At 40.1% G+C, this 144,179-nt stretch overlaps 1 protein-coding gene and 1 non-coding gene across 3 annotated transcripts; both read left to right on the top strand.

Moving 5' to 3' along the window:
* Positions 1-24,424: 24,424 nt before the first annotated feature.
* On the top strand, positions 24,425-24,506 carry TRNAS-AGA (transfer RNA serine (anticodon AGA)). Its single transcript has one exon. It is a non-coding gene; the product is annotated as a tRNA-Ser (tRNA).
* A 196-nt stretch (positions 24,507-24,702) lies between these two features.
* Positions 24,703-141,877, top strand: CFAP418 (cilia and flagella associated protein 418). 2 transcript variants are annotated; one of them, XM_053715222.1, is made up of 7 exons: positions 24,703-24,850; positions 27,142-27,279; positions 33,271-33,361; positions 54,557-54,621; positions 69,616-69,681; positions 111,676-111,771; positions 139,797-141,877. In XM_053715222.1, exons 1-7 carry the CDS (start codon positions 24,735-24,737, stop codon positions 139,948-139,950), a joined length of 726 nt encoding a protein of 241 aa, XP_053571197.1. In that variant the 5' UTR covers positions 24,703-24,734; the 3' UTR covers positions 139,951-141,877. The 2 variants fall into 2 exon arrangements, with proteins under 2 accessions (XP_053571197.1, XP_053571198.1); XM_053715223.1 differs by lacking the exon at positions 27,142-27,279.
* The last annotated feature ends 2,302 nt before the right edge of the window (positions 141,878-144,179 follow it).

Raw genomic sequence — 144,179 nt, 5'->3', positions numbered from 1 at the left:
ACACTTCAAAAAAGTGGATAGCAATAACTATATCCAAAAGACAAGTTGCCATCACATAAAGTGGAAGAATAACATCCCGAAGGGACAACTTCTAAGAATGAAGAAAAATTGCTCCAATCCCTCTAAGTGGAAAGAACAGGCACAAGTGATCAAGTCGAAATTCATAGAGAGAGGCTATGAAGATTTTCTTGATCAAAAAATACAAGAAGTAGACCAAATAGAAAGGAAAGATCTGACACATTACAAAGAGAAAAGTAAGTGGAATGAGGATACAGAGATCCTTAATATTCCTCTAATTACTGAATACAGTAAGAATAGTCGAATTATTGAGAACATTTTCCGTAAACATTGGAACATGCTCAAAGATGATGATATTCTGGGGGACAAAATACCAACAAAACCCAGATTCATATATCGAAAGACAAAAAATCTGAAAACGAGACTGGCTCCCAGTATACAGAGGAAGAAGCCTCTAGTAATTAAAGATGCATTTGGTAAGAACGTGGTAGGATTTTTTCCATACCACACATGCAAAGCATGCAAATGCAGAGAAAAAAGTGCAGAATTTTATTCTTTTAACACCAAAAAGAAGTATAAAATTAAAAACCTGATCCGGTGCCAGGACAAAAATGTGATCTACTTACTTCAATGTCCCTGTGGTCTCCAATACGTTGGACAGATGTCGAGACAACTAAGGGACAGGATACGTGAACACCTCCGATTCATAGAAAAACTTAACAAAGATAGTCCTTTATATAAACATTTTTCTGAGAAGCACCAATGTGACATTAAAACTTTGAAATATATAGGGATTCAAAAGGTGCCAAAAAACTGGAGAGGAGGTAATCACGAGAAGAGGCTATTAACGGAGGAATCTAAATGGATTTTCCATCTAGACTGTTTGCACCCAAGAGGCTTAAATAACAAAGAGGACCTGTCTCATCTCCTAAACCTCAACTAAAAATAGAGTCATGACTAGGAAGGAACCTGTTTAATCCTACTAGCCCCTTATTATAAGTGATTTCCAAATTTGGATCTATATAAAAAATCCTTTCATCTACCTCTTAAAATAAAAATAATAATAACAAAATAACGATTAGACCTGCCTGTAAGGACATAGAAACTCTGCCTACTCTGTTCCCTTTATGAGAAGTTTCCTTTTTTATAAACTGATACAAATCCTTTAGTTATACGATAATTTTAGAGGATATAAACATCAATTAATCTGTAGGATTTACAACAGGATTTATACTTCAACCATACTTTTATTTGAAACATTATTTAAATCCTCAATTTAGCTGCTTTATAATAATCCTAGTAGTAGTATAGTATACAGAGATTCCAAAGTTGTAACCAATCTGGAATGACCTAATTTATTAAAGATAGATATATCCATTACGAGATTAGTTTTGCCTTGTATCTAATTGTCTGCATTAGTCTAACACTAGCAGTAACATTAATATGTAAGTAGCGTCAGAAGGTAGTTTCAAGCATGTATATATATTTTCTATATAAACTTTCCCTTTACCAGGTTTGGATATTAATTATATCTAAGTTTAGCTTAGAGAAAATACCCTTCCTCTACCTATTATTAGTACTGCAGCCAGTACCATATCAGCTCCCAACTAATAGAATCTATAAGTTAATATAACAAGCAGTCTAGACTACTTGTATGTTGTATATAGTCAAATGAGACTTAGAACAATAGAAGCAATCCCGCCTTAAACAATTAATTTTTATAAGATTTCCAAGGATCCTATGGGTCAGCTTCAAATACCGTAACAATAAAAGCTTATATATATTAAGGTGAAAGTACACAAAACTTCAAATTGAGTTGCAAATGTGTATCCTCGCTTTCTACTCTATATGTTAAAAGCACAATGTTTTGTTTTTTGGTCTTAGACAGTATGCCAACCTGAAGGAAATTGAATATTCTAAATGGGTCAGTCAGAAACACAATTTACACTCCAGCATGTAATCTGTAAGCCTTTGTCATATATTAAACACATTATACTCTGCCCGAAATCCCATTTTCTAGCTATGTGCTTCACACATAGAAACTAGAATCCTTATGTTAAATATTTATCATAACATAGTGGTAGTTTGATAAATTATTTATGAGGGATACAAGGATATGTGAAATTCCGTTTGTTTGTTCTATCAAATATTTTACGTCTTGTCTGTAATACTAGGACGCTTACTAGACATAGTCAAGCAATCAGATTACAGGAATTTAACACACCCCTAATCCAGCCAATAGCACATAAACTCTGGCTCGAGCCTTCAAATCAGAACCTATGAGTGCTAGGCATTACGGCAAACCTAGCCAATAGATACATAAACAGTTCGATAATAATACAATATATACAGCCAGTAAATAATAACTTAATACGCATTATAAGGTTTGATCAGCCATTAGAGATAAAGAAAGTATAGATTAATCAAAAGATGATGCTATAGAAACGGACATTTTTACAAGTGTTTTAAGCGGACATTTCTTACAAATATTTTTACATACTTGGATCGTTATTTTGACAATGCTCTTATTACCCAAAGCTGAATCTGAAAAGACAGCAAATTGCCTTGGTAACAAATTAAAAGCTTTGCTTTGTTTTCTTTAACCCGGGAGAAAAAAAAAAAAAATTAGCTTTCACATCCGGTTTTACCATACAGGTGTTAATTTGACCTGTTAATCAGCAAGGTATATAACAGCTTAGGTCCTTACCTCAAACCAGTCTTGATAATGGTCAGTGAAGACCGAAACCGGTTGACTGGTAAGGAGTATTTTAATTGTGATCACATTAAGAAGCCACCTGCACTATTGTTTGCCTTTTCTTCTTTTGGCAGGTAAGGGACAATATTGTACGTTGGAATTATTTGTTTACCTACCGCCTAAGAAGATTTCTGCATATTCTGCGATTGGGATCCATATCGAGATAGACTATAGCAAGATTCTTATTATCAAATTTGAACACTATATCTGGACGTATTAGTATTTTATGTTATACCATCTGTTTTCCATAACACTGCTGTGACATGGACTCTTTTAACTAATATCTTGAGGCTTTTTAGCAAGTCCACCATTTCTAGCTCAGTAATTTTGAGCCCCTTGGATTCGGATCCTTAGGGTATTAATCTAGACCCTGGTGTTTAAATTCAAGCCACAATTGTTTTGCCACTATATAGTGTGTATATTTAGATTTTTGTAACCAACACAGTTTTGAGCACAGAATTCACATTGAATACACGCTAAAGTTGTGCAGCTGCTTTATTTGTTTTTATTTTGTTTTATTTTGCACTAGTCGATCTGTAAACAATTCACATTTATTTTGTTTTATTTTTTAATTCAAGTTTCAAATTTAAGTTTCAAGTCACCCCTGCACCATCTTCTTATAGCCTGTTAGGATTTACATTTTTGGTTAAACACATAGGTAAAACCTCAGATTTGAGCCACTCACAATAAACTTGCAAGCTATACGCATTCATAAACCGGGTTTAAAGCAACCTGGAATATATCCATCTTTGCATTGAAATCCATTGTTTTATTAGAGTGTGTAAGCACGCTCCTAGCAGTTTTTTTGTATTAGATTTTTATGCGTTAGATACTCTATATGTTAGAATTTTTATTGTTGTTATTGTTTCAAAGTGTAACATGGATCCATGACAAATTGTTGTATATATTAAAATGTATCAACCTTTTAATCATATGTATTAAATCATATTATTCTAAACTTATTGCTACCTTTGGTATTTGACTTTCTGCCCATAGGCCCTGCCTACGATTGTTTGGCGCTCTGATATCAAACCCCATAATCGAATCTACCCTTTTGGTGACTAGGTGCCAATATATTAGAGCTGGAGGTCTGTTGTGTTATATAGTTGGCGCTTAGTTATTATTTTTTATAATATCTCATTATATGTACAAACAATCATTAAAAATGCAATTATCTGATCTGTAAATATTATATTCATAGATTGTCTTGAGAAAGGCTCACTGCATGAGCCAAAATGTCAGCTTTTGTGATGCTACTATGTTAATAAAAATATCACTTTAATTCAACATTCTACGTTTGACTATATATATACAGTGGGGCAAAAAAGTATTTAGTCAGCCACCAATTGTGCAAGTTCTCCCACTTAAGAAGACGAGAGAGGTCTGTAATTTTCATTATAGGTCTACCTCAACTATGAGAGACAAAATGTGGAAACAAATTCAGACAATCACATTGTCTGATTTGGAAAGAATTTATTTGCATATTATGGTGGAAAATAAGTATTTGGTCACCTACAAACAAGCAAGGTTTCTGGCTCTCACAGACCTGTATCTTCTTCTTTAAGAGGCTCCTCTGTCCTCCACTCATTACCTGTATTAATGGCACCTGTTTGAACTTGTTATCAGTATAAAAGACACCTGTCCACAACCTCAAACAGTCACACTCCAAACTCCACTATGGTGAAGACCAAAGAGCTGTCAAAGGACACCAGAAACAAAATTGTAGACCTGCACCAGACTGGGAAAACTGAATCTGCAATAGGCAAGCAGCTTGGTGTGAAGAAATCAACTGTGGGAGCAATAATTAGAAAATGGAAGACATACAAGACCACTGATAATCTCCCTCGATCTGGGGCTCTACCAAGATATCACCCTGTGGGGTCAAAATGATCACAAGAACGGTGAGCAAACATCCCAGAACCACACGAGGGACCTAGTGAATGACCTGCAGAGAGCTGGGACCAACATAACAAAGGCTACCATCATAACACACTACGCCGCCAGGGACTCAGATCCTGCAGTGCCAGACGTGTCCCCCTGCCTAAGCCAGTACATGTCCGGCCCGTCTGAAGTATGCTAGAGAGCATTTGGATGATCCAGAAGCGGATTGGGAGAATGTCATATGGTCAGATGAAACCAAAGTAGAACTGTTTGGTAGAAACACAACTCGTCGTGTTTGGAGGAGAGAGAATGCTGAGTTGCAACCAAAGAACACCATACCTACTGTGAAGCATGGGGGTGGCAACATCATGCTTTGGGGCTGTTTCTCTGCAAAGGAAACAGGACGACTGATCCGTGTACATGAAAGAATTAATGGGGCCATGTATCGTGAGATTTTGAGTGCAAACCTCCTTCTATCAGCAAGGGCATTGAAGATGAAACGTGGCTGGGTCTTTCAGCATGACAATGATCCCAAACACACCGCCCGGGCAACGAAGGAGTGGCTTCGTAAGAAGCATTTTAAGGTCCTGGAGTGGCCTAGCCAGTCTCCAGATCTTAACCCCATAGAAAACCTTTGGAGGGAGTTGAAAGTCTGTGTTGCCCAGCGACAGCCCCAAAACATCACTGCTCTAGAGGAGATCTGCATGCAGGAATGGGCCACCCAACATACCAGCAACAGTGTGTGACAACCTTGTGAAGACTTACAGAAAACCTTTGACCTCTGTCATTGCCAACAAAGGATATATAACAAAGTATTGAGATGAACTTTTGATATTGACCAAATACTTATATTCCACCATAATTTGCAAATAAATTCTTTCCAAATCAGACAATGTGATTGTCTGGATTTGTTTCCACATTTTGTCTCTCATAGTTGAGGTATACCTATGATGAAAATTACAGGCCTCTCTCATCTTCTTAAGTGGGAGAACTTGCACAATTGGTGGCTGACTAAATACTTTTTTGCCCCACTGTATATACAGTATATATATATACAGCACAGTATATATATATATATATATATATATATATATATATATATATATATACACAGTATCTCACAATAGTGAGTACACCCATCACATTTTTGTAGATATTTTATTATATCTTTTCATGTGACAACACTAAAGAAATGACACTTTGCTACAATGTAAAGTAGAGAGTGTAAAGCCTGTATAACAGAGTACATTTGCTGTCCCCTCAAAATAACTCAACACACAGCCATTAATGTCAAAACCGTTGGCAACAAAAGTGAATACACCCCATAGTGGAAATGTCCAAATTGGGCCCAATTAGCCATTGTCCTATATATAAAATATATATATATATATATATATATATATATATATATATATATATATATATATATATACATATATATATATACACTTTTAGGATGGCCTAGGATTCCAATTCCTGCTGTAATCTTTAAGGATTTTTTCAATAAAGTGTTAACTTTTTATTTAATTTACTGCAAGGCTATACTGGACTCTTTTTTATTGTTTAAAGAGAAATTCAATTCAAAATTAAGCTTCCATTAATCAGATAGAGCATTTAATTTTAAGACAATTTTCAATTTACCTACTTCTCTTTGTATCCATTGTTGAACTCGCACTACTGGGAGCTAGCTGGTGACTGTTGGCTACGCACATATATCTTGTCATTGGCTGAGATTATCTAGGTCCTGCTCCTCATACTATCTAGGTATGCTTCAACAAAGGATACCATGAAAACAAAGCAAATTTGATTTAATAAGTCATTTGAAAAGTCTTTTAAAATTGCATGCCTATCTGAACCATAAAAGTTTAATTTTGACTTTGATGTCTTTAAATGGAGCGAGAATAATGATACTGATTTAATGAAATCTTTTAACAATACTTCATATCTGATTCCAGTTAAGTGTAGCATATAGCAATTAAGTTTATACCACATTTTACATTCAGAAGTAGAAATACAACTATTATAAGAATACCCAACTAGTCACAGCTGATGAGCAGATTTGTTAAACTAGAACAAATTAATATCTCATTTAAAAAAGAACTAAGGCATAGACCGGATATAAAAGCTTTTTAGGTTCCTAGGTTACATCGTAAAATTAACGTGGGTGGCCAATGCTCCATGAAAGATTAGTTCATCTTGTGTCATCTTATGCCTCGAAACATACTGAAAACAAATGTTCTCTGCTAAATATACAAAAAGCATATTGTATGACTGGCATTTATTTTTCATACGTTGATTTAATTTCCTATGCATGTGAAACAACTGTTTGGTTGGGTTTTTTTTAATGAAAAATAAACACATGTACATCATGGATTCTAGCATATACCTATAAGCACATTATTTTTATACTTACAAAATAATAATAAAACTCTGAATTTAAACTTTTACCATTTAGTATTATTTTGTGCCATTACATTATTTTGATTGATTACTGTAACTTACTGAATTAATCATCTGGTTAAAAAAATTTTTAAAATATGGGGCTCCATTACATATGCAGCGTCGCCTGCAAAAGCCGCCGCCGCCGTTTTTTACGCGATTTTGCTATTATAAATGCGGCACGTATATATTTCACCTGTAGTCTGCAATTTATATTCCCATAAGCTAACATGGGCCCGCGTTGCAAATCGGTATCCAATATTCAGCGCAAGGACTTACGTGGCGAAAATGGAGAAATTTTACTCAATTTTTACCTCGCCAAACAAGGCAGCCGCAGCAGGCCTTGCGCTGAGTATGGGAGCACCGTAACTCCTGTAACTGCCTGTAAAATATAAACTAACACCTAACGCATGCGCAATGTCCAGGGCCACCACTAGAAATTTTGGGGCCCCTGACTCAACCATTGATCAGGGCCCCCCCCCCCTCCTTTGACATGTGCAATTTTTGACGAAGTGACTAAAACGTATATGCACTTTATTCTTAATTGTCTATTTAAACTTGGAAATGTTGTAAAGGTAGTAACATACACACACACACACACACACAGACACACTCATACACTGAAACACACACACACATACATAAGGATTCACATATAGACACTCTAGCGCAGACACAAAGAAACACACACAGACACCCAAACACTCAGCACTTGTTTACATTGACCTGACAAGTAATGAGGTAGACTACAGTTTTGTAAAAAAAAAAAAAAAAGGAGATTTAGAAAACAAAATATGGAGTTCTGATTATCTTTTTGTAAAGGAAGATGACAACTAAATTATGACAAAAGCATGCAGTGGCTGAAAGGAAGGGCCCTGAACTGTCTAAATAATAATTTAAAGGTTAAATTATGGATTGGTTACTTCCGGAAAGGTCTTGTTAGTCTCAAAGTCTGTAGAAAGATGTGAATAATTAGTAGTAAGGTCAAAATGTCCTAAAAAGGAACAGACAATGGACACACACACACACAAACTCAAACTTGCACATACACCCAAGGAAACACCAACAGAGACAGCCTCAGAAAACACACAAAGACATACACACACAGAGACACCCACAGAAAACACACCAAGACATACACACACAGAGAGACAACCACATAAAAAACACAGAAAGACATACATACACACACTCTCACTGAGTCATCCACAGAAAACACAAAAAGACATCCACACACCCTCACAGAGACACCCACACAGATACATCCACAGAAAACACAGACATACACACCTACCCTCACAGAGGCATCCAGAGAAAATACACAAAGACAAACATACACACACCCTCACAGAGACACCCACAGAAAAAGCTCAAAGACATATGCACACACCCTCACAGACATCCACAGAAAATGCACAAAGACATACACGCCCACCCTCACAGAGAGACCCACAGATAAAAAATACATACACACTCATAGAGACACAAACCAAAGCACAAAGACATAAACACAGACACCCACAGAAACACTCACAGGAGGAAACATGTATGCACCTTGCATCCCCTAAATCAACAGTGTGTGACATGCATGATAAATAATTTTTTAGAAATTAAGAGATCACTTTTTAAAGAATCATATTTGTAAATGTGCAAACAAAAATAATTCTGTGAATGCAACATTGTACATTAATGAGCTGGGTAGATGGCTAGATGAAGAAAAGTACCTTTAAAAGGTTGACATATGTTTGTTTTTTCCCCATTTTCCCCAACCAAGAGCACCACTTCAAATATAGTGTACAAATTTTCCCAGCTGTACTTATGGATTTTGAAAATGCTGTACTCTATATGGTCTTGGTGAGACCATAAGCTGTGGTATTCATACCATTAGATCTGTTTAAATGCAGGATTTAGGCTTGTTGGTATGTATTTCAAAATTAAGTCAGCTGTAGTATAAACTGAATAGTTTTAAGTTAACCTGTCTCATTTCAAACACTGAGCAATCTTAGTCTGAGAGTATAAAATTTTATGCAGATATAAAAATCTTAGATAAAATGCCTCCTTGCATCTGGAAAGTCCTTGCATAAAGGGGCAGTAAACTGGAATGTAAATATATATATATATATATATATATATATATATATATATATATATATATATATATATATATATATATATATATATATATATAAAATGCATATCTGCCGAAAGGGCATCTACCATTTGTGTATTGAGGAGGAAACATTTCTGCATAGTTTTAAATATAGAATTTCTACAGCATTGTCAAATAATCATAAATACACTGCTGCTAAAAAAAAATGTGTTTTTATGGACCCCTAGCCCCACCAAACAACTACTACCACACTGAAGTTACAATCAAAAATTGCACAAAGAAATAAAAAACCTTTGCTAAGTAAGTCCTACCTCCTCTGCAAATGAAAGTGATCTGCCCTCTGACTCAGGCACACACTGTACAAAGTGCCAAGTCTGTCTCACACTGCGCATAGTGGTTTAGTGCACACTAAGAAATCCTCTCAAATGTTAATACTTTACTCCTTGTAATAACATTTCCCATGCTCAATTAGCACTCTGCTGTAGTACCCACTGGTGGCTTCCCAAATTTTTTTTTTTTTTTTTAGTTCTTGCCTCATGGGGCCCCCCTGGCTCATTGGGCCCCTGACAGGAGTCACCCCTGTCACCCCCTGATGGCGGCCCTGGCAATGTCTATCTACCTGTCAACCACAATCCCCCACCGCAATCCCTTATAAAGTGTATTAACCCCCTATATCCGCCATTAAACCTACACCGCAACTAATAAAAGTATTAACCCCTAAACCGACAACCCCCCACAACGCAATATGCCTAATTAAACTATTAACCCCTTTATCCGCCATCAAACCCACACCGCAATTACTTATTAACTAATAACCCCTAATCCGCCATTAACCCACAACGCAATAAACCTATTAAAACTATTAACCCCTAATCCGCCATTAACCCACAACGCAATAAACCTATTAAAACTATTAAACCCTAATCCCCCATTAACCCACAACACAATAAACCTATTAAAGTATTAACCCCTAAACCGCCAAAGCCCACAACGCAATAAACCTAACCCCTAACCTAACACCCCCTAAATGAACCCAAAAACTTAATTTACAAAATAATAAAGTTACTATTAAATTTAAAAAAAACTAACACTACTTTAAAAATACAAATAAACTAAGTACAGGTGGCCCTCGTTTTACAACGGTTCAATTTACACTGGCCTAGATTTGGAGTTTGGCGGTAGCCGTGAAAACCAGCGTTAGAGGCTCCTAACGCTGGTTTTAGGCTACCGCCGGTATTTGGAGTCACTCAAAATAGGGTCTAACGCTCACTTTCCAGCCGCGACTTTTCCATACCGCAGATCCCCTTACGTAAATTGCGTATCCTATCTTTTCAATGGGATTTTTATAACTCCGGTATTTAGAGTCGTTTCTGAAGTGAGCGTTAGACATCTAACGACAAAACTCCAGCCGCAGGAAAAAAGTCAGTAGTTAAGAGCTTTCTGGGCTAACGCCGGTTTATAAAGCTCTTAACTACTGTACTCTAAAGTACACTAACACCCATAAACTACCTATGTACCCCTAAACCGAGGTCCCCCCACATCGCCGACACTCGGAAAAAAATTTTTAACCCCTAATCTGCCGACCGCCACCTACGTTATACTTATGTACCCCTAATCTGCTGCCCCTAACACCGCCGACCCCTATATTATATTTATTAACCCCTAATCTGCCCCCAACGTCACCTCCACCTGCCTACACTTATTAACCCCTAATCTGCCGACCGGACCTGAGCGCTACTATAATAAAGTTATTAACCCCTAATCCGCCTCACTAACCCTATAATAAATAGTATTAACCCCTAATCTGCCCTCCCTAACATCGCCGACACCTAACTTCAATTATTAACCCCTAATCTGCCGACCAAATCTCGCCGCTATTCTAATAAATGGATTAACCCCTAAAGCTAAGTCTAACCCTAATACTAACACCCCCCTAACTTAAATATAATTTAAATCTAAAGAAATTAATTAACTCTTATTAAATAAATTATTCCTATTTAAAGCTAAATACTTACCTGTAAAATAAATCCTAATATAGCTACAATATAAATTATAATTATATTATAGCTATTTTAGGATTAATATTTATTTTACAGGTAACTTTGTATTTATTTTAACCATGTACAATAGCTATTAAATAGTTAAGAACTATTTAATAGCTAAAATAGTTAAAATAATTACAAATTTACCTGTAAAAGAAATCCTAACCTAAGTTACAAATAAACCTAACACTAGACTATCAATAAATTAATTAAATACAATTGCTACAAATAAATACAATTAAATAAACTAGCTAAAGTACAAAAAATAAAAAAGAACTAAGTTACAAAAAATAAAAAAATATTTACAAACATAAGAAAAATATTACAACAATTTTAAACTAATTACACCTACTCTAAGCCCCCTAATAAAATAACAAAGCCCCCCCCAAAATAAAAAATGCCCTACCCTATTCTAAATTACTAAAGTTCAAAGCTCTTTTACCTTACCAGCCCTGAACAGGGCCCTTTGCGGGGCATGCCCCAAGAAATACAGCTCTTTTGCCTGTAAAAAAAAACATACAATACCCAAGCCCCCCAACATTACAACCCACCACCCACATACCCCTAATCTAACCCAAACCCCCCTTAAATAAACCTAACACTAAGCCCCTGAAGATCATCCTACCTTGTCTTCACCTCACCAGGTATCACACCGATCCGTCCAGAAGAGCTCCTCCGATGTCCTGATCCAAGCCCAAGCGGGGGGCTGAAGAGGTCTATGATCCGCCTGAAGTCTTCATCCAAGTGGGGCAGAAGAGGTCTTCCATCCGATTGAAGTCTTCATCCAAGCGGCATCCATCCGGAGCGAAGCGGCAGCATCCTGAAGACCTCCACCGCGGAACATCCATCCTGGCCGACGACTGAACGACGAATGACGGTTCCTTTAAATGACGTCATCCAAGATGGCGTCCCTCGAATTCCGATTGGCTGATAGGATTCTATCAGCCAATCGGAATTAAGGTAGGAATATTCTGATTGGCTGATGGAATCAGCCAATCAGAATCAAGTTCAATCCGATTGGCTGATCCGATCAGCCAATCAGATTGAGCTTGCATTCTATTGGCTGTTCCGATCAGCCAATAGAATGCAAGCTCAATCTGATTGGCTGATTGGATCAGCCAATCGGATTGAACTTGATTCTGATTGGCTGATTCCATCAGCCAATCAGAATATTCCTACCTTAATTCCGATTGGCTGATAGAATCCTATCAGCCAACCCGAATTCGAGGGACGCCATCTTGGATGACGTCATTTAAAGGAACCGTCATTCGTCGTTCAGTCGTCGGCCAGGATGGATGTTCCGCGGTGGAGGTCTTCAGGATGCTGCCGCTTCGCTTCGGATGGATGCCGCTTGGATGAAGACTTCAATCGGATGGAAGACCTCTTCTGCCCCGCTTGGATGAAGACTTCAGCCGGATCATGGACCTCTTCAGCCCCCCGCTTGGGCTTGGATCAGGACATCATAGGAGCTCTTCTGGACGGATCGGTGTGATACCCGGTGAGGTGAAGACAAGGTAGGATGATCTTCAGGGGCTTAGTGTTAGGTTTATTTAAGGGGGGTTTGGGTTAGATTAGGGGTATGTGGGTGGTGGGTTGTAATGTTGGGGGGCTTGGGTATTGTATGTTTTTTTTTACAGGCAAAAGAGCTGTATTTCTTGGGGCATGCCCTGTTCAGGGCTGGTAAGGTAAAAGAGCTTTGAACTTTAGTAATTTAGAATAGGGTAGGGCATTTTTTTTTATTTTGGGGGGCTTTGTTATTTTATTAGGGGGCTTATAGTAGGTGTAATTAGTTTAAAATTGTTGTAATATTTTTCTTATGTTTGTAAAAAAAAATTATTTTTTGTAACTTAGTTCTTTTTTATTTTTTGTACTTTAGCTAGTTTATTTAATTGTATTTATTTGTAGCAATTGTATTTAATTAATTTATTGATAGTGTAGTGTTAGGTTAATTGTAGATAATTGTAGGTAGTTTATTTAATTAATTTATTGATAGTCTAGTGTTAGGTTTATTTGTAACTTAGGTTAGGATTTCTTTTACAGGTAAATTTGTAATTATTTTAACTATTTTAGCTATTAAATAGTTCTTAACTATTTAATAGCTATTGTACATGGTTAAAATAAATGCAAAGTTACCTGTAAAATAAATATTAATCCTAAAATAGCTATAATATAATTATAATTTATATTGTAGATATATTAGGATTTATTTTACAGGTAAGTATTTAGCTTTAAATAGGAATAATTTATTTAATAAGAGTTAATTAATTTCGTTAGATTTAAATTATATTTAACTTCGGGGGGTGTTAGTGTTAGGGTTAGACTTAGCTTTAGGGGTTAATACATTTATTAGAATAGCGGTGAGCTTCAGTCGGCAGATTAGGGGTTAATGTTTGAAGTTAGGTGTCGGCGATGTTAGGGAGGGCAGATTAGGGGTTAATACTATTTATGATAGGGTTAGTGAGGCGGATTAGGGGTTAATAACTTTATTATAGTAGCGCTCAGGTCCGGTCGGCAGATTAGGGGTTAATAAGTGTAGGCAGGTGGAGGCGACGTTGTGGGGGGCAGATTAGGGGTTAATAAATATAATATAGGGGTCGGCGATGTTAGGGCAGCAGATTAGGGGTACATAGGGATAATGTAAGTAGCGGCGGTTTACGGAGCGGCAGATTAGGGGTTAATAATAATATGCAGGGGTCAGCGATAGCAGGGGCGGCAGATTAGGGGTTAATAAGTGTAAGGTTAGGGGTGTTTAGACTCGGGGTACATGTTAGAGTGTTAAGTGCAGACGTAGGAAGGGTTACCGCATAGCAAACAATGGGGCTGCGTTAGGAGCTGAACGCGGCTTTTTTGCAGGTTTGTTTTTTTTTCAGCTCAAACAGCCCCATTGTTTCCTATGGGGGAATCGTGCACGAGCACGTTTTTGAGGCTGGCCGCGTCCGTAAGCAACTCTGGTATCGAGAGTTGAAGCTGCGTTAAAAATGCTCTACGCTCCTTTTTTGGAGCCTAACGCAGCCTTTATGTGGACTCTCAATACCAGAGTTATTTTTATGGTGCGGCCAGAAAAAAGCCGGCGTTAGTTTTTCGGGTCGTTACCGACAAAACTCCAAATCTAGGCCACTGTTTCAGAATAACAACCTTTTTTTCCAGTCATGTGACTGCTATTGAAAAGCATTGAGAAGCAGTGCATTTATTAAAATAGCCAGTAGGTGGAGCTGTCTGCTTGTGTTGCAGCAATGCCAAGCAAGCTAAAATGAATCAGTTTAACCAGACCTGGGCTATCGAGCAGATTTCAAAGGAACAAGATCTTCCTGTCTATAAATCAGTCCAGATTGGTATTCATAGAAAGAACTGTTTGCAGAAAAATGCAAGTGAAGTCTGTGTTGTGTGATTATTTTATTAGGTTTATAATGCTGTTTAGCAAATGTTTTTGTTAATTTAACTTAGTTTAATTATATATTCTGTGTTGTTGGATTATTTTATTAGGTTAAAATGCTGTTTAGCATTTAAAGTCTTCATTTCAAAGCTTTAAAAATAATGTATTAGGGGTTACTTGTGACAATTTTGAGAGGGGCCTGGAACCTATCTCCCTCACTTCCCATTGACTTACATTATAAACTGGGTTTCAATTTACAACAGTTTCGATTTACAACCATTCCTTCTGGAGCTTAACCCCAGCGTAAACTGAGGGCTACCTGTATAAATTAAAGGGACAGTCTAATCAAAATTCTGGAGTAGACTGTCCCTTTAAGCTACAATTACAGAAAATTCAAAAATCTAAGATTACAGAAAATAATAAAGAAAATTACCAAATTTTACAAAAATTATACCTAATCCCTATGAAAGCAAAAAAGCCCCCCCAAAATAAAAACAACCCCTAATCTAAAAACCTACCAGTAGCCTTTAAAAGGGCTTTTTGCAGGGCATTGCCCCAAGATAATCAGCTCTTTTACACGAAAATACACAACCCCCCAACAGTAAAACTCCCCACCCACCAAACCCCCTCAAATAAAATAACCTAATACTAAAAACCCTAAACAAAAGGGCGTTCAGCTCTTTTACTGTCTACCCTATCTAAATAATATAACCCCCCCAAACAAAAACGTTAAAAAATCCTAAGTCTAACCCCCAAGTGGTACTCACCTGTCCTGAAGTCCGGCGGAGAAGGGCCTGTTCCAGGTGGTGAAGTCTTCTTCCAAGCAGCGACCTCTTCTTTCTTCTTCCAGGAACCAGCCGGCGAGGAGCTGAGGACCGATGACCGCGGAGCTGAAGAGCAGCGACCCGGGAACTGAAGACCGGTGAACCTGGAACTGAAGACTGGCGACCGCGGAGCCATGGAGCGTGGAGAATCCTCTTCATACGATCTCCGCCGTACACCGAATAGGAATTCAAGGTACGCGATTAAAAATGGCGTCCCTTGAATTCCTATTGACTGATTTGAGCCTTCAAATTCAAATCGGCCAATAGTATGAGAGCTACTGAAATCCTATTGGCTGATTTGAATTGCCAATAGAATTTCAGTAGCTCTTATCCTATTGGCTGATTTGAACAGCCAATAGGATTTCAGTAACTCTCATCCTATTGGCTGATTTGAAGCTAATAAGAATTCAAGGGACGCCATTTATAATCGCGTACCTTGAATTCCTATTCAGTGTACGGCGGAGATCTATGAAGAGGATCCTCCATGCTCCATGGCTCCGCGGTCGCAGGTCTTCAGTTCCAGGCTCGCTGGTCTTCAGTTCCAGGGTCGCCGGTCTTCAGCTCTGCGGTCATCGGAAAAAGACTTCACCCCCTTGAACAGGACCTTCTCTGCCGGACTTCAGGACAGGTGAGTACCACTTGGGGGGTTAGACTTAGGGTTTTTTAAGGGATTTTTGGGGGGGTTTATTTTATTTAGATAGGGTGGGCAGTAATAGAGCTGAATGCCCTTTTAAGGGCAATGCCCAACAAATGCCCTTTTCAGGGCAATGGGTAGTTTATGGTTTTTAGTGTTAGGTTATTTTATTGGGGGGGGTTACTGTTAGGGGGGTTGTGTATTTTCTTGTAAAAGAGCTGATTATCTTGGGGCAATGCCCTGCAAAAAGCCCTTTTAAGGGCTACTGGTAGTTTTTTTAGATTAGGGGGTGTTTTTATTTTGGGGGGCTTTTTATTTTCATAGGGATTAGGTATAATTTTTGTAAAATTTGGTCATTTTCTTTATTATTTTCTGTAATCTTAGATTTTTTTATTTTCTGTAAGATTCAAATCAGCCAATAGAATGAGAGTTACTGAAATCCTATTGGCTGTTCAAATCAGCCAATAGGATAAGAGCTACTGAAATTCTATTGGCAATTCAAATCAGCCAATAGGATTTCAGTAGCTCTCATCCTATTGGCTGATTTGAATTTAAAGGCTCAAATCAGTCAATAGGAATTCAAGGGACGCCATTTTTAATCGCGTACCTTGAATTCCTATTCGGTGTACGGCGGAGATCGTATGAAGAGGATTCTCCACGCTTCATGGCTCTGCGGTCGCCAGTCTTCAGTTCCAGGCTCACCGGTCTTCAGTTCCCGGGTCGCCGCTCTTCAGCTCCGCGGTTATCGGTCTTCAGCTCCGCCCTCAGCTCCTCGCCGGCTGGTTCCTGGAAGAAGAAAGAAGAGGTCGCCGCTTGGAAGAAGACTTCACCACCTGGAACAGGCCCTTCTCCGCCGGACTTCAGGACAGGTGTGTACCACTTGGGGGTTAGACTTAGGGTTTTTTAACGTTTTTTTTTGGGGGGGGTTATTTTATTTAGATAGGGTAGGCAGTAAAAGAGCTGAACGCCCTTTTGTTTAGGGTTTTTAGTATTAGGTTATTTTATTTGAGGGGGTTTGGTGGGTGGGGAGTTTTACTGTTGGGGGGGTTGTGTATTTTCTTGTAAAAGAGCTGATTATCTTGGGGCAATGCCCTGCAAAAAGCCCTTTTAAAGGCTACTGGTAGTTTTTTAGATTAGGGGTTGTTTTTATTTTGGGTGGGCTTTTTTGTTTTCATAGGGATTAGGTATAATTTTTGTAAAATTTGGTAATTTTCTTTATTATTTTCTGTAATCTTAGATTTTTGCATTTTCTGTAATTGTAGCTTAAAGGGACAGTCTACTCCAGAATTTTGATTAGACTGTCCCTTTAATTTATACTTAGTTTATTTGTACTTTTAAAGTAGTGTTAAGTTTTTTTAATTTAATAGTAACTTTAGTATTTTGTAAATTAGGTAATTTGGCTTCATTTAGGGGGTGTTAGGTTTATTGCATTGTGGGCTTTGGCGGTTTAGGGGTTAATTCTTTTAATAGGTTTATTGCGTTGTGGGTTACTGGCGGATTAGGGGTTAATAGTTTTATTGGGTTTATTGCGTTGTGGGTTAATTGCGGATTAGGGGTTAATCGTTTTAATGGTTTATTGCGTTGTGGGTTAATGGCGGATTAGGGGTTAATAGTTTAATTAGGCTTATTGGGTTGTGGGGGTTGTCGGTCTAGGGGTTAATACTTTTATTAGTAGTAGTGAGACGGGGGATTGCGGATATAGGGGTTTTACGTGTCAGGCTTATTTTTGGAAGGAGTGTTAGACTTTTACGGGAGATTTGTTATTTTCTTTACTTTTCTTAGGCGCTGGCAGTTTCTTAAGGGCCGTAAGTCACTGGCGACTCCAGAAATTTGTATTTACGCTCTTTTCTGGACATAGCTAGTTTATCCGACTTACTGAATTTTATGAACCGCCGGCACCGTATATGTAATAGTCCAATGTGCAAGGTGAAATTACGGGCGGTGCGGGTTGCAGCGCTTGCGCTGAAGCCTGCCTCATATATGTAATCGCACCCATGATTCTTAATAAGGAGAGACTATTTGGTTTTAGGCACTACATATTGTATGATCAGTCTTGCCACAGCCGGATGGCATTGCTTCCCAAAAGATAATAAGAAATATCTCATTTTTATTTATAAAGTATTCACTGCTAGAATACAAAGCTGTTTTTCTACTTTCATTAAAGGGACAGTGTACATCAGTTTTCATTTAACTGCATGTACGAGACACTACTGTAAAGACTACTGCTTAAAGGGACATTTAACTCAAAAAAGATATCATGTGTGTGAAAGAGTAGTGATTAAAGATGTTATTATGTATATATATATATATATATATATATATATATATATATATATATATATATATATATATATATATATATATATATACTTACAGATACATCACAATATACAGTTTTGCCCTATGTAGAGAGGTGCTGTTTTGTTTTTTTTTTGTTTTTTTTTATTTTGAAGAAGGGGTTGGAGATAACTGAAATGACAAAACAGTACCAGAATCTGCGCAGACTAAGCCTGGGAAGGTTTGTTTTGAAGTTGTGAAAAATCTGATAGTGCCAGTCTGTTTTAATATATATGTGTGCTTTTTTGAAAATTTTTTAAAAAAGTGGCGGTACTCACTAATTTTTAATTGATGTATTGTGCTCACTTAGGGCGTGATCACATATACAGCGCAGGTTTCGGCGCAAGCATGGGAACCTGCGCCGCTCGTAATTTCACCTTGCACATCGGGGTATTACATATACCCCGCCGGCAGTTCATAAAGTGACATAAGTCAGAAATAAGCGTAAATACAAATTTCTGGAGTCGCTAGTGACTTACGGCACTTTAAAAACTGCCGGGGCCTAAGAAAAGTAAAGGAAATATCAAATCTCCCGTAACAGTCTAACATGCCTCCCAAAAATAAGCCCAACACGTAAAACCCCTATATCCGCAATCCCCCCTCTCACTACTAATAATAAAGGTATTAACCCCTAGACCGACAACCCCCCACAACGCAATAAGCCTAATTAAACTATTAACCCCTATATCCGCCATCAAACCCACACCGCAAGTAATCACTAAATTATTAATCCCTAAACCGCCATAGCCCACAACGCAATTAACCTATTCAAGTATTAACCCATAAACCGCCATAGCCCACATAGCCTATTAAATTTATTAACCTCAGGCCTTGCGCTGAGTATGGGAGCACCGTAACTCCCGAAAATGCCTGAAAAAATAAACTAACACCTAAAGCATGCGCAATGTCTATCTACCTGTCAACCGCAATCCCCCACCGCAATAACTAATAAACTCTATTAACCCCTAAACCGCCATAGCCTACACCGCAATAAACCTATTCTAGTATTAACCCCTAAACTGCCATAGCCCACACCGCAATAAACCTATTCTAGTATTAACCCCTAAACCGCCATAGCCCACACCGCAATAAACCTATTCTAGTATTAACCCCTAAACCGCCATAGCCCACATAGCCTATTAAGTGTATTAACCCCTAATCTGCCGCCGCCAACATCGCCGCCACTATAATAGTTATTAACCCCTAAACCTAAGTCTAACCCTAACACCCCCCTAACTTAAATATTATTTAAATAAATCTAAATAATATTACTATTATTAACTAAATTATTCCTATTTAAAACTAAATACTTACCTATAAAATAAACCCTAAGATAGCTACAATATAATTAAAAATTACATTGTAGCTATTTTAGGATTTATTTTTATTTTACAGGCAATTTTGTATTTATTTTAACTAGGTACAATAGCTATTAAATAGAGGTCCTAGACGGCAGAAGTCTTCATCCAAGCGGCATCTTCTATCTTCTTCCATCCGACGAGGAGCGGCTCCATCTTGAAGACATCCGGCGCAGAGCATCCTCTTTTTACAACGTCCTAACGAAGAATGAAGGTTCCTTTAAATGACATCATCCAAGATGGCGTCCCTTCAATTCCGATTGGCTGATAGAATTCTATCAGCCAATCTGAATTAAGGTAGGAAAAATCCTATTGGTTGATGCAATCAGCCAATAGGATTGAGCTTGCATTCTATTGACTGATTGGAACAATCAATAGAATGCAAGGTCAATCCTATTGGCTGACTGGATCAGCCAATCGGATTGAACTTCAATCAGATTGGCTGATTGCATCAGTCAATAGGATCTTTCCTATCTCAATTCCGATTGGCTGATAGGTAATTGTAGTTAATTAATTTAATTTATTTAATAATAGTGTAGTGTTAGGTGTAATTGTAACTTAGGTTAGGATTTATTTTACAGGTAAATTTGTATTTATTTTAACTAGGTAGCTATTAAATAGTTATTAACTATTTAATAGCTATTGTACCTAGTTAAAATAAATACAAAGTTGCCTGTAAAATAAAAATAAATCCTAAAATAGCTACAATGTAATTATTAATTATATTGTAGCTATTTTAGGGTTTATTTTATAGGTAAGTATTTAGTTTTAAATAGGATTAATTTAGTTAATAATAGTAAATTTATTTAGATTTATTTAAATAATAGTTAAGTTAGGGGGGTGTTAGAGTTAGACTTAGGTTTAGGGGTTAATAACTTTATTATAGTGGCGGCGATGTTGGCGGCGGCAAATTAGGGGTTAATACATTTAATAGACTATGTGGGATATGGCAGTTTAGGGGTTAATACTAGAATAGGTTTATTGCGGTGTGGGCTATGGCGGTTTAGGGGTTAATACTAGCATAGGTTTATTGCGGTGTGGGCTATGGCAGTTTAGTGGTTAATACTAGAATAGGTTTATTGCGGTGTGGGCTATGGCGGTTTAGGGGTTAATAGAGTTTATTAGTTATTGCGGTGGGGGATTGTGGTTGACAGGTAGATAGACATTGCGCATGCGTTAGGCGTTAGTTTATTTTTGCAGGCATTTTCGGGAGTTACGGTGCTCCCATACTCAGCGCAAGGCCTGCTACGGCTGCCTTTTATGGCGAGGTAAAAATGGAGTAAGATTTCTCCATTTTCGCCATGTAATGCCGTGCGCTGGATATTGGATACCGATTTACGACGCGGTCCCATGTTAGCCTATGGGAGTAAAAATTGCGAGCGACGGGTGAAATATACGGGCGTAACTTGTATGCTACGCCGTATATGTGATACCAAAACAGCACAAAAAACCGGCGTCGCCTGCTTTTGCGGGCAACGCTGTATATGTAATGGAGGCCTTACTTTGAGAAAAGCAAAGGGTAAAAGTTACAATGCTTGATTTATTTTACAGCCCCCTCTTGTAAAAACAAAAGTATTTACATGATTATTATAGATATCACCTGTTATGAGATGGTGAGGTGGTGGTTCTCAGTACCGGTGAGTAACCTCACAAGAAAAGCCCTGTATCTGTCTATATGTATGTGTGTGTGTGTGTAACCTAGGTGTTTCAGGTTTCTGTCAATATAAAAAAGAACAAAAACTACAAATACAAATACTGCATTAGCCCCCTAGCAGCCTGTCAAACCCCCTGCACTTAAAGGGACACTGAACCCAATTTTTATTTTGTGATTCAGATAGAGCAAGCAATTTTAAGCAACTTTCTAATTTACTCCTATTATACATTTTTCTTCGTTCTCTGGCTATCTTTGTTTGAAAAACAAGGCAACTAAGCTTTTTTTTTGGCTCAGTACTATGGACAGCACATTTTTATTGATGGATGAATTTATCCACCAATCAGCAAGGACAACCCACGTTGTTCACCAAAAATGGGCCAGGATCTAAACTTACATTCTTGCATTTCAAATAAAGATACCAAGAGAATAAAGAAAATTTGATAATAGGAGTAAATTAGAAAGTTGCTTAAAATGTCATGCTCTATCTGAATCTCGAATGAAAACATTTGGGTTCAGTGTCCCTTTAACCCCTGCTGCACCAAACCCACTAAAACTGCTAGAACCCTCCACCCCCAAAAACTCACCCTGGCAGTTAGGGGGCTAGTTGCAGTGGGCAGACAATATTATAATGTGATGGGTAAAAAGTCACTCAGTGTGAGTCTTTATCACTCTATAAAAGTCCCTAGTATGGAGGATTGTAACTGTAACTTTGCAGTATCTTAACATTTTGATCTCACCACTAAGACACACGGCCCGTCCTTGTGACATCATTACTAACATATAATACTAGTATTAATAATAATTATTATCATCATATTCTTCATCTTTTATTTGTAAACGCTCAACAGATTATAGGGGCCGATTTATGAAAGTGCGAGCGGACATGATACGATGTAGCGTATCATGTCCGCCGCACATCGATAAATGCCGACAGTGTGCAATGCCGCTAGCAGGGGGTGTCAATCAGCCCGATTGTATAGGATCGGGCGGATTGATGTCCGCAGCCTCAGAGCAGGCAGACAAGTTATGGAGCAGCGATCTTTATTCCGCTGCTTCATATCTGCTGTTCCCGGCAAGCCTGGAGACTCGCACAGAAACAGGGGCCATTCGGAGCTTGATAATTCAGCCCCTATGCATGCACCTTTTGATACTTGATTTATATATTTCTAATTACACTGGAGACTTTTCAGGTAGCAGTTCCTAACTACAGGAATATATAAATAATGAGGGAACTGCTTTTTAAGAATAGATCACAACCAAAACTGATTGTTGTGTGTACAGTAAGTGTGGTAAAATGTATTTGACCATTTAACTCTACACACATCACTAAAATGGAAAAATCTCTTATTCCATTTGTGGATCTTTGTAATATAATAATTAGCAGTATAATGCAGATAATTATAGAATTTCTAAAAAAAACCTGCTGTTTTATTAATATTTTATTAAACTAACATTATGTTTAGCGCTGCGGAATCTGTTGGCGCTCTACAAATAACCGATAATAATAATAATAATAATAATAATCCTGTGGACATATTAGAAAAGATTGTCTTAAAACAAAGGAAAAATTATAGGCAGAAAATTAGTTTCTAATAAAGAGCAAGTGTATTTGTGCATAAAAAAAGTATTTTCATGTAATGCATAAAACCCTAAGTTACAGTGCCATCTAGTGCTCTTTGCAGGAAGCAGCAAAAAAACATGAAATACTATGACACTGTACCCTATTTTTTCTTCCTTCCCTTTAATATGTTAGCAATGGTCAATTTTATGCTGGGTTATATTTAATTGTTTGCACATTACTCCTTTACTTTTATTTTGATATTTAAAAGAGCTGATTTGCCTGTAGAACATATGCAAAAAATATGAATAACAAGCACATTCTCTGTAGAAAAGCTAAGTAAACATGAGATGCACTAATTAATTTCCCAGTGGGGGGCAGGATATAGAGAAATGTTGTAAATGAAATAGCTGATTGTGCTCATTAAACTCCCCATCCATTACTATAGGCTGTGTGTTTTTATGCATAGATAGCATCTTATTTAACTCCAGACTCAGTCCATCCTTATCAACATGTCTTGGAAAACAGTTTATGGCTTTAATGAGCAAAGCCAGCTATTTTAAATACAAAAATAAAGATGAAGGAGCAATTCCCCTTACATGTGACACTCCACTTTCTTGGACCTTCTACATAAATTCTACATACAAGCATTGGTTTTAGCCTCGTGTATGAGTGTACAAAGCAATAATTTTACCAAATGGTTTCTATTCATACACAAAAAAATACCCTTTACATGCCTAGTGTATATCAGCAATAGAGCTATCAATCATCTTTCCATTGGTAATAGATCGATCGATCAAACCTCTCTGCTTCTGCCCTAAGAGGCAAGACTTGTGATTGGGTGGAGTTTTGGTTCCCTGGTAGCCCTATAGTGTGAGCGGGGTAGGTTGTCTAGTATCTAGTAATGTAACCTGGGAAGTACAAGCAAGAGGATACGGCAGTAGCCTGCACAGGCCAGTTCTACACACAAGATGAGGGTAATTTGGAATATCCGGTGGGATCCTGTATAATGAAATCTGTAGCACAGCAATTCATCCTTTCAGACACAGACTTACATATAAATGTATTTAAATATTTCCCAGTTAAAACTACAAACATCGTGTCTTTCTATTGCGGGGCTATACAAATAGAATGTGTCGTAGTATACAGATTATTTGCGTCTATAACCATTTACCGTTCAATTTATTTTAATTAGGCTTTACTTAAAAATAAAGCTGTATTAGTACCTTGTTTTATTATTAAACTTGGACATGCTGAATGGGATACGGACGGAGCCAACTTCAGTGAAAAGGAAGCTATGGTCAATTAACCGGAATCCAACTTATATAAACAAAATATAAACAGTTTTAAGATATCTTTAACAAATATACAAGGTAATTATTGAAACTAAATACATTAAAAACTCTGAAAACTATTCCTATATAGAAGCGTTAGTAACGTAGTAGTCGTGGCCGAGTGGTTAAGGCGATGGACTAGAAATCCATTGGGGTCTCCCCGCGCAGGTTCGAATCCTGCCGACTACGTGTTACTTTTATTTTTATATATATGCTTTTTTATTGTTAGTCTGGCTTCACACATCATTACTTTGTTAGAGGAAATGTTTATATTTAATTCAGTGTCTATTTTTTAATCGTACAACAACTCTCCTACTTCCACACAAAACATCACGTTTGCTACTCTCGCGGTAGCTTTCGAGGTTATTCTGTCTCCTAGCAACATCATACTGTGCACAGCAGTGCAAGTTGTTGTCAATGGCTGACGATGATCTGGACGAGCTCTTGGATGAGGTTGAGAGCAAATACTGCGGCCCCGGACCGCCTGAGTCCTCTTGTAGTGGAGCTGAACGTGACAGACAGAAGCCTACCAGGTGGTTCCTAATTTAACCCTTGTGTTGCCAGAAAAACAACTACGGTGTGCATGACAGCACTCCCAGGCGTGGGTAACCTTGCGGGTGTAGTTTGCCTGTCTGAGAGCCTCAGCTACAGTATGGTTTGGGGATACTACTTGTGTTTAATTGATGGGATGTCTGATTTAGTGTTAGAGCTGAGCTCGGAGTTGGATGTACTTTGCGCATAAAACATTTGATCCACTTTTCTTTTAAATCAAGATTCTATAGAATACATCAGTTTGTTCTGTAAACACTTACATGTATAAACCACATCATGCATAATATCAGTTATTAAATATAACAGTTGTTATGTATGTGCAATTTAATTGCTTTGTCTCTGCAAATGTGTGTTGTTGTTTTTTTAGCAAAAAATTGTAAATCCAAATTCAAGCATATAGAAATAATTCAGCAATATAGTTTATTTTGTTACAGTTACTTTAATAGAATGTGTATGGTGTCTCACTATTTTTTTAAATGGAGAGTAAGTACCACCCCTCCTAATGTGTTTCCAGTTAGGTGTTATACCAGCAGCAGAGTTTAACCCCTCTGCTACCAGGAATTTGAGAGAAGAACTTGCTCAAAATACCAGAGAATTTAAAAAAAAAAAAAAAATGTTATTCAATTTAAACAGAAATAGAACCTTTTGTTAATTTGTTTTTTATTTATTTGCCTGTCAAAGATATACAGGTAGCCCTCAGTTTACACCGGGGTTAGGTTCCAGAAGGAATGGTTGTAAATTGAAACCCAGCTTATAATGTAAGTCAATGGGAAGTGAGGGAGATAGGTTCCAGGTCCCTCTCAAAATTGTCATAAGTAACACCTAATACATTATTTTTAAAGCTTTGAAATGAAGACTTTAAATGCTAAACAGCATTATAAACCTAATAAAATAACCACACAACACATAATATATAATTAAACTATGTTAAATGAACAAAAACATTTGCTAAACAGCATTATAAACCTAATAAAATAATCACACAACACAGACTTCACTTGCATTTTTCTGCAAACAGTTCTTTCTATGCATTCCAATCGGGACTGATTTATAGACAGGAAGATCTTGTTCCTTTGAAATCTGCTCAATAGCTCAGGTCTGGTTAAACTGATTAATTTCAGCTTGCTTTGCTGCAACACAAGCGGACAGCTCCACCTACTGGCTATTTTAATAAATGCACTGCTTCTCAATGCTTTTCAATAGCAATCACATGACTGGAAAAAAAGGTTGTTATTCTGAAACGGTGTAAATTGAACCGTTGTAAAACGAGGGCCACCTGATTTTATATTGTTTTAAGTAGATGACACAAGGTATTGATCTATGCCCATTTTGGTATATTTCATGCCACCATTTCACCGCCAAATGCAATCATATAAAAAAAATCGTTAACATTTATCTTTTTCGCAAACTTTGGGTTCCTCACTGAAATTATTTACATACCGCTAGTTTAGAAATAGCAGACATATATGGCTTTTGCCATTGGTTTTTAGTAATTAGAATGACGCTAATTGCAACTGCGCAGACTTCTATTATTCCCAGCAGTGAAGGCTTTAATCAGGTAGCGTGTAAACCAACTTTAAAAATATTAACCGTTTTAAGAATACAAATATTTATACATCCTATTGGGTTAAGGGGTTAAAATGTATGAGACATTGCTCCTTTATGTTTATTTTTGCATAAAAATAGCTGGTTTTATTTGAAAACACAACCCTTTTAAAGGGCCGGGAGTGTAATTTCTACTGCTTGCATAGCCTTTTCTATAGACAATACAGTACTTAAGCATTAACATTTTCAGTATAGTTGGGGAAAGGGAAAGGAGCTGTTTGTGAACAATTTAATGAATTACAGCAGGTAAAATGTATAATTGGTAACAAATTAAAGGGGAGAAGACTGTACAGTATACTGTCCCTTTTTAAATTTCAAAATGTCTTTAAAAGCTACAGAAATGCAGAAATAAGGGGGGGGGGGGCTACCGGTGGTGCAGTGGCCCTGGGGCTCGTGGGGAGCATCAAGCAGCACAGCAGCAGGCTAAAACTTTTTTTTGTTGTCTGGCAAGTTCTTTTTTTTTTAACTCAGTTTTACTCAACTGTGATAGAATTGGGCTGGGCAGAGGTACCGCAGCCACTACACTCTCCTCCAATTAGAGCGCTGAGGTGCGGGCTGTATTTTTTCCATAGCCGATGTGCAGCTCCAGTTCCTAGAAGATATAACACAATTGTACTGATTTGGTATAAAGTTTACATTTCCTGTGCACTCTCCTTTGTTTACCCAGTTCTACTCTATGTAAGCCAGATGACAGCCACGGGAATCATGGAAGTTACAGTTCTTGTTTCCTCTTGCACTCAGTGAAAGGGAGAAATTCTACTGCAGCTCCTTTTGGTGCTCTGCGAGCGTCCAGTCTACATAACAGGTAGCTTGTATAAAATCAGCCGTGAAAGACAGACATTAGACAAGATTACTATGCAGTGCTAGAGATAATGTGCATTGCTGGAGATGCAGACATTAATAAAGCAGGGTTCTCAAAAAGTATAACTCCCCAAATTTCATTATAAGTCTGGGTTCATGGTGAAAATTTTTTTTACTTTATTTCTAAATTTCCTTAAGGTAGTCCTCAATTTTTCTGGGATCCATTGGCACCCTTAAATATAAGTTAAACGTTAGTTCCTCATTAAACTGAACGGCAGCCACAACCACGTTTATAGCTGTTGGCAAGTGTGCTCTTTAAAGGGGCAGTCTACACTAGAATTTTTATTGTTTAAAAATATAGATATCCCTTTATTACCCATACCCCAGTTTTGCATAATCAACACTGCTATATTAATATGTTTTAAGCTGTGATTCCCTTGTATCTAAGACTCTACAGACTACCCCCTTATCGTAGTAAACAAAGTTTGTTTTCTCCTATCCGCATGTATTGCCTCAGAGTACCAATCACTTTTAAGCCGCCATAGATAAATCACAGTTCACAAAGGAGCTAATGACAGGCACACAGCAAACAACAAATTCAAACTGTAATGTGTTTCACTCACTTTCCACATCTATCCGGTGCTCGGTCCTGGGGGAGACTTTCCCAACCGCTTACTGCAGGAATCCGGCCGTGCCGCTCTCTCCCCTCTTCGAGTCACTCACTGACTGTGGTTCCGTTCGTTTGCGTGTGCCTGTGTGGAGTGTGCGACGTCACCTTCCTGTCACTGCTCCGTAATCCTTCCGTGGTGGCCCAAGGTGTACAGGCTTGAGAGCTTGTACCGGAGACTCCTTGCTGGTTTAGGATAATATGAAAATAAAGAGTCAGGAGTCCCGGTGTCTTGTAAATCAAATTCCAAAGGCTTTTATTCGTTTAAAACAAATAGTGACAGCACTTGGGTTACAGTATCTCAAAGCTGCAGCTCAGGGTAGTGGTCACTGCTGCTGACGCGTTTCGGCTTTCTCCGCCGTAGTCACTATGACTACGGCGGAGAAAGCCGAAACGCGTCAGCAGCAGTGACCACTACCCTGAGCTGCAGCTTTGAGATACTGTAAGTGCTGTCGCTATTTGTTTTAAACGAATAAAAGCCTTTGGAATTTGATTTACAAGACATCGGGACTCCTGACTCTTTCTTTTCATATTACCCCCTTATCCTGTTGCTTTTGACAGACATGCAGTTTAGCCAATCAGTGCAGACTCCTAAATAACTCCACGAGAGTGAGCCCAATGTTATCTATATGACACACATGAACTAGTACTGTCTAACTGTGAAAGAAATTCAAAATGCTCTGAGCTAAGAGGCGGTTTTCAATGGTTTAGAAATCAGTTTGAGCCTACTTAGGTTTAGCTTTTCAAAAATACCACCAAGGGAACAAAGCAAATTTGATGATTAAAGTTAATTGGAAAGTTGTTTAAAATTGCATGCGCTATCTGAATCATGAAAGTTTAATTTTTACTAGACTGTCCCTTTAACTGACAAACTGACATAGTCATATAGCCCAAAATGTAATGCACAAACTATCTTTTGTATAGCAGCACGCTCATACTGCTCCTCTTTCTGCGCATACGTGTAGTACCTGATAAAGCGGTGAGAGCGTGCTGCTGTTACAAGGTATAGTGTGGGCATGATATTAAGTGTCTATCAGGCCAGTATGAGCAGCAGATGTTTCCTATGTTTTGGAGCATGTACTGGCGAGCATTTCAAGTTTAGCAGCTCAAACGGTGGAGAAAAGCAACAGGCAGGAAAAGGGATAGTGGAAAATAAGTTAAAGTGATCACAAAGCTAACAACTACTCATCTGATACTGCCGAGAGGGCAACAGTGTGAGAGCCAGCTGCTGGAATAAACGTGTGGGTGGTTTGTGATATGTGATCACTTTAAATCTGAAGGCGCCATGTTTTCTTAATTATTTCTTGCTTGACAGACAGCAGCACACTATTTGCAGGCTACTTGCATATTGGCTGCTACTTTGATATTTAACGTAAGCTTATTCCCAAATCCTTCAGCATTGCTAAAACACTTGCTATTCAAAAAACAAAACCCTGATGTGCTTAATATTAACCAACTGATTCCCAGACAGCTGCAACACACTGCATAGCCACCTAATCTACTTTATAACTGTAATCCTCAGAAGGATTTAGAGACTTGTACGTTACTCTTTTCAAGTATAAACAACATTACAGCAAAAGCTCAGATGCTTTGCTTTAGGGGAAAATGTATCTTTTATGATTTCCCTGTGTAATACTCAATTATATTTGAAAGGGAGCAGAGTTATTATGGGCCACTGGGATGTACTTGCCCCCTTAACCCAAATTTGCCAGCTAGGATTGCCACCTTTTAGTTCAGGCCAAAGACTCATGAGCCATACACACCACAGAAAAATATTATTTTTGCAGAGTACACACAATGTATAATAGCACATAAACACAAACTCTCACACACTCACACCCCCTCTAACACACACACACACACACACACACACACACACACACACACACACACACACACACACACACACACACACACACACAAAGACACTGACAAACACAAAAACACACACTCTCCCATACACAGACACCCCTCCCACACAAACACACACACTCTCCCACACTCAGAAACACCCCCACACAAAAACACAGTCTCCCACACTCAGACACACCCCCACACAAAAACACAGTCTCCCACACTCAGAAACACCCCCACACAAAAACACACACTCTCCCACACTCAGACACCCCTCCCACACAAAAACACACACTCATACACACCCCCACACAAAAACACAGTCTCCCACACTCATATATACCCCCACACAAAAATACACACTCTCCCACACTCAGACACCCCTCACACAAAAACACAGTCTCCCACACTCATATATACCCCCACACAAACACACACACTCTCCCACACTCAAACACACCCCCACACAAAAACACAGTCTCCCACACTCAGACACACCCCCACACAAAAACACAGTCTCCCACACTCATATATACCCCCACACAAAAATACACACTCTCCCACACTCAGACACCCCTCACACACAAAAACACACACTCATACACACCCCCACACAAAAACACAGTCTCCCACACTCAGACACACCCCCACACAAAAACACACTCCCACACTCAGACACACTCCCACACAAAAACTCACTCAGACCCCCCCCCCCACACAAAGACACACACGCAAGAGAGAAATAACTGTTGGCATGTGCAGTATGTTGAAAATTCACCTTTTATTTTTTGGTTGTGGCTGTTTCCCACCAAACCCGGACTCGGCTTCAAACCCAGACACACAAATGGAAACCCAAGCTGTTTGTGTCATTCCCAGACAGGTGGCAACACTATTGCCAGTCCTCCCCTGATAGATATTGAGATATATAATTTTGCTGTATATAAACCATATATTCATTGGATATCCGAAAACTGGTAAAATTCTTTTATGGAAATGCAGGATGTCTTGGGGGGGCCTAAAAAATATTCTTGCACCAGAGCCCTCTTTTAGGTCCGACACTGACAAGTATACTAGTAAACCTTTGTAGCCCTTATCCTACTAAATTATGACATTGGCTTTCAGTTGCAAAATGGCATTGGAACTGTACATTTTTGCTAAATACAGCCCCCCTTCATGTGATATCTGCTTGCTGAAAAAACAAAGGAATCAAGTGACTTGTTTAAAGGCCCACTATGCACAATAACATAGTATAATCAATAAATGCATACTAAAGAGACAACACATCTCAAAGTTAGTTACATGTTCCTTCTTAAAGCATCATGTTACAGGCATCAGCCAATCACAAAATGCATATACGTGTATCCTGTGAATCTTGCACATGCTCAGTAGGAGCTGGTGCCTCAAAACGTATGCATATAAAAAGAATGTGCACATTTAGATAATGGAAGTGAATTAGAAATTTGTGTAAAAGTGTATGCTCTATTTGAATCATGAAAGTTTAATTTTGACTTGACTGTCCCTTTTAAACGCACATTCTAGTAAAAATATAAACTGCTGTCTCACTAGATAAGTCTCTGTTTTTTTTTTTTTTTTAAATTGACACTGTGTGTGGCTGGTAGGTCAGTCAAGGGTGACATATGTATATAGGCTGCAGTCTCTGACCATATCCTTTTCTGCGGAGTGCTAGGTGCGTGACTTGAAAAGGATTAAGCAGAAAGTATATAGCAGTTTAATTGAAGGTGCCTTTAGAGGGACATGGAACCCAATATTTTTCTTTCATGGTTCAGATAGAGAATACCATTTTAAACAACATTCCAATTTACTTATATTATTTAATTTGCTTCATTCTTTAGGTATACTTTGTTGAAGAAATAGCAACGCACATAGGTGAGCCAATCACACAAGGCATCTATGTGCAGCTACCAATCAGCAGCTACCGATCCTATTTAGATATGTTTTTCAACAAATGATATCAAGAGAATGAAGCAAATTAGATAGTAGAAGTACATCAGAAAGTTGTTTAAGATCGCATATTCATATACATATCGCGCTATAAATAGATATCAGTCCAAAAACCTTATATAGAGAAATATTTATTTATAAATAAAACATATTCCGTTATGAAAACATTTTCACAATATGAAATAATCGCATTTTCATGTACACTTTTCGAGAAGAATTACGTCATGGGTTTTGCGCAACAGATTAGGGTTTTGGTGTTTTTTTTTTTTGTTTTGTTTTTTTTGTCTTCTCCGTTGACTTCTATGAGGAATATGTGAACATGCACGTGATTTGGCTGTTGGCATTACGGGAATTAACGATCATGCAAAATAAATTATTTTGCAACTTGTAATAGCTGCACAACCCCATATGCATAAAAGCCATAACGCGCGCAGAGTTTTCGCAACTAATTTGCCGCTCCACTTGTAATCTTGCCCAGTAAGTTTAAATGCTATAATGTGTTGTCAAATATGACCTTTGCACCTTTAAAATTACATTAAACACCTCTTGCTTTTGTGAAGAAATTGTGTTTGCCCCATGCTCCCTGGAAAGCCAAAAGTCAAATAGCCGGTAAAGGTAATTTGCAGAATTTTTTTAAACCGAGGTTACAGAAATTGTTTTTGTCCTCTCTATGGAGCAAAGGACACTTTTTACTCAAAAGCAACAGATACTAAGGGGCCGATTTAACAATGTCTGGCGGACGTGATACACTGTAGTGTATCATGTCCGCCAGACATCACTGAATTTAGCATTGCACAATCACTGCCAATCGGCCGCTAGCAGGGGGTGTCAATCAACCCGATCGTGTTCTTAAGACCGCTGCTTCTTAACTGCTGTTTCCGGCAAGCCAGAAGGCTCGCGTGGGAATAGTGGCAATATGGCAGTTCATAAATTGGCCCCTGTATGTCCATTTTAAAGGACAGTGGAATTGCACAATCAACAATTGCATAAAAAAAATACAATTCAATAGAACTTATTTTGATTTTCTGATGAGCAGTGGATTATTTTCTGACAAATTTCAACATTTTACTTAAATTTGCCAGCCCCCTGTATCATGTGGCAAACAGCCAATCACAAACAGTTACACATATACACTTTTGCACATGCTCAGTAAGTAGTTGGTGCCTCAGAAAGTGTGCATATAAAAATGTGCTTACTTTGTTAATAGAAGTAAATTGGAAAGTCTCTTAAAACTACATGCTCTATCTGAATCGTGAAAGTTTCAGTAAATTTGGACTTTAGTTTCCCTGTAACGATTATTATCAAAATCTACAAATTCATGTATTCTTGTGCTTTAATGGGCAAAGAGAACAAATTAAATATTTCTATAAAATGTAGTTTATCGGTGGCATTCTATTTACACTCTACAGTGTTTGTTATTGTAGGAAGAACCATTTTACCAAGATATATATCCTTTTTTTTTTCTTTTTTTTTTCCATTTATTGACATTAATTCTTTTATTTCCATATCTAGAAAAACTTTAGTTCATGCGTCTACAGAAGAAGAAAATCTTGATGATTTAATTGATGATCTCTTGGATGTAAACTGCAAGGAAGACAACGTGGTATGTTTTTTTATGGAGTTCTTGTTTTCTAAAGTAAATCATTTTCTAGGGGCCCTAAGAAATGATGTATTTGTAAACGTTAATAAAACATGAGTGCGTTTATGAATCTTATGTACTTGGGCTGGTGTTTTTAGACATTCAGACACTAGGCAGATTAGCAGGAATTGCCTTTCTTCTATACTAATCTCATTATTCACAAGGAGAAATTGAATGTTAGTTTATGACAAAAGAGGTAAAGCTGCTTTGCAGACCTGGAGTGGGTGATTATTGAAAATTTGCTATTAGTAGTGACAAAACGTCTTGAGAATATGTAACTAAATCGGTAATAATCTTCCTAAAAATTATTTTGAGTGCGAATGGGTTTTCTCCTGCTAAGTGTAGTCAGTCCACGGGTCATCCATTACTTATGGGATTATGTCTCCTCCCTAACAGGAAGTGCAAGAGGATCACCCAAGCAGAGCTGCTATATAGCTCCTCCCCTCTACGTCATACCCAGTCATTCTCTTGCACCTAACTAATAGATAGGACGTGTGAGAGGACTGTGGTTGTTATACTTAGTTTTTATTTCTTCAATCAAAAGTTTGTTATTTTAAACAGCACCGGAGTGTGTTGTTTTTTTCTCAGGCAGTATTAGAAGAAGAATCTACCTGAGTTTGTATATGATCTTGGCGGTCGTAACTAAGATCCACTTGCTGTTTCTCGGCCATTCTGAGGAGTGAGGTACTTCAGAACAGGGGACAGCGGGCAGGGTTCACCTGCAAGGAGGTATGTTGCAGTATATTATTTTCTAAGGAATGGAATTGACTGAGAAAATACTGCTGATACCGATGTAATGTAAGTGCAGCCTTAAATGCAGTAATAGCGACTGGTATCAGGCTGATATGTATGTATGTTTACACTGAGGTATTTCTAGGGAATGGAACTTCACTAAGAAAATACTGTATACATATAACTTATATTTAAGCCTCTACTGCAGTGAAAGCGACTAGCAGCAGGCTTTTTAATAACATTTCTTAATTTTACATTTAAAACGTTTACTGGCATGTTAATCGTTTTTCTCTGAGGTACTTGGTGATAAAACTTTATGGGCATTATTTTTCCACTTGGCTGTCGTTTATTTTTGAATAAAATCAGTTTACTGAGCTTCCCCACTGTTGTATTATGAGTGGGAGGGGCCTATTTTGGCGCTTTATTGCGCAGTAAAAATTCAGTCATAGTCTTCCTATTTCCTCCTCCACGATCCAGGACGTCTCTACAGAGCCCAGGGGTCTCCAAAACTTGTTTTGAGGGAGGTAATCACTCACAGCAGACCTGTGAGATTGTGCTTTGACTGTGATAAAAACGTTTATTTTAAATTGTTATCCGTTTTTGGGTTACTAAGGGGTTAATCATCCATTTGCTGGTGGGTGCAATCCTTTGCTAAATTTATGCATTTACTGTGAAAATTTGGTTGCTATAACTAATTGCTTCATTGTTATTTCAACTGTGACATTTTTTTGTGTGCTTCTTAAAGGCACAGTATCGTTTTTTATATTGCTTGTAAAATTATTTGAAAAGTATTTTCCAAGCTTGCTAGTCTAATTGCTAGTTTGTTTAAACATGTCTGACACAGGGGATTCTCTTTGTGCAATATGTTTAAAGGCCAATGTGGAGCCCAATAGAAATTTGTGTACTAATTGCATTGATGCTACTTTGAATAAAAGCCAATCTGTACATGTAAAGAAAATTTCACCAGACAACGAGGGGGAAGTTATGCCGACTAACTCTCCTCACGTGTCAGTACCTGCGTCTCCCGCTCAGGAGGTGCGTGATATTGTGGCGCCAAGTACATCAGGGCGGCCCTTACAAATCACTTTGCAAGACATGGCTAATGTTATGACTGAAGTATTATCTAAATTGCCAGAACTTAGAGGTAAACGCGACCACTCTGGGGTGAGAACAGAGTACGCTGATAATATTAGAGCCATGTCTGATACTGCGTCACAATTGGCAGAACATGAAGACGGAGAGCTTCATTCTGTGGGTGACGGATCTGATCCAAATAAACTGGACTCAGACATTTCAAATTTTAAGTTTAAGCTTGAGAACCTCCGTGTATTACTAGGGGAGGTATTAGCGGCTCTGAATGATTGTAACACGGTTGCAATTCCAGAGAAATTATGTAGGCTGGATAGATACTATGCGGTACCGGTGTGTACTGACGTTTTTCCTATACCTAAGAGGCTTACAGAGATTATTACCAAGGAGTGGGATAGGCCCGGTGTGCCCTTTTCCCCCCCTCCGATATTTAGAAAAATGTTTCCAATAGACGCCACCACACGGGACTTATGGCAGACGGTCCCTAAGGTGGAGGGAGCAGTTTCTACTCTGGCTAAGCGCACCACTATCCCGGTGGAGGATAGCTGTGCTTTTTCAGATCCAATGGATAAAAAGTTAGAGGGTTACCTTAAGAAAATGTTTACTCAACAAGGTTTTATATTACAACCCCTTGCATGCATTGCGCCTGTCACGGCTGCGGCGGCATTCTGGTTTGAGTCTCTGGAAGAGACCATTAGCTCAGTTCCATTGGATGAAATTATAGACAAGCTTAGAGTCCTTAAGCTAGCTAATTCATTTATTTCTGATGCCGTAGTACACTTAACTAAGCTTACGGCTAAGAATTCCGGATTCGCCATTCAAGCGCGCAGAGCGCTGTGGCTTAAATCCTGGTCAGCCGATGTGACTTCTAAATCTAAATTGCTTAACATACCTTTCAAAGGGCAAACATTATTCGGGCCCGGTTTGAAAGAGATTATCGCTGACATTACTGGAGGTAAGGGCCATGCCCTGCCTCAAGACAGAGCCAGACCAAGGGCTAAACAGTCTAATTTTCGTGCCTTTCGTAACTTCAAGGCAGGAGCAGCATCAACTTCCTCCGCTCCAAAACAGGAAGGAACTGTTGCTCGCTACAGACAGGGCTGGAAACCTAACCAGTCCTGGAACAAGGGCAAGCAGGCTAAAAAGCCCGCTGCCGCCCCTAAGACAGCATGAAGTGAGGGCCCCCGATCCGCAAACGGATCTAGTGGGGGGCAGACTTTCTCTCTTCGCCCAGGCTTGGGCAAGAGATGTCCAGGATCCCTGGGCGTTAGAGATCATATCTCAGGGATATCTTCTGGACTTCAAAGCTTCTCCTCCAAAAGGGAGATTTCATCTTTCAAGGTTGTCAGCAAACCAGATAAAGAAGGAAGCGTTTCTACGCTGTGTACAAGACCTTTTAATAATGGGAGTGATCCATCCGGTTCCACGGTCGGAACAAGGACAAGGGTTTTACTCAAATCTGTTTGTGGTTCCCAAAAAAGAGGGAACCTTCAGACCAATCTTGGATTTAAAGATACTAAACAAATTCCTAAGAGTTCCATCGTTCAAAATGGAAACTATTCGGACAATCTTACCTATGATCCAAAAGGGTCAGTACATGACCACAGTGGATTTAAAAGATGCCTACCTTCACATACCGATTCACAAAGATCATTATCGGTACCTAAGGTTTGCCTTCCTAAGCAGGCATTACCAGTTTGTGGCTCTTCCCTTCGGGTTAGCTACAGCTCCAAGAATCTTTACAAAGTTTCTGGGCTCTCTTCTGGCGGCACTAAGACCGCGAGGAATATCGGTAGCTCCGTACCTAGACGACATTCTGATACAAGCGTCAAGTTTCCAAACTGCCAAGTCTCATACAGACTTAGTTCTGGCATTTCTAAGGTCGCATGGGTGGAAGGTGAACGTAGAAAAGAGTTCTCTATTGCCAGTCACAAGAGTTCCCTTCTTGGGGACTCTTATAGATTCTGTAGAAATGAAAATTTACCTGACAGAGACCAGGTCAATGAAACTTCAAAACGCTTGCCGTGTCCTTCATTCCATTCAACGCCCGTCAGTGGCTCAATGCATGGAGGTAATCGGCTTAATGGTAGCGGCAATGGACATAGTTCCTTTTGCACGCCTGCATCTCAGACCACTGCAATTATGCATGCTAGATCAGTGGAATGGGGATTACTCAGATTTGTCCCCTATGCTGAATCTGGATCAAGAGACCAGAGATTCTCTTCTATAGTGGCTTTCTCGGCCACATCTGTCCAGGGGGATGCCCTTCAGCAGGCCAGATTGGACGATAGTAACAACAGACGCCAGCCTGCTAGGTTGGGGCGCTGTCTGGAATTCCCTGAAGTCTCAGGGATCATGGACTCAGGAGGAGAAACTCCTTCCAATAAACATTCTGGAATTAAGAGCGGTTTTCAATGCTCTTCTGGCTTGGCCTCAGTTAGCAACTCTGAGGTTCATCAGGTTCCAGTCGGACAACATCACGACTGTGGCTTACATCAACCATCAGGGAGGGACAAGGAGTTCCCTAGCGATGATGGAAGTCTCAAAGATAATTCGCTGGGCAGAGTCTCACTCTTGCCACCTATCAGCGATCCACATCCCAGGAGTGGAGAACTGGGAGGCGGATTTCCTAAGTCGCCAGACTTTTCATCCGGGGGAGTGGGAACTTCATCCGGAGGTATTTGCCCAATTGCTTCGGCGTTGGGGCAAACCAGATCTGGATCTCATGGCGTCTCGCCAGAACGCCAAACTTCCTTGGTACGGATCCAGGTCCAGGGACCCGGGAGCGGTGCTGATAGATGCTCTGACAGCACCTTGGGTCTTCAACATGGCTTATGTGTTTCCACCCTTCCCAATGTTTCCTCGATTGATTGCCAGAATCAAACAGGAGAGAGCATCGGTGATTCTAATAGCGCCTGCGTGGCCACGCAGGACCTGGTATGCAGATCTAGTGGACATGTCGTCCTGTCCACCATGGTCTCTGCCTCTGAGACAGGACCTTCTGATTCAGGGTCCTTTCAAACATCCAAATCTAGTTTCTCTGAGACTGACTGCATGGAGATTGAACGCTTGATTCTATCTAAGCGTGGATTCTCGGAGTCAGTGATTGATACCTTAATACAGGCTAGGAAACCTGTTACCAGGAAAATTTACCATAAAATATGGCGTAAATACTTGCATTGGTGCAAATCCAAGAGTTACTCATGGAGTAAGGTTAGGATTCCTAGGATATTGTCTTTTCTACAAGAAGGTTTAGAAAAGGGTTTATCTGCTAGTTCTTTAAAGGGACAGATCTCAGCTCTGTCCATCCTTTTACACAAACGTCTGTCAGAAGTTCCAGACGTTCAGGCTTTTTGTCAGGCTTTGGCCAGGATTAAGCCTGTGTTTAAAACTGTGGCTCCGCCGTGGAGCTTAAATTTAGTTCTTAACGTTTTACAGGGTGTTCCGTTTGAACCCCTTCATTCCATTGATATCAAGCTGTTATCTTGGAAAATTCTGTTTTTGATGGCTATTTCCTCGGCTCGAAGAGTCTCTGAGTTATCGGCCTTACATTGTGATTCTCCTTACCTGATTTTTCATTCAGACAAGGTAGTTCTGCGTACTAAACCTGGGTTCTTACCTAAGGTAGTCACTAACAGGAATATCAATCAAGAGATTGTTGTTCCATCATTGTGCCCTAACCCTTCTTCAAAGAAGGAACGACTTCTGCACAATCTGGACGTCGTCCATGCCCTGAAATTTTATTTGCAGGCAACTAAAGATTTTCGCCAAACTTCTTCCCTGTTTGTCGTTTATTCTGGACAGAGGAGAGGTCACAAAGCTTCGGCTACCTCTCTCTCTTTCTGGCTTCGTAGCATAATACGTTTAGCTTATGAGACTGCTGGACAGCAGCCTCCTGAAAGAATTACAGCTCATTCTACTAGAGCTGTGGCTTCCACCTGGGCCTTTAAAAATGAGGCCTCTGTTGAACAGATTTGCAAGGCTGCAACTTGGTCTTCACTTCACACCTTTTCGAAATTTTACAAATTTGACACTTTTGCTTCTTCGGAGGCTGTTTTTGGGAGAAAGGTTCTTCAGGCAGTGGTTCCTTCAGTGTAAAGAGCCTGCCTGTCCCTCCCGTCATCCGTGTACTTTTAGCTTTGGTATTGGTATCCCATAAGTAATGGATGACCCGTGGACTGACTACACTTAACAGGAGAAAACATAATTTATGCTTACCTGATAAATTCCTTTCTCCTGTAGTGTAGTCAGTCCACGGCCCGCCCTGTTTTTATGGCAGGTCTAAATTTTAAATTATACTCCAGTCACCACTGCACCCTATAGTTTCTCCTTTCTCGTTTGGTTTTCGGTCGAATGACTGGGTATGACGTAGAGGGGAGGAGCTATATAGCAGCTCTGCTTGGGTGATCCTCTTGCACTTCCTGTTAGGGAGGAGACATAATCCCATAAGTAATGGATGACCCGTGGACTGACTACACTACAGGAGAAAGGAATTTATCAGGTAAGCATAAATTATGTTTTTTTTTGTGCAAAATACTTCCATAAGCATAAATTCTTCTAGTAAAAGTTCTTATTTGCTACCTGTGACTCGAGCATCAGGATTTAAACAGAATGCCTGCTCTGAGAGTTGGTAGTGCTGTGTATTGTACCAGTGAATTTGTGCCATGCAGGTCACTGCTGACTCTCTGAGAAAGTTTGCCGTTTTAAAGCTGAGGGCACTCACAGCATATGTGTGTATGCTGCAAACTAACTACTAGAAACATTTTTACTAATGGAAGTATATTGCAAGTTTTTTTTCTCTCTTTTTAAAGGGACAATATAGACTAATTTTCATATAACTGCATGTAATAGACACTACTATAAAGAATAAGATGCACAGATACTGATCTAAAAATCCAGTATAAAACCGTTTAAAAACTTACTTAGAAGCACCCAGTTTAGCTCTGTTAAAAAGGTAGCTGAAACACCCACTGTAAGTGGGAGAAACAGACACTCCCCCCTTCCTTTGCATATGAAAAGACTCTTTACACAAACAGAAGCAAGCTGGAGTAGGTACAGTTGTGCTCATAAGTTTACATATCCTGGCATAATTTATGATTTCTTGGCCATTTTTCAGAGAATATGAATAAAGCCATTTATTATCAATTAACTGTGTTTACTCTTTTTAAATCATAATGACAACAGAAACTAACCAAATGACCCTGATCAAAAGTTTACATACCCTGGTGATTTTGGCCTGATAACATGCACACAAGTTGACACAAAGGGGTTTGAATGGCTATTAAAGGTAACCATCCTCACTTGTGATCTGTTTGCTTGTAATTAGTGTGTGTGTATAAATGGTCAATGAGTATCTGGACTCCTGACAGACCCTTGCATCTTTCATCCAGTGCTGCACTGAGGTTTCTGGATTCTGAGTTATGGGGAAAGCAAAAGAATTGTCAAAGGATCTGCGGGAAAAGGTAGTTGAACTGTATAAAACAGGAAAGGGATATAAAAAGATATCCAAGGAATTGAGAATTAAATTCTGCCGTGTTCAAACTCTAATCAAGAAGTGGAAAATGAGGGGTTCTGTTTGATAACATACTGCATTCATCCTGCCATCAATTATGACCAAATTTCCTGTGCCTTTTGTAGCTCACACATCACCAAAAAATCAGCAATCCATCTCTGCATTTCACTTTCCAAATGTAGTGTTTATGGTTGTGACCAAAAAGCTCAATTTTGGTCTCATCACTCCAAATGACTTTGTGCCAGAAGGTTTGAGGCTTGTCTCTGTGCTGTTTGGCATATTGTAAGCGGGATACTTTGTGCATTTGCATAGTAATGGCTTTCTTCTGGCGACTCAACCATGCAGCCCATCTTTCTTCAAGTGTCTACTTTTTGTGCATCTTGAAACAGCCACACCACATGTCCTGTATTTCACCTGAAGTTATTTGTGGGTTTGTCTTTGCATCCCAAACAATTTTCCTGGCAGTTGTAGCTGAAAGTTTAGTTGGTCTACCTGATCGTGGTTTGGTTTCAACAGAACCCCTCATTTTCCACTTCTTGATTAGAGTTTGAACACTGCTGATTTGCATTCTCAATTCCTTGGATATCTTTTTATATCCCTTTCCTGTTTTATACAGTTCAACTACCTTTTCTCACAGATCCTTTGACGATTCTTTTGCTTTCCACATGACTCAGAATCCAGAAAGGTCAGGGCAGCACTGGATGAAAGATGCAAGGATCTATCAGGAGTCCAGAAACTCATTGACCTTTTATAAACACACACTAATTACAAGCAAACAGATCACAGGTGAGTATGGTTACATTTAATATCAATTCAAACCCCTTTGTGTCAACTTGTGTGCATGTTATCAGGCCAAAATCATCAGGGTATGTAAACTTTTGATCAGGGTTATTTGGGTAGTTTCTGTTGTCATTATGATTTAAAAAGAATAAACACAGTTGATTGATAATAAATGGCTTCAGCCAAACACTAACCATGAGTGAAAGAAACGTTTTTGTGTTATCATTCATATTCTCTGAAAAATGGCCAAGAAATCATAAATTCTGCCAGGGTATGTAAACTTATGAGCACAACTGTATACATCAGTATTCTCCTAAAACTTTGGGGCTTGGTTAGGAGTCTGAAAATCTGAGCAGTTATTTAAAAATAAGCAAAACTATACATTTAAAAAAAAACAAAAAACTGTTTGGGCTATATAAATGGATCATCTACAAAACATTTATGCAAAGAAAAATCTAGTGTACAGGGAGTGCAGAATTATTAGGCAAGTTGTATTTTTAAGGATTAATTTTATTATTGAACAACAACCATGTTCTCAATGAACCCAAAAAACTCATTAATATCAAAGCTGAATAGTTTTGGAAGTAGTTTTTAGTTTGTTTTTAGTTATAGCTATTTTAGGGGGATATCTGTGTGTGCAGGTGACTATTACTGTGCATAATTATTAGGCAACTTAACAAAAAACAAATATATACCCATTTCAATTATTTATTTTTACCAGTGAAACCAATATAACATCTCAACATTCACAAATATACATTTCTGACATTCAAAAACAAAACAAAAACAAATCAGTGACCAATATAGCCACCTTTCTTTGCAAGGACACTCAAAAGCCTGCCATCCATGGATTCTGTCAGTGTTTTGATCTGTTCACCATCAACATTGCGTGCAGCAGCAACCACAGCCTCCCAGGCACTGTTCAGAGAGGTGTACTGTTTTCCCTCCTTGTAAATCTCACATTTGATGATGGGCCACAGGTTCTCAATGGGGTTCAGATCAGGTGAACAAGGAGGCCATGTCATTAGATTTTCTTCTTTTATACCCTTTCTTGCCAGCCACGCTGTGGAGTACTTGGACGCGTGTGATGGAGCATTGTCCTGCATGAAAATCATGTTTTTCTTGAAGGATGCAGACTTCTTCCTGTACCACTGCTTGAAGAAGGTGTCTTCCAGAAACTGGCAGTAGGACTGGGAGTTAAGCTTGACTCCACCCTCAACCCAAAAAGGCCCCACAAGCTCATCTTTGATGATACCAACCCAAACCAGTACTCCACCTCCACCTTGCTGGCGTCTGAGTCGGACTGGAGCTCTATGCCCTTTACCAATCCAGCCACGGGCCCATCCATCTGGCCCATCAAGACTCACTCTCATTTCATCAGTCCATAAAACCTTTGAAAAATCAGTCTTGAGATATTTCTTGGCCCAGTCTTGACATTTCATCTTGTGTGTCTTGTTCAGTGGTGGTCGTCTTTCAGCCTTTCTTACCTTGGCCATGTCTCTGAGTATTGCACACCTTGTGCTTTTGGGCACTCCAGTGATGTTGCAGCTCTGAAATATGGCCAAACTGGTGGCATCTTGGCAGCTGCACGCTTGACTTTTCTCAGTTCATGGGCAGTTATTTTGCGCCTTGGTTTTTCCACATGCTTCTTGCGACCCTGTTGACTATTTTGAATGAAACGCTTGATTGTTCGATGATCACGCTTCAGAAGCTTTGCAATTTTAAGAGTGCTGCATCCCTCTGCAAGATATCTCACTATTTTTGACTTTTCTGAGCCTGTCAAGTCCTTCTTTTGACCCATTTTGCCAAAGGAAAGGAAGTTGCCTAATAATTATGCACACCTGATATAGGGTGTTGATGTCATTAGACCACACCCCTTCTCATTACAGAGATGCACATCACCTAATATGCTTAATTGGTAGTAGGCTTTCGAGCCTATACAGCTTGGAGTAAGACAACATGCATAAAGAGGATGATGTGGTCAAAATACTCATTTGCCTAATAATTCTGCACTCCCTGTATAATGCACTTTAATTTGAAATACACTTATGCACATTTCAGTTTTGACCTTTCTATTCCTTTAAAGTTTCTGTTTCGTTTAAATTGATAAATAAGCTTAACAGACATCCCAGTTTGACTGGGATTGTCCCTGTTTAGAGGCGCTGTCCCAGTGCCCCACCTGATTGTTCATTCTGTCCCGGCCCAGTTTTTTTTTTAATTCTAACTGTGCGCAGTCTGCGCCAGTCCATGCCAGTGACGTGACTGACATCATTTCATCGGGCTGTGTGTGTCCATGCTGTTTCCTGTCTGCCTCTGATGCGGCTGTGCTGCAAGACTTGCTGGTAAGGATACCTTGCTGAGGTTACAAATGTTACTAGCAATGTAACTGTGTTGTCTACGCTTGCACACCCGTCTTGAATGTGCAGCTGGAAGAGTAGCTTGCTTTTGCCGTGCTTAACTACCCATGTTCCCTTTAGTACATCAAACTACCCTCTATTGTGTTGATTGCGTAGCTCCTTTAATTGTACCTGTGCATCTGTAAATGCGCTACAACTTTTAGTAAGAGGGGTGGGGGCGGTAAATAAAATACAGACGAAAGTTATCACTCTAGTTCAGTAACTTGTGCAGTGTTGCTCAAAGTTTTGAAGTTCTACACTCTAAGGTACCTACGTGAGAAATAAACGTCCACTTTACTCATAAAGTGAAAAATTATATACTGTCTGTTATCATTGTGGGTATTTGCGCTGCAGCCCGGTAAGTCACATTATTTTAGTTTGCCTCCCTGTTCTCATTTTCATGTTGAAGGGATCAGTTTGTCTGATCTGTGTATCTGTAAAGGTTTACCAATTTGCACATGCATTGTGTTTATTTCTTGGAACAAAGGCATGTTTAACAAGTTGGGATGTATTTATCTCTAACTGGAAAATTAGTTCCCGCTGGCAATCACCACGCCCCTTGACCACACCCCCTTGATCACGCCCCTGACCACACTGCTACTGCCACTGCATCAGGTGGTTCCAGTTTCTCCTCTAAAATGTATGCTATATAAAAACTTCAAAGGAAAGTGCACCTTGTTGTATGTCAGAGGAAGGGGGCAACACCCTGAAAACGTTCACAACTTTACAATAAAGATGTTTAGAAGACCTGGTGAGTGCACTTTCCTTTAAAGTTTATTGTCATATTTGCTGCACCCCGGCACGCAAGAAGAGTCATCTGGAGTGCTTGTCTCCCTGCATATTGTTTATATATATATATATATATTCATACAAAAAATAATTTAGTAATACAACTGCAGCTAATAAAACCAAGCAGCTTGGTGGTAGCCCAGAGTGCAAGTTTATTTTGATTGTCACTTTAAGCACTCATGCCATAGGTTTGCTTGCTATAGATACTTGTCAGTGGAATAAAATAGGGTGCAGAAATGTTTTGGGGAAAAAGCATAGTCAGAGGAGTGAATCTGCAACAGAAAGGCACATGCTTGTCTTTCTGTCCATAGAAGTAGGTCAGATTCATAGAATCTGTCCATAGAAGTAGGTGCCTAAAGACTCGACTGTTCAGGGATGCATACAACCTACGCTAACCGTTCTTTATACCAGTTCCTCTCCTCCATTGCTATCCCCTGAACCTCCTTAGCATGTAAGCTTAAGAGCTGACTACAACACTGCAACTCTTGGCAGGACCCTCTACCCATTTGATCCCTATAATTGTTTTGTTGTACTCCGCCTTTGTTTATAGCACTGCGGAATCTGTTGGCGCTCTACAAATAACCGATAATAATAATAATAAAAGATTGCAAAAGAAGAAGGGAGCATAAGGGTGTAATATTATTTATGTTTGTATCACAGCAGTAGTCACCCGATATAAAATCACCCATTGTAGATAGTCCAACCCTCCCCCACACACAAACACATACAGATTATATTAAAAATGTTTTAATTCATTACATAAGAAAAAATATGTACATTGATAATTGCTAAAATACTTGTGAGATTGCATGAAGACATTATTTCATTTGCTACATTTTACTACTACTATTTCACTCTTGGGGGTTTATTTAGTTTATCTACTAAGTACAATGTTCTCTCTACAGATTAGATTAATGTGAAGCAACACAGTAATGCAATGCATTTAAAAAAAAAAAAAAATGTATTTAAAGGGACATGAAACCCAATATTTTTCGTACATGATTCACAGACACCTAGATTACGAGTTCCGGATTTAACGCTAATTTTTTTTTCCATTTCACCGTAAAAACCATAACGCAGGCATTACGAGTCTTGTCGGTATAGCTATACTGCAAGCATTTTAGCCTGTAACGCAACGTCAACTCCGCATTTTTAAAAAATTTCACTTTAAGCACTCATGCCATAGGTTTGCTTGCTATAGATACTTGTCAGTGGAATAAAATGTTTTACGTTTTTTGCGGGGGATTGCCATAGCGCTGGTATTACATGTTGTGCGGTGAGGCTAAAATGCTTGCGTTCCAGCCTATACCGACACAATCCGTTCTGCTATCTGAGACCAGTAGTTATGAGTTTTGCGCAACAAAACTGTTACACAAAACTAAAATGTTACAAAGTACACTAACACCCATAAACGACCTATTAACCCCTATTCCGCCACCCTCCTGCATCGCAAACACTAAATTAAATGTATTAACCCCTAATCTGTCGCTCCCGACATCGGCGCCACTATTAACATTTATTAACCCTTATTCCGCCGCTCCCCAAAATCGTCACGACTATAATAAAGTTATTAACCTATATTCCCCCGCACTCCAATATCGCCCACACTATAATAAAGCTATTAACCCCTATTCCGCCGCTCCCCGACATAGCCGCCACTAAATAAAGTTATTAATCCCTAAACCTCTGGCCTCCCACATCACCGCCACTAAATAAACCTATTAACCCCTAAACCACCAGCCCCCACATTGCAAAAACTAAATTAAACTATTAACCCCTAAACCTAACAACCCCTAACTTTAAATTAAAATTACAATATCACTATCATAAAATAAATAAAAACTTACCTGTTAAATTAAATAAACCTAAGTTTAAACTAAACTAACAATTAACCTAACAACTATTATACTACAAGTAAAATAACTATAAATTAAATAAACTAAATTACTAAAAAAAATAATTCTAAAATTACAAAAAATACTAAATTACGAAAAATAACAAACAAAATTATCCAAAATAACAACAATTACACCTAATCTAATAGCCCAATATAAAAAAAAAAAAAAAAAAAACCCTAGCCTACAATAAACTACCAATAGCCCTTAAAAGGGCCTTTTGTAGGGCATTGCCCTAAATAAATCAGCTCTTTCCCTTTAAAAAAAATACAAAGACCCCCCTAACAGTAAAACCCACCACCCAACCAACCCCCCAAAATAAAAAAACTAACTCTAACAAAAACCTAAGCTCCCCATTGCCCTGAAAACTGCATTTGTATGGGCATTGCCCTTAAAAGGGCATTTAGCTCTTTTGCATTGCCCTGAAAAGGCAGAGGTTTAGGGGTTAATAACTTTAGTTGTGGCGATGTCGGGGAGCGGCGGAATAGGGGTTAATATTTTTATTATAGTGTCGGCAATGTTGGGGTGCGGAGGAATAGGAGTTAATAACTTTATTATAGTGGCGGCGATATCAGGAGCAGTAGATTAGGGGTTAATAAGTTTATTTCTGTGTTGGCGATGTCGGGGGCGGTAGATTAGGGATGTTTAGACTTGGGGTTTTTGTTAGGGTGTTAGGTTTAAACTTTTTTTCCCCCATAGACATCAGGTGTTAGAGAAAAAAAAAACTAACACGCTCTCCCCATTGATGTCTATGGGGAAAGCGTGCACGAGCACGTCAAAGCAGCTCTTGGATTTTGTGTGGTATGGAGCTCATCGCCACCATATTGCACGCACAAGACGGCTTTTCAAAAACTTGTAATGGCAGCACTATGGAGGGAGAAATAATGCGTTTGTTTTGCACCCTCTATAGCGCAAAACTTGTAATCTAGGTGATAGAGAATACCATTTTAAGCAACTTTCTTATTTAATTATATTATCTAATTTTCTTCATTCTCTTGGTATCCTTTGTTGAAGAAGCAGCAATGCACTACTGGGACCTAGCTGAATGCATACAGGCCCATTTATCAAAGGGCTTGCGGACCTGATCCGACACTGCGGATCAGGTCCGCAAGACCTCGCTAAATGCGGAGAGCAATACGCTCTCCGCATTTAACATTGCACCAGCAGCTCACAAGAGCTGCTGGTGCAACGCCGCCCCCTGCTGACTCGCGGCCAATCGGCCGCCAGCAGGGAGCTGTCAATCAACCCGATCGTATTCGATCGGGTTGATGTCCGGCGATTCCTGTCCGCCTGTTCAGAGCAGGTGGACAGGGTTATGGAGCAGCGGTCTTTAGATAACTTGTGTTTCTGGCGAGTCTGAAGACTCGCCAGAAACACGGCCCTTCAAGCTCTGTACGGAGCTTGATAAATGGGCCTGATAGGGTGAGTCAATAACATGAGGCATTTATGTGCAGCCACCAATTAGCAGCTTGTGAGCCTACTTAGGTATTCTTTTTAACAAAGGATACCAAGAGAAATAAAAATGAGATGATAGAAGTACACTGGAAAGTTGTTTAAAATCCCATGATCTATGGGAATCATGAAAGAAAAAAATGTTTTTCATGTCCCTGTATCCACTTCAGTATTTTGATCTGGTAAATCTGACTTTCTATAGACTATAAACACAAACATTTAGTTCTCAGTTAGAAAACTGTTGTGTTTTACCTTCCTTTGGTTTAATGGCAAACTGACTTCCTATGGGCCGTGATTGGCCCTCTGCATTACTTTTTTGTGTCCCATGGGAAATAACAGAACTAAGAATTTGTCTCATAGTTTCTGTGGCTCCAATAAAAAGTGTAACTTAAAGGGATAAGAAAATGTATTTTGTGATTCAGACAGAACATACTATTTTAAAAACGTTCTTTCTGTTATCAAATTTGCTTCGTTCCCATGATATTCTGTGTTGAAGAGATACCTAGGTAGGAATGGCAGGAAATAGTGCTGCCATATAGTGCTCTTGCAAATGGATAACATTCTTGCAAAACTGCTGCCATATAGTGCTCCAGAAATGGGCCGGCTCCTAAACATATGTCACTGCTTTTCAACAAAAAATCCCAAGAGAACAAAGAAACATTGATAATAGAAGTGAATTAGAAAGTTGTTTAAATAGGTATGCTCTATGTTACTCATGAAAGAAACATTTTGGGTTTCATGTCCCTTTAAGATTTGTTTTGGTGATTTCTGATGGGTGGGTAAACAAACTCTAGCTCTGGAGGGTAGAAAAGCAGACCGAGGGTACCCTACAACAATGGACATTTTGTTTATGTGTTTAATAGCCATACATTCATATGAGTCTGTTAAATGTCAAAATAAAACTTAAATTGATTGGAGAGCAGGACATTTTAAACAACTTAAAGGGACATTGTACACTAGATTTTTTTTTTATATTTATTTATAGTTTTGCTTATTATTGTATAACATTGTGCTGATTTTCAGATTCCTAACCAAACCCCAAAGTATCAGCTATATACTCAAGTCTACAGATTCCTGCTTGTTCCTGTTTGTGTAATGGATCTTTTCATGTGTCGGGAGGGGGGTAGTGTCTGCTCTTCCTGCTTTCTCAGCTGCTTTCGGTGGGTGTCCCAGCCTTACCTCATCAACAGTGCTAAACAGGGAGTTTCTAAGTAAGGTTTTAGACTGGATTTTTAGATCAGTATCTGTGCATATTCTTCTTTATAGTAGTGTCTATTACATGCAGTTATACCAAAATTGGTGTATACTGTCAGTTTAAAAATGTACTTTTACTATTATTGATTTTGCTTTAATAAAGATTAATCCTAAATTTGCTTAGGAGCGTGCAGTGTTTGCAACATAGCAATGTTATACATAGTTACAAATGCTGCTGCCATAGACTGCTATAGACATGTGCACGCTGCTATAAGAACCCATCAGCCTACATAGGTTTAGTCTTCAACAAAGGATACCAAGAAAACAAAGCAAACGTGATAATAGAAGTAAATTGGAAATCTGTTTAAAACTGCAAGTTCTGTCTGAAAAATCAAAGCTTATTTTTTTATTTTACTGTCCCTTAAAGATTTCTAAAATATTGCTATGTGTCCCCCATGTGTTAGGAAGTTCACTGGAATAAACTCACGCTCATTCATCTAGGATAAGAATAAGGATGGATTACAGTAGGGCTTGAAATGAAAAAAACAGAATCACTCCCTACTACGCACCACCTGCTGCCCATTTATTTTATGTAAATTGCTGAGCAATCTACTACTCCTCCTCTAGACTGTACCTGACAACTGCAGTTCCCAGCATGCTCTAAGTCAGAGGAGAGTTGTGGTTAGATGGTGACACACTAATTATCCTATATCACGAAGCTCACGCAGAACCCAACTCTAAGCATAAAAATGCCTGTGTCCACAGGTATTGTGTAGTAATCGTTTCAAAAGCTAATGGTACTGTTTGCTGAGAATGGAGAGGAACTGTAGATCTGTCACCCTTTACAGACTTAAAGCCCTTGTAGTGACTCACTAACCCTTGGCAAGAAGTGCATAAGACACATTGAAGGTTAGTTATATGTGATAAACAGCACACTGTATTAAATAAAGGTCATCTTGTTACTCTTCTCCACTATTTAAAGATATAGATTAAGAATACGTGTTTAACTATTTAAAGAAGAAAAAAGCACAGCTAGAGGTGAATACCAGCTAAGCCCTACTTTGAAAAAGAAGATTGATCATATAAGTATTCTAATGGAAAGATTTTAGCTGCCATCTAGCACGGTGAAGATGTATTTGTTTTTGATATAGATCTTTCATTGAGAATGTATTCTGCTACACCTCATTATCCTTTTACTGCAGCTCAGACATTCTTGAGTTGCTAATCTTATTGGGGATTGGTCACATGGCTTTCTATTCTAATGCATTTGTCTTACATTAGAATACTCCCCTAGTTCCAGAAAGACCAAAACAGCCAACTTTATCTTCTCTCTAGTTTAAATGCTGTTTACGCCATAGTTGACCAGAACTTTCAACTGAAGCATAGCATGGCCTAATAAGAGAAGCGGTTCTAACCTCACTGAATCTAGGGGACTCTACAGAAAATATTGCCAGCTGTGTGACATTATAAAGTAGCCGGGTGAGGACAGTGTAATACTTTCTAATAATAGAATTGAACATAAATTTATTTAATGATAATTTGTGTAATAAACATTGAACAGTTTTAATATTGGCTACTTTAAGCCGTTGATGCACCCCCTTAAAAAGGTCCTGGGGAGAACAATGGGACTATTTTCTTATTTTTACTTATTTCAGACTTTTACTGACTATTTACATATAATCATATTGGGATATAATTCACATCATTCATCTGCAGTTGGTTTTTACATTTTCTTAAAAACTGAGACCGCTATATTTATGGAAAATGTAGAACCTTTTTAACGAGAGCAGAGAAACACAATATTTAATTAGAAAAAGCTTTCATTATACCACTATTAACACTAATATAATGTAATTTATTTTAGCTCAAATATGTTGTATCCCATTAAAGGGGTAGCAAAGTCAAAATTACACATTTATGATTCAGATAGAGCAAGACATTTTAAACAACTTTCCAGTTTACTTCTATTAGCAAATTTGCTTTGTTCACTTAGTATTCTTTGTTGAAGAGTAAACCTAGACAGGCTGACAGGAGCTTAGGAGCGTGCATGTGCCTTTAGCATTCTGTGGCAGCAGTGTTTGCAGCTACGTAACATTGCTATAAACATTGTTGCAAACTATTTTTTAACCTCTTAACGACCAAGGGCATGCCAGGCACGTCCTACAAAAAGTGTCAGTTAATGACCAAGGACGTGCCTGGCACATCCGCTGGGGTTTCAAGTGCTGGAAGCGATTGTGATCACTTCCAGATGTTTTCAGGGTATTGCAGTGATGCCTCGATATTGAGGCATCACTGCAATACCCTTCTTTACCCCCCTATGCAGAGAGAGACACTCTGTGACCCTCTCTGCATCGGCCAGCGATGGTGCCGATCGTTGGTGGGTGGGAGCCGTAGCAGGGAGGCGGGTGGGCGGCCTATCGTTGGAAGGACTTCCGGATCCTGTCCCTGCAGTGAGCTTGTGTGCGCGCAGGCACACGTACATTAGGTTCACAGAGATGAGGGAAAGAGAGGGAAATGCATTTTCGTAAAGGGATCTGGGAGGGGGAGGGAATTGAGGGGGGCAGCTACACTACAGAAAAATGTTTTTTATAAAAAAAAAAAAAAAATTATAAACAGCTGCCAGTACCCAAAATGGAGGAAAATAGGTAGAGGGGGGAGGGTTAGAGAGCTGTATGGGGGGATCAGGGAGGTTGGGGGCTAAGGGGGATCCATTACTGCAGACTAAATATAAAAAATAAAAATAAATGCCTTTTTATTTTAGTACTGGCAGACTTTCTGCCAGTACTTAAGATGGCAGTGACAATTGTGAGGTGGGGAAGGAAAGAGAGCTGTTTGAGGGGGGGTCAGGGAGGGATCAGGGGGTGGGCTGTATCAGGTGCGAGGCTGATCTCTACACTAAAGCTAAAATTAACCCTACAAGCTACCTAATTAACAGTGAGAAACATAAAATTGTGAAAAAGTTAACGATTTTTTTTATTTGAACGCATTTGGCAGTGAAATGGTGGCAAGAAATATATCAAAATGGGCCTAGATCAATACTTTGGGAGGTTTACTAAATATATATACACACATGTGAAGAGTTATTCAGGGATTCCTGACAGATATCATTGTTACAATGTAACTATCTCTAATTTTGAAAAATTTTTGTTTGGAAATAGCAAAGTGCTACTTGTACTTATTGCCCTATAACTTGCAAAAAAAGCAAAGAACATGTAAAAATTTGGTATTTCGAAACTCAGGACAAAATTTAGAAACTATTTAGCATTGGTGTTTTTTGGTGGTTGTAGATGTGTAACAGATTTTGGAGGTCAAAGTTAGAAAAAGTGTTTTTTTTCTCCATGTTTTATCATATTTTATAAAAAAAAAATTATAGTAAATTATAAGATATGTTGAAAATAATGGTATCTTTAGAAAGTCCATTTAATTTGCTCTCTCCCCCTCCCTTTTGCTCTCTCTATCCCCCCTCTTTTGCTCTCTCCCCCCTCTCCTTTGCTCTCTCTCTCTCTCTCTCTCTCTCTCTCTCTCTCCCCTTTCTTTAGCTCTCTTTCCCTCCTCTCTTATGTGGTCTCTCTCCCCTTTATTTTGCTCTCTCTCCCCCCTCTCTTTTGCTCTTTCTCTCCCCCCCTCTCTTTTGCTCTTTCTCTCCCCCCCTCTCTTTTGCTCTCTCTCTCTCCTCTCTTATGCTCTCTCTCTCTCTCTCTCTCTCTCTCTCTCTCTCTCTCCACATTCTCCCCCCTCTCTTTTGCAGTCTCTCTTCCAATCTTTTTTGCTCTCTCTATCCCCCCTCTTTTGATCTCTCTCTCCCCTTTCTTTTGCTCTACCGCCCCCTCTATTTTGCTCTCTCTATCTCCACTCTTTTGATCTCTCTCTCTCTCTCCTTTCTTTTGCTCTCCCTCCCCCTCTCTTTTGCTGTCTCTCTCCCCCTCTTTTGCTCTCACTATCCCGCTCTCTTTGGCTCTCTCTCCCCCTCTCTTTTGCTGTCTCTCTGCCCCTTTCTTTTGCTCTCTCCCCCCTCTTTTTTGCTCTCTATCCCCCCCTCTTTTACTTTCTCTATCCCCCCTCTTTTGCTCTCTCTCTCTCCTCCCTCTCTTTTGCTCTCTCTCTCCCCCTCCATTTTGCTCTCTCTATCCCCCGCCTCTTTTGCTCTCTCTCTTCCCTCTCTCTTTTGCTTTCTCTATCCCCCCTCTCTCTTGCTCTCTCTTTCCCCTTTCTTTATCTCTCTTTCCCTCCTTTCTTTTGCGGTCTCTCTCTCTCCCCTTTATTTTGCTCTCTTTCCCTCCTCTCTCTTGCGGTCTCTCTCTCTCTCCCCTTTATTTTGCTCTCTTTCCCCCCTCTCTTTTGCTCTCTCTCTCGCCCTTTCTTTTGCGCTCTCTCTCCCCCTTTCTTTTGCTCTCTCCCCCCTCTCTATTGCTCTCTCTCCCCCTTTCTTTTGCTCTCTCCCCCCCTCTCTATTGCTCTCTCTCCCCCTCCCTTTTGCTCTCTTCCCTCTCTTATGCTCTCTTCCCTCTCTTATGCTCTCTCTCTCCCCTCTCTTATGCTGTCTCTCTCCCCCTCTCTTTTGCTCTCTCCCCTCTCTTATGCTCTCTCTCCCCCCTCTATCTCTCTCTCTCCACTTTCTCCCCCCTCTCTTGCTGTCTCTCTCCCTCTCTTTTGCTCTATCTCCCCTCTTTTGATCTCTCTCTCTCTCCCCTTTCTTTTGCTCTCTCTCTCTCTCGCTCTCTCTATCTCCCCTCTTTTGAGCTCTCCGCACAGCCCCGCCCACACCCAGCCAAGCCCACATCACGCCGGGAGGCCCGTCATGCTACTCCCTCTGAGTCTGCAGAGTAGAAGGCCAGGTGTGTTTGTCCTCGTGCGCAGTCTCTGCTGTGCATGACAGCTTCGGACTAACACACTTGGCCTATTATAGTATAGGATATGGGTACATTAAATGAGTAAGAGGAAAATTATAGTTAAACACAAACACTGCAGAAATGTAAAAATAGCCCTGGTCCCAAACAGTAAGAAAATTGAAAAGTGCTGTGGTGACTAAGGGGTTAATAAAGAATCCGAAGCAAATTAGATAATATAAGTACATTTCATGCTCTATTCAATCCATTTAAGTTTAATTTTGACTTTACTGTCCCTGTAAATTAAAATAATCTACTACAAGCCATTTTATATTCTAAATTATTTTAAACCTTTGCAGGAGCAGTCTTTTTATTTTTTTATTTTTTTTTATTTTTTTTGTAGCTAACGTTCTACATCATTTTAAATATTGTTCTGGCCATTATGATGCAGATACTGAAAGTCATTATATTTTGTTGTGTGTCACTTTTTTCAGACGCAAAAGAAGATATCTGCAAATAAACAGTCTTGTAAAACATCCAACCAGATGCCAAAGAGGAAGTAAGTAATCAGGAGTGGAACATAGGCAACTTCAACTGATAAAGCAGGGATGGCTATAACCTTGACACCCCAGATGTTTTGAAACTACATTTCCCATAATGCGGAGGTACTCTGCAGTCTAGTTGAGCATCATGGGAAATGTAGGTCCGAAAACATCAGGGACAACAAGGTTAGCTATCACTGTGAAAGATAATCTTACTATATTACAAACTGTGATAATTAGCGCTGCAGAATCTGTTGGCGCTCTACAAATAACCAATAATAATAATATAGAAAAAAAAATAAAAGCTCAAGCCTTTATATACCACCCCTATATATCTATATATCTATTTATCATCTGTATATAATCTATATGTCTGCCTATCTATGTTTGAGGTAAAAATTAACATCATAATTAATTGTAAAATATTATTCATAATTTTCTAAGAACTGAGAGATATGCAAGTGGCCTTTTTATATCATAATAAAGCTGTTAAACAGAAATCTAAAAGTTGCTAAAATTTAGAACAAATTATATAACAAAATTGTCTCATTCAATACAGAAAAACACAGAATGACAGTCATGTTTATAAAACAGTAATTCAACATATTGAGACCTGTTTTTGCTGTGTTCAAGGGACATGAAAGAATAATGATAAAATGATCAATTGTGCATTCTATTATTGCACTATTACTTGAAAAGAACTTTGTGTTTATTCTTCGCAGACAAGCACATAAAGTCAGTTCTAAAGTCATTGATTGACAGTTATGCAAATATGCCGCTTTTGATTGGCTTACCAGCTCATGTTCATCTAAGGATTGGCAGTTGAGCATTTCCCTATTGTACATTTATATTCATTTTGAAAATATGTGAAACATTAAACCTGCTTTTAGATGACATTAACACAAATATTTTTTTTCTTTCGTATAATGAGGAGAATCCATGGGTGCCCATAGCATGTGGGATATACTTCCAGCCAGCAGGTGGAGGTCAAGAACCCTCACAAGAGCTTTCAATTCCACCCAGTTCTACTCCTCTCCAGTTAGTTCTTGGCCTTCGAGGTGAGAGGTTGAGTGAAGTGCTATGCAATCATTAAGATTTTATTATTTTCAAATTTATTTGGGAGCTCAGACCTGACTTGAGACTTTATCCCTCTCTTTCATTTTCTTTAAGAAGATACTGAAACAGGGGGTGAGAATTACCTCTCTTATGGCATTGTCAGCACCGTCACAGGTAAATCTCTGTCATATTTGGCCATTGGCGTCGCAGGGACCCGCGTCCCTCAGCCTCCACCAAAGGGGTTACAGGTATATCCAATCCTATCCTCTGCAGTATTTATACTTGCACTGGGTGGGCTCTACTGCATCAGCGTTTTCTGTGAGGGAGAAAGGCCTTGGCAAGCTGGTAAGATCAGTGAAGGGGTTCTGCAGTCAAGGTAAGTGACTCAGACACCACATATAGCCCATTCACTATCACTGGTATCCTATTCCATAGATGCCATATAGTTTGGGGGTTTCCAGCCCTTTCACTTGGTACTTTACCTATATGTTTAACAATAAAAAATTTGACATTTGGGCTCCAAAATGTCCAGTATCATTTTCCACACTCCCCTTAGCAGCTATCCTATGTTTTTTTACTACCAAAATTTACTTTTCTTTTGTTTTTTTTAAATGTATTACTGTCTCTTTAAGATAACTGTTTTGCACTATGCAGTTAGCAGTTCTCTTGCTTTTTATAGTGATTAGAGGGGACCTCCAGGGATTTTAATACAGCTCAGGATTCAAATGCTATTCATTTTCCCTGTTTGTTTTGCAAAACGGTTCCTGTGGACCAGATTAAAGGGACACTGAACCCATTTTTTTTTCTTCCGTGGTTCAGATAGAGGATGCAATTTTAAGCAACTTTCTAATTTACTCCTATTATCAATTTTTCTTCATTCTTTTTGTATCTTTATTTGAAAAGCAAGTATGTAAGTTTAGATGCCGGATTATTTTTGGTGAACAACCTGGGTTGTGCTTGCTGATTGGACAACACAAATAATCAAGTGCTGTCCAGGGCCTGAACCAAAAATGTGCTGGCTCCGTAGCTTAGATGCCTTCTTTTTTTAAATAAAGATAGCAAGAGAACGAAGAAAAATTGATAATAGGAGTAAATTAGAAAGTGGCTTAAAATTGCATGCCTGGGCTTTGACCATTCCAAGACATTTAAATGTTTCCCCTTAAACCACTCGAATGTTGCTTAAGCAGTATGCTTAGTCATTGTCCTGCTGGAAGTGAACATCCATCCAAGTCTCAAATCTCTGGAAGAATTTCCCTGTATTTAGTGTCATCCATCATTCCTTTAAATCTGACCAGTTTCAGTTTGCTTATTTTTTTCTTTAATTAATGGCTTTTTTTCTGGTCAATTATCTGTAAAGCCCAGCTCTGGAGTGTACGGCTTAAAGTGGTCCTATGGACAGAAACTCCGCTGTTATCTTTGGTCTCTTTGTTGCCTCTCTGATTAATGCACTCCTTGCCTTGTCTGTGAGTTTTGATGGGCGGCCCTTTCTTAGCGGGTTTGTTGTGGTGCCATATTCTTTCCATTTTTTTAATAATGGATTTAATGGTGCTCTGTGGGATGTTCAAAGTTTCGGATATTTTTTTATAATTCAACCCTGATCTGAACTTCTCCACAACTTAGTCCCTGACCTGTTTGGAGAGTTCCTTGGTCTGGGGCCTTTCAGAACAGGTGTATATATACTGAGATCATGTGACACTTACATTGCACACAGGTGGACTTTAGCTAATTATGTGACTTCTGAAGGTAATTGGTTGCACTAGATCTTATATAGGGTCTTCATAGCAAATGAAAATCCATTTTAATTCCAGGTTGTAATGCAACAAAATAGGGAAAATGCCAAGGGGGGTGAATACTTTTGGAAGTCACTGTATGTGTTAACTGAAACCCACATTTCCAGTTTCCAAACTATATAATTTTGTCAGTTTGCCTGGCAGACATCTAGCGCCCATGCCTGCCTATATGACTCAAGGGAATAACACTGATTTTTCACATGAGTTTAAAAATATTTTACAAAAGACTATGACAGAACTGTTAGCGGCAATTCCCAAATCAAGGAAGCTCAAACGTAAATCTGGAAATTTGCCTCATACTCCCTGTTACTCTTAGGGAACTGAGCATTTAGCTCTCTTACCATTTACTTTATAGTCCTCTGCCTCTGAAGAGTCCTTTTCTGAGCCCTCTGAGGGTGAAACCCTCAGATGACCCTGAACTGGTAACTGAAATAGAGCCTGATTCGAATTTCAGATTTAAAGTGGATCATATCCGATTCCTTCTACAGGAAGTTCTGAACACCCTAGAAATGTCATAACAGAATCCGGAAATTTCAAAACGTGTAGATAAGTTATGTTTTCAAAGCTCTCCTAAAGGCTCCCCGGGTGTTTAAAGCTCCAGACTTAGTGACGGATTATATTGCTAAGGAATGGAAAAAACTTGGCATTTTTTTTACTCCTGCTACCAGATTAAAAAATATGTATCTTATTGCAGAAAGCAATCTATCTGTCTGGGAGTTGTTTCCTAAAGTAGACAGAGCTATTTCAACTCTAGCAAAACGTACAACTATTCCCATGGAGGATTGTTCCTGTTTAAGAATCCAATGGACCAAAAATCTTTACTGAGACAATGATTTTCTCAATCAGCTCAGCAAATTAGACCAACAATTGCAGTCACTTGTGTGGCAGCTGCAGCTTCCTTTTGGCATGATTCTCTTTCTCAGATGCTTCCTGAACAGTCATCTGAAAATGTCCGTAACTGCATTAAAGTACTTAAGAGGTCTAATGATTTTTTTTTTTTGCAATGCAGTTTTTGATATTTAGATTTGATGTAAAAAATATATCCATTGCTATCTTATTAACAAGAGTTTTATGGCTTAAATCCTGTTCTGCATGAAGGGACGGCCCCCTTTCCAGAGAATTCTCTGGTAGGGGCCAGATTGATTCAATTTCAGGAAGCCTGGCGCAGATCAGTTCAAGATCCCTAGGTTATCAACATTATTTCCCATGGTTACCGCACATTCTGAAGAAGCCTCAAAAGGCAGCTGCCTTTTTTTTTTTTTTTTAATTCGTTCATGATTTAGTAAATTTGGGAGTAATACAACCAGTCCCAGTCTCTCAACAGGTAAGAGGGGAAGAGGTTTTTATTACAACCTCTTTATTGTTCCAAAAAAGGATAACTTGTCCTTTTCTGGATTTAAAGTCCCTAAACAAATTTGTCTGAGTTCCTTGTTTTAAGATGGAGACAATTTGAACCATTTTTCCCCTGGTGCAAGAGGATCGATTTATGGCAAACATAGATTTGAAAGATGCTTATCTACACATCCCAGTTCACAAAGACCATTTCCAGTTTCTAAGGATTGCTTTTCTCAACAAGCATTACCAGTTTGTGTCTCTACTCTTTGGTTTAGCCACTGCCCCTCGCATCTTAACAAAGGTTTTAGGGGCTCTTTTGGCAGTGATCAGAACACAGGGGATCTCCATTGCTTCTTATTTGGACGACCTCTTGATTCTGGCCCCGTCCTTTTTCTCTGGCATCCTCTCATACCCAGAAGGTAACTTCTTTCTTTCAGGATCATGGATGGAACATCAGTTTTCCCAAGAGTTCTTTATTCCCAACTGCAAGAGTTGTCTTTCTGGGATAGATAATCGAGTCACGGAAACTCGTAAACACAAACTGAAAAAAGCCTGTTGGTCTCTACAGATGCCTCATTCTCCATCTGTGTATGGAAGTAGTGAGTCTTAAGGTAGCTGCTTCAGACGCAGTACCTTTTTTGCTTGTTTTCATCTTTGTCCCCTTCATCAGTGTTCAAAGGATTACTTTCATCTAGAGAAGAAAATAGAGCTCAGTTCCACTGTCAAACAGTATTTCTCCAACATTGGTGTGTCCGGTCCACGGCTTCATCCTTACTTGTGGGATATTCTCTTCCCCTACAGGAAATGGCAAAGAGAGCACCCAGCAAGAGCTGTCCATATAGCCTCCCCCATCTGGCTCCGCCCCCCAGTCATTCTCTTTGCCGCTCTGAACAAGTAGCATCTCCACGGGGATGGTAAAGAGTATGTGGTGTTAGTTGTAGTTTTTTATTTCTTCTATCAAGAGTTTGTTATTTTAAAATAGTGCCAGTTTGTACTATTTACTCTACAACAGAAAATGAAGAAGATTTCTGTTAAAGAGGAGTATGATTTTAGCAGTAGTAACTAAAATCTGTTGCTGTTCCCACGCAGGACTGTTGAAACCAGAGAACTTCAGTTGGGGGGAACAGTTTGCAGGCTTATCTGCTACAGGTATGATCAGTCATATTTCTAACAAGACATGTTACTGCTAGAAGACTGTCAGTTTTCCCTTAAGGGGTAAGTAAGCCATTTTCTTAGACTCATAACAGATTAAGGCTTATTATTGGGCTCTATACTGGTTGACACTATTGTGGGCTAAATCGATTGATTTATTTCATGTTTTAGAGTGTTTTTGTGGAAGTAAAAGCACTTTTGGGAACGTTTTTATTCGCCTGGCATTTAGTTAGACTACTATTTCAGTCAGAAAGGCCCCTTCACTCTGGTATGCAGAGGAAGGAGGCCCCGTTTTCGCGCCTCAATTGCGCAGTTTACTTCCATGGCAGTGCATGCAGCTTCATGTGAGGGGTCCTGTGGCTACAAAAAACGGACTCAGGAAGGTTTATTTCAGTGCTGAATAACTCTCAGGGAAGGTAAAGAGCCGCAGCAAGGCTGTGGCTGTGATTGTAGTGTACTAAAATTGTTAAATTGAACAAATAGCTCCGGTTTGCTCATTTTAAGGGTTAAAGTCTTGAAACTTGGTGTGCAATACTTTCAAGGCATTAGGACTCTGGGGAAAAAAATTTGTAAAAATCGGACATTGCCTTCATTGTTTTTCACAATATCAGATATAAAGTGTGCCTGTAACGCTTTTCTTTAAAAACGCTTTTATTGCATTATTAGCCAAAGTCTGTCTACTATGTCTATACCCTCAGATGACTTATGTTCTGTGTGTATGAAAGCCAAGGTGGTTCCCCCTGTTAATGTATGTGCAAATTGTGTCATAGCGTCCAAACAAAGTATGGACAGTACTGCCACATTAAATAAGATTGCCCAAGATGATTCTTCTAATGAAGGTATTGGGGATAGTTCTTCATCCTCTCCTTCTGTGTCAACACCAGTTTTGGCCACGCAGGCGATACCTAGTACATCTAGCGCGCCAATGCTTGTTACTATGCAACAATTAACAGCAGTAATGGATAATTCTATAGCAAATCTGTTATCCAAACTGCCATCCTACCCTAGAAAGCGTGATAGCTCAGCTTTAAATACAGAAGATGAGCAGGTTGGCGCTGAGGACAATTTATCAGTTATACCCTCACATCAATCTGAATTGGCAGTGAGGGAGGGTCTGTCTGAGGGGGAAATTTCTGATTCAGGAAAAGTTTCTCAGCAGGCAGACACTGATGTCGTAACATTTAAATTTAAGTTAGAACATCTCCGCGCCCTGCTTAAGGAGGTCCTAACTACTCTCGATGACTGTGATTCTTTGGTAATTCGAGAGAAATTGTGCAAGATGGACAAATTCTTAGAGGTCCCAGTGCACGCTGATGCCTTTCCGATACCCAAGCGGGTGGCGGACATAGTGACTAAGGAGTGGGAAAAGCCAGGTATGCCTTTTGTTCCACCTCCTATATTCAAGAAAATGTTCCCCATTGTTGACCCCAGAAGGGACGCATGGCAAACGGTTCCTAAGGTTGAGGGGGCAGTGTCAACGTTAGCTAAGCGCACAACTATTCCTATTGAGGACAGTTGCGCTTTTAAAGATCCTATGGATAAAAAATTGGAAGGATTGCTAAAAAAGATATTTGTTCAACAAGGTTTCCTTCTTCAACCAATCTCGTGCATTATTCCTGTCACCACGGCAGCGTATTTTTGGTTCGAGGAACTAGAAAATTCGCTCCATAAGGAGACTCCATATGAGGAAGTCATGGACAGAATTCACGCACTAAAGTTGGCTAATTCCTTTATTTTGGATGCCGCTTTCCAATTGGCTAAGTTAGCGGCGAAAAATTCAGGTTTTGCAATTGTGGCACGCAGAGCGCTTTGGCTAAAATCCTGGTCGGCGGATGTGTCGTCCAAGAATAAATTTCTTAATATTCCTTTCAATGGTAAGACCCTTTTCGGGCCTGAATTGAAAGAGATTATTTCAGATATTACTGGTGGAAAGGGACATGACCTCCCACAGGATAGGCCTTTCAAGGCTAAGAACAAATCTAATTTTCGTTCCTTTCGCAATTTCAGGAACGGACCGAATCCTAACTCTGCGGCCTCCAGACAAGAAGGCAACTCTTCCCAGCCTAAACCAGCATGGAAACCATTGCAAGGCTGGAACAAGGGTAAACAGGCCAAGACACCTGCTGCTGCTACCAAGACAGCATGAAGGGGTAGCCCCCGATCCGGGACCGGATCTAGTAGGGGGCAGACTTTCTCTCTTCGCTCAGGCTTGGGCAAGAGACGTTCCGGATCCCTGGGCACTAGAAATAGTCTCTCAGTACCCCTCAGTACCCAGTATCTTCTAGAATTCAAGGAACTTCCTCCAAGGGGAAGGTTCCACATGTCTCGCTTATCTTCAGACCAGATAAAGAGACAGGCATTCTTACATTGCGTAGGAGACCTATTAAAAATGGGAGTGATAAACCCAGTTCCAACAACGGAACAAGGTCTGGGTTTTTACTCGAATCTGTTTGTAGTTCCCAAAAAAGAGTGAACTTTCAGGTCAATTCTGGATCTAAAAATCCTAAACAAATTCCTCCGAGTTCCATCATTCAAAATGGAAACCATTCGGACAATTTTACCAACGATCCAGGAGGGTCAATATATGACTACCGTGGACTTAAAGGATGCGTACCTGCATATTCCTATCCACAAAGATCATCATCAGTTCCTGAGGTTCACCTTTATGGACAAACATTACCAGTTCGTGGCTCTTCCGTTCGGTTTAGCCACTGCTCCCAGAATTTTCACAAAGGTGCTAGGGTCCCTTCTAGTGGTTCTAAGACCGAGGGGCATTGCTGTAGCACCTTATCTAGACGACATTCTAATCCAAGCGTCGTCTCTTTCCAAAGCAAAGGCTCATACAGACATTGTTCTAGCCTTTCTCAGATCTCACGGGTGGAAGGTGAACGTAGAAAAGAGTTCTCTGTCCCCGTCAACAAGAGTTCCCTTTTTGGGAACAATAATAGATTCTTTAGAAATGAAGATCTTCCTGACAGAGGTCAGAAAGTTAAAGCTTCTAAACGCTTGTCAAGTTCTTCACTCTATTCTTCAGCCTTCCATAGCTCAGTGCATGGAAGTAGTAGGATTGATGTTTGCAGCAATGGATATAGTTCCTTTTGCTCGAATTCATCTAAGACCATTACAACTGTGCATGCTCAATCAGTGGAATAGGGACTATGCAGACTTGTCTCCCCAGATTCAAGTAGACCAGGTAACCAGGGATTCTCTCCGCTGGTGGTTGTCTCACGATCACCTGTCTCAGGGAATGAGTTTCCGCAGACCAGAGTGGGTCATTGTCACGACCGACGCCAGTCTCTTAGGCTGGGGTGCGGTCTGGGAATCTCTGAAAGCTCAAGGTCTATGGTCTCGAGAAGAGTCTCTTCTTCCGATAAACATTTTAGACTGAGAGCGATATTCAATGCGCTCCTGGCGTGGTCTCACCTAGCAAAGGCCAAATTCATAAGGTTCCAGTCGGACAACATGACGACTGTAGCGTACATCAATCATCAGGGGGGAACAAAGAGTTCCTTAGCGATGTGAGAGGTGTCCAAGATCATCAAATGGGCGGAGGATCACTCCTGCCACCTATCTGCAATTCACATCCCAGGAGTGGACAACTGGGAGGCGGATTATTTGAGTCGCCAGACTTTTCATCCGGGGGAGTGGGAACTCCACCCGGAGGTTTTTGCCCAGTTAACTCAACTATGGGGCATTCCAGATATGGATCTGATGGCGTCTCGACAGAACGCCAAGGTTCCTCGATACGGATCCAGATCCAGGGACCCCAAGGCGACACTGGTGGATGCATTAGTGGCGCCTTGGTCGTTCAACCTAGCTTATGTGTTTCCACCGTTCCCTCTCCTTCCCAGGCTTGTAGCCAGGATCAAACATGAGCAGGCCTCTGTGATTCTAATAGCCCCTGCGTGGCCACGCAGGACTTGGTATGCAGACCTGGTGAATATGTCATCGGCTCCACCATGGAAGCTACCTTTGAGGCAGGATCTTCTAGTACAAGGTCCGTTCGAACATCCAAATCTAGTCTCTCTCCAACTGACTGCTTGGAAATTGAACGCTTGATTCTATCTAAGCGTGGGTTTTCAGATTCAGTCATAGATACTCTGGTTCAAGCCAGAAAACCTGTAACTAGGAAGATTTACCATAAGATATGGCAAAAATAAATTCTTTGGTGTGAATCCAAGGGATTCCCTTGGAGTAGAATTAAAATCCCTAGGATACTTTCCTTTCTCCAAGAAGGTCTGGATAAAGGTTTGTCAGCTAGTTCCTTAAAAGGACAGATATCTGCTTTGTCTGTTTTGTTACACAAACGTCTGGCAGCAGTGCCAGATGTACAGGCGTTTGTACAGGCGTTAGTTAGAATCAAGCCTGTTTACAGACCCATCACTCCTCCTTGGAGTCTAAATTTAGTTCTTTCAGTTCTTCAGGGGGTTCCGTTTGAACCCATGCATTCCATAGATATTAAGTTACTATCTTGGAAAGTTCTGTTTTTGGTTGCTATTTCTTCTGCTAGAAGAGTTTCTGAATTATCTGCTTTGCAGTGTACTTCTCCCTATCTGGTATTCCATACAGATAAGGTTGTTTTACGTACCAAGCCTGGTTTTCTTCCAAAGGTCGTTTCCAACAGGATTATTAACCAGGAAATTGTTGTTCCTTCTCTGTGTCCAAATCCAGTTTCAAAGAAGGAGCGCTTGTTACACAATCTAAATGTGGTCCGTGCTTTAAAGTTCTATTAAGAGGCAACAAAGGATTTCAGACAGACATCATCATTGTTTGTTGTGTATTCTGGTAAGAGGAGAGGACAGAAAGCTACTGCTACCTCTCTTTATTTTTGGCTGAAAAGTATCATCCGATTGGCTTACGAGACTGCCGGACGGCAGCCTCCTGAACGAATTACAGCTCATTCTACTAGAGCTGTGGCTTCCTCATGGGCTTTCAAGAATGAGGCTTCTGTTGATCAGATATGTAAGGCAGCGACTTGGTCTTCTCTGCATACTTTTGCCAAATTTTACAAATTCGATACTTATGCTTCTTCGGAGGCTATTTTTAGGAGAAAGGTTTTGCAAGCCGTGGTGCCTTCCGTTAAGGTAACCTGGTTTGCTCCCTCCCTTCATCCGTGTCCTAAAGATTTGGTATTGGTTCCCACAAGTAAGGATGAAGCCGTGGACCGGACACACCAATGTTGGAGAAAACAGAATTTATGTTTACCTGATAAATTTCTTTCTCCAACGGTGTGTCCGGTCCACGGCCCGCCCTGGTTTTTAATCAGGTTTGATGAATTTCTTTCTTTATACACTACAGTCACCACGGCACCCTATAGTTTCTCCCTTTTCTCCTAACCGTCGGTCGAATGACTAGGGGGCGGAGCCAGAGGGGGGGCTATATGGACAGCTCTTGCTGGGTGCTCTCTTTGCCATTTCCTGTAGGGGAAGAGAATATCCCACAAGTAAGGATGAAGCCGTGGACCGGACACACCGTTGGAGAAAGAAATTTATCAGGTAAACATAAATTCTGTTTTCTTGTGGTGGAAGGACAGTCCGTTTTTGACCCTTGGAACCTTTTTTCTTCAGCCTACTTGGACCGTGGTCTCTACAGACGCAAGTTTAACAGGTTGGGGAGCTGTCTGGGAGCCCCAGAGGGTGCAGGGAGTGTGGTCTCCTCAGTAGGCAAGGTTACTCATCAATGTTTTAGAACTTTGTGCGAAAGTTCTAAAACCACCTCCAAAATGAGTTACTGCACATTTCACTGGATCTGTATCTACTTCTTGGGCCTTTAAAAAAATAAGGCTACCTTGGAACAGATTTGTAAAGCTGAAACTTGGTCTTCTCTTCATTCTTTTTCCAAATTTTACTGTTTTGATATTTTATACTTCTTCAGAAGATGATTTTGGCACAAAAGTCCTTCAAGCCACAGTGTCTGGCAAATAGGAACTGCCCTTTATTTGTTCTACCTGTCCTGAACATGGACTCTCATCTTTGGTATTCTATCCCACATGTTATGGACACCCATAAACTTTCCTCATTATACGAAAGACAACAGAATCTATACTTACTGATACATTTTTTTTCTTTTGGAATGAGGAGAGTTCATAGAACCCACCCTATTTTTCTAGAATTTAATGGTGACTGTTCTTATTTGCACTTCTTTACCCTGCTTTTGGTCTTTTCTTCAATTTTTTTCTACCTCTCCCCTCTGCTCGGCTATACGTTAACTGGAGAGGAGTAAAGTTGGGAGGGATTAAAAACTCTTGATCTCCATCTGCTGGCAGGAAGTATATCCCACATGTTATGGACACCCATGGACTCTCCTCATTCTGAAAGAAAGAAATTTATCGGTAAGTATAAATTTTGTTTTTCTTGACATTGGATGATTTTTACTTTATAAAAAACATATTTCTCTTGTTAAGTGTATCCAGTCCACGGATCATCCATTACTTGTGGGATATTCTCCTTCCCAACAGGAAGTTGCAAGAGGATCACCCACAGCAGAGCTGCTATATAGCTCCTCCCCTCACTGCCATATCCAGTCATTCTCTTGCAACTCTCAACAAAGATGGACGTAGTAAGAGGAGAGTGGTGTATTATAGTTAGTCTTTTAACTTCAATCAAAAGTTTGTTATTTTTAAATGGTACCGGAGTGTACTGTTTCATCTCAGGCAGCATTAGAAGAAGAATCTGCCTGTGATTTCTATGATCTTAGCAGAAGTAACTAAGATCCACTGCCGTTCTCACATATTCTGAGGAGTGAAGTAACTTCAGAGGGGGAATGGCGTGCAGGTTTTCCTGCAATAAGGTATGTGCAGTTAACATATTTCTAGGGATGGAATTTGCTAGAAAAATGCTGCTGATACCGGATTAATGTAAGTTAAGCCTTAAATGCAGTGATAGCGACTGGTATCAGGCTTATTAACAGAGATACATACTCTTATAAAAGTGTAATATAAAACGTTTCCTGGCATGTTAATCGTTTTTATATATGTTTGGTGACAAAACTTATTGGGGCCTAGTTTTTTTCCACATGGCTGGCTTGATTTTTGCCTAGTAACAGGCTTTCCACTGTTGCAATATGAGTGGGAAGGGCCTATTTTAGTGCTTTTCTGTGCAGATAAAAATACTGACAGAGACATTCAGCTTCCCTCTGCATGATACAGGACATCTCTGAAGGGTTCAAAAGGCTTCAAAGTCGTGTTTGAGGAGGGTAACAATCACAGTAGACTGTGGCAGTTGTTGTGACTGTGTTTAAAAAACGTTTTTGTCATTTATTATTCTGTTTTTGTTATTAAGGGGTTAATCATCCTTTTGCAAGTGGGTGCAATGCTCTGCTGACTTGTTACATACACTGTAAATATTTTGTTAGTGTAACTGCCTTTTTTCACTGTTATTTCAAATGTTGTCAAATTTGTTTCTCTTAAAGGCACAGTAACGTTTTTTTATATTGCTTGTTAACTTGCTTTAAATTGTTTTCCAAGCTTGGTAGTCTCATTGCTAGTCTGTAAAAACATGTCTGAAACAGAGGATACTTGTTCATTATGTTTAAAAGCCATGGTGGAGCCCCATAGGAGTCTCGGAGTTATCTGCCTTACATTATGATTCTCCTTATCTGATCTTTCATTCAGATAAAGTTGTTCTGCGTACAATACCTGGGTTTTTACCTAAGGTGGTTTCTAACAAGAATATCAATCAAGAGATTGTTGTTCCATCATTATGTCCTAATCCTTCTTCAAAGAAGGAACGTCTTTTGCATAATCTAGACGTAGTCCGTGCCTTGAAGTTTTACTTACAGGCTACTAAAGATTTTCGCCAAACATCTAACCTGTTTGTTGTTTACTCTGGACAGAGGAGAGGTCAGAAGGCCTTGGCAACCTCTTTCTTTTTGGCTTCGGAGTATAATCCGTTTAGCCTATGAGACTGCTGGACAGCAGCCTCCTGAAAGGATTACAGCTCATTCTACTAGAGCTGTGGCTTCCACCTGGGCCTTTAAAAATGAGGCCTCTGTTGAACAGATTTGCAAGGCTGCAACTTGGTCTTCCCTTCATACTTTTTCCAAATTTTCCAAATTTGATACTTTTGCTTCTTCAGAGGCTGTTTTTGGGAGAAAGGTTCTACAGGCAGTGGTTCCTTCCGTTTAAGTTCCTGCCTTGTCCCTCCCATCATCCGTGTACTTTAGCTTTGGTATTGGTATCCCACAAGTAATGGATGATCCATGGACTGGATACACTTAACAAGAGAAAACATAATTTATGCTTACCTGATAAATTTATTTCTCTTGTAGTGTATCCAGTCCACGGCCCGCCCTGTCCTTTTCAGGCAGGTCTAAATTTTAATTAAACTACAGTCACCACTGCACCCTATGGTTTCTCCTTTCTCGGCTTGTTTCGGTCGAATGACTGGATATGGCAGTGAGGGGAGGAGCTATATAGCAGCTCTGCTGTGGGTGATCCTCTTGCAACTTCCTGTTGGGAAGGAGAATATCCCACAAGTAATGGATGATCCGTGGACTGGATACACTACAAGAGAAATAAATTTATCAGGTAAGCATAAATTATGTTTTTTAAGATCAGCTAGATTTTTGTATTATTAATTTTACTGTTTCAAAGATGTATAATCTCCTTGTGGGAATGATGCTAAGGAGTATTATGAGTATAAAACATTGGTATAGTATTTGTAATGTTGCCATAATGAGGATTTGTGACTGTATGCAGTATCCAGTATGGTATATGCAGTCCTTTTCCTACTTGCTTGATTTTTAGAAAAGAGTGCTTCCTTCTTGAAATATGACAGGTTAGTGTGATTCTGATAGCTATTGATAAAAGGAGAAAAAAAACATCATGACATTGTGATTGAGACTGGAGGGGTATTGATTTTGGACATCTCATGTCAAAAGGATGCTGAATACTTTATGAATGTATGAGGCAGAGGAGAGCAGACACTGTGTCAGAACTTTATTCTCTGATGTACGAGCATAATACAAGTAGCCCACCCAGAGGCAGTACTTTTTTTTCACTTTCTGCGATTAGAATTTTATTTTTAGTGAGAACGTTTTTGCAGGTCATTGTTAAATAAAATTCATTTTTGAATTAGGCAGTTACACTAAAGCACCAGTTCAATTGCAATGTGTTGGTTAACTGGAGAATAAAGCAATTTTTAAAGTTTAAAATAGTGCAGTAGTTATAAATTGAATTGCAAATTAGCTGCAGACAAAAAAAAAATCTTGGTCTAACATAGAAATGTAGTAATAAAAAGGTGCATTGCTCATACGAAAGTCTTACATTACAAATCACAGTTTTGCAGACTGGGGTTAAAAAAAATCCCTGAGAGCCAGTCAGTAATCAATGCACTACTGCTTTGCAGCACTACTCCATATTTGACTGTTCCCGTCAAACAGCACTTTGCTCTGGATGCATTGTGTTGAGGAAACCGTACACAGTGCAGCCAGAGCACAGCTCTCTTTGAAGAGAACAGCCTGATGTGGAACAGCACAGCAAAGTTAAAACGCTAAAAATTTCTGCATGTGTCCCATTCTTTCTGCAGACATGCTGCATCTTCTGCGATGGTATCTCAGATCACAGCAAGTTCTGCCTTGGGGGTAGCCCAGAAATAAAATGATGAACAAAAAATCATCATTGCTAGGAGATACAGTAATGACTAATATATTTAATCTGTTTTATTATTTTTGTCGTAGATGTAGCCCAGTATATGCTGGTGGAAACAGCTTACCATTTGGCATTGCTACAGTTATATCTGAAAGGTATGTTTTTGTGTTGTTTTTCTTTTTTATTGTTTACTTTAAGGAAAATTAGAAATGTTTATGCTGGAATTTCAGTGTTTACTTAAAAAACAAACAGAAGTTAGTAGGCATGTGCAGAGGTTTCAGATGCCATTGAATGCAGAAGAAGATGGCCAATTGTGGCTTTCGTCTCTTTTCAGGGCGGGATTTCTGCCTATGAAAATGCAACACACTAATATCTGGATTTGCACAGATCTTATAGTGTTACACTTTTACAAGAAGGCAATCGGCCATCTTCTTCTGCATTTGGAGGCATCTGAAACCTCCAAATGGATATGCCTAGCAGTGAGGAAGGATAAAAAGAAAACATTATTGCTTTGAAATAGACATTTTCCTTGATTTGATTTCTAGTTAGAACATGTAGTATTTCCTTTTGGATTATTTCCTAAAAAACACCCTTCTTTCTTTTGTGCTTACTAATTACATAATCCAATTTTGTAAGAGTTTTTTTTGTTAAAAGCCAACCAACTTTGAACTGTGGAGGTACCTATTCAACAAATCGTGTTTTGCTTACGTTACCATTTTTTACCGGAAAAAATACTGATTAGCAGTAATGATGTTAATCTAAAACTGTTATCATCTTATGTCTGGAGGATTTCCATTGCCCCTTATAAAAGTAATTGACATACAAAATGAGATCAGATACTGAAATGTACACAGCTATATGGGAAATAATGTTAATCAGTTTAAACATATACAGTTCATAATACAAGCTCAACTCAAAGACTATTTACTTAAAGTACAATATGTCCATTAAACACAAGTTATGTATTCAATTGCTAATACACTATCAACCTATTTCTTATTTGTTTCTATTTCTTTTTTTTTTTTTAAATACAGATTGCTATTTACAAATTACATTTATACATGAACGTAATATCTAGTCTACACATCTTACTTTTGCATTAAAGCTCTCTGGGTCTGTCAGTCCCTAATGAGAATAAGTAAAAAGGAGTTTTAGACTGAAAGTTCTTGTGTGTCACCAAGAAGTGCTTCTTGCATTTCTGGAAGAAGAGTGACAAAAGCATTGTGTTAGTACTCAATTAAATACAACTATTATTCACTTTTGACTCTTTAATTTGTCGAGTCCTTTAGTGTTTAAATCCAGTGAGCCATGGCTTTGAAAATTTAAATTGATTTTTTATTTTTTTGTTTAGATTTATGTCTAGAAATAACACCATGCACAAGTTTAAAGGATTATTATTATTATTATCATTTATTTGTATAGAGCCGCAAATTCTGTAGCGCTGGGTACACAGATAGGTGTATACAATGACAAGGATTTGTGATAAGGTACAAAAACATAACAGACTAAACAAATCTGGTACAAGAGGTAGAGGTCGCTGCACCGGAGAGCTTACAGTCTACAGGTTGAGGGTGTAGAGACATAAGATTTGGGGGTGCTTGCCACATGGATTGTAGATGCAGCTGCAGCATGTGAGTCAAGACAGTTCATTAATTATTTAACATAGGATGAAAAACTGAAGAGAGATGGTAAGCCTCTCTGAATAGGTGTGTTTTCAAAGAGCATCTGAAGCTCTTATGGAGCAGGGTAGAGAGTAGCAGAGGACTCTTGTAGGCGGGAGTGGGATGTAGAGATAATAGTAGTGGAGAGACATAGGTCACAGGTTGTTCAAAGAGGACGGGATGGGGAATTTTTGCAGATAAGAGAGAAAATATAGTTGGGAGTGAGGCTGTTGAGTGCTTCTGGAGTCTATGGGGAGCCAGTGTAGAGACTGGCAGAGCATCTGATGTAGATTTCCGACTTAGGTGAATGAGTCTAGCTTAGCATTCATAATAGATTGGAGGGAGGAGGGGCGATATATGTCAATGCATGACAAAATGAGGGAATGAATTAGAATTTTTGTAGTTTTTTTGAGTAAGGAAATTATGAATTCTGTAAATGTTGCGTAGGTGTGCACAGCAGGATTTGGTAAGTGCTTGTATATGTTGAGTTAGTAATCTTGTTGAGTAAAGAGAGAGAGATATCAGGAAAGGAAAGATAGATTTGGGTACCATCGGCCTATAAGTGGTACTGGAACCCAAATGAGGAGGAGATCCTTCCAAGGGAGGATGTATAGAGAAAAAAAAGCAAGGGACCCAAGACAGAGCCTTACGGTACTTCAACTGAGAGAGGCAAAGGATCAGAGGATATGCTGTTAAAGGAAACTGAAACAAGTAGTTTAAAAGATATATGAAGCAAACCAGGATGCCAAATGAATGTAGGATTTTTACTATAAGAGGATGGTCAACTGTGTTAAAAGCAGCAGATAGGTCCAGAAGAATTAGTAAGGAGTAGTGTCCCTTTGCTTTAGCTGATAACAGATAATTTTTTACTTTAGTGAGAGCGGTTTCTGTTGAGTGTTTAGAGCGGAAACCAGATTGTAGTGGATCAAGTAAGGAGTTAGTTGAGAGAAATTGAGTTAGTTGATTTATAGACCAGTCATTCCAATAATTTGGAAGCAAAGAGGAGGAGACCGGCTGATAGTTAGAAGGGGGGAAGGGTCAAGCAAGGGCTTTTTTAGGACTGGTGTGATTGATGCATACTTGAATGTATCAGTAAATGTGCCAGCGGTGAGAGACTGGTTAAAGAGATGTGTTAGGGCAGGGATAGTGAAGTAGAGAGAGAAGGAAGAAGTCATGAAGGAACAGGATCAAGCTGAAGATAGGAGTATGGAGACTTCTTCCTCCGTTACAGGAGGAGAGTAGCAGAGTTTTTTGTTAGTAGGGTAGGAGGACTGGGTTTGATCTTATTTTTTAAGTGACCATGCGTAACTTAAGACATGAGAGAAGAAATAGACTTGCTTGGCTAGGCTGAGGGCAGAGTTGTATGACTTAACCCTTTGAGTGCTAAGCACTTTCCCACCTGGGTGCTAAGCTTTTTTTAAGCTTTTTTTTTTTTTTTTAACTTTTTATTTTTTGAAAAAAAAAATGTTTTAACTCCCCCCCCCCAGATACCCAAGACTTACACTGTTGGAAAGGTTATGCGATAATGGTCTTGGGGGTCTGTAGCTGCTTAGATGCCTGAGATACAGGCTTCTAAGCAGCATGCCCCCTGCTCCTATACTTTTACATTTTTAAGTATAAATAAAGTTACACGGTGCCTCATCACGTCGTTGCGCGTGACGTCACCGCGAATAATGTGAAGCCCTTGTGATGCCTGTCAGTATGCAGGCCCGATCGCCGGGGTAGGAGCGAGTGGAAGCCTCCAGATCTCCCTCAAGGTGGGAAAGTGTTAGCCACGGCTCTTAGCCGTCGTTGGCACCAGAGTGGGAAACTTTGCGACGGCTCAGAGCCGTCATTAGCACTCAAGGGGTTAAAGGGACAGTCAAGTCCAAAGATAACTTTCATGATTCAAATAGGGCATGTGATTTTAAACAACTTTCCAATTTACTTGTATCACCAATTTTGCTTTGTTCTCTTGGTATTCTTAGTTGAAAGCTAAACCTAGGAGGTTCATATGCTAATGTCTTAGACCTTGAAGGCCGCCTCTAATCTAAATGCATTTTGACAGTTTTTCACCACTAGAGGGCGTTAGTTCATGTGTTTCATATAGATAACAAGTCTGTCAAAGAACTGAAATAAGGGGGCAGTCTGCAGAGGCTTAGATACAAGGTAATTACAGAGGTAAAATGTGTATTATTATAACTGTGTTAGTTATGCAAAACTGGGGAATGGGTAACTAAGGTATTATCTATCTTTTAAAACAACAAAAATTCTGGTGTTGACTGTCCCTTTTTAAGGATGAATTTATAATTCAGGAAATCAGCATGTGTGGGTGATTTCCTCCATTGCCGTTTAGCAGCCCTTGAACATCACTGAAGATATCCGGTATCTTTGGTGTGCCACGGTTGAGGGGGTGAAGGAATGCAGTGGAAGGTACTGTGTGGAGACAGAAGAATGCCTACTCCCCCTCCTTTTATGTCTTCTGTCAAACACGACCAAGGAACAGCACCCGGGAAACCGAAAAGGACTCGGCAGACTCTTCATATGACATCAAATCATTTAATAAGCACCCAAAGTAAAAGAGTACATCAAGGCAAAAGAGCAGGTCAAAAGACTTTATGTCTCTCAGGGGTATGGGATAATGGTGATTAATTAGTGAGGGGGAGGGTAGTTATAGAGTATATATGGAGATAGCCTTCATTTGTTAGTTACAGGTCACTGATGAAGTATAATATGTGATTACCACGAAACATGTTTGACCTTGCTCTTTTGCGTTCATGTACTCTGTTACTTTCAGTGCTTATTAAATCATTTGATGTCATATGAAGAGTCTGCCGAGTCCTTTTCGGTTTCCCGGGTGTTGTTCCTTGGTCGTGTTTGATATTTGTGTTTGGCGTTGGTGGAGCGCTTCAGTGTGAACTAGCACCGGTGACGTTGTCTTCCTGGGACCGTTCCCCCTTGGCGTGCAGTTGCGGAAGCGTGAAGACGACTGTGTTTTTCAAATTGGGCTGAGCACCGCTGCATGGGAGATGTTTCTTGGAGCGCTGCTCTCTGGTCATTGAATTTTTATGTCTTCTGGCCTGGGAGTGTGACTTTAGTGCAGGCTGCCAAAGGATAGAGAGGCTACAGCAGTTGTGTTAGAGGAGGAGAGCCAAGATTCTGTGAGGAGTAACAGGTTAAGTGATCGTGAAATAAATAGGTCATGAACAGATCTGAGCTTATTGCATACAGGACGTGCATTCCAAAGGGAACAAGAGTATTGCGGGATATTAACAGAAGTAGGAAAGTCTAAATTTAACTTGCATGATACTTTGACACTTTTTAAAATTAATTTCTATTTTAAAATGTGGTTTGTTCTTTTCGCATCTTGTTGAAAAAGAATATGCACATATCCTACACTAGTGGGAGCTAGCTGCTGATTGGTGCCTGCACACATTTTGTCTCTTGTGACTGGCTAACTTGATGTGTTCAGCTAGCTGTCTCTAGTGCAATGTTGTTCCTTCCCCAAAGGATAACAAGAGAATTAAGAAAATTTGATAATAGAAGTAAATTGGAAAGTGGATTGAAATCGTATTTTCTATCCGAATAAGGAAATGGGGTTTCCTATCCTATTCATAAATAATGTGTGGCTAGAAATCTCTATGTTCTGGGCGGCTCCTACATTGAATATTAATTTGTGAACCTCTGGGTAAGTTTCAACATTTATCATTTTCACCTCAGTGCATGATATGATTAGATGACAGAGATACACACTCTGCTTAGTTCACTTGCACTCATTTCCACTAACTGGGATACCACTAATATTATAAGCAGTCTAGGTAGCAAGGTCCTGTTATCCTTTTGTCCCAGTCTGTCTTCCCTATCTCATCTTTATTTATTGTACCCTACAGAAGCTGTTGGTACATTACCATTAAAGATGATATAACAATGAGATCTGATGGCTCAGTTTTCTCAGCTTCATGAACAGTGTTTTCTATCCATTCGGCTTCCTAATGTCCTGTCTTTTATAGACTGTGTGTATGATGATGCACAAGGATTTGTATAGTGCAAAACATCTTTATAATCATCATATACTTTTGATGAAGTAAGCAATTAACCCCTTCTGGGAATTGCAGAGGAAAACATGCCCAAAGTACCAGGTACTTTTTTTTTTTTAGCATTTTCTATCACTCCATTTAAACAAAAGTAGAGTCTTTTGTTTTTTTTATTTACCTATGATATATATAAATTTAAATAAAAAGAACTTTCAGTGGATACGTTCCAACTAGCTATTTATTCACAAAATTAAGAAATTATTGTTAAATTATCAAACAAAAAAGATTACCACATTCCACAAAAAAAACCTGTAGCTTTTATTGGCATCCTCTTTTTCAAAGGAATATAATTTTTTCCATAATGCAGGGAGAGTCCATGACGATATTCCTTACTGTTAGGAAATACAACACCTGGCCACCAGGAAGAGGCAAAGACACCCCAGCCAAAGGCTTACATGTCCCTCCCACTTCCCCCATCCCCAGTCATTCTTTACTTTCGTCACTAAAGGAGGATGGCAGAGAAGTGTCAGAAGATTCGGATAGTCCTTAAATGGGTATGTTCCCTTCAAGAAAGGACTGGAGTTTTAAGTAATCATATAAACCTCTCAGTGAGAGTATTGATGAAAGTTAGAGTCTGGAGATGCAGGGAAAGTTTTTCTGCGAAGCGATCCAGAAAGTATCTAACAGCAACTAGGCAATCAGTGTTAATGGGTTACACTGCTTGCCTTTCCACAATCAGGTCCCTGTCAGAACACCACAGCAAGGCTGTTACACTTGTGAGACTGTATCTGTTCCACACCATAGATCCTGGAGGGTAAGTCCGCTTTATTTTACTATTTAGCAGGGACTCCTGTTATTAGGGTCACAGTGTGACTCCTCTTAACCTCAATAAGATCAAATATCTCTTTGATTTCAGAGATGAATTTGGAACAGTTTGGGGATATATATTTATTTTTATATATGTACTGCCTTGTTCTTTACAGAACACTTTGTGATGGTTTGGGCTCAATTCGACTGCATACTTTTTTGGCAATGGAACAGACAGCTTTCACTTTTGTTTTTGTGAGTTGCGCATCTTCTATTAGCTTTGCACGCTTTTTCTTATAGCAGGGGAGGTCCCTTCTTGCGCACCACGTAATCAGATGCAGCTCTTTACGTTTTCCTTGCGTTCCTACTGCTGGAACTCTGGCAATCTTACAGAGAGCGTCCTATAACTGTCTGGGTCTAGGAGGTGGTGAGTGCCCCAGCCATTGGGGTTATAAAGGTGCCTCTTTTTATGAATACAAAAACAAATTTGTCCTAGAGGAATTGTTGTTTACATTTTTCCCTTACTGTGGGATTGCATCTTCAGCAATGGAGGACTCTGATAATATGTTAGAAAGTTCTGCACCTTCTATTATAAATAATAATACCTGTTTATATTGTGAGGAGGCAGTGTTTTGTCCACCTGCTCAATTTTGTTCCAATTGCCTGGGTATCGTTCTAAAGTCTAGGAAGGGAGTTAAATCTGCTAATTCCCCTAGCATAATTAGTCCCTCTGAGCCGGCAACCTCTCAGGATTCTGTAGTCCAGGAGATGTCTACCCTATCCCCTCAAACCGCTTCACATGCAGTTCCCTGTGGCACACCTAATACTCCGGCTGGAGGGGGCTATTTCCTATGGACTTTACCACACAGTTCCAATCTGCTGTGTCTGCGTCCCTGAGTGCCTTACTTATCTCTGGGAAATGTAAGACAAAGGTTAAACATAGTTCTACTGAATTAGATTCAGCTAATTTCCAATCGGATTTAGCCAGTATGTCTCAGTTGTCCGAAGATGAGTTAACCTCTGTAGCGTCCGTTAACCTCTGTAGCGTCAGAGGGTGAGCCCTCAAAGTCGGAGACTTCATGTACTAAACCCCTTCTTTCCAAGGAGCCCTCCTTTAGATTTAAGATTGAGCATCTGCTTTTTTGCTAAAGGAGGTTTTGTCTACAGTAGAGGTTCCAGAAGCAACACTTCCAGAGGAACCCAGAATTCCTAAGTTAGACAGGGTTTATGAAGACAGAAAGGTTCCACAAACGTTTCCTGTCCCAGTTTGCATGGTGAATATTATCATTAGTGAATGGGAAAGAGTTGGAACTCCTTTTTTCCCTTTTTCAAATTTTAAAAAGTTATTCCCTGTCCCTGATTTTCAGCAAGAATTGTGGGGTTCCTTCCCTAAGGTGGATGGTGCCATTTTGACGCTAGCCAAGTGTACCACTATCCACTATCACTAGTTCTTCCTTCAGGGAGCCGATGGACAAGAAGTTGGAACATTCTTCTCAGGAAACTTTCCAACACACAGGATTTTTGTTTCAACTGGCGGCGGCAGTTGCCGCTGTGGCCGGGTCCGCCACCTACTGATGTGACTCTGTCAGATCTTATTGAGGTGGAATCTCCTCTCGAGGATATTCAGGAGAGGATTAAGGCTCTAAGAATTCAACAATTCCTTTATCTGTGATGCAATATGCAGATTATATGTCTGAACGCAAAGGCTTCAGGTTTTGCGGTTCGAGCTCGCAGAGCTCTCTGGTCGAAATCTTGGTCTGCGGATATGGTTTCTAAATCCAGACTCCTTTCCTAACCTTTCAAGGGTAAAGTTTTGTTTGGTCCATGTCTGGACTCTATAATTTCTACTGTTACCGGAGGAAAGGGTGCTTTCCTTCCGCAAGATAATAAAAACAGACCTAAGGGACGGCAGTCCTCTAATTTTTGTTCGAACAAGTCCCAGAGAACTCAAACGTCCTTTAAGCCTGAGCAACCCAAGAGTACCTGGAAGTCTGCTCAATCCTAGATTAACTCCAAGCAGACTAATAATCCCGCAGACAACAAATCTGCATGAAGGGCCAAGCCCTGATTCGGGATCGGATTGAGTAGGGTGCAAACTGTCATTTTTCTCAGACGCTTGGTTTTCTGATGTTTTAGGACCCTTGGGTACTGTTGGTTGTATTTTAAGGGTACAGGATATGATTCAAATCTCATCCGCCCAGGGGCAGATTCCTCCTCTCCAGACTGTCTACAAGACCAGAGAAGAGGACAGCCTTTTTAGATTGTGTAAGGGATCTATCCTCCTTAGGAGTAATATTCCAGATACCTGCATCAGAAAGAGGTCTGGGGTTCTATTCAAACCTCTTGGTGGTTCCCAAAAAAGAGGGAAATTATCTTCCAATTCTGGACTTGAAGTGCCTAAACAAATTTCTAAGCGTCCCCTCATTCAAGATGTGGGTATTCAGATTGATTGTTCCCCTGGTTCAGGAAGGACAATTTATGACTACCATCGATCTGAAGGATGCATACCTGCATGTTCTGATCCACAAGGATCATTTCCAGTTCCTAAGGTTTGCTTTTCTGGATCAGCACTTCCAGTTCATAGACTTATGTTTGGCTTAGCTACTGCACCCAGGATATTTACAAAGGTTCTGGGTGCTCTTATGGTGGTGGCCAGAACTCAAGGAATTGCAGTAGCACCGTACCTGGATGATATCTTGGTACATTCACCATCTTTTCATCTGGCAAAGGATCACTCGGATTGTCTTCTGAGTCTTCTTCAGTCTTATGGATGGAAGATAAACTTGGAAATGAGTTCTCTTAATCCAAATACCATGGTGAATTTCCTGGGTACGGTTATAGACTGGGTATCCATGAGGATCTTTCTAACAGATCAGAGACGTTGCAAGCTGACATCAGTGTGCCTTTCCCTCCATGCCGGATCAAGATCTTCGGTGGCCCTCATGGTGTCTTGTATGGACATTATTCCTTTTGCCAGATTCCGTCACAGACCTTTACAGCTATTTATGCTGAGAAAGTGGAACAGTGATCAGTCATTTAGACCTGTCACAACAGATCATATTGGACAGCCTGTCGAGAGATTCGCTCTCTTGGTGGCTTTGTCAAGATCACCTGTCTCGAGGCACGTGCCTCTGGAGACTATCCTGGGAGATTCTGACTACGGATGCCAGCCTTTCAGGCTGGGGAGCAGTCTGGGGTGCCAGGAAGGCACAAGGTTTGTTGTCTCAGGAGGAGTCCACTCTTAATATCAATATTTTGGAACTGCGGGCAATCTTCAATGCGCTGAAGGCTTGGCCTCTTCTGGGTTCGGCTCAGTTTATCAGATTCCAATCAGACAATATAACAATTGCTTACATCAACCATCAGGGAGGAACCAGAAGTTCCTTAGCATTGAGGAAAGTGTCCCCAATCCTAGAATGAGCAGAAGCCCACAGCTGCATGCTGTCAGCGATCCACATTCCGGGTGTGGACAACTGGGAAGCAGATTTCCTCAGACAATCTTTTCAACCGGGGGAATGGTCTCTCCACCCCTAGGTGTTTGGAGAGATTTGCAGCAGATGGGGATGCCGGATATAGATCTTATGGCCTCTTGTCTCAATGCCAGACTACCCAGGTATGGGTCGAGATTGAGAAACCATCAAGCAGAGTTAATAGATTTTCTAGCAGTTCCATGGAGGTTCAGACTTGTATATCTCTTTCATCCATTGCCTCTTCTCCCTCATGTGGTGGCCCGCATAAAGCAGGAGCTAGTATTGGTGATTCTAATTGCTCCTTCCTGGCTGCGAAGGACCTGGTTCGCAGATCTGGTGAGAATGTCCTCTTCTCCGTGGAGGTTACATTGTTGCAGGGACCTGCAGATACAGGGTCCCTTCCTACATCAAAATTTAGATTCCCTGAGGCTGACTGCGTGGAGATTGAATGCTTAGTCCTAGCCAGGAGAGGATTCTCTGAGACTCTTTGTTTCAAGCTTGTAAGCTAGTTACTCGGCGTATCTACCATAACGTATGGTAAACTTACCTGCACTGGTGTGAGGAGTGTGGTTTTTCTTGGCATAAGGTAAAAGTTGCCAGAATTTTATCTTTTTTCCAGGTTGGTTTGGAGAAGGGTTTATCTGCCACTTCTCTGAAGGGACAGATATCGGCCCTGTTGGTGTTGCTGCACAAAAGATTAGCTGAGCTTCCAGATGTGCAGTCTTTTGTTAAGGCTCTGACTAGGATCAGACCTGTGTTTAGACCTGTGACTCCACCTTGGAGTCTCACTCTTGTTCTTCATGTTTTGCAGCAGGCTCCGTTTGAGCCCATGGGGCCGATTTATCAAAGAGTCAATCTCGGCGCATTCGTTGGAGTCAATACGCTTGCCAGACATCGCTACCGCGAATCTACATACAACGGCCTTATTTATTAAAAAGTTTGTCAAAAACATGCACTTAAAGTACGTCGCGATGAGCATCAGACTGTTGATAAATAAGAGTCATCGATGTCGAGGATATTCTGTATTATCCAACTTTATACCATATCATTACTGTCCATGAACAAGCACATTTCTCTAAAGCAAATCTTTTTATTTTTCATCTGTTTACCCCCTTAAGGACCAATGACGGAATGATTCCGTCATGGAACCATTGAGCAAACTGAAGCTGTGTCCTTAAGGGGTTAATGTCCAAGAAATAGCTAGATTTATACCTTAACAAAAAATAATATCTCATAGAAAGTTATTTTTCTATTTCTTTTTTTTTAAATATTTATTAATGCTAGAATTTGTACATATATCTTTGCACATACTTGTGTATATATACAGTATATGTGTGTGTTATGTCAGAAATATTTTGCAAAGATATTTACATATCCCTAAATTCCTTTTTTTTGTTTTAAACAATGTTGTCTTTCATATCTCTGTGTTTATTTATACCACTGTATGTATATAGTGTAAATATATGATTATTCTGAGCAAGAATAATTGTGAATATAACATGTAATCAGGGTATCATATATGTATTTATTTGCAATCAATGGATATTTTAAGAGCTGGGCCAGTTTTCTCTCTGCACCTGTTTAATTTCTGCTGTATCTGATTCATGACAGTTTAATGTTAGGTAGACTATCCCTTTGAGCTAACATCTTAAGATTATATTGAATCAAACATCATTTGATTATTAAATTTATTGTCAAAAATATTACACTGTGTGGCCTAATGTCGTCATCTTTAATACTAATTTCACATATACATACTTTCAAAGTATAATACACAATGTAACAAATGGCACTTACTGATGAGTAATCAATGACTCAAATATAGAGCAATTTGATTTGTTAGTGATAGTAGAAAATGTATATTTCAATAAGATTGGCTAATTTCATTAGTCACGTGATTATGCATTTACCAATAAGAAGTTGTGGAAAACTTTACTAGTTTGTGGGTTGTTTAGTATTGCATCAAATTTGGTGCAAAAAGTGTTGCATCAAATTTGGTGCGAAGTGGAGAGTGGGACTTGTATTATATGCGTTAAACATTGTGCAAATGGATTTATCCAAAAAAGGAAGTTATCTATATTATGTAACGTATTTATTTCATTTTTATCCCTATATCTACTAGTGCACCAAATTTGAAGCAATACTTTGCACCAAATTTGAAGCAATAATATTGTCCCCTTGCATTGTAATGAGAGACAAAGATGTAACATAATCCATAAGTAGGGTAACATCTCCCTACTTGATTTTATTTAGTAATAAGGGCTGAATAAAATCAACTTAAAAGGACATGAAACCCATATTTTGTCTTATGATTTAGAAAGAGTATACAATTTTAATAAAGTTTCTAATTTACTTTTATTATCTAATATGCTTCATTGTCTTGCAGGATCGAACATAACCTTTCTGTGTTTTCAGACTCCCATTAATTTCTTTGGCATTCACGGCCTCAAGGGTGGCGGTTTGAGCCATAGGTACGCTGCGTTGGAATAGAAGCGAGCGTACCTATTTAATGTTTGATAAATTGGCAAGAGGGTCAAATAGAGTCAAATGTAACGGCGGATGATCAGTATTCCGCTCGAAAAACACAAACATCAATCTGTGTCGGATTGATATTGCGGGAGCGTATATTACATTAGCGATCTTGACGATTTGCTAACTACGGCGGATCAACTTTGCGTCTAATTTGACGCGGAATTCCAGCATATTATCAGTTGAAGCATTGATAAATCGGCCCCCTTGCATATGCTGTTGACATTAAATTGTTATCTTGGAAAGTTTTGTTTTTATTAGCCATTGTCTCGGCCCGCAGAATCTCTGAGATCTCAGCTTTACAGTGTGACCCACCTTACCTTGTTTTTCATGCCGATAAGGCGGTTTTACGTATTAGATGTTTTCCTTCCTAAGGTGGTGTCAGATCGTAACATCAATCAAGAGATTGTTGTCCCTTCCTTGTGTCCCAATCCTTCAGCGAAGGAACATTTGCTTCCCAATTTGGATGTGGTTCGTGCTTTGAAGTTTTACCTTCAGGCTACTAAGGAATTCAGACAATCTTCATCTTTGTTTTTTGTTTATGCAGGTCGATGCAGGGGACAGAAGGCCACTACGTCTTCCATATCTTTCTGGTTGAGAAGTGTCATCCACTTGGCTTATGAGAAAGCGGGATAGCAGCCTCCCAAGAGGATTACGGCTCATTTCACTACAGCAGCTGCTTCTTCCTGGGCTTTTAAGACTGAAGCCTCTATGGATCAGATTTGTAAGGCGGCTACCTGGTCCCCCTTGCATACTTTTTCTAAATTTTACAAATTTGATGCGTTTACTTCCGCTGAAGCAGCTTTCGGGAGACAGGTTTTGCAGGCTGTGGTGCCCTCATATTAGTGTCCGCCTCTTTCTTTATTCCCTCCTATTATTCCTTCAGTGTCCTCTGGAGCTTGCTTATTGTTTTGCCAACAGTAATGAATATTGTTGTGGACTCTCCCTGCCTTATGGAAAAAAACCTGCATACCATTTTTGACATAGTGTAGGGAACAGCCCCTCCTCCCTCTTGTGATGTGCTACCCACTGCAAAGTGTCACTGTCTTTAACGATTAGTGATCTGGCTTCATATGAAAAGGAAGCTCAATCAGTTGTAGCTGGTACTGTGTGACGTAGTACCTACGTCAAAAAGGCACAAGGGGTTATAGACCCATAGGAACAGATGTAAATGTGCTTGGGCTCTTTTATAATTACTGTATAGCATGTTACAGGGGTGGGTACATTTTACCATACATAAGTATGAAGGTGAGAGACTAGCCCCTGGGGGTGGGGAGTGGGTGCAACATGCACGATTTACTGAAGTATTTTACAATAAAAGAAGGCAAAATAAATTAAGCTATATTACAAGATGTCATTAATTTAAATTTATTGACAATTAATCATATATATCTTGAAATTGAATGTACCTTTAGTTTAAAGAAGATATCTTGGAATAGGCTATGTAATCTTGAAGTTGTCCTTGCATGCACTTTCTCAGTATCAATAGTTTATATTTTTCCCCCCATAAGGACACAATTTAATATTGAAATACAAATTAACGATCTTCTAAAAACATGTAATTTCCATTTTTATGTACTTGATGAGAGTCTAAAAAAATCTTTAAAGGGACACTGAACCCAAATTTGTTCATTTGTAATTCAGAAAGAACATGCAATTTTAAGCAACATTCTAATTTACTCATATTATCAATTTTTCTTCGTTCTCTTGCTATCATTATTTGAAAAAGAAGGCATCTAAGCTTTTTTTTGGTTTCAGTACTCTGGACAGCACTTTTTTTTATTGGTGGATGAATTTATCCACCAATCAGCATGGACAACCCAGGTTGTTCACCAAAAATGGGCCGGCATCTAAACTTACATTCTTGCATTTCAAATAAAGATACCAAGAGAATGAAGAAAATTTGATAATAGGAGTAAATACGAAATTTGCATAAAATTTCATGCTCAATCTGAATCACAAAATTAAATTTTTGGATACAGTGTCCCTTTAAACGAATTATAACATAAAATAAACAATCCTTTAGAGTTTAGAAGGTCATCAACATGACTTGAACCAAGGACTAAGAGCAGTCCATCCTATGTATTGTGTAATAGAAATTTGTTACTTTGTATACATTTTCTCCACATTAGTGTGCAGATAGACAGTTTTTCAAAGGTCAAATTGTTTCACAAATAAGTAGTATAGTCAGTCACCTTAAAGGGACACCAAACCCAAATGTTTGCTTTCATGATTCAGATAGAGCATGCAATTTTAGGCAACTTTCTAATTTACTCCTATTATCAATTTTTCTTCGTTCTCTTGCTATCTTTATTTGAAAAAGAAGGCATCTACGTTAAGGAGCCAGCCAATTTTGGACTCTGGGCAGCACTTGTTTATTGGTGCTGTCCAATCAGCAAGAATCAAAAATAGGCCGGCTTCTAAACTTTATTTTATTGCTTTTCAAATAAAGATAGCAAGAGAATGAAGAAAAATTGATAATGTGTAAATTAGAAAGTTGTTTAAAATTGCATGCTCTATATGAATCATGAAAGAAAAAATTTGGGTTCAGTATCCCTTTAACTGCAAGACTACAGGCTGTTTACAGAGCAAAAGAGAGAACTGATTAGTCATAATTCCTTATTGTTATTCCTCAGAGTATTTGACTTTCTGTTCTATTTCTCTCTGATGTGTTTTAAAAATGACTAAGATATTTCTCTTATAATGTACTGCTTTTTTTGTTTTAGTGTATTGCTTGAAGTGGAACTGTAAACCCAATAGATGGCACCATTGCATTTTATTCCCCCAACAGTTCAGAGCATATTTAAAGCAGGATTTTTTCTATTATTTTTTTTTGCTTCACACCAAGAATACCCATCAGATTCTATACATTGAAACCCCCTTGCCAACTGTATTCTAGTTCATCAAAAAAAATACTTGAGCTGTATTTGCATTATTTTGTGTACCAAATTTTTTTTTCTTTTGGCTGCAAATATGAAATATTAATATTGATTTATGATGGCAATTAATGTACATTTGTATTCTTGTTTTGACATCTTTTCTAATTTGTGTGGTATAAACTTGGAAAAATCTGTTTTTGTAGATTAAAAAAAAAACATAACAGCATGGAACACAGAAATTTTGAGACATTAAACATAAGTTAAACGTGTTTATAAAATATCTGTCTAGCTATCTAAATGGGGGAAAAAAAGCATTAGTATTACAAACAATCACCTAGATTATGAGTTTTGCGTTATGATTGAAAAAGCAGAGTTATGGCCCATAACGCTTCATTTTCCCTAACACTGCTACTACGAGTCTTGTCGGTATAGGTGTACCACACACCTTTTAGCCTGTCACGTAACGTCAGTACCGCACTTTTAAAAAAGTCCTTTTTTAATGGGACTCCCATAGCGCCGGTATTACGAGTTTGCCTGGGAGGCCAAAAAGTGAGCGTACACTCTATAACCACAAGATCCGTAACGCCATCTAAAGTCAGCAGTTATGAGTTTTATGTTACAGCTTTGTAACTTAAAACTCATAACTAAAGTGTTACAAAGTACGCTAACACCCATAAACTACCTATTAACCCCTAAAATGAGGCCCTCCCACATCGCAAAAACACTATAATAAATGTATTAACCCCTAATCTGCCGCTCCAGACATCGCCGCCACTATTAAAATGTATTAACCCCTATTCCGCCGCTCCCCGACATCGTCACCACTATAGTAAAGGTATTAAGCCCTAAACCGCCGTCCTCCTGCATCGCAAACACTATTTAAATATTATTAACCCCTAATCTGCCGTCCGCCCACATCGCCGCTATAATTAACATATTAATCTCTAAACCGCAAGCCCCCGACAATGAGATATACTAAAATAAACTGTTAACCCCTAAACCGAAAGCCGCCCACAACGAAATATACTATAATAAACCTATTAACCCCTTAACCCTCAAGCCCCCCACAACGAAATATAGTAAAATAAACTATTAACACCTAAACCTAACGACCCCCTAACTTTATATTAAAATTACAATTTCCCTATCTTAAATTAAATTAAAACTTACCTGTCAAATTAAGTAAATTAATTTTAAAATATCAAACTATTATAATTATTAAACTAAAATTAAACTAACTACCAATTAAATTAAACTGAACTACACATTATAAAAATCCTAACACTACTATTACAAAAAGTTTCTAATTACAACAACAAAAAACTAAATTACAAAAATACCCCACTAAATTACGAAAAATAAGAAACAAATTATCAAAAATAAAAAGGAATTACACCTAATCTAATAGCCCTATCAAAATAAAAAGCCCCCCCCCAATAAAAAAAAACCCCTAGCCTACAATAAACTACCAATGGCCCTTAAAAGGGCCTTTTGTTTGGCATTGCCCCAAAGATATCAGCTTTTACCTGTAAACAAAATAAACACCCCCCTAACAGTAAAACCCACCACCCCCACAACCAACCCCCCCCCAAATAAAATAACTATCTAAAAAACCTAAGCTAACCATTGCCCTGAAAAGGGCATTTGTATGGGCATTTAGCTCTTTTACATGCCCAGACCCTAAACTAAAAATAAAACCCACCCAAAAAACCCTTAAAAAAAACCTAACACTAACCCCCGACGATCGACTTACAGTTCTTGAAGTTCCCGCTTGAAGGATCCATCCAGCCGGCGAAGTCATCATCCAGACGGCCTCTTCGATCTTCATCCAGCCGGCGAAGTCCTCATCCAGGCGGCAAGAAGTCTTCATCCAGACGGCATCTTCATCCATCCGGCACGGAGCGGGTCCATCCTGAAGACACCCGGCGCAGAGCATCCTCTTCATACGGAGGAGGCCTTAAAAGAGAGACCGTTTGTGACGCTTATAGAGTGTGTTAACATTATTGGTGGCTCAGTTGGTTAGACTGTTTATTTGTGCAGTCGTTAACTTTTGGGGGCTATTTTGTGCCGTTTTTGTTTTGGCACTTGCGGTCAGTATACGGAGCCGGCTGTCACGTCACAAGGGGCGGAGCTTCTCCCTCTAGAAGCAACGTGCGCTGTTGCTTGGCGCCTTTTTTCCCTTATTGAGAGATTGTTGGCTTTGGTGGCTCCTTCCCTCATTCATTGGTACTCAGCTCCGTTTTAGAGAGGAGCAGGTAGGCACCTCAGCTTAGCGCTGAGGTGTAGCGGTGCCAGTGAGGTTCTCCTGAATTTTTATAGCTAAATTGGGAGCCAAGATATTTTTCTCTGTGGGGGGGTTGAATAATTTGCATCAAAGTTAGCAACGGTCTACGTATTTGTTATACTGCCTTTACCGCTAATAATTTGAATTCCAGTTAAAGGGACAGTGTCAAAAATAAAATTTAAAGAATAAAAAAAAAATTGTTTTTCTTCTCTTCTAAATTTGTGATATAATTTGCAAGATGGACATAGTCTATGCCTGCTATAGAGTGCAAGCTTTCTTTGAATTCCCAAGTTGAACACCCTTTGCCTTTTTGTAGTTCTTGTATTGAAAGAACTCTGATGTACAAAGACAGACTGTTTGTTTCTGAGCCACAATTCTCTCAGGTTGATACTGTTCAAGCAATGCCACAGTCTCTTCCTCAAGCGCCCCAACCCGTATTAACGTCACATGCAGTGCACTGCGGTTCCTCGCAAACTCCTGATGGAGTGTATTTAAAGGCAGAAATTGCTGCCCAGGTATCCTCGGCGGTATCTGAGGCTCTAGCTGCCATCCCCATGCTGCAGGGGAAATGTAAGAGGACAATTAGAGAATCAGATAGTAGGGTATCAGATCCTGTACAGGCTAACCAAGTTGCTCTTTCCCATAAGTCGGAAGACAAGGATACTTTGGTAGCTTCTGAGGGTGAAATCTCAGATTCAGATAGTGTAATTCCTTCTTCTGATGCTGAAGTGGTTTCCTTCAGATTTAAGCTTGAACACCTTCGTGTTTTATTAAAGGTGGTTTTGGCTATTTTGGACGACTCCAATTCTCCTGTCGTTGTCAACCCTAAGAAATCTAGCAAATTGAATAGATACTTTGACGTTCCCTATCCAGGGGAGGTGTTTCCAGTTCCAAACCGTGCTACGGAGATTGTTGCCCGGGAATGGGAGAGGCCAGGAATCCCTTTTTCTCCCTCTCCAGTCTTTAAGACGATGTTCCCGGTGGATGATTCCATCATGGAGTCGTGGCAGACGTTACCCAAGGTGGAAGGGGTGATTTCTACACTGGCTAAGAGGACAACTATTCCTATTGAGGATAGTTGCTCTTTCAAGTACCCTATGGATAAGAAGCTGGAAGCTTTTTTACAGAAGATGTATATTCACCAGGGTTTACAATGGCAGCCGGCGGTGTGTATTGCTACAGTAACAAGTGGGGCAGCCTACTGGTTTGACTCTTTGAGTCTCTCCAAGCTGAGACTCCTTTGGAGGAGATACAGGACAGGCTCTAAGATTAGCCAATTCCTTTATCACTGACGCATTTTTGCAGGTCATTAAATTGGGAGCTAAGATATCTGGCTTTGCCATTTTAGCGTGTAGGGCGCTATGGATAAAATCTTGGTCAGCTGATGTTTCTTCTAAATCTAAGCCTTTGGCGATTCCTTACAAGGGAAAGACCTTGTTTGGGCCAGGGTTGGCAGAAATTATTTCCGATATCACAGGTGGTATGGGTTCTTTTCTGCCTCAAGACAAGAAGAACAAATCTAAAAGAACGTCAGAGTAATTTTCATTCCTTTCGAAATTTCAGAGGTAAGTCTTCCCCCTCCTCTACCAAGCAGGAGCAGTCCAAGCCTGCATGGAAGCCCAGTCAGTCTTGGAACAAGGGGAAGCAATCTAAGAAGCCTGCAGCTGAATATAAGTTCACATGAAGGGTCTGCCCCCGATCCGGGATTGGATCAAGTGGGGGTCAGACTCTCTCATTTCTCTCAAGCTTGGGAACGAAATGTCCCAGACCCATGGGCCGTGGACATAGTATCCCAGGGTTACAAGTTAGAGTTCATGACCTTTCCTCCCAGGGGCAGGTTTCATCTCTCAAGATTATCTGTAGACCAGATAAAAAGAGAGGCATTCTTGAAATGTCTACAGGATCTTTCTCTCTTGGAAGTGATAGTTCCAGTCCTAATACAGGAACAAGGTCTCGGGTTATGTTCCAACCTGTTTGTGGTGCCCAAAAAAGAGGGAACTTTCAGGCCTATTCTAGATCTAAAGTTTCTCAACAAATTTCTCAGAGTGCCGTCCTTCAAGATGGAGACTATCCGTTCCATTCTTCCTCTGGTTCAGGAAGGTCAGTTCATGACGACCATAGACCTGAAGGATGCGTATCTGCATGTTCCCATTCACATGGACCATCACAGGTTTCTGAGATATGCCTATCTGGACAAACACTTTCAATTTGTAGCGCTTCCATTTGGCCTTGCAACAGCTCACAGGATTTTCTCAAAGGTCCTGGGAGCGCTGTTGGCAGTAATTCGGTCCCGGGGAATTGCTGTGGCACCTAATCTGGACGACATTCGGGTTCAGGCGACATCTTTTCAACTAGCAGAATCTCATACAGAGATCTTGTTGTCTTTTCTTCGTTCCCATTGATGGAAGGTGAATTTGGAATAGAGTTCTCAGGCTACAAGAGTGGTCTTCTTAGGGACCATTATAGATTCCCTATCAATGCAAATATTTCTGACGGAGATTCTTTCCTCTTGCCTATCTCTACAGTCGGCTGTACAACCATCAGTGGCCCAATGTATGGAGGTAATTGGTTTGATGGTGGCTTCCATGGACATAGTTCCCTTTGCACGATTCCATTTAAGAGCCCTACAGCTATGCATGCTTGGTCAATGGAACGGGGATTATGCAGACCTGTCTCAGAAGATAGTTCTAGATCAATCATCAAGAGACTCTCTGCCGTGGTGGCTGTCTCAGGAGCATCTGTCCCAGGGGACATGTTTTTGGAGACCCTCATGGGTAATTGTGACCACGGACGCCAGCCTAATGGGTTGGGGAGCAGTCTGGGACTCGTTGAAGGTGCAAGGACTTTGGTCTCAGGAGGAATCTGCTCTCCCCATAAACATACTGGAGTTGAGAGTGATCTTCAATGCCTTGATGGCTTGGCCTCAACTGGCTTTAGCCTGGTTTATAAGGTTCCAGTCGAACAAAATAAACCTCAATGGGTTACATCAACCACCAGGGGGGAACTTGGATTTCCTTAGCCATGAAGGAGGTGGCTTGAATCATTTAGAGGGCGGAGGCTCACAATTGCTGTCTATCTGCCATCCACATTCCAGGAGTGGACAATTGTGAAGCGGATTTCCTGAGGAAACAGACTTTGCTCGGATCAAGCAGGGGAGAGCGTCGGTAATTCGCAGGATCTGGTATGCAGATCTAGTAGAAATGTCGTCTCTACCCCTGTGGAGACTTCCTCTGAGGAAGGACCTTCTTCTTCAGAGGCCCTTTCTTCATCCAAATCTTGTTTCTCTGAAGCTAACTGCTTGGAGATTGAACGCTTGATTTTAGCTAAGCGTGGTTTTTCCGAGTTGGTCATTGAGACCGTGATTCAGGCTCATAAGCCTGTCACTAGAAAGATTTACCATAAGATATGGCGTAAATATCTTTATTGGTGTGAATCTAAGGCATATTCTTGGAGTAGGGTCAGGATTCCAAAAATTTGTCTTTTCTCCAGGAAGACCTGGAGAAGGGTTTGTCTGTCAGTACCCTGAAGGGTCAGATCTTTGCACTATCTATTTTATTACACAAGCGTCTGGCGGGCGTGCCAGATGTACAATCCTTTTGTCAGGCCTTGGTCAGAATCAGGCCTGTGTTTAAATCTGTTGCTCCACCTTGGAGCCTTAACCTTTTTCTTAAAGTTTTGCAACAGACTGTTTGAGCCGATGCATTCCATAGATATTAAAGGGACATTAAACCCAAAAAGTTTATTTCATGATTCAGATAGAGAATCCAATTTTAAACAACATCCCAATTTACTTCTATTATCTAATTAGCTTCATTCTTTAGATATCCTTTGCGGAAAAATCTCAATGCACATAATTGAGCCAATCACACGATGCATCTATGTGCAGCCACCAATCAGCCGCTACTGAGCCTATCTAGATATGCCTTTCCGCAAAGGATATCAAGAGAATTAAGCAAATTAGATAATAGAAGTAAATTAGAAAGATGTTTAAAATGGCATGCTCTATCTAAATCATAAAAGAAAAAATTTGGGTTTCATGTCTCTTTAAGTTATAATCTTGGAAGGTTTTGTTTCTGACTGCTATCTCCTCTGCTCGGAGGGTTTCTGAGCTCTCAGCTTTGCAGTATGAATCTCCTTATCTCATATTTCATGCAGATAAGGCAGTTCTTCGTACCAAGTTTGGTTTTCTTTTCGGACAGAAATATTAGACAGAAATATTAGTCAGGAAATTGTTGTTACTTCTCTTTGTCCTAATCCTCCTTCTCATAAGGAATGTTTGTTACACAACCTTGACGTTGTACGGGCTCTAAAATTTTATTTGCAAGCAACTAAGGACTTTCGCCAATCTTCAGCATTGTTTGTGTGTTTTTCTGGGAAACGCAAGGGTCAGAAAGCTACTGCCTCTTCTCTTTCTCCTTAGTGGAGAAGTGTTATTCGTTTGGCATATGAGACTGCTGGACAGCAGTCGCTTGAGAGAATCGCAGCTTACTCCACTAGGGCTGTTTCTTCTTCTTGGGCCTTCAAGAATGAGGCCTCTGTAGAACAGATTTGCTAGGCTGCGACTTGGTCTTCCTTGCACACAGCTGAGGCTTCATTTGGGAGAAAGGTGCTCCAAGCGGTGGTGCCTTCCGTTTAGGTTCTCTGTCTTGTCCCTCCCTAATCATCTGTGCCCTCTAGCTTGGATATTGATTCCCAACAGTAATTGATGGTTCCGTGGACTCTGATAAATTTATTTATTTATTGACACGGTGAGTCCATGGCCCACCCCTTTTTTAGAGTTTTTTTTGTCTAAACCTCAGGCACCTCTACACCTTGTGTTATTTCCTTTCTCTCCTTTTCCTTTGGTCGAATGACTGGGGATTGTGGGAAAGGAACTGATACTTAAAGTGAAGGTAAACTTTGATGAATGAAAGCCCGTTTTTTAAAAATACTATTAAAAACAGGGGCACTTTCATTCATCAAAGTTTACAAAGCAGCCGTTTTGATTAAAAACTTATCTTTGTTTTTTTCACAGCCAGAGCAGCTTCCCCCACACGAAGATCCTCTCTTCACACGTCATCAATGACTAATCCAGCTTCCTCCAATCACAGCTTTCCCCCCAGGGTAGTCATTGCCTGAGGCCATGCCATGATTGGAGGAAGCTGGATTAGTCATTGCTGACGTGTGAAGAGAGGATCTCCGGTGGGGGAAGCTGCTCTGGCTGTGCAAAGAAGAGAGGTAAGTTTTTAATCAAAAAGGCTGCTTTCTAAACTTTGATGAATGAAAGTGCCCCTGTTTTTAATAGTAATTTAAAAAAATGGGCTTTCATTCATCAAAGTTTACCTTCACTTTAACAGCTTTGCTGTGGTGCTCTTTGCCTCCTCCTGCTGGCCAGGAGTGATATTCCCAACAGTAATTGATGATTCCGTGGACTCACCGTGTCTAGAAATAAATACATTTATCAGGTAACCAAAACATTTTTTTTCTAGTAGCCAAGTCCCTCTCTTAAAAAAAAAATATATATGAATTTTGGGATCTTTTCCAGATAAGCCCCGCCAAAAAGTTAACCCCCGCCACCCAAAATGACACATAAATCACCACCAAATTATCATTTATCGCTGTCTTCTGACCGTGAAGTATATCTTGTTAGTAAGACTGTGCAGACCGTACAACTTATCCATAACAGGATGATGGAATACCTCATTAGTATGAGCACGGAGTACACCATCTGCAGCAAGCTCAGCCCTGGGTACATGTCTGACCAGGAGCCCTGCACATCCTGCCTTACATGTGTGTAACAGGAGACTTGCCTGGGTACACACAGCATTCTTTAGCTTTCCGTTACCGATATATAAATTACAGAGCTCTCGCCGGCGCCAATACCAGGATCGCGACCAGAACAGGCAGCATCTCGAAGTGATTCTCGCACATAATTCCCGCAATACGTGTCTCCCAATGTCCGTGCCCCCAGCTGATGGCGGATCAGGGTATCCGTGCCCCCCACCGCGGGTGTATCCGTGTCATGGAAAAGTCTTTTTTTTAAAAAAAAACTTTTTTTCATCCAAGAAAATATAAAAAGGGACAGTAAACTTGAAATGTTAAAATAAAATGTTTAGTTACAGGTAAAAGATCCTTACGTCCTAACGTAGTGCGTGCATTAAATTGTAGCTGGCAAAAGTGGCGGGGCTTAACTTTTCGCTCGTGCACTTTTTACATTAGTGGCGGGGCTTATCTGGAAAAGATCCAAATTTTGTCTGTGTAGTTAAGGGATCATTGTGGTAACAGTTAACTTAAATGTATTGTTGTCATAGGCCATAGCTTCAACCTCATTCAAATTTTACTTTCTGTTTTAACTTATCTCACCCTGACCTGACTAGAATCTAACTTTCAAATTGGCCTTTAAAATTGTCTTTGACTTAGCAATCAACTCATTTAGTAGACCCAGCTGACTGCCTTGCCTAAATATTTAACACTAGCTTGGGCTGTGCATTGCACTGGGGGTGCAGTGCCTAGGCAGTGTGCATTGTCACAATAGCATATGTTCACATTTCTGAAGTGAACGTTTTATAAATGAGGCATTAAGATATGAATTATACAAGAATTGGACAAGGGGCAAGACACAAGGCACATACTCTTGTAATATTGTGTTTTATGTATCTCACTATTCCCTTTTTGCTAAATGTTCCATATCATTTTGTTCCTCTTCGCTACCTCCTGTCTGTGTAACAAATTATACCTTTTATTTACTCCTTCTCCCTCACCACCTACTACATTCATCAGCCCATCCCTTTTATCATCACTTCTCTTCAGCTCTTATAAACTTCATATATTACTAAACTCTCTCTCCCCCTGCTCCACATTCCAAAGTCACTCCTAATACTGCAAATCTGTATCTCATCTTATGTCACTCTCCCTCTTACTCATACTAACTGCTAGTGATATATCCCCAATCCTTATGTAGTCAACTTTGCTTTCAACTTGTAATACAGCGCTAAAGTGCGGTCATGATATTGATATCCCAACTCGAGCTACGCTTAGTGCACCACTTGTAATATAGCCCATAGTGTTGCATCATCGCTTGTTGTAATTTTACATGAATTATTAGAGCATGTAATTTTATCTCTATAATGGACCCTATTTAAATTACAAACACTGCTGGAACCTATATAATTACAGTAATAGCATATTATATAATGAGGGGCTCCAGTGATTACATTTCTCTTGTTAAGTATATCCAGTCCACGGATCATCCATTACTTATGGAATATATTCTCCTTCCCAACAGGAAGTTGCAAGAGTCCACCCACAGCAAAGCTGCTATATAGCTCCTCCCCTAACTGCCATACTCAGTCATTCTCTTGCAAGCCTCAACATAGATAGGAGGTCGTGAGAGTCTGTGGTGTTTTATACTTAGTTTTATTCTTCAATCAAAAGTTTGTTATTTTTAAATGGCACCGGAGTGTGCTGTTTATCTCAGGCAGTATTTGGAAGAAGAATCTGCCTGCGTTTTTCTATGATCTTAGCAGACGTAACTAAGATCCATTTGCTGTTCTCACACATTCTGAGGAGTGAGGTACTTCAGAGGGGGAATGGCGTGCAGGTTTTCCTGCAGATAAGGTATGTGCAGTAAAATATTTTTCTAGGAATGGAATTGACTAAGAAAATACTGTTGATACCGAATTAATGTAAGTAAAGCCTTAAATGCAGCGATAGCGACTGGTATCAGGCTTATTAATAGAGATACATACTCTTATAAAAGTGTGTTTTAAAACGTTTGCTGGCATGTTTAATCGTTTTTTAACGTACATTGGTGATAACACTGTAATGTTGGTATAGCCTTAAATTGTAATAATCAATCCTGCTTAGTTTGATTACTAGTATAGGTATGTAGCACAATATCAATTGAGAGTACTATTACTTGGTAAACCCATATGGATATATGTGCAGTTAATATAGATTAATGTTTCCCTACAAAAAGTACACACTAAAGTATTATCTGTATTATAGGAATCAAAATCAAATGCAATCTTAGAAATAAGCAGGCTTGTAATAATACAAAAGGATATAGGAATAGGTGAAACTTTCTTAAGAATAAGTAAGGAATAATTATAATATATTGCGTAACATGAGATATTGAACACACAGCAAGTAAGTCTTATCCAATGTAGTATTGATAGATTGTTATAATGGAGAACTTCTGCAGATATGATTATAGTTGCAAACGTAGTAATGTACCTTGAAAACTGTGAATGCGGTAAGTAAGGACAAACACTTCCGGGTTCTGTGGGCTGCGGCTGCAGCAGCAGCAGAGACACGCTGAAGCCAGCTAACAGTCAGCGTGTGACGTCACGATTCTCCGGTGCAGCAGAAATCAACATAAGGATAATATAACAGAACAAATAAGATTAACAGATAAGAGCTTCTATAACCGGTTATTCTTTATGGCAGCCACAGACTTGGTTGATAAATAATATGAGCTGATAAGTTGAAACAGGTAACGTAACTTCCCAAAATAAAGACAGTCTTGAATAAATGAAAAGTACTTGCCAAAGTAAGATGTTGCAACAGGCTGGAAATAAATATTAAATCCGTAGTAGGTAGATCTTGAATGAGGTAACTTGAGTTGCTGAAAAGTTTAGATACAATATTAACCTTCCAGAGGTATCAGAGGCTCAGTGTTACTCTGAGGAAAATAACAAAATACTAAGCAAGGTGTGTTCAGTGAACAGGTGTTTTATGAGAGTAAGTAAGATATGATTGGTTGAATTCTAATTAAGGAAACAGTACACCCAAAAGCCTGACATAAATGCAGTAAAAGCGACTGGTATCAGGCTTATTAATAGAGATACATACTCTTGTAAAAATGTGTTTTAAAACGTTTGCTGGCATGTTTAATCGTTTTTTAACATATGTTTGGTGATAAAACTTATTGGGGCCTAAGTTTTTTTCCACATGGCTGGCTTAAATTTTGCATAGAAACAGTTAACTGAAGCTTCCCACTGTTGTAATATGAGTGGGAAGGGCCTAATTTAGCGCTTTTTTGCGCAGTTAAAATTACAAAATGAATCATCCAGATTCCCTCAGCAGTCCCATGAATACTACAGGACATTTCTAAAGGGCTAAAAAGACTTCCAAAATTGTTTATAGGGAAGGTAATCCACAGCTCTGCTGTGGCAGTTTGTTGTGTCTGTTTTTAAAAACGTCTATGTCGTTTTTTTTTTTTTTTATCTGTTTTTTGCATTAAGGGGTTAATCATCCATTTGCAAGTGGGTGCAATGCTCTGTTACCTTATTACATGTACTGTAAAAATTTCGTTTGTTTTACTGCCTTTTTTCACTGTTTTTCAAATTTTGACAAAATTTGTTTCTCTTAAAGGCACAGTAACGTTTTATATATTTGCTTGTTAACTTGATTTAAAGTGTTTTCCAAGCTTACTAGTCTCATTATTAGTCTGTTCTAACATGTCTGACATAGAGGAAGCTCTGTGTTCATTATGTTTTAAAGCCATGGTGGAACCCCATCTTAGAATTTGTACTAGATGTACTGATTTCATGTTAAACTATTAAGATAATTTTTTGTCTTTAAAAACATTATCACCAGAGGATTCTGTCGTGGGGGTAGTTATGCCGACTAACTCTCCCCACGTGTCAGACCTTTTGACTCCCGCTTTAGGGAGTCACGCTCAAATGGCGCCAAGTACATCAAGGGCACCCATAGCGTTTATTTTACCAGGGGAACAGGGACAGAGTTTTTACTCAAATCTGTTTGTGGTTCCCAAGGAGAGGGAACCTTCAGACCTATTTTGGATCTAAAGATCTTAAACAAATTCTTCAGAATTCCGTCTTTTAAGATGGAAACTATTCGTACCATCTTAACTATGATCCATGAGAGTCAATAGAGGACTACAATGGATTTGAAGGATGCTTATCCTCACATTGTGATGCATAAAGATCACCATCGTTTTCTCCAACATAGGTGTGTCCGGTCCACGGCGTCATCCTTACTTGTGGGATATTCTCTTCCCCAACAGGAAATGGCAAAGAGCCCAGCAAAGCTGGTCACATGATCCCTCCTAGGCTCCGCCTTCCCCAGTCATTCTCTTTGCCGTTGCACAGGCAACATCTCCACGGAGATGGCTCAGAGTTTTTTGGTGTTTAAATGTAGTTTTTATTCTTCTATCAAGAGTTTGTTATTTTAAAATAGTGCTGGTATGTACTATTTACTCTGAAACAGAAAAGAGATGAAGATTTCTGTTTGTAAGAGGAAAATGATTTTAGCAACCGTTACTAAAATCGATGGCTGTTTCCACACAGGACTGTTGAGAGGAATTAACTTCAGTTGGGGGAAACAGTGAGCAGACTTTGGCTGCTTGAGGTATGACACATTTCTAACAAGACTCGGTAATGCTGGAAGCTGTCATTTTCCCTATGGGATCCGGTAAGCCATTTCTCCAACATAGGTGTGTCCGGTCCACGGCGTCATCCTTACTTGTGGGATATTCTCTTCCCCAACAGGAAATGGCAAAGAGCCCAGCAAAGCTGGTCACATGATCCCTCCTAGGCTCCGCCTTCCCCAGTCATTCTCTTTGCCGTTGTACAGGCAACATCTCCACGGAGATGGCTTAGAGTTTTTTGGTGTTTAATTGTAGTTTTTATTATTCAATCAAGAGTTTGTTATTTTAAAATTGTGCTGGTATGTACTATTTACTCTGAAACAGAAAGGTGATGAAGATTTCTGTTTGTAAGAGGAAAATGATTTTAGCAACCGTTACTAAAATCGATGGCTGTTTCCACACAGGACTGTTGAGAGGAATTAACTTCAGTTGGGGGAAACAGTGAGCAGACTTTTGCTGCTTGAGGTATGACACATTTCTAACAAGACGATGTAATGCTGGAAGCTGTCATTTTCCCTATGGGATCCGGTAAGCCATTTTTATTACATAAGAAAAAAAAAGGGCTTCACAAGGGCTTTTAAGACTGTAGACATTTTCTGGGCTAAAACGATTGATATATAGCATATTTTAATACTTCATAGCTTTGAGGAATTATTTTATTCTTGGGAATTATGTAAAATAACCGGCAGGCACTGTATTGGACACCTTATCCTCTAGGGGCTTTCCCTAATCATAGGCAGAGCCTCATTTTCGCGCCTCTATTGCGCACTTGTTTTTGGGAAGCATGACATGCAGATGCATGTGTGAGGAGCTCTGATACACAGAAAAGACTTTCTGAAGGCGTCATTTGGTATCGTATTCCCCTTTGGGCTTGGTTGGGTCTCAGCAAAGCAGATACCAGGGACTGTAAAGGGGTTAAATATAAAAACGGCTCCGGTTCCGTTATTTTAAGAGTTAAAGCTTTCAATTTTGGTGTGCAATACTTTTAAGGCTTTAAGACACTGTGGTGAAATTTTGGTGAATTTTGAACAATTCCTTCATACTTTTTCACATTTGCAGTAATAAAGTGTGTTCAGTTTAAAATTTAAAGTGACAGTAACGGTTTTATTTTAAAACGTTTTTTTGTACTTTGTTATCAAGTTTATGCCTGTTTAACGTGTCTGAACTACCAGATAGACTGTGTTCTGTATGTGGGGAAGCCAAGGTTCCTTCTCATTTAAATAGATGTGATTTATGTGACACAAAATTTAGAGAAAATGATGCCCAAGATGATTCCTCAAGTGAGGGGAGTAAGCATGGTACTGCATCATCCCCTCCTTCGTCTACACCAGTCTTGCCCACACAGGAGGCCCCTAGTACATCTAGTGCGCCAATACTCCTTACTATGCAACAATTAACGGCTGTAATGGATAATTCTATCAAAAACATTTTAGCCAAAATGCCCACTTATCAGCGAAAGCGCGACTGCTCTGTTTTAGAAAATACTGAAGAGCATGAGGACGCTGATGATATTGGTTCTGAAGTGCCCCTACACCAGTCTGAGGGGGCCAGGGAGGTTTTGTCTGAGGGAGAAATTTCAGATTCAGGGAAAATTTCTCAACAAGCTGAACCTGATGTGATTACATTTAAATTTAAATTGGAACATCTCCGCGCCCTGCTTAAGGAGGTGTTATCTACTCTGGATGATTGTGAGAATTTGGTCATTCCAGAGAAATTATGTAAAATGGACAAGTTCCTAGAGGTCCCGGGGCCCCCCGAAGCTTTTCCTATACCCAAGCGGGTGGCGGACATTGTAAATAAAGAATGGGAAAGGCCCGGCATAACTTTCGTCCCTCCCCCTATATTTAAGAAATTGTTTCCTATGGTCGACCCCAGAAAGGACTTATGGCAGACAGTCCCCAAGGTCGAGGGGGCGGTTTCTACTCTAAACAAACGCACCACTATACCTATAGAAGATAGTTGTGCTTTCAAAGATCCTATGGATAAAAAATTAGAGGGTTTGCTTAAAAAGATGTTTGTTCAGCAAGGTTACCTTCTACAACCAATTTCATGCATTGTTCCTGTCACTACAGCAGCGTGTTTCTGGTTCGATGAACTAGAAAAGGCGCTCAATAAAGATTCTTCTTATGAGGAGATTTTGGACAGAATTCATGCTCTCAAATTGGCTAACTCTTTCACCCTAGACGCCACTTTGCAATTGGCTAGATTAGCGGCGAAAAATTCTGGGTTTGCTATTGTGGCGCGCAGAGCGCTTTGGCTAAAATCTTGGTCAGCGGATGCGTCTTCCAAGAACAAATTGCTTAACATTCCTTTCAAGGGGAAAACGCTGTTTGGCCCTGACTTGAAAGAGATTATTTCTGATATCACTGGGGGCAAGGGCCACGCCCTTCCTCAGGATAGGTCTTTCAAGGCCAAAAATAAACCTAATTTTCGTCCCTTTCGCAGAAACGGACCAGCCCCAAGTGCTACGTCCTCTAAGCAAGAGGGTAATACTTCTCAAGCCAAGCCAGCCTGGAGGCCAATGCAAGGCTGGAACAAAGGAAAGCAGGCCAAGAAACCTGCCACTGCTACCAAGACAGCATGAGATGTTGGCCCCCGATCCGGGACCGGATCTGGTGGGGGGCAGACTCTCTCTCTTCGCTCAGGCTTGGGCAAGAGATGTTCTGGATCCTTGGGCGCTAGATATAGTCTCCCAAGGTTATCTTCTGGAATTCAAGGGGCTTCCCCCAAGGGGGAGGTTCCACAGGTCTCAATTGTCTTCAGACCACATAAAAAAAACAGGCATTCTTACATTGTGTAGAAGACCTGTTAAAAATGGGAGTGATTCATCCTGTTCCATTAGGAGAACAAGGGATGGGGTTCTACTCCAATCTGTTCGTGGTTCCCAAAAAAGAGGGAACATTCAGACCAATCTTAGATCTCAAGATCCTAAACAAGTTTCTCAAGGTTCCATCGTTCAAAATGGAAACCATTCGAACAATTCTTCCTTCCATCCAGGAAGGTCAATTCATGACCACGGTGGATTTAAAGGATGCGTATCTACATATTCCTATCCATAAGGAACATCATCGGTTCCTAAGGTTCGCATTTCTGGACAAGCATTACCAGTTTGTGGCACTTCCGTTCGGATTAGCCACTGCTCCAAGAATTTTCACAAAGGTACTAGGGTCCCTTCTAGCGGTGCTAAGACCAAGGGGCATTGCAGTAGTACCTTACTTGGACGACATTCTGATTCAAGCGTCGTCCCTTCCACAAGCAAAGGCTCACACGGACATTGTCCTGGCCTTTCTCAGATCTCACGGGTGGAAAGTGAACGTAGAAAAAAGTTCTCTATCTCCGTCAACAAGGGTTCCCTTCTTGGGAACAATAATAGACTCCTTAGAAATGAGGATTTTTCTGACAGAGGCCAGAAAATCAAAACTTCTAAACTCTTGTCAAGTACTTCATTCTGTTCCTCTTCCTTCCATAGCGCAGTGCATGGAAGTAATAGGTTTGATGGTAGCGGCAATGGACATAGTTCCTTTTGCGCGAATTCATCTAAGACCATTACAACTGTGCATGCTCAGTCAGTGGAATGGGGATTATACAGACTTGTCTCCGACGATACAAGTAGATCAGAGGACCAGAGATTCACTCCGTTGGTGGCTGTCCCTGGACAACCTGTCACAGGGGATGAGCTTCCGCAGACCAGAGTGGGTCATTGTCACGACCGACGCCAGTCTGGTGGGCTGGGGCGCGGTCTGGGGACCCCTGAAAGCTCAGGGTCTTTGGTCTCGGGAAGAATCTCTTCTCCCGATAAATATTCTGGAACTGAGAGCGATATTCAATGCTCTCAAGGCTTGGCCTCAGCTAGCAAAGGCCAAATTCATACGGTTTCAATCAGACAACATGACGACTGTTGCGTACATCAACCATCAGGGGGGAACAAGGAGTTCCCTGGCGATGGAAGAAGTGACCAAAATCATTCAATGGGCGGAGTCTCACTCCTGCCACTTGTCTGCAATCCACATCCCAGGAGTGGAAAATTGGGAAGCGGATTTTCTGAGTCGTCAGACATTTCATCCGGGGGAGTGGGAACTCCATCCGGAAATCTTTGCCCAAATTACTCAGTTGTGGGGCATTCCAGACATGGATCTGATGGCCTCTCGTCAGAACTTCAAGGTTCCTTGCTACGGGTCCAGATCCAGGGATCCCAAGGCGACTCTAGTAGATGCACTAGTAGCACCTTGGACCTTCAAACTAGCTTATGTATTCCCGCCGTTTCCTCTCATCCCCAGGCTGGTAGCCAGGATCAATCAGGAGAGGGCATCGGTGATCTTGATAGCTCCTGCGTGGCCACGCAGGACTTGGTATGCAGACCTGGTGAATATGTCATCGGCTCCACCATGGAAGCTACCTTTGAGACGGGACCTTCTTGTTCAAGGTCCGTTCGAACATCCGAATCTGGTCTCACTCCAACTGACTGCCTGGAGATTGAACGCTTGATCTTATCAAAGCGAGGGTTCTCAGATTCTGTCATTGATACTCTTGTTCAGACCAGAAAGCCTGTAACTAGAAAAATCTACCACAAAATATGGAAAAAATATATCTGTTGGTGTGAATCTAAAGGATTCCCTTGGGACAAGATAAAAATTCCTAAGATTCTATCCTTTCTTCAAGAAGGTTTGGAGAAAGGATTATCTGCAAGTTCTTTGAAGGGACAGATTTCTGCTTTATCTGTGTTACTTCACAAAAAGCTGGCAGCTGTGCCAGATGTTCAAGCCTTTGTTCAGGCTCTGGTTAGAATCAAGCCTGTTTACAAACCTTTGACTCCTCCTTGGAGTCTCAATTTAGTTCTTTCAGTTCTTCAGGGGGTTCCGTTTGAACCCTTACATTCCGTTGATATTAAGTTATTATCTTGGAAAGTTTTGTTTTTGGTTGCAATTTCTTCTGCTAGAAGAGTTTCAGAATTATCTGCTCTGCAGTGTTCTCCTCCTTATCTGGTGTTCCATGCAGACAAGGTGGTTTTGCGTACTAAACCTGGTTTTCTTCCGAAAGTTGTTTCTAACAAAAACATTAACCAGGAGATAGTCGTGCCTTCTTTGTGTCCGAATCCAGTTTCAAAGAAGGAACGTTTGTTGCACAATTTGGATGTAGTTCGTGCTTTAAAATTCTATCTAGATGCTACAAATTATTTTAGACAAACATCTTCTTTGTTTGTTGTTTATTCTGGTAAAAGGAGAGGAAAAGCAACTTCTACCTCTCTCTCCTTTTGGCTTAAAAGCATCATCAGATTGGCTTACGAGACTGCCGGACGGCAGCCTCCTGAAAGAATCACAGCTCATTCCACTAGGGCTGTGGCTTCCACATGGGCCTTCAAGAACGAGGCTTCTGTTGATCAGATATGTAAGGCAGCGACTTGGTCTTCACTGCACACTTTTACTAAATTTTACAAATTTGATACTTTTGCTTCTTCTGAGGCTATTTTTGGGAGAAAGGTTTTGCAAGCCGTGGTGCCTTCCATCTAGGTGACCTGATTTGCTCCCTCCCTTCATCCGTGTCCTAAAGCTTTGGTATTGGTTCCCACAAGTAAGGATGACGCCGTGGACCGGACACACCTATGTTGGAGAAAACAGAATTTATGTTTACCTGATAAATTACTTTCTCCAACGGTGTGTCCGGTCCACGGCCCGCCCTGGTTTTTTAATCAGGTCTGATAATTTATTTTCTTTAACTACAGTCACCACGGTATCATATGATTTCTCCTATGCAAATATTCCTCCTTTACGTCGGTCGAATGACTGGGGAAGGCGGAGCCTAGGAGGGATCATGTGACCAGCTTTGCTGGGCTCTTTGCCATTTCCTGTTGGGGAAGAGAATATCCCACAAGTAAGGATGACGCCGTGGACCGGACACACCGTTGGAGAAAGTAATTTATCAGGTAAACATAAATTCTGTTTTTCTTAATTTTCAATATAAGAATAAAAGGGCTTCACAAGGGCTTTAAAGACTGGTAGACATTTTTCTGGGCCAAAACGATTACTATATAAGCATATTTAATGGTTTATAACTTTGGAGAGTTATTTTAATCTTGGCAATTTTGTTAAAAAAAACGGCAGGCACTGTATTGGACACCTTTTTCACTGGGGGCCTTTTCTAGTCATAGGCAGAGCCTCATTTTCGCGCCACTAATGCGCAGTTGTTTTTGAGAAGCAAGGCATGCAGATGCATGTGTGAGGAGCTCAGATCCACTGAAAAAGCTTATTGAAGGCGTCATTTGGTATCGTATTCCCCTCTGGGCTTGGTTGGGTCTCAGCAAAGCAGATACCAGGGACTGTATAAGGGTTAAATGTAAAAACGGCTCCGGTTCCGTTATTTTAAGAGTTAAAGCTTTCAAATTTGGTGTGCAATACTTTTAGGGCTTTATGACACTGTGGTGAAATTTTGGTGAATTTTGAATATTTCCTTCATACTTTTGCGTATATTCAGTAAAAAAGTGTGTTCAGTTTAAAATTTAAAGAGACAGTAACGGTTTTATTTTAAAACGTTTTTTTGTGCTTTGTTATCAAGTTTATGCCTATTAACATGTCTGAACTATCAGATAGACGATGTTCTGTATGTTCGGAAGCCAAGGTTCCTATCCATTTAAATATATGTGATGAATGTGACAAACAAAGTAGGGACAATGATGCCACTGATAATAATGTTGCCCAAAATGATTCCTTAAGTGAGGGGAGTAAGCATGGTACTGCATCATCTCCTTCTATGTCTACACCAGTCTTGCCCACTCAGGAGGCCCCTAGTGCATCTAGTGCGCCAATCCTCCTTACTATGCAACAATTAACGGCTGTAATGGATAATTCTATTAAAAACATTTTAGCCAAAATGCCCACTTATCAGCGAAAGCGCGACTGCTCTGTTTTAGATACTGAAGAGCATGAGGACGCTGATGATAATGGTTCTGACATGCCCTTACACCAGTCTGAAGGGGCTAGGGAGGTTTTGTCTGAGGGAGAAATTTCAGATTCAGGAAAAATTTCTCAACAAGCTGAACCTGACGTTATTACATTTAAATTTAAATTGGAACATCTCCGCGCTCTGCTTAAGGAGGTGTTATCTACTCTGGATGATTGTGACAATTTGGTCATTCCAGAGAAATTATGTAAGATGGACAGGTTCCTAGAGGTCCCGGTGCCCCCCGAAGCTTTTCCTATACCCAAGCGGGTGGCGGACATTGTAAATAAAGAATGGGAAAGGCCCGGCATACCTTTTGTCCCTTCCCCTATATTTAAGAAATTATTTCCTATGGTCGACCCCAGGAAGGACTTATGGCAGACAGTCCCCAAGGTCGAGGGAGCGGTTTCTACTCTAAACAAACGCACCACTATCCCTATAGAAGATAGTTGTGCTTTCAAAGATCCTATGGATAAAAAATTAGAGGGTTTGCTTAAAAAGATGTTTGTTCAGCAAGGTTACCTTCTACAACCAATTTCATGCATTGTTCCTGTCACTACAGCAGCGTGTTTCTGGTTCGAGGAACTAGAAAAGTCGCTCAATCAAGCATCTTCTTATGAGGAGGTTATGGACAGAGTTCAAGCACTTAAGTTGGCTAACTCTTTTACCTTAGACGCCACTTTGCAGTTAGCTAGATTAGCGGCGAAAAATTCAGGTTTTGCTATTGTGGCGCGCATAGCGCTTTGGCTGAAGTCTTGGTCGGCGGATGTGTCCTCCAAGAACAGATTGCTTAACATCCCTTTCAAGGGAAAAATGCTGTTTGGCCCTGACTTGAAAGAGATTATTTCAGACATCACTGGGGGAAAGGGCCACGCCCTTCCTCAGGATAGGTCTTTTAAGGCTAAAAATAAAACAAATTTTCGTCCCTTTCGCAGAAACGGACCAGCCTCAAATTCTACATCCTCTAAGCAAGAGGGTAATTCTTCTCAAGCCAAGCCAGCCTGGAGACCGATGCAAGGCTGGAATAAAGGTAAGCAGGCCAAGAAGCCCGCTTCAGCTACCAAGACAGCATGAGATGCTGGCCCCCGATCCGGGACCGGATCTGGTGGGGGGCAGACTCTCTCTCTTCGCTCAGGCTTGGGCAAGAGATGTTCAGGATCCTTGGGCGCTAGAAATAGTTTCTCAAGGTTATCTCCTGGAATTCAAGGAACTACCCCCAAGGGGAAGGTTCCACAGGTCTCAATTGTCTTCAGACCAAATAAAAAGACAGGCATTCTTACATTGTGTAGAAGACCTGTTAAAAATGGGAGTGATTCATCCTGTTCCATTAGGAGAACAAGGGATGGGGTTTTACTCCAATCTGTTCATAGTTCCCAAAAAAGAGGGAACATTCAGGCCAATTTTGGATCTCAAGATCCTAAACAAATTTCTCAAGGTCCCATCGTTCAAGATGGAAACCATTCGGACAATTCTTCCTACCATCCAGGAAGGTCAATTCATGACCACGGTGGATTTAAAGGATGCGTATCTACATATTCCTATCCACAAGGAACATCATCGGTTCCTAAGATTCGCCTTTCTGGACAAGCATTACCAGTTTGTGGCACTCCCATTCGGACTAGCCACTGCTCCAAGAATTTTCACAAAGGTACTAGGGTCCCTTCTAGCGGTGCTAAGGCCAAGGGGCATTGCAGTAGTACCCTACTTGGACGACATACTGATTCAAGCGTCGTCTCTGCCACAAGCAAAGGCTCATACGGACATTGTCCTAGCCTTTCTCAGATCTCACGGGTGGAAAGTGAACGTAGAAAAAAGTTCTCTATTCCCGTCAACAAGGGTTCCCTTCTTGGGAACAATAATAGACTCCTTGGAAATGAAGATTTTTCTGACAGAAGCCAGAAAATCAAAACTTCTAAGCTCTTGTCAAGTACTTCATTCTGTTCTTCTTCCTTCCATAGCGCAGTGCATGGAAGTAATAGGTCTGATGGTTGCGGCAATGGACATAGTTCCTTTTGCGCGAATTCATCTAAGACCATTACAACTGTGCATGCTCAGACAGTGGAATGGGGATTATACAGATCTGTCCCCGACGATCCAAGTAGATCAGAGGACCAGAGATTCACTCCGTTGGTGGCTGACCCTGGACAACCTGTCCCAAGGGATGAGCTTCAGAAGACCAGAGTGGGTCATTGTAACGACCGACGCCAGCCTGGTGGGCTGGGGCGCGGTCTGGAAACACCTGAAAGCTCAGGGTCTATGGTCTCGGGAAGAATCTCTTCTCCCGATAAACATTCTGGAACTGAGAGCGATATTCAATGCTCTCAAGGCTTGGCCTCAACTAGCAAAGGCCAAATTCATAAGGTTTCAATCAGACAACATGACGACTGTTGCATATATCAACCATCAGGGGGGAACAAGGAGTACCCTGGCGATGGAAGAAGTGACCAAAGTAATTCACTGGGCGGAGCTTCACTCCTGCCACTTGTCTGCAATCCACATCCCAGGAGTGGAAAATTGGGAAGTGGATTTTCTGAGTCGTCAGACATTTCATCCGGGGGAGTGGGAACTCCATCCGGAAATCTTTGCCCAAATAACTCAATTGTGGGGCATTCCAGACATGGATCTGATGGCGTCTCGTCAGAACTTCAAAGTTCCTTGCTACGGGTCCAGAATCAGGGATCCCAAGGCGACTCTAGTAGATGCACTAGTAGCGCCCTGGACCTTCAACCTAGCTTATGTGTTCCCACCGTTTCCTCTCATTCCCAGGCTGGTAGCCAGGATCAATCAGGAGAGGGCTTTGGTGATCTTGATAGCTCCTGCGTGGCCACGCAGAACTTGGTATGCAGACCTGGTGAATATGTCATCGGCTCCACCATGGAAGCTACCTTTGAGACGGGACCTTCTTGTTCAAGGTCCGTTCGAACATCCGAATCTGGCATCACTCCAACTGACTGCTTGGAGATTGAACGCTTGATTTTATCAAAGCGTGGGTTCTCAGATTCTGTCATTGATACTCTTATTCAGGCTAGAAAGCCTGTAACTAGAAAAATTTACCATAAAATATGGAAAAAATATATCTGTTGGTGCGAATCGAAAGGATTCCCATGGAACAGGGTAAAAATTCCTAAGATTCTATCCTTTCTACAAGAGGGTTTGGAGAAAGGATTATCTGCAAGTTCTTTGAAGGGACAGATTTCTGCTTTATCTGTTTTACTTCACAAAAAGCTGGCGGCTGTACCAGATGTTCAGGCTTTTGTTCAGGCTCTGGTTAGAATCAAGCCTGTTTACAAACCTTTGACTCCTCCTTGGAGTCTCAATTTAGTTCTTTCAGTTCTTCAAGGGGTTCCGTTTGAACCCTTACATTCCGTAGATATTAAGTTATTATCTTGGAAAGTTTTGTTTTTGGTTGCAATTTCTTCTGCTAGAAGAGTTTCAGAGTTATCTGCTCTGCAGTGTTCTCCTCCTTATCTGGTGTTCCATGCAGATAAGGTGGTTTTGCGTACTAAACCTGGTTTTCTTCCGAAAGTTGTTTCTAACAAAAATATTAACCAGGAGATAGTTGTGCCTTCTTTGTGTCCGAATCCAGTTTCAAAGAAGGAACGTTTGTTGCACAATTTGGATGTAGTTCGTGCTCTAAAGTTCTATTTAGAGGCTACAAAGGATTTTAGACAAACATCTTCCTTGTTTGTTGTTTATTCTGGTAAAAGGAGAGGTCAAAAAGCAACTTCTACCTCTCTCTCTTTTTGGCTTAAAAGCATCATCAGATTGGCTTATGAGACTGCCGGATGGCAGCCTCCTGAAAGAATCACAGCTCATTCCACTAGGGCTGTGGCTTCCACATGGGCCTTCAAGAACGAGGCTTCTGTTGATCAGATATGTAAGGCAGCGACTTGGTCTTCACTGCACACTTTTACCAAATTTTACAAATTTTATACTTTTGCTTCTTCTGAGGCTATTTTTGGGAGAAAGGTTTTGCAAGCCGTGGTGCCTTCCATCTAGGTGACCTGATTTGCTCCCTCCCATCATCCGTGTCCTAAAGCTTTGGTATTGGTTCCCACAAGTAAGGATGACGCCGTGGACCGGACACACCTATGTTGGAGAAAACAGAATTTATGTTTACCTGATAAATTACTTTCTCCAACGGTGTGTCCGGTCCACGGCCCGCCCTGGTTTTTTTAATCAGGTCTGATGATTTATTTTCTCTAACTACAGTCACCACGGTATCATATGATTTCTCCTATGCAAATATTCCTCCTTTACGTCGGTCGAATGACTGGGGAAGGCGGAGCCTAGGAGGGATCATGTGACCAGCTTTGCTGGGCTCTTTGCCATTTCCTGTTGGGGAAGAGAATATCCCACAAGTAAGGATGACGCCGTGGACCGGACACACCGTTGGAGAAAGTAATTTATCAGGTAATCATAAATTCTGTTTTTCAGGTTTGCCTTTCTAGACAGGCATTACCAGTTTGTAGCTTTTTCCGTTGGGATATCTACAGCCCCAAGAATCTTTATGGAGGTTCTGAGGTCGCTTTGGCGGTCCTTAGGCCGCGGGGCATAGAAGTGGCCCCTTATTTAGACGACATCCTGATACAGGCGTCAAACATCCAAATTGCCAAGTCTCATACGGATGTAGTACTGGCATTTCTGAGATCACATGGGTGGAAAGTGAACAAGAAAATAGTTCTCTATCCCCAATTTCAAGGGTTTCCCTCCTAGGGACTCTGATAGATTCTGTAGAAATGAAAATTTACCTGACGAGTCCAGGTTGTCAAAGTTTCTAAATTTCTGCCCTGTTTTTCATTCCATCCGCGCCCTTCGGTGGCTCAGTACATGAATGAAATCGGCTTAATGGTAGCGGCAAGGGACATAGTACCGTTTGCACGTCTACATTTCAGACCGCTGCAACTATGCATGCTCAGTCAGAGGAACGGGGATTACGCAGATTTGTCCCCCTCTTAAACCTGGACCAAGAGACCAGAGATTCTCTTCTCTGGTGACTATGTCGGGTCCATCTGTCCAAGGGTATGACCTTCCGCAGGTCAGATGGGACAATTGTTACAATAGATGCCAGCCTTTTAGGTTGGGATGCAGTCTGGAACTCCCTGAAGGCTCAGGGATAGTGGACTTAGGAGGAGACCCTCCTTTTAATAAATATTCTGGAACTGGGAGTGATATTCCATGCTCTTCAGACTTGGCCTCAGTTAGCAACTCTGAGGTACATCATATTCAGTCGGACAATATACACGACTGTGGTTTACATCAGCCATCAAGGGGGAACAGAAGTTCCCTAGCGATGTTAGAAGTCTTACAATAATTCACTGGACAGAGACTCACTCTTGTCTATCAGCTATCCATATCCCAGGTGTTGAGAACTGGGAGGTGGATTTTCTAAGTCGTCAGACTTTTCTTCCGGGGGAGTGGGATTTCCTCCGGAGGTCAAGACCAAGCAGGAGAGGGCTTTGGTGTTTTTGACAGCGCCTGCGTAGCCACGCAGGACCTGGTATGCAGATCTGGTGGACATATCATCCTTTCCATCACGGTCTCTGCTTCTGAGACAGGTCCCTCTACCTCAGGGTCCTTTCAACCATCTAAATAGAATCAATCTGAGATGGACTGCCTGGAGACTGAACGCTTGATGTTATCAAAGCATGGCTTCTCCGAGTCAGTCATTGATACCTTAATACAGACATGAAAGCCTGTCTCTAGGAAAATTGAACATAGATATGGTGTAAATATCTGATTGTTATGAATCCAAGGGTTACTCATGGAGTAAAGTCTGGATTCTCAGGATATTATCTTTTCTCCAAGATGTTTTGGAGAAAAGGGTTGTCAGCTAATTCCTTAAAAGGGACAGATTTTTACTCTGTCTATTTTTTTGCACAAGCGTCTGGCAGGTATTCTAGACGTTCAGGCATTTGGTCAGGCTTTGGTTAGATCCAAGCCTGTGTTTAAAACTGTTGCTCCGCCATGGAGCTTAAACCTGGTTCTTAAGGTTCTTCAAGAAGTTCCGTTTGAACCTTTTTTGTTCCATAGATATCAATCTTTATCTTGGAAAGTTCCTTTTGGGTAGCTATTTCCTCGACTCGTAGAGTCTCCAAGTTATCTGTGTTACAATGTGATTCTCCTTATCTGGTCCTTCGTACGGATAAGGTAGTCCTGCGTACCAACCTGGGTTTTTTCCTAAGGTGGTATCTAACAAGAACATCACCCAAGAGATAGTTGTTCCATGCTTGTATCCTAATCCTTCCTCAAAGAAGGAACGTCTATTACACAATATTGGACGTGGTTTGTGCTTTAAAGTTTTACTTACAAGCTACTACAGTTTTCATCAAACGTTCATCTTGTTTGTTGTCTATTCTGGACAGAGGAGAGGTCAAAAGACTTCAGCAGCCTCTCTGTCTTTTTGGTTAAAAAGCATAATTCATTTAGCTTATGAGACTGCTGGACAGCAGCCTCCTGAAGGGATTACAGCTCATTCTACTAGAGCTGTGGTTTTCACTTGGGCCTTTTTTTTTTTTTTTAAATGTGGCTTCTGTTGAACAGATTTACAAGACGGAGTCTTGGTCTGCGCTTCATACTTTTTCAAATTTAACTAATTTGATACCTTGCTTCTTCGGAGGCTATTTTTGGGAGAAAGGGTTTCTTACAGGCAGTGGTAACTTCCGTTTAAGTACCTGCCTTGTCCCTCCCATCATCCGTGTACTTTAGCTTTGGTATTGGTATTCCATAAGTAATGGATGATCCGTGGACTGGATACACTTAACAAGAGAAAACATAATTTATGCTTACCTGATAAATTTATTTCTCTTGTAGTGTATCCAGTCCACGGCCCGCCCTGTCACTTTAAGGCAGGTAATTTTTTCATTTGAACTACAGTCACCACTGCACCCTATGGTTTTTCCTTTCTCTGCATGTTTTCGGTCGAATGACTGAGTATGGCAGTTAGGGGAGGCGCTATATAGCAGCTTTGCTGTGGGTGGACTCTTGCAACTTCCTGTTGGGAAGGAGAATATATTCCATAAGTAATGGATGATCCGTGGACTGGATACACTACAAGAGAAATAAATTTATCAGGTAAGCATAAATTATGTTTTTATCCATAAGATATTGTTGATAACCTTCAGTATAGTCATTAGTCCTTTATTGATTTGCCACTGTATATTAAAGTATATGCTGAATAAATAATTTTATTGATTTACAGGGCATGTGACCAACTACGCTGCACTGCTTGTGACTTTAAAGTAGTAATATTTGATAACTGTGAATGGGATGCGTCTTGTGATTATTACTTCTTCAGGTATGTTTACTTGCATTGCTGAGGCAATCCTCCTGTTCTGCAGGGGTTAAACACAGGAAAGGACACTTGTGCAGAATGTACTTGCTTTAAAGGAACACTAAAGTCTAAATGAAACTTTCATGATACAGAAAGAGCATGCTGTTTAAGAGACTTACCGACTTTCCAATTTAACTTCATTATCAAATTATATGCACACTTTCTACTACTGAGCATGTGCAAAAGTTTGCAGAGTATTTCTATATCAGTTTGTGATTGGCTGATGATACAGGGGAATAGAAAATTGAAGTAGATTTTGAAATTTGTTAGAAAAAAAAATCTGCTCATTTAACATGCAGATATTATTATCAGTTATATGTAGAGGGCCAGCCAAATCCACATCACTATTTAATACATTTTTATTTCTTTGTTGATGTGCTCTAATCAAGCAATTTATTTAATATTGAAGTAACATTCCAGACAAAATTTAAATGCACAAAGGTGCAGTTTCAGATTCATTGTTTATTCTTCACCTTTTCATGATTGACATATGAAGGTGTATTATTAAATGGTACCAATCTCATTACAACACCATATTGGTTTAGATTCCAAAAGAACACAGTGATTATTGCTTTGTAGAATAATATTATAAATGACAGTCTAGTCTTGAGAGAATTACTGCTCTGTATATGCTGATTAAGTTTAACTTAAATTCAACAAAGAATTGAACAAAAGGATACTATGGTAGCACTCCTAAGACTCTATGAACAATATATGTTGGAGAACTTGATAGGTCATATGAATTAAAAAATATTAATCTTTATTAGAACATAACATATTTAAAAAATGGGTTCATTTAAGACTAAAATGTTAGCAGAAATTACTGTCAGTCTAGTATCTGACTAGTAAAGGGTTGGTACTGGTAGTAAAATTAAATGTGGGCTCAAAATTGGGTATGCTCAATTATTCGTCGTATATTATCAGAATAACTGAAGTGGTTAGTCTACCAGATAATAATCATATATTACAAAGAGTTTTGTGCAATTTCTAGTAGTTTTACACTAAAGTGTTAGTGCTTTCAGGTTCTGTTATAATACTGGAGCTGAAATAATATCAGTTCTACTATATTGCAGTTTTAACACCAATATTGGCATGAATAATTCTCTTTGTAACAGATGTTGAACAACATATGTCAGCAAGTGTGTTAGGTGCAAATTCTGGTACTTTTTACACCAAGGTCTCAGTGCTTACTGGATTCCATTATAGTATTGGAGCTGAGATTATATCAGTTCCACAATTTTACAATTATAATATCAATATTAACATAAATTGTTCATTTAGTAGAAAATTGTTGAACAACACATTGAAATATTCGATTATCTGATAGGTATATTTACAGATAATATCTGATTACTGGTATAGTGTCAAGTTATAATATGGCTTATGAATTTACACTTAGCATACATTATTTGTTTTCAGCGTGATTGGTGCATACTTAGTACATTAGAATAGCTCGCCTCTTGATTCTGAATCTTTCTAAACCACCAATATCTTAGGTTTTAATCCTTATAATATCCCCCATAAAAGACTCAAGTATAACGGTTCATCATATGAGACCACTATTGTATTGTATCACAACAAAGAGTGCCGGTCCGTTTATATAAAAAAATCAGCCTTAACTGATATTAACAACTGTTGCCAGCCAAATAAATATTGTTCAATATTAAAGTCTTATCAGCTTTCCTGCTAAATGCTAGTAGCTGTATAGATTGTATTATATATCTCTATTGGCTGTTATAACATGGAGACCGGTTACAGCTCACACGCTGATTATACAAATATCTGCTACAAATTGTGCTCCAAAGAGAAGCCAACACAAGCCCCAATATTGAGTGAAAAAATACTTCTACCGCGTAACCATAATCACCCAATTAATTACTGCTAGCAAGTTTTTAAAATTAGACTATAGAGCTCTCATCAGCTCACTCTCCTCTCCCTGACATGTTTCGCCGGGTTCCCGGCTTTCTCAAAGGCCAGGGAGCTCTATAGTCTAATTTTAAAAACTTGCTAGCAGTAAGTAATTGGGTGATTATGGTTACGCGGTAGAAGTATTTTCTCCAACATTGGTGTGTCCGGTCCACGGCGTCATCCTTACTTGTGGGATATTCTCTTCCCCAAGAGGAAATGGCAAAGAGTCCCAGCAAAGCTGGTCACATGATCCCTCCTAGGCTCCGCCCACCCCAGTCATTCTCTTTGCCGTTGCACAGGCAACATCTCCACGGAGATGGTTAAGAGTTTTTTGGTGTTTAAATGTAGTTTTTATTCTTCTATCAAGTGTTTGTTATTTTAAAATAGTGCTGGTATGTACTATTTACTCTGAAACAGAAAAAGGATGAAGATTTCTGTTTGTAAGAGGAAGATGATTTTAGCAGACAGTAACTAAAATCGATTGCTGTTTCCACACAGGACTGTTGAGATGAAGTAACTTCAGTTGGGGGAAACAGTTAGCAGACCTTTCTGCTTAAGGTATGACTAGCCATATTTCTAACAAGACCATGTAATGCTGGAAGGCTGTCATTTCCCCTCACGGGGACCGGTAAGCCATTTTCTTAGTTAAACATAAAAGAATAAAGGGCTTCAAAAAGGGCTTAAAAACTGGTAGACATTTTTCTGGCCTAAAACGATTGCTTTACTAGGCATATTATGCAGATTCTAACTAATAATTGTTATTATAATCTTGGGGAACGTTTAGAAAAACGGCAGGCACTGTGTTGGACACCTTTTTCAGATGGGGGCCTTTTCTAGTTATAGACAGAGCCTCATTTTCGCGCCATTAATGCGCAGTTGTTTTTGGAGAGCAAGGCATGCAGATGCATGTGTGAGGATCTAAGAATCACTAAAAAAGCTTCTAGAAGGCATCATTTGGTATTGTATTCCCCTCTGGGCTTGGTTGGGTCTCAGCAAAGCATATAGCTGGGACTGTATAGGGGTTAAATGTAAAAACGGCTCCGGTTCCGTTATTTTAAGGGTTAAAGCTCTGGTGTACAATACTTTTAATGCTTTAAGACACTGTGGTGAAATTTTGGTAATTTTTGAACAATTCCTTCATACTTTTTCACATATTCAGTAATAAAGTGTTTTCAGTTTGAAATTTAAAGAAACAGTAACGGTTTTATTTTAAAAGTTTTTTGTGCTTGATTGACAAGTTTAAGCCTGTTTAACATGTCTGTACCATCAGATAAGCTATGTTCTATATGTATGAAAGCCAATGTGTCTCCCCATTTAAATTTATGTGATAAGTGTGCCATAGTGTCCAAACAAAGTAAGGACAGTAATGCCACAGATGATGATATTGCCCAAGATGATTCCTCAAATGAGGGGAGTAAACATGATACTACATCATCCCCTAATGTGTCTACACCAGTTTTGCCCACACAGGAGGCCCCTAGTACATCTAGTACATCTAGTGCGCCAATACTTATTACCATGCAACAATTAACGGCTGTAATGGATAACTCCATAGCAAATCTTTTATCCAAAATGCCTACTTATCAGAGAAAGCGCGATTGCTCTGTTTTAAACACTGAAGAGCAGGAGGGCGCTGATGATATTTGTTCTGACATACCCTCACACCAATCTCAAGGGGCCATGAGGGAGGTTTTGTCTGATGGAGAAATCTCAGATTCAGGAAAAATTTCTCATCAAGCTGAAACTGATGTTGTGACATTTAAATTTAAATTAGAACATCTCCGCGCACTGCTTAAGGAGGTGTTATCTGCTCTGGATGATTGTGACAATTTGGTCATTCCAGAGAAATTATGTAAGATGGACAAGTTCCTAGAGGTTCCGGTGCCCCCCGACGCTTTTCCTATACCCAAGCGGGTGGCGGACATAGTAAATAAAGAGTGGGAAAGGCCCGGCATACCTTTTGTTCCCCCCCCTATATTTAAGAAATTATTTCCTATAGTCGACCCCAGAAAGGACTTATGGCAGACAGTCCCCAAGGTCGAGGGGGCGGTTTCTACACTAAACAAACGCACTACTATTCCTATCGAAGACAGTTGTGCTTTTAAAGATCCTATGGATAAAAAATTAGAGGGTTTGCTTAAAAAGATTTTTGTACAGCAAGGGTTCCTTCTACAACCAATTTCATGCATTGTTCCTGTCACTACGGCAGTGTGCTTCTGGTTCGAGGAACTAGAAAAGTCGCTCAGTAGAGAATCTTCGTATGAGGAGGTTATGGACAGAGTTCAAGCACTTAAATTGGCTAACTCTTTTGTTTTAGATGCCGCTTTGCAATTAGCTAGATTAGCGGCGAAAAATTCAGGGTTTGCTATAGTGGCGCGCAGAGCGCTTTGGCTAAAGTCTTGGTCAGCGGATGTGTCATCCAAGACAAAATTGCTTAACATTCCTTTCAAAGGTAAAACATTATTTGGACCAGATTTGAAAGAGATTATTTCAAACATCACTGGAGGAAAGGGCCACGCCCTCCCACAGGATAGGTCGTTTAAGGCTAAAAATAAGCCTAATTTTCGTCCCTAAATGTTGTGACATTTAAATTTAAATTAGAACATCTCCGCGCACTGCTTAAGGAGGTGTTATCTGCTCTGGATGATTGTGACAATTTGGTCATTCCAGAGAAATTATGTAAGATGGACAAGTTCCTAGAGGTTCCGGTGCCCCCCGACGCTTTTCCTATACCCAAGCGGGTGGCGGACATAGTAAATAAAGAGTGGGAAAGGCCCGGCATACCTTTTGTTCCCCCCCTTTATTTAAGAAATTATTTCCTATAGTCGACCCCAGAAAGGACTTATGGCAGACAGTCCCCAAGGTCGAGGGGGCGGTTTCTACACTAAACAAACGCACTACTATTCCTATCGAAGACAGTTGTGCTTTTAAAGATCCTATGGATAAAAAATTAGAGGGTTTGCTTAAAAAGATTTTTGTACAGCAAGGGTTCCTTCTGCAACCAATTTCATGCATTGTTCCTTTCACTACAGCAGCGTGCTTCTGGTTAGAGGAACTAGAAAAGTCGCTCAGTAGAGAATCTTTGTATGAGGAGGTTATGGACAGAGTTCAAGCACTTAAATTGGCTAACTCTTTTGTTTTAGATGCCGCTTTGCAATTAGCTAGATTAGCGGCGAAAAATTCAGGGTTTGCTATAGTGGCGCGCAGAGCGCTTTGGCTAAAGTCTTGGTCAGCGGATGTGTCATCCAAGACAAAATTGCTTAACATTCCTTTCAAAGGTAAAACATTATTTGGACCAGATTTGAAAGAGATTATTTCAGACATCACTGGAGGAAAGGGCCACGCCCTCCGACAGGATAGGTTGTTTAAGGCTAAAAATAAGCCTAATTTTCGTCCCTTTCGCAGAAACGGACCAGCCTCTAATTCTGCATCCTCTAAGCAAGAGGGTAATACTTCACAACCCAAACCAGCCTGGAAACCAATGCAAGGCTGGAACAAGGGTAAGCAGGCCAAGAAGCCTACCACTGCTACCAAAACAGCATGAAGGGATAGCCCCCGATCCGGAACCGGATCTAGTAGGGGGCAGACTCTCTCTCTTTGCTCAGGCTTGGGCAAGAGATGTTCAGGATCCTTGGGCGCTAGAAATAGTTTCTCAAGGTTATCTTCTGGAATTCAAGGAACTACCCCCAAGGGGAAGGTTCCACAGGTCTCAATTATCCTCAAACCAAATAAAGAGACAGGCATTCTTACATTGCGTAGAAGACCTGTTAAAGATGGGAGTGATACATCCAGTTCCAATAAAAGAACAAGGAATGGGATTTTACTCAAATCTGTTCGTAGTTCCCAAAAAAGAGGGAACATTCAGACCAATTTTGGATCTGAAGATCCTAAACAAATTTCTCAGGGTTCCATCGTTCAAAATGGAAACCATTCGAACGATCCTTCCCACCATCCAGGAAAGTCAATTTATGACCACCGTGGATTTAAAGGATGCGTACCTACATATTCCTATCCACAAGGAACATCATCAGTTCCTAAGGTTCGCTTTTCTGGACAAGCATTACCAGTTTGTGGCACTTCCATTCGGATTAGCCACTGCTCCGAGAATTTTCACAAAGGTACTAGGGTCCCTTCTAGCGGTTCTAAGACCAAGGGGCATTGCAGTAGTACCTTACTTGGACGACATCCTAATTCAAGCGTCGTCCCTGTCAAAAGCAAAGGCTCATACGGACATCGTCCTAGCCTTTCTCAGATCTCACGGATGGAAGGTGAACAAAGAAAAAAGTTCTCTGTCCCCGTCAACAAGAGTTCCCTTCTTGGGAACAATAATAGATTCCTTAGAAATGAGGATTTTTCTGACAGAGGTCAGAAAATCAAAACTTCTAAGCTCTTGTCAAGTACTTCACTCTGTTCCTCGTCCTTCCATAGCGCAGTGCATGGAGGTAATAGGTTTGATGGTTGCAACAATGGACATAGTTCCTTTTGCACGAATTCATCTAAGACCATTACAACTGTGCATGCTCAAACAGTGGAATGGGGATTATACAGACTTGTCTCCGATGATTCAAGTAGATCAAAAGACCAGAGATTCACTCCGTTGGTGGCTGACCCTGGACAATCTGTCACAGGGAATGAGCTTCCGCAGACCAGAGTGGGTCATTGTCACGACCGACGCCAGTCTAGTGGGCTGGGGCGCGATCTGGGAATCCCTGAAGGCTCAGGGTTTATGGTCTCGGGAAGAGTCTCTTCTCCCGATAAACATTCTGGAACTGAGAGCGATATTCAATGCTCTCAAAGCTTGGCCTCAACTAGCAAAGGCCAAATTAATAAGGTTTCAATCAGACAACATGACGACTGTTGCATATATCAATCATCAGGGGGAACAAGGAGTTCCCTGGCGATGAAAGAAGTGACCAAGATAATTCAATGGGCGGAGGATCACTCCTGCCACTTGTCTGCGATCCACATCCCAGGAGTGGAAAATTGGGAAGCGGATTTTCTGAGTCGTCAGACATTCCATCCGGGGGAGTGGGAACTCCATCCGGAAATCTTTGCCCAAATAACTCAATTATGGGGCATTCCAGACATGGATCTGATGGCGTCTCGTCAGAACTTCAAGGTTCCTTGCTACGGGTCCAGATCCAGGGATCCCAAGGCGACTCTAGTAGATGCACTAGTAGCACCTTGGACCTTCAACCTAGCTTATGTATTCCCACCGTTTCCTCTCATTCCCAGGCTGGTAGCCAGGATCAATCAGGAGAGGGCCTCAGTGATCTTGATAGCTCCTGCGTGGCCACGCAGGACTTGGTATGCAGACCTGGTGAATATGTCATCGGCTCCATCATGGAAGCTACCTTTGAGACAGGACCTTCTTGTTCAGGGTCCATTCGAACATCCGAATCTGGTTTCCCTCCAACTGACGGCTTGGAGATTGAACGCTTGATTTTAGCGTGGGTTTTTCAGATTCTGTAATAGATACTCTGATTCAGGCTAGAAAGCCTGTAACTAGAAAAATTTACCATAAAATATGGAAAAAATATATCTGTTGGTGTGAATCCAAAGGATTGCCATGGAACAAGATAAAAATTCCTAAGATTCTATCCTTTCTACAAGAAGGTTTGGAGAAAGGATTATCTGCAAGTTCTCTAAAGGGACAGATTTCTGCTTTATCTGTCTTACTACACAAACGACTGGCAGTTATGCCAGATGTTCAAGCATTTGTTCAGGCTCTGGTTAGGATCAAGCCTGTTTACAGACCTTTGACTCCTCCCTGGAGTTTAAATCTAGTTCTTTCAGTTCTTCAAGGGGTTCCGTTTGAACCCTTACATTCCGTAGATATTAAGTTACTATCTTGGAAAGTTTTGTTTTTGGTTGCAATCTCTTCTGCTAGAAGAGTTTCAGAGTTATCTGCTCTGCAGTGTTCTCCTCCTTATCTGGTGTTCCATGCAGATAAGGTGGTTTTGCGTACTAAGCCTGGTTTTCTTCCTAAAGTTGTTTCTAACAAAAATATTAACCAGGAGATAGTTGTACCTTCTTTGTGTCCGAATCCAGTTTCAAAGAAGGAGCGTTTGTTACACAATTTGGACGTTGTCCGTGCTCTAAAATTCTATTTAGAGGCTACTAAAGATTTCAGACTAACAGCATCCTTGTTTGTTGTTTATTCTGGTAAAAGGAGAGGTCAAAAAGCGACTTCTACCTCTCTTTCCTTTTGGCTTAAAAGCATTATCCGTTTGGCTTATGAGACTGCCGGACGGCAGCCTCCTGAAAGAATCACAGCTCACTCCACTAGGGCTGTGGCTTCCACATGGGCCTTCAAGAACGAGGCTTCTGTTGACCAGATATGTAAGGCAGCGACTTGGTCTTCACTGCACACTTTTGCCAAATTTTACAAATTTGATACTTTTGCTTCTTCGGAGGCTATTTTTGGGAGAAAGGTTTTGCAAGCTGTGGTGCCTTCCGTTTAGGTGACCTGATTTGCTCCCTCCCTTCATCCGTGTCCTAAAGCTTTGGTATTGGTTCCCACAAGTAAGGATGACGCCGTGGACCGGACACACCAATGTTGGAGAAAACAGAATTTATGCTTACCTGATAAATTACTTTCTCCAACGGTGTGTCCGGTCCACGGCCCGCCCTGGTTTTTTTAATCAGGTCTGATGAATTATTTTCTCTAACTACAGTCACCACGGTATCATATGATTTCTCCTATATATATTTCCTCCTGTCCGTCGGTCGAATGACTGGGGTGGGCGGAGCCTAGGAGGGATCATGTGACCAGCTTTGCTGGGACTCTTTGCCATTTCCTGTTGGGGAAGAGAATATCCCACAAGTAAGGATGACGCCGTGGACCGGACACACCGTTGGAGAAAGTAATTTATCAGGTTAGCATAAATTCTGTTTTTTCACTCAATATTGGGGCTTGTGTTGGCTTCTCTTTGGAGCACAATTTGTAGCAGATATTTGTATAATCAGCGTGTGAGCTGTAACTGGTCTCCATGTTATAACAGCCAATACAGATATATAATACGGTCTATATAGCTACTAGCATTTAGCAGGAAAGCTGATAAGACTTTAATATTGAACAATATTTATTTGGCTGGCAACAGTTGTTAATATTCGTTAAGGCTGATTTTTTTATATAAACGGACCGGCACTCTTTGTTATACAATAGTGGTCTCATATGATGAACCGTTATACTTGAGTCTTTTATGGGGGATATTATAAGGATTAAAACCTAAGATATTGGTGGTTTAATTCTAGAACTAAATTACAATAAGCACCATATTTAGAAAGATTCAGAATCAAGAGGCGAACTATTCTAATGTACTAAGTATGCACCAATCACGCTGAAAACAAATAATATATGCTAACTAAGTGTAAATTCATAAGCCATATTATAACTTGACACTATACCAGTAATCAGATATTATCTGTAAATATACCTATCAGATAATAAAATATTTCAATGTGTTGTTCAACAATTTTCTACTAAATTAACAATTTGAGTTAATATTGATATTATAATTGTAAAATAGGGGAACTGATATAATTTCAGCTCCAATACTATAATGGAATCCAGTAAGCACTGAGACCTTGGTGTAAAAAGTACCAGAATTTGCACCTAACACACTTGCTGACATATGTTATTCAACATCTGTTACAAAGAGAATTATTCATGCCAATATTGGTGTTAAAACTGCAATATAGTAGAACTGATATTATTTCAGCTCCAATATTATAACAGAACCTGAAAGCACTAACACTTTAGTGTAAAACTACTAGAAATTGCACAAAACTCTTTGTAATATATGATTATTATCTGGTAGACTGACCACTTCAGTTATTCTGATAATATACGACGAATAATTGAGCATACCCAATTTTGAGCCCACATTTAATTTTACTACCAGTACCAACCCTTTACTAGTCAGATACTAGACTGACAGCAATTTCTGCTAACATTTTAGTCTTAAATGAACCCATTTTTTAAATATGTTATGTTCTAATAAAGATTAATATTTTTGAATTCATATGACCTATCAAGTTCTCCAACATATATTGTTCATAGAGTCTTAGGAGTGCTACCATAGTATCCTTTTGTTCAATTCTTTGTTGAATTTAAGTTAAATGTAACTATAGATACTAAGCACCTCACCACAATTACATTTTATATTTTGAGGCCAATGTGCCCTAATTGTGTATGGTGACAAGTCTCTATTTATCTGTAGTGGTGCCATCAAGCCCCTTTTCTCTTACAAGGTGTATCCAGTCCACGGATTCATCCTTACTTGTGGGATATTCTCATTCCCTACAGGAAGTGGCAAAGAGAGCACACAGCAAAGCTGTCCATATAGCTCCCCCTCAGGCTCCGCCCCCCAGTCATTCTCTTTGCCGCTCTAACAAGTAGCATCTCCACGGGAGGGTAAAGTGAATGTGGTGTTAGATTTGTAGTTTTTATATCTTCAATCAAAAGTTTGTTATTTTGAAATAGTGTCGGTTTGTACTATTTACTCTGTAGCAGAAAGTGATGAAGAATTCTGCTGAGAGGAAAATTATTTTAGCATGTTGTAACTAAAATCCACTGCTGTTCCCACGCAGGACTGAGGAGTACCAAGAAAACTTCAGTTGGGGGGAACAGTTTGCAGGCTTAACTGCTACAAGGTATGTTCAGTCATCTTTTTCTAGTCAAGACTTAGTAATGCTAGAAGACTGACAAGAATCCCCATGTGGGGAAGGTAAGCCATATTCTGAGACTCAGTATAGAAGGAAGGCTTATTTAACAGGGCTAAATGACTGGTGGACACTGTTAAAGGGCAATCGATTATTTTTTAGTAAAATATAATCACTATACATGTGTATTTTGGACTATTTAGGGTTTTGAAGGCCCCACAACTCCGGAGTGGAGAGGGAGGGGGCCTAATTTTCGCGCCTCAGTTGCGCTCTTCATTGTACAGACAGCTTCATGCAGCTTCACGTGGAGGGTCCTAAAACTTCTTGAGGACTTCATAGAGGCTTATTTTTCATCAACTAATCCCCAGGGGCAAGGTATGGCCACAGCAGATTGCTGTGGCATGGTGCTGTAGTTTGCTAACCGGTTGTCAGCTTTAGGTTGCTCCGGTTCGGGCATTAAGGGGTTAATTGACTTGATATTTACTGTGCAACCATTACCAAGCATTAATATCGTGCGGTGAAATTTTCAGAAAGATTGGATCATTTTTGAACATTTAGTAAAAAAGTGTGCGCTTTTATTATTTAAAGGCACAGTACCGTTTTTTCTCAAATTGTATTTTTCAGTCTTTAACTGCTGTCTAAGTCTGTTTAACATGTCTGAGCCTTCAGATAGACGTTGCTCTATGTGTTTAGTAGCCATGGTGGAACCCCCTTTACATTTGTGTTTAAAGTGTGCTAATGTATCTATGCATTTTAAAGATAATGTTGTTTCACTTAAAAATGTAGCCCAAGATGATTCTTTAACCGAAGGTAATGAGGATAGTCCACCTTCCTCTCCCCATGTGTCGACACCAGTCACGCCCGTGCAAGCTATGCCTAGTACCTCTAGCGCAATGGTCCCTATTACATTACAACAATTAGCAGCAGTCATGGATAATTCCCTTGCAGCATTTTTATCCAAACTGCCAGTTTTTCCTAAAAAGCGTGATAGCTCGGTTTTAAGAACAGAGTATGAGCAATCAGAAGCTTTGGAAGGTTTATCTGTTGTACTCTCACAACACTCTGAAATGACGGTGAGGGATGTGCTGTCTGAGGGAGAAATTTCAGATACAGGAAAGATTTCTCAGCGGGCAGAATCAGATTCCTTAGCGTTTAAATTTAAGCTGGAACACCTCTGCGTACTGCTTAAGGAGGTATTAGCTACGCTGGATGATTGCGACCCCAAGGTGGTCCCAGAGAAATTGTGTAAAATGGACAGATTCCTAGAAGTCCCCGTATACACTGATGCGTTTCCGATCCCGAAGAGGGTGGTGAACATTGTGGATAGGGAGTGGGAGAGATCAGGTGTACCCTTTGTTCCCCCCCCTATCTTTAAGAAAATGTTCCCTATAACTGATCCCAGGCGGGACGCATGGCAGACGATCCCTAAGGTAGAGGGGGCAATTTCAACACTTGCCAAGCGCACAACCATACCAATTGAAGACAGTTGTGCTTTCAAAGATCCTATGGATAAAAAATTGGAAGGTTTACTAAAGAAAATATTTGTTCAACAAGGTTTCCTTCTCCAACCTATTGCCTGCATTATTCCTGTGACTACTGCAGCGGCTTTCTGGTTTGAGGCGCTGGAGGAGTCGCTCCAGACAGAGACCTCATATGACGAAATTATGGATAGAATTAAAGCTCTAAAGCTGGCTAATTCTTTTATAACAGATGCCGCTTTGCAATTAGCAAAGTTAGCTGCGAAAAATTCTGGTTTTGCCATCATGGCGCGCAGAGCGCTCTGGCTGAAATCATGGTCGGCCGATGTGTCGTCTAAAACTAAGTTACTGAATATCCCTTTCAAGGGGAAGACCCTTTTCGGGCCAAAGTTGAAAGAGATTATTTCGGATATCACTGGGGGAAAGGGCCATGCCCTCCCGCAAGATAGGCCTTTTAAGGCTAAAAACAAGGCTAATTTTCGTTCCTTTCGCAACTTCAGGAGCGGTCCTGCTTCAACCTCTGCAACCGCAAAGCAGGAGGGTAACACTTCACAGCCCAAGGCAACCTGGAACCTTTGCAGGGCTGGAACAAGGGTAAACAGGCCAAGAAGCCTGCAGCTGCTACTAAGACAGCATGAAGGGGTAGCCCCTGTTCCGGGACCGGATCTGGTAGGGGGCAGACTCTCTCTCTTTGCTCAGGCTTGGGCAAGAGATGTTCCCGATCCCTGGGCATTAGAGATAGTTGCTCAGGGATATCTTCTAGAATTCAAGGACCTTCCTCCAAGGGGAAGGTTCCACATTTCTCGTCTGTCTTCAGACAAGACAAAGAAAGAGGAGTTCTTACGCTGTGTAGAAGATCTAATCAAGATGGGAGTGATATGTCCAGTTCCAATTACAGAACAAGGACTGGGTTTTTACTCAAACCTGTTTGTGGTTCCCAAAAAGGAAGGAACTTTCAGACCAATCCTGGATCTAAAAATTCTAAACAAATTCCTCAGAGTTCCATCCTTCAAGATGGAGACCATTCGGACAATCTTACCGATGATCCAGGAAGGTCAATATATGACTACCGTGGATCTAAAGGATGTGTACCTTCATATTCCTATCCACAAAGATTACCATCAGTTCCTAAGGTTCGCTTTTCTGGACAAGCATTTCCAGTTCGTGGCCCTTCCCTTCGGGTTGGCCACCGCTCCAAGTGCTAGGGTCCCTTCTAGCGGTTCTAAGACCGCGGGGCATTTCAGTAGCACCCTATCTGGATGACATCTTGATTCAGGCGTCGTCTTTTCCCAGAGCCAAGGCTCATACGGAGATTGTTCTGGCCTTTCTAAGGTCTCACGGGTGGAAGGTGAACACCGAAAAAAGTTCTCTGTCCCCGCTCACAAGGGTTCCCTTCCTGGGAACATTAATAGACTCGGTAGAAATGAAAATATTTCTGACGGAGGTCAGAAAGTTAAAGCTTCTAAGTACTTGCCGAGCTCTTCATTCAATTCCTCGGCCATCTGTAGCTCAGTGCATGGAGGTTATCGGATTAATGGTAGCAGCAATGGACGTAGTCCCATTTGCTCGCATTCATCTCAGACCACTGCGATTGTGCATGCTCAAACAGTGGAATGGGGATTATGCAGATTTGTCTCCTCAAATCCAACTGGACCAGGAAACCAGAGATTCTCTTCTCTGGTGGTTGTCTCAGGATCACCTGTCTCAGGGAATATGCTTCCGCAGACCAGAGTGGATCATTGTAACGACCGACGCCAGTCTGTTAGGCTGGGGCGCGGTCTGGGGCTCTCTGAAAGCTCAGGGCCTATGGTCTCGGGAAGAGTCCCTTCTCCCGATAAACATTTTGGAGCTGAGAGCGATATTCAATACGCTCCAGGCTTGGCCTCAGCTAGCGGCGGCCAAGTTCATCAGATTTCAGTCGGACAACATCACGACTGTAGCATACATCAATCATCAGGGAGGAACAAAGAGTTCCTTAGCGATGAAGGAAGTAACCAAGATAATCAGGTGGGCGGAGGATCACTCTTGCCACCTATCTGCGATTCACATCCCAGGAGTAGACAACTGGGAAGCGGATTTTCTAAGTCGTCAGACTTTTCACCCGGGGGAGTGGGAACTTCACCCGGAGGTATTTGCCCAGCTGACTCAGCTTTGGGGCATTCCAGAGTTGGATCTGATGGCGTCCCGTCAGAACACCAAACTTCCTCTTTACGGATCTAGGTCCATGGATCCCAAGGTGGCTTTGATAGATGCTCTAGTAGCACCTTGGTCCTTCAATCTGGCCTATGTCTTTCCACCGTTTTCCCTTCTCCCTCGGCTGATAGCCAGAATCAAACAGGAGAAGGCCTCCGTAATTCTGATAGCACCAGCGTGGCCACGCAGGACTTGGTATGCAGACCTAGTGGACATGTCATCTGTCCCACCATGGACACTGCCAATTAGGCAGGATCTTCTAATACAGGGTCCATTCTTGCATCCAAATCTAGTTTCTCTGCAGATGACTGCTTGGAGATTGAACGCTTAATTCTATCCAAGCGTAGGTTCTCTGAATCAGTCATAGATACTCTGATCCAAGCTAGAAAACCTGTCACCAGGAAAATTTACCATAAGATATGGCGGAAATATCTTTGTTGGTGTGAATCCAAGGGTTACTCGTGGAGTAAGGGTTATCAGCTAGCTAGTACCTTAAAGGGACAGATATCTGCTCTGTCTATCTTGTTACACAAGCGTCTGGCAGATGTACCAGACGTTCAAGCATTTGCACAGGCTTTAGTCAGAATCAAGCCTGTCTATAAACCTGTGGCTTCTCCATGGAGTCTAAATTTAGTTCTTTCAGTTCTTCAAGGGGTTCCGTTTGAACCTTTACATTCCATAGATATTAAGTTATTATCTTGGAAAGTTTTGTTTTTGGTAGCTATATCTTCTGCTCGAAGAGTTTCAGAATTATCTGCTTTGCAGTGTAATTCACCCTATCTGGTGTTCCATGCAGATAAGGTAGTTTTGCGTACCAAACCTGGTTTTCTTCCTAAAGTAGTTTCTAATAAGAATATTAACCAGGAAATCATTGTTCCTTCTCTGTGTCCTAATCCTTCCTCAAGGAAGGAGCGACTATTGCACAATCTTGATGTGGTTCGTGCTTTAAAATTCTATTTACAAGCAACTAAGGATTTCAGACAAACATCATCCTTGTTTGTTGTCTATTCTGGTAAGAGGAGAGGTCAGAAAGCAACTGCTACCTCTCTTTCCTTCTGGCTGAAAAGCATCATCCGATTGGCTTATGAGACTGCTGGACAGCAGCCTCCTGAACGAATTACAGCTCATTCCACCAGAGCTGTGGCTTCCACATTGGCTTTCAAGAATGAGGCTTCTGTTGAACAGATTTGTAAGGCAGCGACCTGGACTTCACTGCATACTTTTGCCAAATTTTACAAATTCGATACTTTTGCTTCTTCGGAGGCTATTTTTTGGGAGAAAGGTTTTGCAAGCAGTGGTGCCTTCCGTTTAGGTTACCTGTCTTGTTCCCTCCCTTCATCCGTGTCCTAAAGCTTTGGTATTGGTATCCCACAAGTAAGGATGAATCCGTGGACTGGATACACCTTGTAAGAGAAAACAGAATTCATGCTTACCTGATAAATTACTTTCTCTTACGCTGTATCCAGTCCACGGCCCGCCCTGGTAATTAAGCCAGGTTAAATTTTATTGTTTAAACTACAGTCACCACTGCACCCTATGGTTTCTCCTTTTTCTCCTAACCGTCGGTCGAATGACTGGGGGGGCGGAGCCTGAGGGGAGCTATATGGACAGCTTTGCTGTGTGCTCTCTTTGCCACTTCCTGTAGGGAATGAGAATATCCCACAAGTAAGGATGAATCCGTGGACTGGATACACCGTAAGAGAAAGTAATTTATCAGGTAAGCATAAATTCTGTTTTTTTCTTTATATGCTGATTAAGTAACAGTCCAAAAAAATAAAGCTGTAGTAATAGTAGATTTGTTGGTGCAGTGTTGTTTCATTAATGAGTATTTTGAAAATATAAAGGGGAAAGACTTTAAAACTATGATGTATAAATTTAAAAAAATAAAAACACGTTTTAAACTAAAACTGAAAAATAAGCTTTCTGTCATGATAAAGAGTGTAACATTTTACTTTCCAATAGACTTCTATTAGCAAATTTGTTCTCTTGGTATCCTTTCTTGAAAAGCAGGTAGGAAGGTGTAGGAACGTGCATGTGACTAGCAATATGCGGCAGCAGTGTTATAACTGTTATAGATTTGCAAGAACAGTAGTCGGCAGCGGTGTTTCCTGTCATGTACTGCTCCAGAAATGTGCACTTTACCTGTCTAGATATCTGTTCAACAAAGAATGCAGTGAGAACAAAGTACATTTGATAATAGAAGTTAATTGAAAACTTAAAATGGTATGCTTTGTGTGAATCACAAAATACATTTTTAGGTTTAATGTACTTTTTAAATATATTCATTTTGCAATATATTAGTTAATACAACATTTGAGAAAAAAATCTAAAATTACCCTGACAAATGAAATATAAGAACACCCATATATAGTATCAAACCAATAAAATAATAAAGTATTATAAGCTAGTTCTTAGTATAAAAATAGATATAATAAAAATGAGAATATACAATAAAGAAACCTGAAACCCAAAATGTTTTTATCACAATTTAGTTAGAGCAGATATCCTCCAACTTGAAACTCCAGAGGTTTTGGAACTACTTGCATTCAATTATATACAACGTTTCAATTTACTTATCTTGTTTGCTTTGTTCTCTTCCTTTATTGAAAAGTATACCTAGGTCAGCTCAGGAGCAACAATGCACTACTGTTAGCTAGCTGCTGATTGGTGGTTGCAGTGCACATATGTGCTTCTTGTCATTGGCTCGCCTGACGTGTTCAGCTAACTCCAAGTAGTGCATTGCTGCTCCTTCAACAAAGGATACAAAGACATTTTGATAATATAAGTTAACTGGAAAGCTGTGTAAAATTTGTATGCTCTATCTGAATCATGAAAATAAATGTTGGGATTTCGTGTCCCTTTAAGCTCTTTCCTTAAAAATGATATAGTCAGTGATATGCAATAAAATATGTATCATAGCACAGTAATACATAAGAGATATGGTAGATTTTAACAAAATCTTATAAAAAGCATAATAAAGTTACTCTATTTCATATTTTTAAAACCGCAATTATGAATTCAGGGGACATTAAAGTATAGTTTAAGTAATTAAATATTCTGGAAACCCTAAATAAAAATCTTCTCCCCTCCTTTGACAAAGTGTAAAACACTGTTAGAGGTTTTAATAGAGAGTTAAAGGACCGCTCAAGGCAGTAGAATTACATAATTAACAAATGCATAACAAAAAGACAATGATTTAACACCTACTCTGAATTTCAAATAAGCAGTTTGCTGACAGATTAACTTTTCTCCCATTTTCCAGCCCCATGTATCATGTGACAGACATCAGCCAATCACAGACTAGTATACGTATACCCTGTGAGCTTGTGCACATGCTCAGTAGGATCTTGTTCCCCAGAAAGTGTGAATATAAAAAGACTGTGCAAAATTTTATAATGGCAGTAAATTGGAAAGTGTCTTAAAACTGCTGCTCTATCTAAATCATAAAAGTTTATCTTGACGTGAGTGTCACTTTAAGATCACTCAGTTTGCTGTAATTGCTTTTTAAAAATGGAAACAAAGGGCTCGGAGGGGTGGTAAAGAAATTTAAATAAGCAATAGGAACTTTGCTAAAAGGACAAGTAGTCAGGGCCGCCATCAGGGGGTGACAGGGGTGACTCCTGTCAGGGGCCCAATGAGCCAGGGGGGCCCAATGAGCCAGGGGGGCCCCATGAGGCAAGAACTAAAAAAAAAAAAATTTTTTTTTTTTTTTTTTTTAATTTTGCCAGCCACCAGTGGGTACTACAGCAGAGTGCTAATTGAGCATGGGGAATGTTATTACAAGGAGTAAAGTATTAGCATTTGAGAGGATTTCTTAGTGTGCACTAAACCACTATGCTCAGTGTGAGACAGACTTGGCACTTTGTACAGTGTGTGCCTGAGTCAGACGGCAGATCACTTTCATTTGAAGAGGAGGTAGGACTTACTTAGCAAATGTTTTTTATTTATTTGTGCAATTTTGGATTGTAACTTCAGTGGGGTAGTAGTTGAATGGTGGGACTAGGGGTCCATAAAAACACATTTTTTTAGCAGCAGTGTATTTATGATTATTTGACAATGCTGTAGAAATTCTATATTTAAAACCACGCAGAAATGTTTCCTCCTCAATACACAAATGGTAGATGCCCTTTTGGCAGATATGCATTTTATATATATATATTACATTCCAGTTTACTGCCCCTTTATGCAAGGACTTTCCAGATGCAAGGAGGCATTTTATCTAAGATTTTTTATATCTGCATAACATTTTATACTCTCAGACTAAGATTGCTCAGTGTTTGAAATGAGACAGGTTAACTTAAAACTGTTCAGTTTACACTACAGCTGACTTAGTTTTGAAATACATACCAACAAGCCTAAATCCTGCATTTAACCAGATCTAATGTTATGAGTACCACAGCTTATGGTCCCACCAAGACCATATAGAGTACAGCATTTTCAAAATCCATAAGTGCAGCTGACAGATTGGAAAATTTGTACACTATATTTGAAGTGGTGCTCTTGGTTGGGGAAAATGGGGAAAAACAAACATATGTCAACCTTTTAAAGGTACTTTTCTTCATCTAGCCATCTACCCAGCTCATTAATGTACAATTTTGAATTCACAGAATTATTTTTGTTTGCACATTTACAAATATGATTCTTTAAAAAGTGATCTCTTAATTTCTGAATTTTTTTTATCATGCATATCACACACTGTTGATTTAGGGGATGCAAGGTGCATAAATGTTTCCTCCTGTGAGTGTTTCTGTGGGTGTATGTGTTTATGTCTTTGTGCTTTGGTTTGTGTCTCTATGTGTATGTATTCTTTATCTGTGGGTCTCTCTGTGGGTGTGTATGTCTTTGTGCATTTTCTGTGGATGTCTGTGAGGGTGTGTGCATATGTCTTTGAGCTTTTTCTATGGGTGTCTCTGTGAGGGTGTGTATGTATGTATGTCTGTGTTTTCTGTGGGTGTCTCTGTGAGGGTGTGTGTATGTCTTTGTGTGTTTTCTGTGGATGTCTCAGTGAGGGTGTGTGAATGTATGTTTTTCTGTGTTTTTCATGTGGTTGTCTCTCTCTGTGTGTGTATGTCTTTGTGTGTTTTCTGTGGGTGTCTCTGTGTGTGTGTGTGTGTATGTCTTTGTGTGTTTTCTGAGGCTGTCTCTGTCAGTGTTTCCTTGGGTGTATGTGCAAGTTTGAGTTTGCCTGTGTGTCCCCATTGTCTGTTCCTTTTTAGGACATTTTGACCTTACTACTAATTATTCACATTTTTCTACAGACTTTGAGACTAACAAGACCTTTCCGGAAGTAACCAATCCACCATTTAACCTTTAAATTATTGTTTAGGCAGTTCAGGGCCCTTCCTTTCAGCCACTGCATGCTGTTGTCATAATTTAGTTGTCATCTTCCTTAACAAAAAGATAATCAGAACTCCATATTTTGTTTTCTAAATCTCCTTGTTTTACAAAACTGTAGTTTACCTCATTACTTGTCAGGTCAATGTAAACAAGTGCTGAGTGTCTGTTTGGGTGTCTGTGTCTGAGTGTGTGTCTGTGTCTGAGTGTGTTTCTTTGCGTGTCTGCTAGAGTGTCTATATGTGAATCCTTATGTATGAGTGTGTCTGTGTGTTTGTATGTTACTAACTTTTCAACATTTCCAAGTTTAAATAGACAATTAAGAATAAAGTGCAAATACATTTTATTCACTTGGTCAAAAATTGCCCATGTCAAAGGAGGGGGGGGGGCCCTGATAAATGGTTGAGTCAGGGGCCCTGCAAGTAGTCCTGTTTATTCTATCAAAATTATAGTCATTATTACGTAGTGACATCGAAGATTGATAGTATTTTGCACATTTACCATATTTAAAATATAAGTGTAATAATAATAATGATGTCCATGTTTATATTGGTAATAACATTTAATAAATTTCTCCAACATAGGTGTGTCCGGTCCACGGCGTCATCCTTACTTGTGGGATATTCTCCTCCCCAACAGGAAATGGCAAAGAGCCCAGCAAAGCTGGTCACATGATCCCTCCTAGGCTCCGCCTACCCCAGTCATTCTCTTTGCCGTTGTACAGGCAACATCTCCACGGAGATGGCTTAGAGTTTTTTAGTGTTTAACTGTAGTTTTTATTATTCAATCAAGAGTTTGTTATTTTGAAATAGTGCTGGTATGTACTATTTACTCAGAAACAGAAAAGAGATGAAGATTTCTGTTTGTATGAGGAAAATGATTTTAGCAACCGTAACTAAAATCCATGGCTGTTCCACACAGGACTGTTGAGAGCTATTAACTTCAGTTGGGGGAACAGTATGCAGTCTCTTGCTGCTTGAGGTATGACACATTCTAACAAGACGATGTAATGCTGGAAGCTGTCATTTTCCCTATGGGATCCGGTAAGCCATGTTTATTACGATCATAAATAAGGGCTTCACAAGGGCTTATTAAGACTGTAGACTTTTCTGGGCTAAATCGATTCATTATTAACACATATTTAGCCTTGAGGAATCTTTTTATCTGGGTATTTTGATATAAGTATATCGGCAGGCACTGTATTAGACACCTTATCCCTTAGGGGCTTTCCCAAAGCATAAGCAGAGCCTCATTTTCGCGCCGGTGTGGCGCACTTGTTTTTGAGAGGCATGGCATGCAGTCGCATGTGTGAGGAGCTCTGATACTTAGAAAAGACTTTCTGAAGGCGTCATTTGGTATCGTATTCCCCTTTGGGCTTGGTTGGGTCTCAGCAAAGCAGATACCAGGGACTGTAAAGGGGTTAAAGTTTAAAACGGCTCCGGTTCCGTTATTTTAAGGGTTAAAGCTTCCAAATTTGGTGTGCAATACTTTTAAGGCTTTAAGACACTGTGGTGAAAATTTGGTGAATTTTGCACAATTCCTTCATGTTTTTTCGCAATTGCAGTAATAAAGTGTGTTCAGTTTAAAATTTAAAGTGACAGTAACGGTTTTATTTTCAAACGTTTTTGTACTTTGTTATCAAGTTTATGCCTGTTTAACATGTCTGAACTACCAGATAGACTGTGTTCTGAATGTGGGGAAGCCAGAATTCCTATTCATTTAAATAAATGTGATTTATGTGATAATGACAATGATGCCCAAGATGATTCCTCAAGTGAGGGGAGTAAGCATGGTACTGCATCATTCCCTCCTTCGTCTACACGAGTCTTGCCCACTCAGGAGGCCCCTAGTACATCTAGCGCGCCAATACTCCTTACTATGCAACAATTAACGGCTGTAATGGATAATTCTGTCAAAAACATTTTAGCCCAAATGAACACTTGTCAGCGTAAGCGCGGCTGCTCTGTTTTAGATACTGAAGAGCATGGCAACGCTGATACTAATATCTCTGAAGGGCCCCTAACCCAGTCTGATGGGGCCAGGGAGGTTTTGTCTGAGGGAGAAATTACTGATTCAGGGAACATTTCTCAACAGGCTGAACCTGATGTGATTGCATTTAAATTTAAGTTGGAACATCTCCGCATTCTGCTTAAGGAGGTATTATCCACTCTGGATGATTGTGACAAGTTGGTCATCCCAGAGAAACTATGTAAAATGGACAAGTTCCTAGAGGTGCCGGGGTTCCCAGAAGCTTTTCCTATACCCAAGCGGGTGGCGGACATTGTTAATAAGGAATGGGAAAGGCCCGGTATTCCTTTCGTCCCTCCCCCCATATTTAAAAAATTGTTTCCTTTGGTCGACCCCAGAAAGGACTTATGGCAGACAGTCCCCAAGGTCGAGGGAGCGGTTTCCACTTTAAACAAACGCACCACTATACCCATAGAGGATAGTTGTGCTTTCAAAGATCCTATGGATAAAAAATTAGAAGGTTTGCTTAAAAAGATGTTTGTTCAGCAGGGTTACCTTCTACAACCAATTGCATGCATTGTCCCTGTCGCTACAGCCGCATGTTTCTGGTTCGATGAGCTGATAAAGGCGGTCGATAGTGATTCTCCTCCTTATGAGGAGATTATGGACAGAATCAATGCTCTCAAATTGGCTAATTCTTTCACCCTAGACGCCACTTTGCAATTGGCTAGGTTAGCGGCTAAGAATTCTGGGTTTGCTATTGTGGCGCGCAGAGCGCTTTGGTTGAAATCTTGGTCGGCTGATGCGTCTTCCAAGAACAAGCTACTTAACATTCCTTTCAAGGGGAAAACGCTGTTTGGCCCTGACTTGAAAGAGATTATCTCTGATATCACTGGGGGTAAGGGCCACGCCCTTCCTCAGGATCGGCCTTTCAAGGCAAAAAATAAACCTAATTTTCGTCCCTTTCGTAGAAACGGACCAGCCCGAGGTGCTACGTCCTCTAAGCAAGAGGGTAATACTTCTCAAGCCAAGCCAGCTTGGAGACCAATGCAAGGCTGGTACAAGGGAAAGCAGGCCAAGAAACCTGCCACTGCTACCAAGACTGCATGAAATGTTGGCCCCCGATCCGGGACCGGATCTGGTGGGGGGCAGACTCTCTCTCTTCGCTCAGGCTTGGGCAAGAGATGTTCTGGATCCTTGGGCGCTAGAAATAGTCTCCCAAGGTTATCTTCTGGAATTCAAGGGACTTCCCCCAAGGGGGAGGTTCCACAGGTCTCAGTTGTCTTCAGACCACATAAAAAGACAGGCATTCTTACATTGTGTAGAAGACCTGTTAAAAATGGGAGTGATTCATCCTGTTCCATTAAGAGAACAAGGGATGGGGTTCTACTCCAATCTGTTCATAGTTCCCAAAAAAGAGGGAACGTTCAGACCAATCTTAGATCTCAAGATCTTAAACAAGTTTCTCAAGGTTCCATCGTTCAAGATGGAAACCATTCGAACTATTCTTCCTTCCATCCAGGAAGGTCAATTCATGACCACGGTGGATTTAAAGGATGCGTATCTACATATTCCTATCCACAAGGAACATCATCGGTTCCTAAGGTTCGCATTCCTGGACAAGCATTACCAGTTCGTGGCGCTTCCTTTCGGATTAGCCACTGCTCCAAGGATTTTCACAAAGGTACTAGGGTCCCTTCTAGCTGTGCTAAGACCAAGGGGCATTGCTGTAGTACCTTACTTGGACGACATTCTGATTCAAGCGTCGTCCCTTCCTCAAGCAAAGGCTCACACGGACATCGTCCTGGCCTTTCTCAGATCTCACGGATGGAAAGTGAACGTGGAAAAGAGTTCTCTATCTCCGTCAACAAGGGTTCCCTTCTTGGGAACAATAATAGACTCCTTAGAAATGAGGATATTTCTGACAGAGGCCAGAAAAACAAAGCTTCTAGACTCTTGTCGGATACTTCATTCCGTTCCTCTTCCTTCCATAGCTCAGTGCATGGAAGTGATCGGGTTGATGGTAGCGGCTATGGACATAGTTCCTTTTGCGCGCATTCATCTAAGACCATTACAACTGTGCATGCTCAGTCAGTGGAATGGGGATTATACAGACTTGTCTCCGAAGATACAAGTAAATCAGAGGACCAGAGACTCACTCCGTTGGTGGCTGTCCCTGGACAACCTGTCACAAGGGATGACATTCCGCAGACCAGAGTGGGTCATTGTCACGACCGACGCCAGTCTGATGGGCTGGGGCGCGGTCTGGGGATCCCTGAAAGCTCAGGGTCTTTGGTCTCGGGAAGAATCTCTTCTACCGATAAATATTCTGGAACTGAGAGCGATATTCAATGCTCTCAAGGCTTGGCCTCAGCTAGCGAGGGCCAAGTTCATACGGTTTCAATCAGACAACATGACAACTGTTGCGTACATCAACCATCAGGGGGGAACAAGGAGTTCCCTAGCGATGGAAGAAGTGACCAAAATCATTCTATGGGCGGAGTCTCACTCCTGCCACCTGTCCGCTATCCACATCCCAGGAGTGGAAAATTGGGAAGCGGATTTTCTGAGTCGTCAGACATTGCATCCGGGGGAGTGGGAACTCCATCCGGAAATCTTTGCCCAAGTCACTCAGCTGTGGGGCATTCCAGACATGGATCTGATGGCCTCTCGTCAGAACTTCAAAGTTCCTTGCTACGGGTCTAGATCCAGGGATCCCAAGGCGGCTCTAGTGGATGCACTAGTAGCACCTTGGACCTTCAAACTAGCTTATGTGTTCCCGCCGTTCCCTCTCATCCCCAGGCTGGTAGCCAGGATCAATCAGGAGAGGGCGTCGGTGATCTTGATAGCTCCTGCGTGGCCACGCAGGACTTGGTATGCAGATCTGGTGAATATGTCATCGGCTCCACCTTGGAAGCTACCTTTGAGACGAGACCTTCTTGTTCAGGGTCCGTTCGAACATCCGAACCTGGTTTCACTCCAGCTGACTGCTTGGAGATTGAACGCTTGATCTTATCGAAGCGAGGGTTCTCAGATTCTGTTATCGATACTCTTGTTCAGGCCAGAAAGCCTGTAACTAGAAAGATTTACCACAAAATTTGGAATAAATATATCTGTTGGTGTGAATCTAAAGGATTCCCTTGGGACAAGGTTAAGATTCCTAAGATTCTATCCTTCCTTCAAGAAGGATTGGAAAAAGGATTATCTGCAAGTTCCCTGAAGGGACAGATTTCTGCCTTGTCTGTGTTACTTCACAAAAAGCTGGCAGCTGTGCCAGATGTTCAAGCCTTTGTTCAGGCTCTGGTTAGAATTAAGCCTGTTTACAAACCTTTGACTCCTCCTTGGAGTCTCAATTTAGTTCTTTCTGTTCTTCAGGGGGTTCCGTTTGAACCCTTACATTCCGTTGATATTAAGTTATTATCTTGGAAAGTTTTGTTTTTAGTTGCAATTTCTTCTGCTAGAAGAGTTTCAGAATTATCTGCTCTGCAGTGTTCTCCTCCTTATCTGGTGTTCCATGCAGATAAGGTGGTTTTACGTACTAAACCTGGTTTTCTTCCAAAAGTTGTTTCTAACAAAAACATTAACCAGGAGATTATCGTACCTTCTCTGTGTCCGAAACCAGTTTCAAAGAAGGAACGTTTGTTGCACAATTTGGATGTTGTTCGCGCTCTAAAATTCTATTTAGATGCTACAAAGGTTTTTAGACAAACATCTTCCTTGTTTGTTGTTTATTCTGGTAAAAGGAGAGGTCAAAAAGCAACTTCTACCTCTCTCTCTTTTTGGATTAAAAGCATCATCAGATTGGCTTACGAGACTGCCGGACGGCAGCCTCCCGAAAGAATCACAGCTCATTCCACTAGGGCTGTGGCTTCCACATGGGCCTTCAAGAACGAGGCTTCTGTTGATCAGATATGTAGGGCAGCGACTTGGTCTTCACTGCACACTTTTACCAAATTTTACAAGTTTGATACTTTTGCTTCTTCTGAGGCTATTTTTGGGAGAAAGGTTTTGCAAGCCGTGGTGCCTTCCATTTAGGTGACCTGATTTGCTCCCTCCCTTCATCCGTGTCCTAAAGCTTTGGTATTGGTTCCCACAAGTAAGGATGACGCCGTGGACCGGACACACCTATGTTGGAGAAAACAGAATTTATGTTTACCTGATAAATTACTTTCTCCAACGGTGTGTCCGGTCCACGGCCCGCCCTGGTTTTTTTAATCAGGTCTGATAATTTATTTTCTTTAACTACAGTCACCACGGTACCATATGGTTTCTCCTATGCAAATATTCCTCCTTAACGTCGGTCGAATGACTGGGGTAGGCGGAGCCTAGGAGGGATCATGTGACCAGCTTTGCTGGGCTCTTTGCCATTTCCTGTTGGGGAGGAGAATATCCCACAAGTAAGGATGACGCCGTGGACCGGACACACCGTTGGAGAAAGTAATTTATCAGGTAAACATAAATTCTGTTTTTAGACAAATCTGTTTGAAAAATATGTAGCCATTCAGGATGCATTTGTAACTTTTGTAAGCATTGGACCATTTTCATATTTTATGTGAAGTTTTGAAGTTCACTGTTAATAATAATAATAAAGGTTATATTATCATACAGTCTTAAAAAGTTTAATTAATAAAAGCATCTATATTCATTTTAGCATGTTGTTTTGTGCTATCTAATAATGCTGAGGAATTTCTCATTTAAAAATAATCACATCATTTATAATCACACATTTCAATGGAATTAAGTAAATCCAGTGTTTATTAGTTAAGTAATAACAATTAAGGGCCAGATGGCAAGTGGAGAGCAGATTAACGCTTTAGCTCGAACATAAAATTGCGCTAGAGAAGTAAGCTTTTTGCACTTGTCTGCTTTCGCTTTTATGCAAACTCGACAAGCGCATAAGCCGAAGTTAAAACATTGCGTGTGCATTCACATATTTCCCCTTAGAAGTCAAAGGAGAAAAAAAGTGGATAAACCTAACACCCCACTCTCGCGCAAACCCGATCGCATATTCTCATTTGTGCTAACCCAATATGAAAATATGAATATTTCACATTCCAATGTTCTTCAATTAACAGAATGGGCTAGATTATAAGTGGAGCTCAAAATATCACTTCCGCAAAAAGCGATATTTGCGCTTCACTTAGTAATACCAGCGTGCGCAAATGTGCGCTGGTATTACAGGTTAAGTGCAATGTGAATGTGACCTCGCAATCGCATTGCACAAGAGCACACTTCTATAGGCTCCAATGGGAGCTTTGTTCACTATCTGTGAGACACGGCAGGAGAACTAGCGCAGTGATGGGCATCATATTGTAAATTTATATATATATGTATATACATATATATTTATGTGTATATACACATATTAACACATAAATATATTTGTATATATTCATATACATATATATATTTACAGGGAAAACACAGTTCCCATAGACCGCTATGTAAAGGCACTTTTCAGTGTCAGAATTAACCCCCAAAAACTGCTTAGTGCAGTGTTGTTGTTTGTTTGTTCGGGGGGAGGGGTTTGTTTGTTTTTTTAAAATGGACCTAACATGTTATTTTGGGGGCCATTTAAAAAAATTAACCAGAGGTCTGACCACTAATTGCTACCACAAGCTTGCGGTAGCAATAACCAGCCTCTTGTAACGGCTGTTTTTTTATCGCGCGCCATATAAAGGTATAGATATATACAGATACATAGGAACATCTATTTAGAAATACATAGAGAATATTCTGCTATGTGTAGAGCTTTGGAATGTCAAATATTTACAGTAAATACATAGCTAAAACCTTAATTAAAAATGAATATTGCATAAATACGCTTTAAGTTTTCATCTACTTAACTGCAAAGGGCTCTAATGCACTTGTATATATGTACACATATGTATTTGTGTGTGTGTGTGTATGTGTATGTATATATATATATATATATACACACATACACACACATATAAATACATATGTAAACATATATAGACATATCTATATGCAAACATATCCATATTTAGACATGTATATGTATGTATCTCAATGTTAACGCCCTTTGCCTGCCTTTTTTTTCTAACACCTGGGATCTCATATCTTTGAGCCTTCATAACTTTTTTGTGCTTTATTTTTTGTGAATAATTTTTATTAGATGGTGTTATGAGTGTAACTATACTTTGTAATGTACTTTTTATGTTTCGTGCAACTTTTATGTGTCGCCAAACAGTTAATGACAGTTTTGAAGTTGCAGTAATCATTCGAGCGTAATACCAGCAGAGAGCCTGACGAGCGCAAACCCCCACGATAAACCCCTTATAATTTCCTAAATGTATTTAAACTATTACAACTTTTAAAATGTATGTTGTATTGTTTAGTTTTCAGGCTTAAGTTTCCTTTTTTTAAAAAAAAGGATGTAGAGAGTTTCATTCTCATTTAGCATTTGACTTGTTACAGGAATAGTATGCCTGACATCAGCAGATTGCAAACCAAGACAATAAGGAAGAAGGGACCACGAGCTTATGCGTGTCAGTGCAGTTGGAGGACTATACAAGAAAGAACTGAGATCAGGACAGACCAGCAACTGAAATGGGTCTGCGGCAAACACTAAACCTTACATAATCTGCACAGACTGAGGATCGGCAGCAAGCAATATTGATGCATGTATTACCTATCTACAGGAATCTGCAGTATTTTTATCAAATTGTTTTCATACTGGGCTGTAAAGGCTTTGCTGTGTAGCCATAGTCATATAATAATTTAATTAGTAAAATAAGAAATGAAGCTATAACCAATGACTTGGGAATGGGAACACTAAAATATTTGATATATTTCTCCATTTTTTTCACATAGCATTCATGTTTATTGTTAAGCTAAAGTATAGCTTTGTTTTTGCTTAACAGTAAAGGGACACTGAACCCACATTTTTTTCTTTCATGATTCAGATAGAGCATGCAATTTTAAGCAACTTTCTAATTTACTCCTATTATCAATTTTTTCTTCATTCTCTTGCTATCTTTATTTGAAAAGCAAGAATGTAAGTTTAGAAGCCGGCCCATTTTTGGTTCACAACCTGGGTTGTTGATTGGACAGCACCAAAAAACAAGTGCTGTCCAGCGCCCTGAACCAAAAACAGTCTAGCTCCTTAGCTTAGATGCCTTCTTTTTCAAATAAAGATAGCAAGAGAACAAAGAAAATTTGATAAAAGGAGTAAATTAGAAAGTTGCTTAAAATTGCACGCTCTAAATGGGTTTAGTATCCTTTTAAGTTCTCACACAAATGTAACTTTTTCCTTTTGCTTTTACTAACTTGCCTTCCAAAAAGAATGATCAGTTTTGAATAAAGATTTGTTTTTTAATAGGTGTCATTCATTTGTATGTAATATGCATTGCAATCTAGAAAACACACAATTGTAGCTTTGCACATTTTCCATGATGCCAATAATTCTTCCATGTGCGCTGTACATTTGTTTTGTTATGAAGTGCTGAGTACTTCAGGTGCAGTTTTACTTGACAGAAATGAGGGTAAAAACATGGACATTTCCTTCCTGAAAACACCACAACAGACTTATTGGCATCTAATATGTCCTGCGCATGTGCAGCCCCTGGTCTGCGCAGGAGCACTTCTTTGTTTTAACAGCAAACCTGTTTGTCTAGGGGCAGCAGTACTGTCTATATAGGCCTTTGTTGCTTTTGGCTTCTTCTTATTAAGCTTATGTACTGATCTATCTTCCTGTAAGTATATCCACTGGCAACTCATATATAAGTCACTGTGTTACTTAAGTCTCCTCCTGCCTTTTATCTAGCGGTTATTACTGAAGTATCTTCTAGACTTTAGGCTACTACTTCCTTATGATTGCAGCTGCACATTCATTATTAAGCAGAAGATTTATTTTTATGTTTGTATTTGTTACCTTCTATCAGCTACACAGTGTGACAATATGGGGACTTGAATTTGTAATCACCAGTACTTTTATTTGTTAAAGGATTATGTAAGATGTAAAAGTGATTTTATATATACCTATATATATATATATATAATTAGTTATTTGTAGAGTGGCGACTAATTCAGCAGCACCAATATATATATATATATATATACATACATACCCTGTATACCATTTACCATAGACATTATTTATTAAGATAAAATAATTAGTTTTCAATATAACCATTTGCGCATGCCCTGTAAACTGTCCTTTGGCTACATACTCCTATATGTATGTATGGGTGCTGTAAATGTTTGTTTTCTAAATATGTATTTTATTTTACAGTATTGTAGGCTTTATAAAACGTTGTTACCCTGTACTAAATGTCATGCTAAAGATCGGAAACTTATTGCAATATCTATGTAACACAACACATTTTTATATTAAAATATGTTAATACTGTGGGCTAGATTTATAGATGCTTGTTAAGATGCCATGACATTTTGTTAAGGCAAGATCATGTGCAAAATGAGTGATCACAGAATTAACCTTTTAAAGAGGGTGTATCATGTCTTACTCATCAAAATAAAATCTGTATGGGCAGACCTTATCATGGTATCACTTTGGTTTACTCTCATAAGCTCAAGAAAACGCGAGATACAAATCTGATAATGTCCTGTCTCCAAGGCCTCCTTAAAAAATTGCAAAGGAATACATTGACTTGACTTATATGGAAGTTTTGGTCACTAACTTTCACATCTATAAAGGCTACATTATACCTAGCACATGAGAAAGCCAACAAGGTGGAAAGAATCACATTTACCAAATAAGCCCTTAAAGGGACAAGAAACCCAAATTTGTTCTTTCATGATTTAGGTAGAACATTCAGTTTTAATCAACTTTCCAGTTTACTTCCATTATCAAATTTGTTTTATTCTCTTGGTATGCTTTTTTGAAGGTGCACCAACAATGCACTACTGGTTTCTAACTGAACACATGGGCGAGCCAATGACAGTCAGCGTGTGTGTGTGTATATATATATATATGTATATATATGCAGCCACAAATCAGCAGCTAGAACATAGGTTCTCTGCTGCTCCTGAGCTTTCCTAGATAAACCTTTCAGCAATGGATAAAAAGAGAAGGAAAATGTGTTTAAAATTGTATGCTCTGTCTAAATCATGTATGTCTAATTATGACTTTACTGTTCCTTTAAAGGGACAGTCAAGTCCAAACAAAACTTTCATGATATTAATAGGGCATGTCATTTTAATCAACTTCCCAATTTAATTTTATCACAAATTTTGGTTTGTTCTCTTGATATTCTTAGTTGAAAGCTAAACCTAGGAGGTTCATATGCTAATTTTTTAGCCCTTGAAAACTGCCTCTAATCTGAATGCATTTTGACCACTAGAGGGCATTAGTTCATGTGTTTCATATAGATAACATTGAGCTCATGCACATGAAGTGACCTAGGAGTGAGCACTGATTGGCTAAAATGCAAGTCTGTCAAAGGAACTGAAATAAGAGGGCAGCCAGCAAAAGCTTAGATACAAGGTAATTACAGAGGTAAAAAGTGTATTATTATAACTGTGTTGCTTATGCAAAACTGGGGAATGGGTAATAAAGGGATTATCTTTCTTTTTAAACAATTTAAATTCTGGAGTTGACTGTCCCTTCAGTTTGTCTCTCTTCTATATTTTGTAATACATTTAAAGTGATGGTTAATCCTATCATTTCAAAAATGCTAGGATTTACCATTACTAAAAATCAATAGAACTTTAAGTCATCACTTTATAAATAAGTGTGCCAAGGCTTCACCAACATGCCAAAACACCTAGAACTAGTTATTGAACTTATTTCTATGACAGGAAATGCAAGAAAACTGCAGCAAGTGATGTCAATCCTGAGCTGCGGGAAAGGCACAGAATGCTGTATGAACCTGTAAAATACAAAAAGCTAAGTTACCCCTCCTGCCGCGTAACACTTCACGTGCAATTTCCACCTCCTTATCTCCTATTGTGCTTACTGTACTAGACAGAGTTTATCCAGCAGAGCAGCAAAATCTTTCTAAATTATACAGTAGGATTCTGCATCAAGCACGACACTTCAAAATTAGGAGAGAAAAAAGTATATACTAAAAAGTAGGTTAATAATGCACATAAATGACAATATGGTTTTAAATATACATACAATTAGTGTTCTTGGGCTGGGATTTCGCAGAGGGGCCACTGTGTGGTTGCACAACAAAATCCTTAAAGGGACAGACTAGTTAAAATTAAACTTTCATGGTTCAGATAAGCCATGCAATTTTAAACTTCTTTCCAATTTACTTTTATCATCAAAATTTCTTTATCTTGGTATTACATTGTAAGCTAAACCTAGGTTAGCTCCTATGCTAATTTCTAAACCCTTGAAGGCCGCCTCTTACCTCATTGCATTTTGACTGTTTTCCATAAGGGGCAGTCTGCAGAAGTTAGATACAAAAGTATATTACTATAACCGTATTGGTTATGCAAAACTGGGGAATGGGTAATAAAGGGATTATCTATCTTTTTAAACAATTTAAATTCTGGAGTTGACTGTCCCTTCAGTTTGTCTCTCTTCTATATTTTGTAATACATTTAAAGTGATGGTTAATCCAAGCATTTCAAAAATGCTAGGATTTACCATTACTACAAATAAATAGTACTTTAAGTCATCACTTTATAAATAAGTGTGCCGAATTTACCCTTTTTGTTCTGCGGCCTCCTCACTAAACTCATCACCTCCAGCCGCCCACGGAACAGCGCTCTAAGGTGATGTTTCCACCTCTAAACCAATAGCAGTGCTAGCATACAGAACAGTGCCATATGATCAGCACAACTATTGGTTGAGGTGGAAACGTCACCTCCATTGAAAAAACAGTGCTG

This window comes from Bombina bombina, chromosome 5 (genome assembly GCF_027579735.1).
Source record: "Bombina bombina isolate aBomBom1 chromosome 5, aBomBom1.pri, whole genome shotgun sequence".
Lineage (NCBI taxonomy): Eukaryota > Metazoa > Chordata > Amphibia > Anura > Bombinatoridae > Bombina > Bombina bombina.
This window is presented reverse-complemented; position numbering and strand designations above follow the sequence as displayed.

Coding starts and splice junctions, on each gene's coding strand:
- CFAP418 (XM_053715222.1), top strand. CDS start 24,735: ATGGCTGACGATGATCTGGACGAGCTCTTGGATGAGGTTGAGAGCAAA. Junction 69,682..111,675: donor GCTACAGTTATATCTGAAAG/GTATGTTTTTGT, acceptor ATTGATTTACAG/GGCATGTGACCAACTACGCT. Junction 111,772..139,796: donor TGTGATTATTACTTCTTCAG/GTATGTTTACTT, acceptor GACTTGTTACAG/GAATAGTATGCCTGACATCA.